The 130912-nt window shown below is 45.5% G+C and overlaps 3 protein-coding genes across 5 annotated transcripts; 2 read left to right on the top strand and 1 right to left on the bottom strand.

Annotated features, from left to right (window-relative positions):
* The first annotated feature begins 11139 nt into the window (after positions 1-11139).
* LOC132577616 (growth-regulated alpha protein-like) lies at positions 11140-16032 on the top strand. The gene is made up of 4 exons (XM_060247405.1): positions 11140-11203; positions 13273-13399; positions 14200-14274; positions 15967-16032. Exons 1-4 carry the CDS (start codon positions 11140-11142, stop codon positions 15998-16000), a joined length of 300 nt encoding a protein of 99 aa, XP_060103388.1. The 3' UTR covers positions 16001-16032.
* Positions 16033-35552: 19520 nt separating this feature from the next.
* Positions 35553-40758, top strand: LOC132577615 (C-X-C motif chemokine 13-like). The gene is made up of 4 exons (XM_060247404.1): positions 35553-35616; positions 38939-39077; positions 39177-39260; positions 40655-40758. The coding sequence occupies exons 1-4, from the start codon at positions 35553-35555 to the stop codon at positions 40662-40664; spliced, it is 297 nt and encodes a 98-aa protein (XP_060103387.1). The 3' UTR covers positions 40665-40758.
* Positions 40759-45533: 4775 nt separating this feature from the next.
* Positions 45534-113261, bottom strand: CNOT6L (CCR4-NOT transcription complex subunit 6 like). Of its 3 annotated transcripts, none has more exons than XM_060247150.1 (12): positions 113136-113261; positions 84236-84357; positions 75002-75188; positions 72373-72458; positions 68297-68386; positions 63682-63750; positions 59989-60146; positions 57785-57939; positions 55219-55370; positions 52325-52552; positions 51207-51409; positions 45534-49382 (listed from the first exon to the last, which is right to left on the bottom strand). In XM_060247150.1, exons 2-12 carry the CDS (start codon positions 84345-84347, stop codon positions 49170-49172), a joined length of 1653 nt encoding a protein of 550 aa, XP_060103133.1. In that variant the 5' UTR covers positions 84348-84357; positions 113136-113261; the 3' UTR covers positions 45534-49169. The 3 variants fall into 3 exon arrangements, with proteins under 3 accessions (XP_060103133.1, XP_060103135.1, XP_060103134.1); XM_060247152.1 differs by lacking the exon at positions 113136-113261 and adding an exon at positions 74678-74739 and having other exon boundaries at positions 75002-75184; positions 84236-84359; XM_060247151.1 differs by lacking the exon at positions 113136-113261 and adding an exon at positions 74678-74736 and having other exon boundaries at positions 75002-75184; positions 84236-84359.
* Between the last annotated feature and the right edge of the window lie 17651 nt (positions 113262-130912).

The following is a 130912-nucleotide window of genomic DNA, read 5'->3' as shown; positions in this document are numbered from 1 at the left end:
ATAAATAAATAAAACTCCCTTCACCCTGCAAAGAAAACTAAAGGCTGGAAACCTTGCTGGGATTCCAGGGGATCTCCAGCTCTTGGCTGGAGAACTGCCCTTGTCTAATGTTATTTCTCTTTTTCTGTATTTACTTGAAGGAAAAGATGCCTCTGTTACCTGCTAACCTTACAAAACAAGGTTTCTCTATTCTAGGAGACATTCAGGTTTTAAAGTTAGATTTCCCTTGGGGGGAGGGGAGGCTCACAGACAAAGCCTGCTCATGTGGGAATGCCATTCTCTGAAGTTCCCCAGAATTATGGCTTTCAAGTTCCCCAAATGGGATGAGCTAAGGACAGAACATTTCTGGGGAAAAGGACTGGGGCTTCCTCATGTGGGAGTGCTTGAGCTAGTACTTGCTAAAAGGAATGCCTTGTGCCATGAGTGTGGAACTCTGCATAGGCTCAGAGACCATTCTTCCTTCATGATTCTTGGGTAGCAGAACTGAGAAACGGATTGCCTTCTCAATTTCATTTCAAGCGCACAGACTGCCTAAACCATTGTCCCTCGGAATCCAAAACAAAGGATGGTGCCAGCGGAAAAAAATGCATCTTCACCTGAAAGCCAAGTAGCTTTTTTGTGTAGACCTGTTGCCTAGGTGTCAATTTGGCCATCCATTGACAACAGCTCTCACAGCAGGAGTTTTCCTCTCCTTTCTATTAATGGTCATCTTGGAGCCTCCCCCTCGGCCCATTGTTACCTGGTAGTCCGATCAGATAACATAGGACGTCACATAGGACCGACCAATGAGGATGCTGCGGAAAACGCCACCTGCTGGTGGTAATGAAGAAAAGCAACAGAAAGAATCAACTCCGCTGAAAATCCGCTGGATTCCTGGTCTTGGAAAATGAGCAGCAACACCGAGCCTGATGCAGCTTCACTCCTGTTCCAGGATTTCAAGTGTAGATGGTACCAAAAACGCCGGCGCAAGACAGTATTGAGGCCAGTTTTCAGTGTAGGTAGCAGCATCTGAAAGGGTAGTATTACTGGGTCTTTTGCCCAGTGTAGAATCCCCCTATGACAAGTAAGAAAATGGGCCTCATATAGCTACGATTTATTCACACTTTGAGGAGCCAGTTTGGTGTAGTGTTAAGAGCATTGGTCTCTGGGGCAGCCAGGTTTGATTCCCCATTCCTCCTCCACATGAAGCCTGCTGGATGACCTTGGGCCAAACACGGTTCTCTCAGAACCCTCTCGGCCCCACCTACCAAACAGCAGAGAGTCTGTTGTGGAGAGAGGCAGGGAAAGGATATTGTAAGTCACTCTGAGTGAAGGGTGGGATATAAATCAGACTCTCATCCAGAGATCCAGTTTGGTGTAGTGGTTAAGTGCACGTACTCCTATCTGGGAGAACCGGGTTTGATTCTCCGCTCCTCCACATGCACCTGCTGATGTGACCTTGAGTCAGTCACAAGTTCTCGCAGAGCTGTTCCTCTCAAGAGCAGTTTCTGTCAGAGCTCTCTCAGATCCACCTACCTCGTGGGGTGTCTGTTGTGGGGAGGGGAAGCGAAGGGAGAGTGTACACTGCTCTGAGACTCCTTTGGGTAGTGGAGGGTGGAATATAAATCCATTCTCTTCTCTCTCCTCCCCTCCTTCTATTCCACAAGGTGATGCACCTGTATGGGCAAAGGTTGATCTGGCCCATATGCAGAGGGACACCTGTAGAAGGCCCTGCTCCAATAAGAGACGCTGTCATGGTGGAACCTAGGAGGAGAGGCAGCCCTTCCTGGAGAAGGGGCCAGGGCTAAGACGGGCTTAGTGTGTGAGAGTCAGAAGCACCTTGAACTGAACATAGCTGCTAATGGGTAGCCAATGGAGGGACTGCAAGCTGACGTGTTGTTATGTATTGTTCATAAGTGGCCAGGCCGCATGGCAATGGTCACCTAAGGGAGACCCTCGGGTTCCCGGATGTGGCTCGCCAGTGGCCCCGCCCCTCAACATCTGTGGCGGGAAGTTTAACCAACCAGGATTGGCCTGGTCGGACCAGGGGGGCCGTCCGGGGAAATGTATATATGCGGGACCCCGGCTGCGTGTACTCACTTTTGTAATGTGCTCGCAATAAAGAATGTTGCCTTCCAACCGTCTCGGTTTCCAGTACATTACACGTGTCGAGCTGAATGGGATTGTGTGGGCTTCATGGGGACTGCTTGGAAAGCGCATGCAACAAGTCATCGCTGAATGAAACTCCCCCGCCCATGCTGCCATGAAATGACCTACCAGGAATGATCAACCAGCAAAGAGGGAACTCACGATGGGATCCTGAGCTGCATTTCATTTGCACGCCTCGATTTTGGAGGGGAGGGGAAAGCACCTTGAACTCATCCTTTGAGTCACAGAGAGAGCTGGAAATCCCTGCACAAATGGCCATTTCTGTCTTCCTGGTGGGTTGGGGCAAACGGGTATATTGCATGGTTCCATTACAGAAGATGTTTGGGGTTTGTGCTCAGCATAATGGATTTTTTTTCGCTAGGTGACTTATAGCAACTCTGTAGAATTTTAAAGGCAAGAGACAAACAGAAGTAGTTGGTCATTGCCTGCTTCTGTGTAGCTACCCTGGATTTCCTCTGTGGTCTCCAGTTCAAGTACTAACTGGGGCTGACCCTGCTTAGAAGACTGAAGAAGACTGCAGATTTATATCCCACCCGTCTCTCTGAATCAGGGACTCAGAGCGGCTTACAATCTCCTATATCTTGTCCCCCCACAACAGACACCCTGTGAGGTGGGTGGGGCTGAGAGGACTCTCCCAGCAACTGCCCTTTCAAGGACAACTCCAGCCAGAGCTATGGCTGACCCAAGGTGCAAGTGGAGAAGTGGGGAATCAAACCCAGTTCTCCCAGATAAGAGTCCGCACACTTAACCACTACAGCAAACTGGCTTAGCTTTTGAGATCTGACCAGATCAGACTAGCCATGTCAGGAATTCTTTTCCATAGAGTTGCACAAATATTGTCCACCCTTGGACAACAAATTAACATCATTGGGGACAGGCCGCCTTCATACAGAAATTTTCCTCCATCTCAAACGAACTTCAGTGGTTTTTTGGTGGTCTTTTGGACCACACTTGTACAATTGTTTCCCTTGCAGGTTTCCCCCAGTTCCACTGGAATATAGAGTCCAATTCCACTGAGAGTTTCCCCAGCCCAACTTTGGCACAATCTTTCATGAAAGATGATACTCAGAGCAGGTTTAGTGAAAGTGAGAAAGAACGTGCAGGTTTCAGTATTTCTCTTCACATCCCGTGTCATTTCCCCTTCAACCCACCATTTCCCCCCCTCTCCACCAGTGGACTTTTCACTGGCTTTCTCGTTGATTATTGATAGCAGATATATTACTAGAGTGTCCCAACATGATAGTAATGTTTTAGGGCTTTAGCTTGGAGAAATGTCTTTAGCTTGGAGAAACATCAACTAAGGGGTGACATGATAGAGGTTTACAAGATTATACATGGGACAGAGAAGGTAGAGGGAAGAAGTACTTTCCTCCCTTTCTCACAATTCAAGAACTCGTGGGCACTCAATGAAATTGCTGAGCAGTTGAGTTAGAACGGATAAAAGGAAGTACTTCTTCACCCAAAGGGTGATTAACACATGAAGTTCACTGCCACAGGAGGTGGTAGCGGCTACAGGCATAGCCAGCTTCAAGAGGGGACAGGATAAGCATATGGAGCAGAGGTCCATCAGTGGCTATTAGCCACAGCTTATCGTTGGAACTCTCTGTCTGGGGCAGTGATGCTCTGTATTCTTGGTGCTTGGGAAGGGCAACAGTATGAGGGATTCTGGTGTCCTGGCCCCACCAATGGACCTCCTGATGGCACCTGGGATTTTTTGCCCACTGTGTGACACAGAGTGTTGGACTGGATGGGCCATTAGCCTGATCCAACATGGCTTCTCTTATGGTCCTATGTTTTTATGTAGGGCTGCCAGCTTCCAGGTGGTGGCTGGAGATCTCCTGGGATCATGACTGGTCTCCAGCCAACAGAGATCTGATTACCAGCAGAAAATGACTGCTTTGGAAGGTGAACTCCATGGCACTGAAGTCCCTCCCCTCCCCTCCCCAAACCCCACCCTCCTCAGATTCCACCCCTCAGATCTCCAAGTATTTCCCAACCTGGAGCTGGCAACCCTATTCCCACAATGGATTATTTTTTTTCAAAGGCAAAAGCTCATGGAATCAGGATGATTGTCAACTCTGAAATGGGAAATCCCTGATGGTTTGGGAATGGAGCCAAGGGAGAGTGGGGTTTAGGAAGGACAGAGACCCCATTGGGCTACAATGCCTTCTAGCAGGTGTGGCCAAACTGTGGCTTAGGAGTCCCCACCATCCCATCAGCCAGTGTGGAGAAGGCATCTGTCTCTTTAAATCACTTCTCCAAGTCAAGCCAGCCAGTGGCTTAGAGAATGCAGTTAAAGTTGCTTTCTTTCCCCTTCTACCTCCCCTCCCTCCCCACATTTATTTTCCTTCCTTCCTTCCTTCCTTCCTTCCTTCCTTCCTTCCTTCCTTCCTTCCTTCCTTCCTTCCTTCCTTCCTTCCTTCCTTCGGTTCTCAAACTTCTGACATTCATATCTTGAGGCTCTCAAACATCTGATGTTTGTACTTCTTCATTCAAAGGGTGATTAACACATAGAATTCACTGCCACAGGAGGTGGCGGCAACTACAAACATAGACAGCTTCAAGAGGGGATTGGATAAACATATGGAGCAGAGGTCCATCAGTGGCCATTAGACACAGCATATTGATGGAACTCTCTGTCCGGGGCAGTGATGCTCTGTATTCTGGGTGCTTGGGGGGGGGGACAACAGTGGGAGGGCTTGTCCCAGCCCCACTGATGGACATCCTGATGGCACCTGTTTTTTTGGCCCCTGTGTGACACAGGATGGGCCTTTGGTCTGATCCAACATGGCTTCTCTTATGTTCTTATTTCCATTAACAAGTTTGGCCACCTCTGCCATACAGAGTCCGCCCTCTGAAGCAGCCATTTTTTCCAGAGGAGTTGATTTATGAAGTCTGGAGATCATCTTAAATTCTGGGAGATCTCCAGGTCCCACCTAGAGACTGGCAACCATAGGACAGAATATGCTCCTGGAAATATGCAATGTTAAAGAATTTCTGGGAGTGGATAGAGAGAGGAAAGGTCATCAACCTGTTCAAATTGCCGCAAGTTTATAGAATCCTGGAGGGAGAGAATTTTGGAGGGTTGGATGACTTTCAAATTATTATAATGAAACATCTACAGCAGGGCCAAGCACGCCAAGTCTGCAAGAGAATTGGGTGGAGAGGCACTGGCCACGAAAGACCTGCGTGGTTATTGGGGGCTAGAAATTACCCCAGAATGTTGCCAAAGAAATCACTTCCTTTTTCAAAAGCAGCATGGCAGAAGGTGCTGGCCCAGCCCTGGGTTTGCTGAGGACATTCAACGCAAAGATTTGTGCAAAAACGAAAGCTGAATTAAAAATTAATGCAAACTTAAGTGCAGCGCCTAGTTTATCTGCCATGAAAAGTGGATCTCTGTGACATGTCTAAATAATGTGTATTTGCATACCATTGCTCATTTTTTTTCTGTAATTTTTTTAGCAGTGGAAACCAGTACAGTGCACTGATTATTATCCCCAAATGCTGGGAAAAAATCATTCATTCATTCATTCATTGTTCGTTCGTTCGTTCATTCATTCATTCATTCATTCATATATTCCACCATTCTCTCAGTGCAGTCAGGAACCATGCATTTTACTGGGTTTTGTTTGGATATAGAGTTGCCAACTCTGGGTTTGAAAATTCCTGGAGATTTGGAGAGGACAGAGAGGGTGGGGTTTGATGCTCATCAAGCTATAATATCATAGAGTTTACCCTCCAAAGAAGCCATTTTCTCCAGGGCAACTGATCTCTGCAGTCTGGTGATCAGTTGTAAGTCCCGGAGATCTTCAGACTCTACCCCGAGGCTTGTCAAACAAATGAAGAACACTGTGTAACAAACCATAAAATAACTTCTAATCTTCTCAAAACCTATTGCAATCCCTTTCCTTCTTAATCTTCACAATGTTTATTGTCTCAGTCGTGAAGTCCAATCAACATATAAGTAACATCACTCAGCTTGCTGCAGTTCAGGGTGTTCTGCAGCAAAGCTGTCAGTTTCAAAATGGTAAAAGATAAGGGCAGTCCCCTGTGCCAGCAACACCAGTTCTTTCCGACTCTGGGGTAACATCACATCAGGTGGCTCAGCCGCCCTGAGCCACCTAGTGGGAAGGGCGGGATATAAATCTTAAAATAAAATAAAATAAAATAAATCATGACATTTTCATGGGGTGGTTTGCCACTGCCTCCCCCAGTCATCTACACTTTCCCCCCAGTGAGCTGGGGACTCATTTTACTGACCTTGGAAGGATAGAAGGCTGAGTCAACCTGGAGCTGACAACCTGAACCCAGCTTCTACCAGGATCAAACTCAATTCGTGAGCAAAGAGCTCAGACTGCAGTACTTGGTCCTCTTTGGAAAGGAAAGGTCTCCAGTGCAAGCCTCAGTTGTTTCTGACTCTGGAGTGATGTTGCTTTCACAACGTTTTCATGGCAGACTTTTTTACAGGGTGGTTTGCCATTGCCTTCCCCCCAGTCATCTACACTTTCCCCTCAGCAAGCTGGAGACTCATTTTACCGACCTCGGAAGGATGGAAGGCTGAGTCAACCTTGAGCCGGCGACCTGAACCCAGCTTCTTCCGGGATCAAACTCAGGTCATGAGCAGAGCTTGGACTGCAGTGCTGCAGCTTTACCACTCTGCACCACCAGGCTCTTTCAAAGTAGTGCTGGTGATGAGATTTACAAAGCGTTGTCAGTTTCTTTCGCATGCAAAATCAGTGACAACATGCACCCTGGGTTTTAACAAAACATGTTTCTATAGTATTATCTTCTTTTGGTTGCAATTGAATAATGCTCAACGGAACCAGTGCTCATAACAATTACTTATGCAGGCAAGGTTGCCCAAAATTTTACAGGCACAAAGAGGCCATCATGAACTTTAGAGGCCCAAAGAGGCTGCCATTAACTCTGACAGTTAATAGTCAAGATTCCTGCAGTGGCCTGGAAATTTCAGCAACTGTATATTTGTTTTTTGATGTGTTAACCTGACTCATCTGTCCATTCTAAAGACTGGTTTGTGAATAGATGGGTTTCAATTATTCTTCCTGTGAGGAACTTTGAGGGCTATGAGGTCTGTGTTAGAAAATACCTGGAGACTTTGGAGGTGGATCTGGGAAAGGGCGGGGCTTGGGGAAGGGAGGGGCCATAGCCCTTTAAAGCAGCCATTTTCTCCAGGGGAGATGATCTCTGGCAGCTGAAGATCAGTTGTAAAAGTGAGAGATCTCCAGGCTCTGCCTGGAGGTTGGCAATCCTACTTTGCACCTGGAGTCTACTGTGTGAATTGGCAAAATCCACTTGCAAACGGTCACTGGATTGAAACTGCCTTGTTTAGCATGTGTGAAAGCAATCGTGGGACAAGCAGAACATAGTCTTGAAACAAATAACTCTAGATATTTAAAATGTTTCAAAATTAATTAGACTGATTAAAAAAAAAACTCTTACAAGATTATTGATTTGGGGCTGGGATAAGAGATCTTCACTTGAAACCTGGAACAAATAAACTTCTGACCTCTCTTCAGCTAAAGGGCTGATTCATTGCGAAAGACTACTTGTAAGAAACAATAATCTCAGTATAGCTGTGGTTTAGTGGTTGTTGCTATGAAATAGACTGAGACCCTTGGTTCCAGGTGTCTAAAAGAAACCCTCCCCTCATAGAAAGAATAATATTCTGTTTCAGGGCTAAGGTATAGTGTAAAACGGGAACACGGTGTTCAGGTATGCATAATCAACGTCTACTATGTATATATAACTTCTAAGTCTATATACAAAAAAATAAAATCCTTGTGATGAGAATAAAAATGGTATAGCGCCTACACTGTCTTATGAGATTTTTTAACAAACTTGCACCCATTACCTAAGAAAACAACTTAGTACACAGTATCCTCAATGTTAAAAAAGCATCCATGTTTCTTCAGTAAACAGTCTGTATTCATATGCCACCTGGCATTCACAGTGATTAACAGGAAATGATTAATAAGACATTTATATCTACTACTTTAACTAACATTAGAGAAAGGCTGGAGACCCAGGGCTCAGATTAATCAGGAGCTCACAGGAGCACAGCTCCTGAACCTTTCTGATGCCCCCCCTTCTCCCCACCTACCTTGTCCATTGAATAGTAGGTGCAGCTGCATAACAATCCCTGGATTAGGAGAGCGGGCAGCCAGCCAGCCAGCCATCAGGATCTTTGCCACACCCCCAGCAGCCCTCATTAACCCCTGGAGAAGCCCACACCACCCTTTCTCCACTTATGTGATTTTGGGCAGCATGTGGCTTGCTGGTCTTTTGACTGGGCGGAGCAGGAAAGCCCAAGGTGAGTGAGACTTGCTTGGGCTGGCTGGATCTCTACCAAGCCCAAGCAGGCCTCACTTGCCCAGGGCTCTCCTTTCTTGCGGTTGTTTTTGGCTGGAGGAGCTGCATATGCTAATGAGTTATGCTAATGAACTCCACCACCTATTTTTCTACCCCTGTGGAGACCCCAGATAATTTGCTCCTAGTGGTCCAACTTGATTACATGTGAATCCACAACGGGTTCACCTGAAAGTTTCTAGAAAGAAAGATTAGTTATTAAGTGTAAGTGTTATTAAGTGCAAGTGTAGTTTTTTTTGGTTGACATTTCTTGAACCATATAATATTTTTCCTCAAAGATGGCTGTTCCTATAAATTTCAGCTTAATTGTTAGCATTTGTATATCACATGACGTTTCTCACGGTATTTTACAAGGCATTTCTTATCCATTCTGTTAAAATACCGTAGGTCATGCCCAGTTAATGACCAATAAAATGGTTTCCACTTTGCCACTGAGTGGGTGTGGGTTTTTCCAGAGAGGGCAGGAGAGTTTCAGAAAGAATTCACATTTCACAACGCCTTTGTTTTACATACAGTGAGTCAGTGATACATAAGTCCAGTTACATTAAAGGGTCAACTTTAGGTTCCCTTGGTTTTACCAACATGTGTGGTTGCTGTAGTCTTTTCTTCGAGGACACGACAGTTCAGAGAAAGGGAAGGAGCTCAGCATAGAATCATAGAGTTGGAAGGGACCTCCAGGGTCATCTAGTCCAACCCCCTGCACAGTGCAGGAAATTCACAGACACCTCCCCCTAAATTCACAGGATCCGCATTGCTGTCAGATGGCCATCTAGCCTCTGTTTAAAAACCTCCAAGGAAGGAGAGCCCACCACCTCCCGAGGAAGCCTGTTCCACTGATGAACCGCTCTAACGGTCAGGAAGGTCTTCCTAATGTTGAGCCAGAAACTCTTCTGGTTTAATTTCAACCCACTGGTTCTGGTCAATACTCCCTCTAAACTGTGGAGTCTTGTGAGCAAAAACTCTGTTTTGTGAGCTACTGGCATTAAAGCTGTGAGCTACTACATAAGTTAGTTTGCTTTGAAGCCAGTTTTCCTGCGCTAAGACAAAAATGTGTGAGCCAGAGGCTAAAAAACTGCGAGCTAGCTCACACTAACTCAGCTTAGAGGTCCTGATCCTACCTTCCAGGGCCACAGAAAACAATTCCACACCCTCTTCTATAGGACAGCCCTTCAAATACTTGAAGATGGTGATCATATCACCTCTCAGCTGCCTCCTCTCCAGGCTCAACATCCCCAGCTCCTTCAACCTGGCAAAGCAAGCTGTGATGCAGAAGGAAGCAAGAGAGAGGAGGAAGGAAGCAGATGACAGCCAGTTGTTTGGGGCCTGATAGGAGCCCTTTGGGGGCCTGATTTGTCCCCTGGGCTGCATGTTTGACACCCCTATTTTAAATCCTTTTTCTCCCACTGGTGAGAATATTCATGTTATCTTCTATGTCAGTTTACTAACTTCATTTACCCAGATGGGGACCCAAAGTGGCTTATATAGTTTTAAAAAAAATGTTATTGAATTTATTGCTACACACACAAGAACATAGCAGCATTGTTCAACCTTATGTAAGTGACAAGTTATTGAATATATGAGATGCATAGAACATCATACAAAAATACTTCTCAGTTATCTTGCCTTTAAAAAGTGGGTCATAACAATTGATTTAAAACAACAAACATCTGAACGATCTTGCCTTTGAATCATATCATACAACCTTTTAAAATGTCAAATATTACAGAAGTTCATATAGACCAATTTCTTAGGAACTACGTTGAATAAAGACAAAAAACCCTAATACAGGTTTTCTACAGATTTAGAGTATATAGCCATATTGATTTGTTGAGTTATTTGATCAGTGATTTTTAGCCATCATTAGTAAAGAGCCCCGTGGCGCAGAGTGTTAAAGCTGCAGTCCTAAGCTCTGCTCACGACCTGAGTTCGATCCCCAGCAGAAGCTGGGTTTTCAGGTAGTCAGCTTGAGGTTGACTCAGCCTTCCATCCTTCCGTGGTCGGCCAAATGAGTCCCCAGCTTGCTGGGGGGAAAGTGTAGATGACTGGGGAAGGCAATGGCAAACCACCCCGTAAAAAGTCTACTGTGAAAACATTGTGAAAGCAACGTCACCGCAGAGTCGGAAACGACTGGTGCTTGCACAGGGGACCCTTCCTTTCCTTTTCCTTTAGCCATCATATACAGATTCTCTATCTTGCTATGCCATATATTTATGGAAGTGGCTTATATCATTCTCCTCTTTCCCTTTTTGTCCTCACAACAAGGTAGGTTAGATCACCCAGCAAACGTCTATGGCAGAGCAGAGATTTGAACCTGGGACTCCAGTTCCTGGCCCTACACTCTAACCGACAGATAATTTGACTGCAGTAAGTTTTCTCAACTGACTCTCTGAGCTAAACTGCACCCTCAGCACTATAAGGGGAAACATGTGGGAAATGGACAGCCGAGATGATGCAACCGCCAATCGACCTAAAAATAGCTTCTTGCTAATGATGCAATTTGTAGCCCAGGCAAATAAATAGAAGCCGCTTGGCCTCCAAAAGCACAAGCGAGGCAAGTGTTCAAGATTGAATTCCCTTGCGGCAAGTGGGACTACTGAAGCCAGAATGAGGCCGAGCTGTCCTCTCTTCCTTCTTGCTCTCTTGATTGTTTGCCACACTGGCACTGCAGGTAAGAACTTCCTCACAGTTGGAGCGGTTCCTTGGTGGAACGGGCTTCCTCAGGAGGTAGTGGGCTCTTCTTCTTTGGAGGGTCTTAAACAGAGGCTAGATGGCCATCTGACAGCAAGGCTGATTCTGTGAACTTAGGCAGATCATGGGAAGGAGAGCAGGAAGGGTTGCATCCAATACTCCCTCTAAGCTGCAGAGGCTTGTGAGCAAAAATTCTACTTTGTGAGCGACTGGCATTGAAGTTGTGAGCTATTGCATAAATTAGTGTTCTGGGGCCATTTTTCCTGTGAGCACAAAAACGTGTGAGCCAGAGGCTAAAAAACTGTGAGCTAGCTCACATGAACTCAGCTTAGAGGGAACATCAGTGCTTAGTTCTTGTGACCCTTTCTTACACGTCCAGGAAAATGCTGATTGACACCTTTAGGTCAGGAAGCTATTTTTCTCTAGGTCAGTTTTTTACCATCTTCTGGGCATGGAGCAGAGGTCACTGGGGAGGGGGGGGTATGTGGGGGGAGGTACTTGTGAATTTCCTGCATTCAGGGGGTTGGGCTAGATGACCCTGGAGGTACCTTCCAATGCTACGATTCTATGATTCTAACTACCTCTGGGCTTCCTCCTGTTGTCCGTTCATTTCCTACTAACATTCTGAGTTCATTTTTAGTGTTTCATTTTGTACTACTCTCTTCTTCCCTGCAATGGTATCACAACAGCCTTGAAAGGTAGATTGCTCTATAGGCAGGACAGGGAGGGAGAGGTTGGTGTTGCATTGAACATCAAAGAGAGTATAAAATCAAATGCGTTAGAAAACATTAGCAGAATTAACTCGCCAACAGAGGCAATAAAGGTGGAAATACTGGGCTACTTAAAAGTGGGATGCGCTGTCGTCCACCTGATCAAACCATTGATGCTGATTTTGAGATGCAGAGGGAAATAAGGGAGTAAAGCACATAATGTTATTATATGGCTCTTCAACTACCCTAACATTGACTGGGTTAACTTGTACTCAAATCAAAGAATCATGCTGTAGAAATGAGATTGCTAGACGTCATACACTTGGTGAGAGATGTAGAGGTTGTTACATGAATTGGGAATAGTTACCTCAATGCCATGGAGTTCAGCATTCAGGTCAATGGAGAGTTACTTCTAAAGTCCAAAACTGTATCAGTTGATTTCAAAAGAGAAAACTCTACAAAAATGTGGGGAATAATTAAAAAAAAAAAAAAAGGAAACTGAAGGAGAAACACAAGAGAGTCAAATCCCAAGAGGATGCTTGGAAGCTATTTAAAACCACCCTAATTGAAGCCCAAATAGAATGCATTGCCTAGTCTAAAAGAAGGCCTGCCAAATAGAATGCATTGCCTAGTCTAAAAGAAGGCCTGCCAAATAGAATGCATTGCCTAGTCTAAAAGAAGACACTGCCTAGTCTAAAAGAAGGCCTGCCTGGTTAACAATGCAGGTCAAGGAAGCTATAAAAAGAAAAGAGGCTTCCTTTAAAAAGTGAAAGGTCTGCCCCAATGAATTGAACCACACAGGCTCTGGCAAAAGAAAGGGAAGTCAATAATTAGGCATGCAAAAAGAGATTTGGAGGAGCAGTTTACTAAAAGCATCAAGACAAACAATTTTTTAAAACTATATATCTGGAGCAGGAAAACAGCTCGAGAAGCAGTGTAGCCTTTGGATAACAAAGGAATAAAGGAATTACTAAAGGAAGATGAGGAGATGGCAGAGAAGTTCAATGATTTTTTTCCCTTCCGCTTATAATATATGTAAAATACATCAAATGTAATACATAAAATACATGCATGTGAAATTTTAAGTGCCAGGCGAAGGTGTTTAATTAAAGGGCTGATTTTTAAAAAATTATTGTTGTAGTCTTCTTCTAGTCTGAAAAGTGTTTTCATTAGACTCTTTTTAAGGTGGGAGATGTTCCTGGCTCTTTTTGTGTTTTTGTGGGGGTGTTTTTGGGCTTCTCAAACTGTTTTCACCCGGCAGCTGCTGCAGGATCACTTCTTGAAAATGCCTTTTAGCTATTTATACCTGAGACATCTCGCCCTTTTGTGGTTCCCGCAGCTATCTTTGATCCAGACAATCTCAACTGCAAATGTAGAAGAGTAACATCCGCCTTCATCCATCCCTCAAAATATGCATCCATCAAGGTCACGCTGCCTGGAATCAGTTGCCGAAGGACTGAAATCATGTAAGTCACCTTGGTTGTGCACATTACACAACGGCACCAAAATGGGCTTGAAGTTTCCTCTCCAGGGTGCTTTCTGGCAGATCTCTCCAGATCCCGAGGCACGAGCTTTTACGACCCTGTGGCCTTAATTCTATAGACACAGTTGATCACATAATTTTGGGTTATTGACCTAGCAGGGTACTCATGGCCAGGATAGGGTTGCCAGCCTCCAGCTGGGGCCTAGAGATCTCCCACTTTTGCAACTGATCTCCAGCTGGCAGAGCTCAGCTCCCCTGGAGAAAATGGCTGCTTTGAAGGGTGGACTCTGTTGCATTGGACCATGCTGAGGCCCCTCCCCTCCCCAAACCCTGCCATCTCCTGGATCCATCCCCAAAGTCTCTAGATATTTTCCAACACAGACTTGGGGTTGCAACAGGAGTGGGAGTGAGGCCCAGGCAACATTGGTGACAATGACAACATCACTTCCAGTGTGTGCAAAATGGCTGCCCCCAAATGGCTGTCACAGAACCTTCAGTCACAAAAGGTTAATGAACGATAGCAGTTGAAATCTCTCTAAACACACAAAAAAATTGTCTTGAAACCAATTTTTGGTGTCTAAGAGAATGTGCCTATCATTTTGAGTTTTAGTTGGCAACACTAGCAAGGTGTGGTTCTCCAAATTCAGTGCATAATCCTTTGCACAGAAGCAGCCATCCAGTGTTAAAAATCTGGATTGCATGACAAACCTCAACATCTCTTTCTTCCTGTGTCATTCGGAGGACGGCTTGTAGATGCTGACATCATCTTTGCTTGTTTTGCAGAATCACGATGAGGACAGGAAGGTTTGTGTGTATTGATCCTGAGGTGAAGTGGGTGAAGAATTTGCTGGCAGCCATGTAAGTACAAGTATAAATCATCCTGCAGAGTCATTAGGGTTTCCAGATCCCTCCTGGCAACCAGCAGGGGATGGGACATACCAGGAACAGGATGAAGGCCCAGGCTACCTTGCCAACAATGTGATGACATCACTTCCTGCATGTACTGGAAGTGATGTCATCATGTTGCGCTGCTGCATGAACTCTATGGGGGAAATTGCTTCCACCATAGAGTGTTTACCCAAATACCAGAGAAGAAGAAGGTGATATTGAATTTATATCCCGCCCTCCACTCCGAATCTCAGAGTCTCAGAGCGGCTCACAATCTCCTTTATCTCCCTTCCCCACAACAGACACCCCTTGAGGTGGGTGGGGCTGAGAGGACTCTCACAGCAGCTGCCCTTTCAAGGACAACTTCTGCCAGAGCTATGGCTGACCCAAGGCCATTCCAGCAAGTGCAAATGGAGGAATGGGGATCAAACCCGGTTCTTCCAGATAAGAGTCCGCACACTTAACCACTACACCAAACCAGCTCTCTATCTTGACACCACTTTTGGTACACACCAGCAATGATGTCACTACATCATTGGTGACGTAGCCTGGGACTCCCTCCTGCTCAGTCCCCCCATTGGCCAACTGATCAGTGGCGGGCAGCAGGACGTGGCAATGGGAGATCCCCCACCTCCAGTGGGGGGCTAAAAACTCTATGACTCACACATTTGGTCCCTTTCATCAAACCTATCTGTCCTGACTGGTACTAGCTTTCTTTGGGACCTCTGCATAACAGCCTTTCTAGCCCAGAATTTGATATTCTTTTATGGACTTGAGCACAGGGCCCCCCAATCTTTTTGAGCCCATGTGAGGTGGGCACAGCTACAAAAATGGCTGCCACAGCTTACCTTCAGTCATGCAGTAAAGATCCTTACGCTGGGGTGGCAGCTGCTGCCAATGCAGCATTTTTAAATATCTCCACAGTCAATCAAATCTCCAACGGCCAATCAGAAGGCACCTGGCCCAGACCTGCCCACTTTTCAAAAGCACTTGGTGGGCACCAAGAAAAAAGATGGCGGGCATCATGGCATCCATGGGCACTACATTGGGAAGCCCTGCTCTAGTACATAAAATCCAGTGGTAGAATAAAATCTTGTTTGGCTTTAAGGTGCCACAAGGCTCCTGCTTTATTTTTGCTGCAAAAAGTAGGAGGGGGGGGGGGGCGGCAGGGTGATGACACTGCACACAACGTCCCCAGCGTGATGATGTCACTTTCATATGATGTCATCATGCTGGGGACATCGTCTGGTGCTGCCCGTTGGGGGTGGGGCTTCCCTTGGCAGCAGGCAGGACCCCATGAAATCAGGGGATCCACCGTTCCCACCTGCGGGCTGGCAACCATAGCGCACAGTTAGGGAAACATCTACTTTGGCCCTAAGGAAGATGTTTCCCCCTTGGGGGAAAAAACAGACCTGTATAAATTGTGATCCGGCACACTAAGCACAGAAGCCAAGTCATCTCGTACGGTCGTTCTGTAGACCGAGGAAACCAGCAGAAAGAGGAGGATTATTGAACTGCCGGCTTTGTTTGGTACGATGGATCTGCAGGGATAATTAAAAAACAGGCGCTCCTTGTACATCACAAGACAGTTGTTCCTGAGTGCAAAATAGGGGGCCTTCCTCTGTATTACCCATGCTTATGCTCTGTTGATCTTTCCTACAGAAAACGCAACCGTCCTTCTCAAACAACAAATTGAAGTTTTCAGTAAAAGAAACGGATGACAGAAAAGCCCAAAATGTGAAATGCATCTTATTTATTTCTGCTTTTGATTCTGTCTGCCTGGGTGGGAGCAACACCCCTCATCTTCTTTAAATCCCCAGCTCTTGAAATCTAACCAAGCTACATCTAGGGTTGCTGATATAGACATCTCCTGGAATTACAGCTGATCTCCATAGAGATTATTATTCCTAGAGAGTCGCTTGATGGACTCAGTGGCATTATATCTCACTGAAGTCCTTCCTTTCCCATTCCCAACTTACCTCTGCTCAAATTTGGGTTGCAGTATGGAACCTCCATATTCAGAGGAACTCAGCCTTTGAATCCGAGCCAGAAGGCGACATCAGGGAAAGGTCTTGGCCTCTCTGCCCTGTTGTTGACCCTCCAGAGGAACTGGTTGTCCACTATGAGACAGGAGGCTGGACTAGATGGACCACTGGTCTGATCCAGCAGAGCTCTTCTGATGTTCTCATGAAGGCCTTGGCCTCTATGCCCTTATGTTGGCCCTCCAGAAGAACTGGCTGGCCACTGTGTGAGACAGGATGCTGGACTAGATAGACCACTGATCTGGTCCAGCAGGTCTCTTCTTGCGTTCTTATGTTTTTACCTAGCTAGATCGAGAGTTCCATTCGAGAACTACAGTTCCCAAAAGCCACCTACCATGGATATCACTTTCATAGATCATTCAGTTGATTTTTAGGACAAGCATTTAAGCTGTGCTAAAAATGATGCAGGAGCATATTCCTCAAAGTTTTATAAGCATTGAAGAATATTGTGACTCACCTTCTGCTTCCTTTTGGATGCACATTGAAAGCATCCGAAGTACGACTCTGCCGTCTGCATTTTCATATAACCTGTTTTAAGCAACTTTTTATGATGCTCTACTGTGAAACAATGAAAATTGATTGGGGGTTGTTGTTGTTATGAATAAAAGTCACGGAAATATTTTAAAATATTTCTCACTTTTTACTGTTTTCTCACATTTTATGACATTTTGCAAAATCTTTGGTTTTGACCTCTTCGAGTGCATCTTCAACTACTTGAAGAGCTTTCATATAGACTAGAGGATGGGGTGGAATTGTTTTCTGTGGCCCTAGAAGGTAGGACCAGAACCAGTGGGTTGAAATTAAATCAAAAGAGTTTCCAGCTCAACATTAGGAAGAACTTCCTGACCGTTAGAGGGGTTCCTCGGTGGAACAGGCTCCCTCTGGAGGTGGTGGGTTCTCCTTCCTTGGAGGTTTTTAAACAGAGGCTAGATGGCCATTTGACAGCAATGAAGATCCTGTGAATTTAGGGGGAGATATTTGTGAGTTACCTGTGTTGTGCAGGGGGTTGGACTAGATGACCTTGGAGTCCCTTCCAACTCTATGATTCTATGACCTATTGCTTGAGCTAGGAGTTAGAACTATTAGGTGGTAGGGGAAGAACTCCACATATGTCAGGTCTATGGTTATCTTCAATAATAACAACTCTCCATTTCTAGCTCACAATTTTGAAGCCTGTGGATCACACATTTTTGTCTTAGTTCAGGAAAAATGGCCCCAGAGCAAACTAATTTATGCAGTGACTCACAGCTTTCATGCCATTAGCTCACAAGACTTCACAGCTTAGAGGGAACTTTGGTTGCAGGCGAGTGAATATATATAGAATCGGTTAGCCGTTACAATGCGCGCCTAATTTTTGGCGCGAGATAAGTTTAAAACAGTATGTTGTTACAAAGCAGACGTCCTCGCACTATTAAATTGATTAGCAAAGCAGTCTAACAGATAGTAGTGACCTTGAGAGGCAGACGCTGTTAAAAGGCCCAGTTACTTTTGTTTCTCCCAGCAGCATAGCAGGTGTTTCAGTACAGAGACGGTAATAGCACAATACATTGACATGGCAAGGGATCTTGACAATATCCTTGACAACCAAATATTGCATTTTTTGGTTCCTGATAAACTATTGTTATGCACTTTTCACTTCTTTGAATCGGGAGCAACGTTCGCCTAGATGGTTTCTTTTGCAAGAGACAGAACGGGAAATTTGTAATATTTGCTTTGCTTTGTTTGCAAATATGCAGGCAGAGCCCCTCTAAGCTGTGGAGTCTTGTGAGCAAACGTTCTACTTTGTGTTGTGGAAATTTTCCTTTAAATATATTTAATAAACACTTTCTGTACCCACAGTCCCCCCAAACAACCTGAAATTCTCAGGAACCTAATATATAGGGTTGCCAATCCCCAGGTGGGGGCAGGGGATCCCCCGGTTTGGAGGTCCTCCCCCCGCTTCAGGGTAATCAGAAAGCGAGGGGGGGCGGGGAAGGAAATGTCTGCTGGGTACTCATGATTCCCTATAGAGACTTATTCCCATAGAAAATAATGGAGAATTTATCCACGAGTATCTCGGGCTCTGGGGGCCCTGTTTTTTGAGCTAGAGGCACCAAATTTTCAGTATAGTATCCAGTGGCTCTCTCCAAAATACTTCCTAAGTTTCAAAAAGATTGGACCAGGAGGCCCCCAAAGAAGGTGCCCCTATCCTTCATTATTTTCTATGGAAGGAAGGCATTTAAAAGATGTGCAGTCCCTTTAAATGTGATGGCCAGAACTCCCTTGGAGTTCAATTATGCTTGTCACACCCTTGCTCCTGGCTCCGCCCCAATGTCTCCTGGCTCCGCCCCCGAAGTCCCCAGATATTTCTTGAATTGGACTTGGCAACCCTAATGGGAGACCTTCTTGGAATACCAGGACAGGGAGGCAGAGGCAGGCTGTATTTAGCCACTTCTCTGAACGTCCTCCATGCCCCAGTAGAGGTTGCTTTATCTCATGAACATGTGCAGACTGTATTTGCTTCTTCTGTTGATGTTGACATCCTATAACTCATAGCTCATCCAGAGGAATTAAGGGAAAGGAAGTTCCAGCCCAGTTTAAGGAACTCGAGTTAAAATTCTTTACAAAATGGTATAGAACTCCAGCGATACTAGCAAATATGTTCCCAGGTTTGAGTCCAAAATGCTGGTACTGTAAAATTATAAAAGGATGGTACTCCCATATGTGGTGGGAATGCGTAGAGGTTAAAAACTTTTGGAGAATGGTAGTGGGTAAAATAAATGGATTATTTACAACAAACTTAAATATAGATTTTGAGCTGATGTTGAGAGGTACAATAAGATTGGAGAGAATAGAGAAAGGAGAGCGACAGTCAAGGAGAAGTGGTCGTTATACCAGGAATGGGCGGAAGAAGAACAAAGAAGGGACGTTCAGTGGAAGCTCCAAACCTTATGCCCCTGGCTGAGAGAAAAGGACTAAGAAATTGGGACTTGAGGGAAGGGGGGGTGGTTAGGGGAAGGGTGGTAAAAAGCTGTAAAAATTCAATAGCGGAAGCATTATTGTATTACTTAATGGAATCAAATAAAGATAACCTAATAAAAAAAAAGGAAGTTCCAGCCCCATCACTGATTTTTCAAAAGATCGTGACCATTTTGTAACATGACTGAGTGTGGAGCATCTTTGACAAGGGCTGGAGGAATCATAGGGGCAGTGATGGGGGAAAGCAAACAGGTCACTGGTGATGCTGCCTGTATTTCTACTGTGTTCTGTACTTGGAGACGGATTTGGGTACCCGACTATTCATCACAAACAGGCAAGTACTGCCTTCTAGTGGGCACTGATATTATAGCCTCAATAGGTCAGCAAAGTAAGATGGTTGTGAAAAACAAACAACCAAGTTCTCGGCTGTTTTGTCCTAGCTGTTTATATTGACTTCAGGAACGTGCCATGGACCCCTGCAGTTCAGAGAACACAAACAGTCCACTTCATGAATGATAGTTTATTGATCCCGGACAGTTCTAGAGGCAAAACGGACTTTGCAAAGACTGAGAAGGCTATTACCAGGCCCCCTTATATATGGTTAATCTCAGCTGTTACAAATTCAAGCAAAAGGGGGGAAGCAAACAAGGGAATTAGTGATCCCTCCTCCTAAAAGACAAGTCCAGGCCCCTTCCTTTCAGGTGCATCTAATCTAGCAGGCTGACCTTGTGGTTCCCATAGCAACCCACTAGACTGGTAGGAGGAGTTTGGATAACTTATTACAGTAGAGATAGACACAGCAGAAGCAGCAAAGCTGAGAGTATTTGAACAGCAATAAAACATGGCAAGGCACTTGGCATGGGTTGACTGATTGACACCTAGTGCAGTGTTGTGGCCAAAATGAAGACCCAGGTTCAAACAGTCACTTTGACACGGAGGCTCGCTGGGCGACCTTGAACCAGTCACATACACTCTCTATCTGATCTACCTCACAGGGTTGTTCTGAAGATAAAATGGAGGAGAGGAGAATGATGCAAGCTGCTTTGGGGGCCCACTTTAGAGAGAAGGGGAGAGTATAAAGCAGGGGTGGCCAAACTAGACATAAGAGCCACATAGAATAAACATCAGAGGTCTGAGAGCCTCAAGACATGAACGTCAGATGTTTGAGAACCGGAAGGAAGGCAAATAGATGGGGGGAGGTGGAAAGAAAGCAACTTTAAATGCATTCTCCAAGCTGCCAGCTGGCTTGGAGTAATGATTTAAAGAGACAAGTGCCTTCTCCGAGCTGGCTGACGGGGCAGTGGGGACTTCGAGAGCCACACAATATGTGTGAAAGAGCAACATGCGGCTCCTGAGCCACAATTTGGCCATCCCTGGTATAAAGGAAGTAAATAAACAAATCCTAGCTCACTTGGATCTCCTGATGGACCACAGCTCCAGCTTTAGAGTTCTCAAGGAGATTGAATTTTCTAGTAATTGCAAATTTTCAGGCTTTGGTTTCAGCCTGGTCCTTACTGTGTTTCTCCTGTATTTGATGGTCGTGTGCAATAAAGTCACTTTTTTGTGACCTTGCAAACAACTCTCTCTAGTGGCTTTCCCTACCTCAAGGGAAAGCCACAAAGTATTTACCTCAGGTCATCCTTCTTTCAGTCAAATCTGTGGGATGAAAATATCTTACTCTGATGAATCTGATGAAATATCTGACAAAGTGTACACACACACGAAAGCTTATACCCAGAATTAAATTTGTTGGTCTTAAAGGTACCACCAGACCCAACCTTTGTTCACTCTTTTTTGTGAGGCAGTGAACTTCCTGATACTAGGGTCCATCTTGGATGTATTCTCGTCAATGACTAACTTCTATAGGGTGTTTTGTTCCTCTGGAACAAAGTAGTATAAAATCCTTTTCATTGTATTAAAATACCTAGAAAAGTGGGCTAGATTTTCTGCAGTGCCTTACTGGCACCTCAAAGGTGCCAATAAATAGCATCTCAAACTGCAATAGGTTTCATTCACAGGAATTTGTAGATTCCCACAGCAGAACGTAAAAGCATCTGGCTCAAATACTTTGGCCACCAAATGAGAAGGGAGAAGATCCTGATGCTGGGAAAGACAGAAGGCAAAAAGAAGAAGGGGACGGCAAAAGATGAGATGGTTGGACAGCATTACTGATGTAACAAACACAAATTTGAGCAGACTTCGAAGGATGGTGGAAGACAGGAGGGCCTGGCATGACTTTGTCCATGGGGTCGCAAAGAGTCGGACTCGACTGTGCAACTGAACAACAAAAATAGAGAATTACAGATACTGGATTCTACCACCCTAAATCCTCATGCTTTTCATGGATTCCATTTCATTTACCCCACTCCCAAGAACAGCTTGTTTCACAGCCAATCATATCTGGAGGAAAGGCTTCACAACCTGCGTCCTAATTTAGGGTAGATACTGTCAGGACATAATGAGAGCTCACCTCTAGTATATTTTGAAACCTTGGCCTCTGCCTGCTACTAGAACTATTTTCTTCTGTGAGGAAAATTTGCCCAGTAGCTTACTGATCCCAAACAGCTGGAGACGTTTCTGTCAGGCTCTCTGGAGAAAAGGAAATAGGTTCTCCTCAGAAACCTGGCTGAAAGGATGCTCCAACTGCTGTTGGCAATGTTCCCTCTAAACTGCAGAGTCTTGTGAGCAAAAATTCTACTTTGAGAGCTACTGGCATTAAAGTTGTGAGTTCCTGGCAGGCATCATTTTGGGCAGGAGCTCAGAGGAGCGGGGCTCCAGAACCTCTAAATTTTATTGTGCTCTTTCTTTCTTAACTCCCCCCCCCCCAATATTTGCTTCTGGGCTCCATGGTTCAAACCCCCCCCCCCACCCCTGTGAGAATTTGGCTGAACTTTACAATTTGAGAAACTTTTTAATATTTTTCCCCACAAAAAAGAAAACGGGACAATAACTAAAACATATCAAGCAGACTGATGGAAAACTTCATTATGCCCTGTGGCCACATAGGAGAAAGTAATTTCAAAAGTATGATGGGAGAGAGAAAGGCTTTATTATGACCATTATAATTCAATAATTATTTTAAGGTAGATGCTGAACTGATATAATTTAGTCCACCTTCCGGTGATGTCAGGGGAGTGGGGCATATGCAAATAAGTTATGCAAATGAGTTGTGCTAATGAGCTCCGGCACCTCTTTTTCTACAAAATGACCCCTGGCTACTGGCATTAAAGGTGTGAGCTACTGCATAAATTATTGTGCTCTGGGGCCATTTTTCCTGAGCTAAGACAAAAATGTGTGAGCTGGAGGCAGTGGTGTAGGGAGGGGGGGGAGGGGGGACGGGTCGCCCCAGGTCTGGGGGGCCTGGGGGCCCCCCGCATTGCCAAGGGGGGTCCCGAACAATGGGCTGGAAGCGAATGCAAGCCCTTGGCAAGTTGTAGGGGGAGCGGCGGCTGTCTGGAGCCAGGGAAGGTGCATGGCTGGCTCCCTGCAGCCCGAGGGGGACCCCGGCAGGTGCCACCAGTGACTTCCTCCCGCTGCAGCGCTTGGTGATCCGGTAGGTCCCCGGGACGGATGGGCTCTCTCGGGCGCGCCTCTGGGGGAATGAAGCTGGGAAGGCGGCAGCCAAGGGAGGCTGGGATCCTGCGCACGCTGCCCTGGTATGGCGGAGGGCTTGCTTGCGAAGAAGGCGGGCTTCAGGTCGGGCTGCCTTTTCGGGCGTCCCCTTTGCAGAGCAGCGCTTCGGAGCGGTTTTCTTTGCAAAGTGTTTTTTTTTCTTGTTCTTTGCGAGTTCGTTTTTTAAAACTGTTATGTAAGGCTTTGTAGATCGCACATGTAAGGAACGGACGGGTTGTCATGCTTGGAACGTGTGAAGCGCTTGTGCTCTCCCCCCCCACCCCCACATAGGGGGGCCCACATAAATCTTGGGCCCCAGGCCCCCAAAGCCCTAGCTACGCCCCTGGCTGGAGGCTAAAAATCTGTGAGTTAGCTCATGCTAACTCAGCTTAGAGGGAACACTGGTTGCAGGCCACCTGACAGATACTAGAGTTGTAACATCGAGGCTGAGAAACTCCTGAAAATTTGGGGATGGAGCCTGGGGAGGTCAGGGGACTCTCCAAAGCAGCCCTGTGTTCCAGGGGGACTGATCTCTGTAGTCTGGAGATGAGCTGTAATTCCAGGTCCTGCCTGGAGGCTGGCATCCCTAACAGGTACTGAACACATAGGAGCCATGCTACATTTCAGAAGAAGCTGACAATAGGTAATGTTATGTATGTTGATTCAAGGGAAGACTTTGGATGTTCCTGCCTGGCTCATTGGAGCCATACGCACTGAGCTTGGGGACTTGGGAACTATGGGCTGCAGGATACAAATCCCTGCAGCCCTGGACCAATCACAAGCCCTGCCAGTTTGAGTGACCCAATAACGTGCTTGCGCAGGAACCCAGGGATGTATATAAGTTTGGCCCCGTTGGTCTAGTTCTCAGTCTTGATTATGGAGCCTATACTATGCTGTAACAAAGAACTTGTTATCACTCATACCACGACTCATCGATGCATAGAACCCACTATACAATAGGTAACAACTCAAAGAATCTGAAACTCTCTGGGTTTCTCCCAAGCAATTCTGGGAGCTGTATTTTACTTACTTGCTTTATCTATAGTCCTCCTTTCTCACTGGGCTGAATCGCTTTGTCAGGACGGAATGAGGAACGGCTTTGGCAAGGCCTAGAAGGAAAGAGAACCAACGGCGGGAAGATTTAGGGAAGTTGTAGCTAGTGACGCAACCCCTATTTCCACAATGTTTTGTATTTGGAAATAGGAGACTAAACTTTCCCTCATAATCAAGCAGGCAGTGTCCTCTAGTGGGCATTGACACTAAAATCCAGGGCCCAAACGGTTCTACTAGCAACTGGTCTTGTGGCCATCGCTTGGCTTGCCAGCTCTGGGTTTGGAAATTCATGGAGATTTGGAGGTGGAACCAGGAGAGGGCAGCTGAGTTGGTCTGCAGTAGAACAGTCAGAGTCAAGTCGTCTACATTGCATGTCGCTGACACTTCTGTCTTGCTTTGCATTTTCTTTACATTTGTTTTTTTTTTTTGAAAGGGCACTGGAAATGCTTTCATCCTGGAGTTGCATCGGCGCAGTTTCTCCAAGCTGGACTTCCCTTGCAGGGGAGGCCCAACTCGGGGGACAACGTACCCTGCCCAGCTGCTCTCACCTTCAAGGTTAAAGCAGCCAGGTGGGGCATCAGCATGGATTCTCTGAGCTGACTTTGTTCACTAGGGAGGCACGACTTGGAGGAGAATGTATCCCATCCAGCTGCTCCGACGTTCAAGACAAAAGCAGCTGGGCAGGGCGTCAGTGTGGCTTCTCAGAGCACGACTCGGAGGAGAACGCCTCTGCATTTGGAAGAACATGTGGTGGTCCATATTGCTTTTTGGGGTGTAGGGGGCAATCAATCAAAATAGTTCCTTATTCAACTCTCCTTTGAAATACACAGTCCCGTTGGTGGCACTCCAAATGGAAGCTTGTGGTGCCAGAAGAAGTGTTTGGACCGGGTAGCACTGCATCTCTTCTTGCAGGGGACAGTGTCCCAAGCGTGGGCATATGTCACTTGGGGTGGTCCAAACGTTGTTTTGGGGTACAGCCTGGCCCCAGTGACTACCTCTTTGAGTTTCCTGGGGGCACCTTTCTCTGCAGCAGCTGGCACAAAAACCGCTCATTGGACCATGAGGCAGCACATATCTTCTTGAAGGGTAGAGTCCCCTGAACAAGGGGGTGTGTGATATATGGGGGTCCAGACCTTATTATGGGGTTCAGAGCTTTCAAACTCGCTTCAGTGTTTTGGTTGAATTCACGAATACGTAACAAATAACGAATGAATAAGGAACTGCGAATAAGGAACCAACTTTGGCCTCCTGAAGTCTGTAGGAAGTGGGGATTGAACACGCAACCCTATGATTACCACGTGAGCTATATAGGCTCCTTGTGATTACTCTGAGAGTAATAGTACCACCTTGTGGATGAAACACATCAAAACAACCGCCATAGACAAGAAAATGAGAGAAACAATGTAAATGCTTTAAAAATAATCTGGATTTCTATAAGACGGTTTCAGTTCCTGGAAAATCAGGCTCAAACATGAATGCAGAATCGCCCCTCTGTGACTTTGCTCTGACTTTGTGTGACCCCAGTGATCTAGTAAATCATGAATATGGTTTAACGGGGGCTACCCAGCCTGCTGCCTAGAGTAATGTTGAATATCCACACCAGTGCAGATGCAAAGCCGGCATGCATTCTCAACATATTGCTTTGAATTATGCGCATGACAGCAATGTGATCATTTGGGTGCTTGAAAGGGTAATTTATCAAGCATCACCGGCAGGGAAAGCTCAATTTTTCAAACATTCCGACTTGGACGGCCCAGGCTAGCTTGATCTCATTGGATCTTGGAAGCTAAGCACTGCCACAGGAGGTGGTGGCAGCTACAGCATAGACAGCTTCAAGAGGGGATTGGATAAAAATATGGAGCAGAGGTCCATCAGTGGCTGTTAGCCACAGGGTATAGATGGAACACTCTATCTGGGGCAGTGATGCTCTGTATTCTTGGTGCTTAGGGGGAGCAACAGTGGGAGGGCTTCTAGTGTCCTGGCCCCACTGGTGGACCTCCTGATGGCACTTGGGTTTTTTTGGCCACTGTGTGACACAGAATGTTGGACTGGATGGGCCATTGGCCTGATCCAACATGGCCTCTCTTATGTTCTTATGTGACACAGAGTGTTGGAAGGGATGGGCCATTGGCCTGATCCAACATGGCTTCTCTTATGTTCTTATGTGACACAGAGTGTTGGACTGGATGGGCCATTAGCCTGATCCAACATGGCTTCTCTTATGTTCTTATGTGACACAGAGTGGTGGACTGGATGGGCCATTGGCCTGATCCAACATGGCTTCTCTTATGTTCTTATGTAACACAGAGTGTTGGACTGGATGGGCCATTGGCCTGATCCAACATGGCTTCTCTTATGTTCTTATGTGACACAGAGTGTTGGACTGGATGGGCCACTGGCCTGATCCAACGTGGCTTCTCTTATGTTCTTAGAGTTAGCCCTTGTTGGTATTTGGATGGGAGGCTCCCAAAGAATTCCAAGATTGCCACACAGAGGCAAACCATGGCAAATCCCCTCTGAAAGTCTCTTGCCTTGAAAACTCTATAGGGTGAGCATAAGTGGGCTGCAACTCAATGGCATTTTTGCCACCATTGTTTGTGCAAGACAGAGCGTGGCTAGAAATGATGCAGAAAGGGATGCTTTCCCTATCAGTTTCGTTTCATGCCAGGCAGTGTTTTGTACTCTTGTTGTTCTTCTTCTTCAGTTCTTCAGGACCTGGAACTTTGGCTACCCAGCTATAAAAGGTGAAGACAGAACAATGACTTCCTTCACGTCCCTTGTCCAGCCCCTGGCAGGGCACCAAACAGTGTCCTTCCCTCTTTCGACTTTATTGCAGAACTCAAAAGGGAGAAGTTTTATGGCCCTCCAAGGACTTGACTAACAAGTGGAGTTGCATTTCTTGGTTGCCTTCCTGCAAACCAGAGAATAGAAAATCAAAGTATGACCTGTCCTTCTTTCTCCCACTCCAAGAGGCATCCATCCAGTTTCTGGAAATAATGTTATAGAGTCCACCCTCCAAAGCTCTCGTTTCCTAGGGTTCCTAATCTGGAGATTTGGCGGGTAGAGCCTGAAGGGGGTGAGGCTGAGTGAGAGGAGCAGGGGTAGAATTTTAGCAGGAGCTCCTCTGCATATTAGGCCACACATCCCTGATGTAGCCAATCCTCCAAGACCCAAGGCTTTTCTTACAAGGCCTACTGTAAGCTCTTGGAGGATTGGCTACATCAGGGGGTGTGACCTCATATGCAAAGGAGTTCCTGCTACAAAAAAAAAGCCCTGGGAAGACCCAACAGGAGATGGATGAACTTCAAGGAAGCCAAGACCTTCAGTTTGCAAAAGCCAAGCAAATCTGTCAATGATAGGACCTTTTCAGATAATGTTAATCCAGAGTGTCATCATAAATCAAACATACACACACAACAATTGAAAATGACATTTGGGAAACAGAGGGGTATGGTCTGTGGAGGGTAGCCATTTTGATCTGCAGAAGTAGACCTTGATTAGAGTCTCGTAGCAGCACCTTAAGAGACCAAGGTGCGTGTGTGTGTGTGTATCAGCTTTTGAGAGTCGAAACTCCAAAAGCTTACGTCCAAAAAACCTAAGACGCTGCTGGACTCAAATCTAGAGGGGATAGGGTTTCCAACTCCAGACTGCGACATTTTTGGAGGTTTGCAGAGGGAAGGATCCTCAGTGGGGTATAATGCCATAGAGTGCCTCTTCCCCCAGGAGAACAAATCTCTAGCCTAGAGATCAGTTGTGATCCCAGGAGATATCCAGCCCCTACTTGGAGGCTATAAAAAAAGAGATAGCTATACAGAAAAGTGATATTATAACAAAAGGGGGGGGGGACCTGTATAAAAGTAACAACTGTTAATGCAAGTCTTGGCTTGCTACTCTATATTTTGAAACAACATTTTTAAATCAATATTATTGACCTAAAAACACTACACACTTAGATGCCAGATTTTAACATACACACACAACAATTGAAAATGACATTTGGGAAACAGAGGGGTATGGTCTGTGGAGGGTAGCCATTTTGATCTGCAGAAGTAGACCTTGATTAGAGTCTTGTAGCAGCACCTTAAGAGACCAAAAGGATTTTGTATGTGTGTGTGTTTTGGCAATAGAGGGTTGACGTTACAGTAACAGCAGCAGAAATGGATTGCCCAGGTAACTATCCATTTCATTCACCGTCCTCAGGCTGCAGTATGCTAGGTGAAGCCTTGAATTCAATAATGGAATGCCCAGTATTTCCTTCACATTTATATTTAGACACTCTCCAGCATTTACAATTGTTCAAGATATCTCTGTACTACGCTTATACATATGTATGTATATATGTGTGTTAGGGCTGCCAACACCCAGGTAGCTTAGCACAGAGACATTTTGAATCTGACAAAGGGTAACCCCTAATGCAGGGGTGGCAAAACTTGCTTAACGTAAGAGCCACATAGAATAATCGTCAGATGTTTGAGAGCCACGAGACATGAATGTCAGATGTTTGAGAGCTGCAAGGGAGGGAGGCTAATAGATAAGAGAAGGGAGGTAGAGGTAGAAAGAAAGCAACTTTAAATGCATTCTCAAACCCATCAGTTGGCTTGTCTTGGAGAAATGATTTAAAGAGAGAAATATCTTTTCCAAGACAGCCACAGGACAGTGAGGGCTTCAAGAGCCACACAATATGTATGAAAGAGCCACATGTGGCTCCTGAGCCACAGTTTGGCCACCGGTGCGCTAATGGAAGATTGTTGATCTCTGAGGCTCCAACTGCAACTGTCTATACAACAATTGTGAAAGCTGCAGAGTGTCCTAAGCACAAATTTGAAGGAAATACTGGGCATTCCATTATTGAATTCAAGGCTTTACCTAGTCCATTCCCACCTGGAGGCTGGCCACTGCACTGTGGTAGGGAGTTCAGGGAGAGGGTCATCCACTAGACCCCCCTCCCCCAACGCCACTTCTGTCCTCTAGCTATGATCTGCACGGCTCTTGTTTAAACTCAGATCTCAACCAGGAAGTCAGAAGGTGGCTTCAATATTCTCCCCAACATATACACCAGCAATATAGGGATTAACAACATTGGCCTACCTTACAGAGCTGGGTGGTTTTGTGTGTGTGTGTGTGTATGCAGGGGTCATTTTATAGAAAAATAGGTGGTGGAGCTCATCCAGGGATTGTTATGCAGCTGCACCTACTATTCAAAGGACAAGGAGGTGGAACTAGAAGGAGGAGGTGGAACTCTTAGAAAGGTTAAGGAGCTGTGCTCCTATGAGCTCCCACTGAATCCGAGGCCTGTTTATATGATAGGACCTTTCCTATGATATATATTTATTTTGTGGGTGGATGTGCATGCATGCATGCATGAAGTCCTATAGGCTTCTAGCAATCCCTCTTGGGGCATGGCTTGATACAGCCCGCCTTTGCCTCCCGGTCTTGGTATTCCAAGAAGGTCTCCCTTCTAAGTACTTGTCAGGGTTGGCCATGCTTAGCTCTGAGGTCTGATGAGATTGGGCTTGCCTGGGCTATCCCGGTCAGGGCAGAGCTGTTGTCAATGCTACTGAGATCTTGTATGCGAAACTCTGAACAATCAGTCTGCCCTGCGTAAATGGTATTTACTAAAAAGACAATAGCTTGAAATCTCCCTTCTGCCTCTTGGCACGAACGTCTCTCCCTTCTCTCAAGCCGTATCGATTCTTGCCATCTGGCAGCATCAGGAAACCGTAGAGGCTTTTATGAATTGTTTTGCAAAGAGCGAACAAGGTTGTTTGTTTGTTTTGTTAGCATACTAATATCTCTATCATTTACTGCTCAGAGTGAAAAATCATAATGGCCATTCAATGCTTCCTTCAGGCATGTAGGGGCAGCTCCTATTATTCCCCTCCAAGTTGGGAAACAAACGCTGCGTGCGCATTTCTAAACAAATTGAGTATTTCCTATAATAGGTGCAGAGGGAAGTCTGATTTCTGAGAAGCCTTTCAGCCTTTTGGAATGGGCACAATGAGCTGAAGACAGATTGTGCTGTGGAAAGCCGAGCTCTAATAAGACGGAGGCCGTTGCAGAAGCCAGCCTCTATGCACACATCTCAAAAAGCATGCTCACGAAGCTGGATCTCTGAAAGTTAACGAAGTCTGAGCAGGGCTGGCCTTGCCCCCGGCCTTCTGGGGGCGCCAAATTGGGCACCCCCCCCATGTGACTCGATGACATCATCAGTGCAGGGTGCCAGACAGTCTAGGCCCAGCCCTGAGTCTTGAGTCCTGTGGCACCTTTAAGACCAACCAAGTTTTATTCAAGGTATGAGCGCTTGTTTGCAAGCACACTTTTCAGATAAAACAAAACAGGAGGAAACCATTGAAACTTACAGACGGGGCTGAAAAGCAAATTAGCATGCGACATGATGTAGACATTTTGAGACAAACCAGCGACAAGTCATTTGTACAGGGGTCAACAACTGTATGGCTCCAATTAAGGGGGAACGACTGGCCACAGCAATAAATATGTCAATATAGGAGATAAGTGTATAAGAGAATTTTTCCTAATGGTAGGAAGTGTCAGACAACGGAACTTCAAATCAACCAGACTCCATTGGATACAAAGTTTAAGGCTTTATTTGAGAGTTCATAGTTTCTGAGCGTGGAAAGATTGGAACTGATAACATTTTTGCCAGTGAGGAGTTACTTTAAGGAATTGCACATCAAAGGTTTCTAAACAAAACTACATTCCCAAGCATTCTCAGTATAAAGCGATACTTTTCACACAGTAACTTTCTCTTATCTCTTTGCGGTCCTTGATCTCACAGGGATGGCCAAATTGCCATCCCCGGAGGCATTTTATCTTCAAAGGGGAATTGCCTTTGTTAGTTCCAGGCACAGGAATTCACACCAGTGTTAGTAATAACTATGCTCCTACTTTGATATGCAAGGTCTCTTCCCATGGTCAGTAATATAGTTTAGAAAATGGAGTCAGTTAAGCTAAGCATTTCATCACATTCATTTAAGCTAAGCATTTCATTACAGTATTTTTCCAGTGCCTGACAGGAAGTGAACTGACGTTTGAATGGTTTTCTTCCATCTCATTTTATCTGAAGAAGTGTGCTTGCACCCAAAAGCTCATACTTTGAATAAAACTTCGTTGGTCTTAAAGGTGCCACTGGACTTTATTCTATTGCTTCAGACCAACACAGCTACTCATCTGCATGTATCTTCACGGAAGGATTAGGAGTTGTGTCTGTTGGCCTGAACAGATGGGTTTTGTGGGGTCATTCTTGATACTATGGGCGTTTTCGCACTGACCTTAATCGGCAGCGACGTTCCTCTTCACCGCGCAGGATCTGCGCGGATTTCGCACCAATTGCTGCGGAGCACCTGGGAGAGCCGCAAAGTCCCGCGGCTTTTGCGGCGCAAATGGAAACTGGTTTTTGGTGGTTTCCATTTGCGCCGCAAAAGCCGCGGGACTTTGCGGCTCTTCCGGGTGCTCCGCAGCAATTGGTGCGAAATCCACGCAGATCCTGCGCGGTGAAGAGGGGCGTCGCTGCCGATTAAGGTCAGTGCGAAAACGCCCTATCTGTTTGAGGGTGGTGGTGAGAACTCCAGGTCCCCCTGCCCCCCATTTAGTTTGTTTCATTAGATCACAGGATCTCCAGCGTGGTGCCTATAGGTGTCATGGTGCCTGCCAACTTCTTTCTTTCTGTGTGCCCATGAAGTGCTTTTAGAAAAGAGGTGGACCTTTTGCCCAGGAGGGCTTCTGGCTGGCTATATGCATAGAATTGCTTCAATGGCAGCTCTCACCACAGTGGTTTGTTTTGTTCTCTCTCATCCCCCTGCCCTTGGGCTTCCTCTAGGTAGACCATTTCCACAGTAGGGAAATTCCCTGCATTTAAAATTGCACATTATGTGAAATTTTCCACAGCAGCTTTTTCCTCAGCGGGCACAAACCCAACATTTTATCCTTTTTTACCTCATGTTTTCGAAACCCCAAGTTTTAGCAAGTTTGTGACTGGTGATGAAAAATCTGCTATGGAAAATTTCACATAATGCGCATAAAACATCAATGCGGGGAATTTCCCTACTGCAGAAATGATCTGTGTCTGGCACCCCCTCCTGTGGCAGCCATTTTGTGTCAACATTCTAAAGGTGTCCAAAAAGGCTGGTGACTTCTGCATTACACCCCTTATCTCAGCTTTCTGAAAGGGTCTTCAGGGCACCATTAATGGAAACCCTCTCTTCTTTTTATTATCCTTGTCCCATAATGCTGAGAGAGAGCGTGCCTGACTCATAGGGGCACAATAGGGATTTAAATCAGGGTCTCGCCACTCAGCCTGACACCCTAGCCACTACACACACTGCCTCTCAGACCCACTGACTCTCTGTTTCAAAGAAGGGAGGGAGAAAAACCCACATGGCAACAGCAACATCAGCCCATGTTAAGAGCCCTGTTAGCTTTCTGAGCTTGAAAACAGGTGCTGGAATGAACAGACGCAAAAATGGAGGTAAGCAAATCTACAAAAAAAAAGGGGGGGGGAGTTTTTTAAAAAGCAGGTTATTGTACCAGCACACAACAAATTCCTGTAAACTGTTAATCAAATAGTCATGTGATCAAAAGCAGGAATTACCCTCCTGGCAAAGTAAACAGGTTAGTTGGGGGTGGAGGGGAATTACCTGTAATCTTTGAGCCAAACAGTGACCTAGGGGAACATGGGAAATGGATGCTGATGCACACAAAGTAACAGGCAATGAAAACACACGTAAGTTTCATCCAGGTTCTCCAGCTACTTGCCCTAAAAATGCAGTTACTTCAGTTCAGAAATTTCTGAAAGGGAGAATGGTGTAGTAGATAGTGTGTCTTGGAGACCTGGGTTTGAACCCCTACTCTGTTATGGAAGCTCGCTGGGTGGCTTTGGGACAAGTCTCGCTCTCTCAGCCAAACCTACCTCAGAGGATTGTCATGAGAAGAAAATGAAGGAGGAAACATTCTCAGCCACTTTGGCCTTCCACTGGGGAGGAAACTGGGGAATAAATAAATATTGTTTGCTGAATACGTGTTTTACTTACTGGCAGATGTTGGTGTCACATTAAGGTAGGTGAAGAAGAAGAAGAAGTTGGATTTCTATCCTGCCCATCACTCTGAATCTCAGAGTGGCTTACAGTCTCCTTTACCTTCCTCCCCCCACAACAGACACCCTGCAAGGTAGGTGGGGCTGAGAGAGCTCTCACAGAAGGTGCCCTTTCAAGGACAGCTCTGCAAGAGCTATGAGATAAAAATATTTGTTCCAGATGACTAGTCACTGTACCTAAGAAAAGCCTGACTGGCTCAAACAAAAAAATCTATCTAGTTTAGGGTTGCCAATCCCCAGCTGGGGGCAGGGGATCCCTCGGTTTGGAGACCCTCCCCCCACTTCAGGGTAGTCAGAAAGCGGGGGGAGGGGAGGGAAATGTCTTCTGGGAACTCTATTATTCCCTATGGAGATTTATTCCCATAGAAAATCATGGATCTGCGGGTATCTGGGGCTCTGGGGGGGGTGTTGTTTTTTGGGGTAGAGGCACCAGATTTTCAGTATAGCATCTAGTGCCTCTCCCCAAAATACCCCCAAGTTTCAAAAAGATTGGACCAAGGGGTCCAATTCTATAAGCCCCAAAAGAAGGTGCCCCTATCCTTCATTATTTCCTATGATGGAAGGAAGGAATTGAAAAGGTGTGCCATCCCTTTAAATGTGATGGCCAGAATTCCCTTTGGAGTTCAATTATGCTTGTCACAGCCTTGATCTTGGCTCCACCCCTAATGTCTCCTGGCTCCACCCCCAAAGTCCCCAGATATTTCTTGAATTGGATTTGGCAACCCTAATCTAGTTCAGATTTAAGTTCATCGTGAAGGCCATGTCCCTTGAACATTGTTGCCAGTGGCAACTGATATTCAGTGGCATACCACCTCTGAACATAGCACCCCCCCGATTTACCTCTCCTAGCTGATAAGTACTGTCAGATTTCATTTTATGTGAATTTTTCTAGCCCCATATTTAAAGCTGGCTATAGAACACAGACAATTGCCACATCATGTGGCGCTGAGTTCCACAGATTAACTACCTTGTGAGGAGAAGTAAGAGCTTTCATGTGCCCTGAACCTACTGCCAGTCCTTCTTTAATGGAGCAAATGGGCACAGTTGAATTCATCCAGATGCTTCCACCAATCGCAGCTGGCGAGCAGAACACAAACTGAACCAGCTAGTTATTGAGCAGCTCTGCTGGTTTCCAAAAGTCAGTACAAAAGTGTGGGGGGGACATATCCCTGATGGACAGCTTGCCAAAATTTGGGGGAAGGCACTAGAAAACATCCTGTGCCTCACAGATGACATCTGTAAAGAACAGGGCCTCACTGGAAACAGGGCCTCACTGGTGGTGACTCCACATAATGAAGAAAACTACCTCAGGGACCGTCTCTCCCTATATGAACCCCAGAGAGCACTGAGGTCAGCTGGAAAAAACTTGCTGACTATCCCCGGACCAAGAGAGGTGAAGTTGCAATGCACCCGCAATCGGGCCTTCTCCTCTGTGGCCCCGAGCTTATGGAACCAACTTCCAGAGGAAATGCGGGCCCTGCGGGATCTTGAACAATTCCGCAGGGCCTGCAAGACTTTCCTCTTCCGACTGGCTTTCGATGATGTAGAAAATTAAGTACTAATGATACCGCCATCATAATAAAGAACAAATAGCAATAGCATTAGCACTTTTATAACTGTAATTAATTTTAAATCTATTAGAATTTTAATGTTGAATGTAACCTTGCTTTTATACAATGGAATGTTACTGTTACTGTTAGCCGCCCTGAGCCTGCCCCGGCGGGGAGGGCGGGATATAAATAAAATTATCTAATCTAATCTAATCTATCTTGACAAAGGGAGACCATTGCCAGCAGCTGCCCTGGGTTGCTCACAAAGTTAGTTTAGTCCTGAGGAATAAAGTGTTATGGGTCCCATCCTGTCCCCTGCCCCACTGACAAGGATAGAAATCCCTGCAGATTACAATAGGGAAGATCTAGTTTTCCTATGCGAGCTCTGTAAAGATGAATGGGTCTCTTGTGTAGTGCTTGTCCATTTATCATACAGGAGGAGCCTTGGCTCACTGGCAGAGCATCTACTTGACATGCAGAAGGTCTCAGGTTCAATCCCCGGCATCAGCCAAAAGTACCAGGCCAAGATGATGTTAAAGACCTTGGAGAGTCATTGCCAGTCTGAGTAGACAATACCGACTGGTGGCCCACTGGTCAGATTCAGTATAAAGCGGCTTCATGTGTGTTCATTTCATTGAGGCCTGGGTAAGAAAATTTCCCATTGACTCAACATCCAGTGGACACAGCAGCCAACTGACTTCTCCTTCACATTTGCATAACTTCTGATTTGCCCCTCTAACCTGATATAGTCTTTATTTAGTCTGAGGAGGAAGAAATGTGCAGGGAAGTTTTAGATTTTTAACCAACGCAAGCAGAGATTTCTCCTGTTTGTCGTGGGGTTTTCTGCCAGCCATATCCATAAGTTCCCTTTTTTTGAGTGGTATAAGAAGGATTTCTTTTCAGCCAGACACATCCGGGAGCACCATGAAAGCTCTAATTGTAGCACTGACCTTAGGGCTGTTTGCGAACCACATCCTTCTAGTCCAGGGTAAGTAACTTTGGTCTTACTTCAGCGTTACTCACTTGGGCCTTAATTTGAACCATGGCTTTGCTTCAAAAATTGTTTTTGATGTTAGAGCTCAACCCCAGAACCTGCGGTGTTAACAATAAGATCATACATACTAAATAATGCAGTTTCAATCCACTGCAGCAACCATTTGCAAGTGGATTTGGCCATTTCACACAGTAAAATCCAGTTGCAAAGTGCATTGAAAATGGATTGAGAGTGTGTTATTTTGTCTGTGTGATAGCACCAATACTATTTCTGAGCACGTGCAGAGAGCTTTTTCTATTACCTGCATGTTGGAGGATTATACAGAAGTGCTTGCACAGTTTGCTGTAGCTACTCCACCACCTCAGTTTTTTGCTGTTATCAGATTAGGAGCAAGGAGAGATCCAGGTTTAAATCCCTACTCAGTCATGAAGACCACTGGGTAATCTTGGGCTAATCATTCCTTCTAAACCTCAGTTACCATAGAGAACAGCTAGATTTGAGTCCAATTGAACCTTAGAGACCAACAAGATATTTTGAGAGTCCAAGCTTCCTTCAATTGGATACTAGCATCTGCAGACCAACACGGCTTCCCTCTGAAATCACCTCAGAAAGTTGTGAGAATAAGTAGAAGACAGGAGAATCATTTAAGCTTTTCTCATACTTCTTGAGGGAACAGGTAGGATAAATGTGTGATTTTATCTACACGTGAGGCTGTGCTTGGTTGAGGAATGCCTTCCAAAGGGGTTTATTCCTTATTAGCATGATACTAACCTTTATTGTGTACACAAACTTGGGTTGAATTTTCATCCATCAAGGTATTCTTGCTTTTGAGGTTGGAAGTTTTTTCTAGATCAAGACACTTTTGGAATAAGATGGCAGAAGGTGGTTACAGGATCCAATGTTCTTGGAATTTTAAGCCTCCAAGTATGGTGGAATTATTTTTGTTCTTAAATTGAAGTGCCTATATGTGGCACTATATATTTTTAGACCTATATGTGGTTTACCATTTTGCCTCATTGGGCCGGATTCAGCAGTCTCTCAGGGGACTGTATTAGTGGACGGGTTTTGTTTTGCTTTGGTCAGGTAGGGTTACGAGATGCCCTCTTTTTAGAGGACATGTCCTCTATTTTTGGTGTCTGTCCTCTTTTGGGCTCTTAAAAAAAAAAGAAAATGTTTTCTTTTCGGGTTGGAAGGTTAGGAATATTCCTAGCCAGCTGCAATTATCACAGCTCAAATATTGGGAGTCTTTAAAATGAGATTTGTTTGAAGTGATCACTTGTTTGAAGTAGTCAGTCAGGAAATATGACAACTTTTTCCCTTTTCAAAATATAGTAGCCCAGGGCTTTTTTTTGTAGCAGGAACTCCTTTGCATATCAGGCCACACCCCTTGATGTAGCCAATCCTTCAAGAGTTTACAGGGCTCTTAGCACAGGGCCTACTGCAAGCTCCAGCAGGATTGGCTACATTGAGGGTGCGTGACCTAATTTTTCAAAGGAGTTCCTGCTACAAAAAAAGTCCTACTTCCAAATAGTTATGGGACCCATGTGGACAAACAACCATGCAAGTCTAGGGGATACAGTGAGAAGAGGACAAAATTGCAAGCAGCGAAAGGATCTTTTCACTCCAGCTCCCCAGCCTGCATGATTATCTATAAGGATCTTTCCAGAAGTCAAAAGGGACTGCATGGGAGGAAAATGAACACAGCGAAAATTTACATGTCTTTCCCTGACGGCTCACTAAAAAGGTAAAGGTAGTCCCCTGTGCAAGCACCAGTCGTTTCCGACTCTGGGGTGACGTTGCTTTCACGATGTTTTCACGGCAGACTTTTTACGGGGTGGTTTGCCATTGCCTTCCCCAGTCATCTACACTTTCCCCCCAGCAAGCTGGGTACTCATTTTACCGACCTCAGAAGGATGGAAGGCTGAGTCAACCTGAAACCAGCTTCTGCTGGGATCAAACTCAGGTCGTGAGCAGAGAGTTCAGACTGTAATACTGCAGCTTTACCACTCTGTGTCACGGGGCTCACTAGATCTAGGCTATTGCTATGATTTTTTTTCTTTTCTCATTAAATCAGGGAGCAGTTTCAGTGTAGAGGCAGACAATCACAGTGGTTAGAGACCTGAGCTACAAAGAACCTGATTTCAGTCTCACCTCCGCCATGAATTCAACCGGCTAGGCAGTCTTCGATGAGCCGTTCTTTGCCTCAGCAGCCAAAGGGCAAATCACATTCTGCAGCCATTGTCACCAACTCTTATGTGGGATTGCTTGTGGTCATATTATTATGAAATTGATGAATTCATTCTATGGAATATTATAGATAAATGTATGTGCAATATTGGAAACCGTCCCTTTGTGGATGGTTCATGGTTCTGTGTAGTTTTGCTGTCTCTCCCATGAACCTCCCATTCTTGTATTTTGTTCCTAACTGGGAACTGGCAACGCTACTTTTTGATGGTTTATTTTAATATTAATAATTGTTCCCCTTGTTTCTGCTACACCTCAGGAGCCACATGAACATAAGATCATAAGAGAACCCATCTTGGATCAGGCCAATGGCCCATCCAGTCCAACACTCTGTGTCACACAGTGGCCAAAAAAACCCAGGTGCCATCAGGAGGTCCATCAGTGTGGTCTGGACACTAGAAGTCCTCCCACTGTCTCCCCCCACAAGCACCAAGAATGAAGAGCATCACTTGCCCCAGACAGAGAGTTCCAACAATATGCTGTATCTCTTTCACACATATTGTGTGGTTCTCGAAGCCCCCATTGCCCCATCAGCCAGCTTGGAAAGGGCATTTCTCTCTTTAAATCACTTCTCCAAGCCAAGCCAGCTGATGACTTGGAGAATGCATTTAAAATTGCTCTTTCAACCTCTCCTTGCCATTTTGCCTTCCTTCCTTCCTTTCTACCTACCTACCTACATCTGACATTCATGTTTTGTGGCTCTCCAGCATCTGACGTTTATTCCATGTAGGTCTTACATTAAACAAATTTGGCCACCCCTGGTCTAAGAACAGGGGATGAAAGTAAATTTTGCTCACTCAAACCACAAAATGGCTGCCGCAGGATGCTGTTTGGCTTCAAGCCAATCATCATGCTGCAGTTGAGACAGCTTATTCTGATTGTGTCCACAGGGAGCATCCAAACATGATACTTGTTGGGTTTTACTGAAGCATCTCCTGCCCCAGTGAGGTCAAAGAAAACCAGTACTGGTGGCTGGGCTTTGTCAAATAAGCAAACGGTTGCCAGGAAACCCATCTACCACTCTGGAGACGACTGTGAGAGAAAATTAGCTTTTCCTTCTGTTTGTTTGCAGGCCTCCCTATAGAAAGCCTTGTCGTTCACATGAGAAGATGCAAATGTGCCAGACAGACTTCCGCAGTCTTTAACCTCGCGAACTTTAAGTCTGTCCAAGTGTTTCCTCAGAGTGTATACTGCCGAAGGAAGGAAGTCATGTAAGTCAAGGCCAGAATCCTGTCTTCCTAAGTGTTTGGTTTTATGAACTCATTGAAAGACAGGAAGAGAAATTGAGTGATTCTCTCATGATGTTTCAGATTAATCACAAAAAAGAACCGGAAGATCTGTGTCAATCCTAACACCGCTTGGGTTCAGGACTTACTGAAGAGCTTGAGAAATAGGTAATTTTATTATTCGCTTTGTAACATGGTTACTTAGGAGAAGTAACCTGATTCCAGTCCAGTTCCAGATAAGCCCGAACAACTAGTTGGCCCTAGATCACGATATGATTCCTACTTGCATCAAAAAACACATGTAGCCGCTTCATTGGGGCTTCATGATCACCACAGTGTGGATCTATATAAAATTATACACACAAAATATATATCACAGGCACTTCTACTGAGGCAGTGTGAAATTTAGCCGGCTGAGCAGGGGCTAGGGTTGACAAGTCTGACTCAGGAAATATCTAGAGACTTTCGGGGTGGAGCAAGGTTGTGACAAGTATGATTGAACTCCAAAGGGAGTTCTGGTCATCACATTTAAAGGGACCGCACTCCTTATAAATGCCTCCTCTTCATTGGAAATAATGGAGGATGGAAACATCATTTTGGGGGGCTCATAGAATTGGACCCCCCTGGTTCAATCTTTTTTTTTTAAATTGGAGGCTTTTTTGGAGGAGAGGCACCAGATGCTATGCTGAAAATTTGGTGCCTCTACCTCAAATGAAGCACCCCCCAGAGCACCAGATACCCACGGATTGACTTTCCATGATATCCTATGGGGACAAGTCTGGGAGTGCCCAGTAGACATCACACACACACACACCCGGCCTTCTAACAACCCTGTAGGGGGAAGGCCTCCAAATCAGGGGATCTCCTGCTCCCAACTGGGAATTGGCAACCCTAGCAGAGCCAAGTTGCTAGACCTTAAGACACAAGAAATGAAGAGATCCCACTCTAGCCTTATACGGCTACATGAAAGAGAGTTTGAAATTGCAAGAAATGCCCTTGCGTAAAGGCATAAGAAACTTTTAGCACTACCATTAGAAGCTGGTAAAGATATTCCAGGAAACAGGACCATTTATTTCTGTCTCTTGAAAGACTCTTACTTCAGTTAACGACTCCAGGCTTTTCCCGGTCCCATTCCTCATCCAATTTTCCAGCAAGATCCATCAGGAGTGTGTGACCTAATATGCAAAGGAGTTCCTGCTACAAAAAATGCCCTGGTAACAGCTGACCAATAACAACGATCCACCTTAAAAATTGATGTTGTAAAGACTAATTTAGAACAGGAATATTCTGTCACAGATACCTGTGCAAAGATTATTAAGATAATACAAACAGCATTTTGTAAACTCGACAGTATAATTTTGCCCTTCAGGAACAAAACAATATACAATTGTTTCACTGTAAGTTGGCTGTTAGGGTGTATCCTTAATTTCCCGTCACTTCTGCTGTAGGCCATTTATAGATATGCAGTCCCCCCCACCCCCAAGTCCTTCATAGGGATTCATTCTTGGCTTACAACATATTGCTTAACAAGTTTCCTTTTCCTCCCCTCCCCCAATTTACAGACAATCGTAGTAAAGCGGCCAGGACAGGAAGCCACAAATGAACTCAGAAGGAACCAATCTGAATCACTCCAGCATCCCCTTTCCCTGTATTTGTGTTTTTATTATATTGACTCAGGACCACAGTCTGAAATGTCTTTCCTTTTCTTAAGAGCGATGACGAGCAACATCAGCTGATCTGAATGTTTCAGCTGAAGCACAAGGGATGTAAATTTGACTTAAGATAGATTAAAAATTTTAGCCACTACTGGCTGCTGTACACAGGCTTACCTCTTGCTGTGCATTTTTAAAAAATATCTCCATGGAAGTCATTCCCAGTATCTTATTTGATGTTTATACATGACAGAGATAAGCAGATCTGTACTGTCAGTTTAAAAAGAGCAAACTTCCGGTGCTCATGATTGTAGATTAGCAAATGAACCTGGATCTGGACCCGTCCTGTTCCAGAAACAGTATCATAAGAACATAAGAGAAGCCATAAGAGAAGCCAACACTCTGTGTCACACAGAGGCAAAAAAATTTATATATACACACACACTGTGGCTAATAGCCTATGAAGAAAGGTTGAAACGCTTGGGACTCTTTAGCTTGGAGAAACGTCGACTGCGGGGTGACATGATAGAGGTTTACAAGATAATGCATGGGATGGAGAAAGTAGAGAAAGAAGTACTTTTCTCCCTTTCTCACAATACAAGAACTCGTGGGCATTTGATGAAATTGCTGAGCAGCCAGGTTAAAACGGATAAAAGGAAGTACTTCTTCACCCAAACATGTGGAATTCACTGCCACAGGAGGTGGTGGCGGCCACAAGTATAGCCACCTTCAAGAGGGGTTTAGATAAAAATATGGAGCACAGGTCCATCAGTGGCTATTAGCCACAGTGTATGTGTGTATATAAAATTTTTTGCCACTGTGTGACACAGAGTGTTGACTTGATGGGCCGTTGGCCTGATCCAACATGGTTTCTCTTATGTTCTTATAGCCACTGATGGACCTCTGCTCCATATTTTTATCTAAACCCCTCTTGAAGGTGGCTATGCTTGTGGCCGCCACCACCTCCTGTGGCAGTGAATTCCACATGCCAATCACCCTTTGGGTGAAGAAGTACTTCCTTTTATCCGTTTTAATCTGGCTGCTCAGCAATTTCATCGAATGCCCACGAGTTCTTGTATCCTTCAGAAAACAACCATAATTCAGTGGCAGAACATCTGTTTGGCATGCAGAAGGTCCCAGGTTCAGTCCCCAGCATACTGAGTTAAAGCGACCAAGCAGTGAGTGATTTGAAACACCTCTAGCTGGAACACCGGTCAGTCTGAGCTGAAGAAGAGGAGGAGATTGGACTCATTCCCTGCCCTTCACTTGGGAGTCTCAGAGTGGCTTACAATCACCTTTCCCACAACAGACACTCTGTGAGGTAGGTGGGGCTGAGAGCTCTGACAGAAACTGTTATTGAGATAACAGCTCTGACAGAGTTATGACTGATCCAAGGTCATTCCAGTGGGTGCATATGGTAGAATGGGGGATCAAACCCGGTTCTCCCAGCAGAACTTAACCACTTCACCATACTGGAGTACACTACACCAAACTGACAATACTGCCGTTGGATAGGCCAAAAATCTGAAAAGGTAACTTCATGTGTACCTGAGTTTATATTATGAATTTTTGTAGGCCTGTCATGATCCTAGGCCTAGTGTGGTCTACAGGCTCCAGTGAAGCCTGTGTTAGAGTAGCTATGGGGCCTACATTTCCTAGGATCCCTTCTGTCCCACTTGACTGAGTAGGCAGACGTTTTGGAGGGAAAACTTGCCCAGTGAAGACTAGAGGGATGAGGCCTCAGAGGAAAGACTTCAGACAGGGAAGTGTTCTCTTTGAAAAGGCTGCAGTCAGTAGTCTCTCTGGAAAGGCTGCAGCAGGAGGGTGCCCTCACCCAAACAGGTGATGATTCTCTAGGCGTTAGAGGTATGGAATGTTTTGTTAGTCATCTCAAGGCTGTTTGTGTCCTTTAAGACCAGTCAAGTTTAATTTGGGGTATAAGCTTTTGTGTGCATGCAGACTTCTTCAGATCGTGCAAGTTTATACCCAGAATTAAATTTGGTCTGAAGCAACAGAACAAAGTTTGAGCCAAGTGGCACTGCTAAGACCAACCATAACACAGATACCCTCCTGAATCTATTTTTAAAAATGTAGTTAGATTTGTGACTTTGGCTATTGAAACTATTCCTATGATTGCATCTCCAAGTTCAGCATTCTGGGGTTTTTTTGCCTCACACTTAATTTCTTAGCTTTCTTCTGAAGACCCAGAGTACATGTGTGCCAATGTGCATTCTATTTCCAGCAACAACAGGGCTTTTTTTGTAGCAAAAGCTCCTTTGCATATTAGGCCACACACCCCTGATGTAGCCAATCCTCCTGGAGCTTACAGTAGGCCCTGTACTTAGAGCCCTGTAAGCTTTTGGAGGATTGGCTACATCAGGTGGGTGTGGCCTAATAGGCAAAGGAGCTCCTGCTGTTTAAAAAAAAGCCGTGAGCAATGGCATCTCACTAGCGGACACTGATGGCAGTGCCCAGAAACTTGACCCCCCCCTCCGTCACAAAGGAGGCACCATTTATGGGAAATGGAGGTCCCACATGGAGTTAAACCCACAAAAACACTAGCAGTCCTCATTTAGGTCACTGTGCTCACACAAAAACTCAACAGTGATGTATGGATCTTCTATGTGTGTCCTGGGGGAGCTGTATCTGTGGATGTTTTAATCCTAGCATCTGAAAAAATAGCATTTATGTTTACTTAAAAGAAAGCCAGTATACATAACGGAAGCATTTTTGCCCTGACAAGATCTCGGAAATTAGGCAGGCTCAGCCCTGGCCAGTATTTGGATGAGAGGCCACCAAGGAATCCCAGAGCTGCGCTGCTGAGCCAGACAATAGTAAACCCCCTCTGAATGTCTCCTGCCTTGAAAACTCTACGGGGTCACCATTAAGTTGGCTGACGGCAGAAGGAAAGAAAGAAGAAAAAGAAACAAAAAAATAACTGCTGTTTAACGGGATCAAGGGGGCGGGGCACTCACCAAGGAGAAAGGGTAGGCGGAGATGCCTGTTAAGTATACTAGTCACAGCCAATGTTCCCTATAAGCTGAAGAGTCTTGTGAGCAAAAATTCTACTTTGTGAGCTACTGGGATTAAAGTGGTGAGCTGCTGCGTAAACTAGCGCGCTCTGGGGTCATCCTTTGTGAGTTAAGGCAAAAATGTGTGAGCTGGAGACTAAAAATCTGTGAGCTAGCTGACGCTAACTCAGCTTAGAGGGAACTAAGGTCACAGCTTACAAAACCCAGACTTAATAAAGTCCTTTAGTTTTTTGGGGGGTGGGGGGACAGTGGGAGGACTTCTAGTGCCCTGGCCTCACTGATGAACCTTCTGATGGCACCTGTTTTTTTCGGCCACTGTGTGACAGTGTTGGACTGGATGGGCCATTGGCCTGATTCAACATGGCTTCTCTTACGTTCCAATGTTCTTAATCACATGCAAGCAAAGGACTGTGCTTGGGCAGTGGAGCTCCTGTTCTTATTTGTGTTTAATAAGCAGCCTTTTAGATCATATCAGAAAACGCTTTTTAAATACAGCAGTGTGCAATCAGGCAGTAGCTCCATTTGGGAAACTCGAAGCCTCAACCCTGCCCCCACACTGTGCCTCTCTTCTCCTGTTTCTCTGCACTGGGGCCGCCATAACAGGGTTTCCCAAACTTCCCCGCCCTGTGGCCTGGTTATTTTTACATTTCTCCCTCGTGGTCCACTACAATTTGGGGGTGGAGCCGGGAGACAGGAAATGATGTACAAACAAGCCTAAAACTCTTGCAATATTTTGTTTAGGAAAGGTAGGAGAATAGTGGGATTTTGCAATGCAATTGTAAAAATAAAACATTAAGAAAAAGCACAAGGACCACACAGCAGAAAACTAAAAATATAAAATGCTCTCAGCCTGGGAAAACATAAAATAGCAAGGCCCCCCACCCCACCCCGGTCTACTCAGATTAGCAATGGCAAGGAAGGAAGGAGGGAAGGAAGGAAGACTGGGGAAAAGACTGACTGACAGAAAGAAAGAAAGAAGAAGGAAGACAGACAGAAAAAGACTTAAAGAAAAAAAAAAGGGAGAGTTGGAAACAAATATAGAAAAAAGAAAAAAGAGAAAGGAAATAGGAAGGAAGGGAAAAAGTGAAAGAAAGGAGGGACAAAAGGAAAAAAGAGAAGAGAAAGGAAAGGAAAGGAAAAGAAATGGGAGCAACTTACCTTTCTCACTCTTGGTGAGAAATCTGGCCACGGAGCCCTCAACGCTGGGCCACGGGGCCTCCAGTCTCCTGGCCGCTCCTCCAGGAAGTGCCAGGGAGGAGCCAGGCACCCTTTTCGGCCACGGTCTGTTTGAGCTGTCGCCGGCTTGGCCCGGTGTGGAATGAGCTCTGTGCCAATTTCCGGGCAATCAGGGGGGGGGTGTGTGTGGAAGGGCTTTGCGCAGCATGAAACTGACCTGTGGCCTGAGGTGGGGAAGGGTAGGAGAAGGAGGCGCAGGGGCGTGCGACCTGGGGGAGGGAGGCGCAATGCGGGGGAAGGTGGGGGAGGGGCGGCCAAGGGACTGGAGGCCCCGAGGACCAGTGCTGAGGGCTCCGCGGACCAGTGCAGGGTCGTGACCCTGCCTTTGGGAAACGGCGACTTAGAAGACTTGTGCCGTTTAGAAAGCCTTTTTGGTTTTCCAAAGAAAAGAGCAACAACAAAAAGCAAGTGACAATGGTTAAGATGAGTCATCTTGGAAGCACGAAAAACCCACCTCAACGACATCCCCCCCACCAGAACGTCTATGTTAACCACAACTGAAACAAAACCAAAACAACTTAAGCTGTTCACAATGTTTCCCAGTCTTTTTATTTCATTTCCCCCCCCTCTCCCAACAACGTTACAAAAGATTGTAGAGGTTTCTTTTTTAAATTTATTTAATAAACCGGCTCCTCTGCAATTCATATACAATCACAGGCGAAAATTGTTTTGTTTTGTTTTTTAAACTCCATTTTATACAAACATTTCAAAAATATTTGGGAGTGAAGTATGGTAGGAAATATTGCTCACATTGCTAATTAACATGCACGTTATGAAGAGGAGGAGGAGTTGTTAGTGCATACCTCCAAGAGCAGGAAAGAAAAATCAATGCCTCTGAGTGAAGATACAGTAGATGGACTGAGCTGAATCCATAGGACTTTCTTTGGTACAAGTCCCCATTAAAAGGACAAGGGCTGCTAACGCCTGCTCGTTTTAACAGAGCTTGCACAGGAGAACGTTCCCGTGGATCAGGCCCTTACAAACCAACCAACAATAACAACTAAAAAAAAAGGTTAATGTCCGCAAAATTTAAGTTTTTCATGCTATTCTACTTTCCAGTACTATATTGCAATTACTTCGTCAATTGGTATTTATATACAGACACACATGGCCACGTATGCAACACTTTCGAGGTATATAAAAAGAGATACCTGCACCAAGATGGGGAGAAAACGTCATCTTTAAAAAGGTGAACGCCTGACTCGTGCTTTACAAGCTATTTCCATCAAAGGTGGAGCTACGCGTTTATTAGAAAGACGAGACCGCTGCTAAAAATGGCAGCCCTCGGGTTACGTTCTCCTTCTGCTTTTACATCTAGAGTAAAATCTGTCTCAAGTCTTGATGGCATCATGTGAAGTGCTTCCTACGCCTGCCAGTGGCGTTCCCATGGTGAGGGGGCGGGGAGAAAGCACGTCAAAAAAGGCATCACGATGTAAGAAATTCTACTCAATGATGCAGAAATGGATGGGGAAACTTGACACAGGGCTGCCGAAATTAAGCAGCGGTCCTGTTGTCTTTGTATACCGTAGTTCCATCATGAATTTCCACACAAATGCAGAGTTTCAGCAGGGGGAGACACACCCTTCAATGGCTGCAGGCACTTTTGAAAGGTAATTGCAACCTCCACTGAAGAAACTGCGGCAGAGCTTTTTTTGTAGCAGGAACTCCTTTGCATGTTAGGCCACACCCCCCGATGTAGCCAATCCTTCTGGAGCTGACAGTAGGCTCTGTACTAAGAGCCCGGTAAGCTCTTGGAGGATTGGCTACATCAGGGGTGTGGCCTAATATGCAAAGGCATTCCTGCTACAAAAAAAGCCCTATAGGTGCGGTGTATCCCTCTACCCTACTGCACCAAATAAAGAGGGAGTATTTCTTACTATCACCTGATTAAATTTCCTTGGTCATTTTTATACATAGCTAGCAAACGGGGGAAGAAAAAAGAATGGCTTTATGAAATACATTTCACACAACAGACGATTGGTGCAGAAGTTATTTTAAAAGTAATGTAAACCGTTTCGCTTTTCCTTTTTTTTTTTTTTAAGGGTTATGAAATGAGACAAATATAGGCTTCTTTTAAAAAATTTTCATTCACATAATGGAAAAAAACTCTCGTTTATTAAAAATATCACATTTTTTCTTTTTTGAGACTAGAAACAGTAAAGTGCATGAAAAGTTTAAAATATAAGCTCAAGGTCTCTGAATATAGCAGCAAAGAAGCAGAATACAGGAAAAACTTAACAGACACAACCTCGGGTACTGTGCCTTTTCTTTTGCTGTTCGAAGTGCAAAGCAAAAGGGTTTACTCCACCGAAGGGGTCTAAGCTGGGCTCAGCAGCCTCCGTCTGCATGAGTGGGCTCTCAGTGAAACCACACCCAAGTCCCACTGAAACAGAGGCTGCTGACTGGCAGCCTTCAGTGGTTTGCAGTCACAGCCTTCCCCCCTACACACCAAAAAACTGATGGCATTATGACTTTCTGCTCTCTCTCCTCTTGAGGCACGGTGCTTTTGAAATGGCCACCTGCAGCACGGGGGGAGGGGGGGTGGAATTAAAGATCTCCAACTTATCTTTAAGAGAAATTAATAGTTGGGAATGAACCAGCAGCTTTTTTTTTTTTTAAATCAACTCTGCTAGAGAACAGAAACAAAAAATTAAAAAAAAATTGTTAAAAGCATGAGATGGTTTATTTGGCGACTAGGGTCAAGGAAAAGAAATCCGAGGAACGGTTATGGCTACCGCTTGCTCGCTTGCACGTGGCGGTGGGGAAACGCACCTGGAAAAACCACTTCTCAGGCATGGGGGAGCCAGAAGCCAAACGGAACTCCCAGCACCCGTCTCCTCCCCTCCAGGCTGAACCACTGCAAAAGGCGGGGGAAGGAAAGGGGAGGCACTGTGATTTGAAAGTGAGAAAGCGAACCTGCAGATTGTGAACTCTCAGCACACGAGGATTCTGGCCACTGATTCTAAGGACAGTATTCTAGCACCCCCCTCCCAACTGTTTACAATTTAAACTTTTCTCTCCTATCTTGCTATGCACCTTCTTTCCCTTGGGTTAGCCATCAGACTCGATTTCTTCTTCTTCTGCTAAGGCCTCTCAAAAAGCAGTCCAATTCCTTAAAATAAAAATAACGCAAACATCTTCCAGAGTTTTTACAGGCGGTATTGCTACCGAGGTGTTCTTGGGGCGGGGGGGGGGGGGGGAAGAGAAGATAAGGTTGCAAGGCCATTGGGCCTGACGAAGTTTCCCCCTTTCATTGTTGGCTGCTGCAACCTCTACTGTGAACAAAGTGAGTCACCAATGAACATGGTTCACGACATCAGATTTATGGGTGCTGAAGCTCTCCCGCTTTGTAAAAGTGCCATTTTATTTATTTTGACGGGGGCCGTACAGGACGGCACTTCCACAGAGGAGCAGACGCTGGTCGATCAGCCCTATATGAAACCCGCAGGCAAATTCTCTACAGGGGCAGCACGTTTCCCCATCCCCTACGGCAAAGCCCCGTTTAGATCTAATTTCAACCGTTGGCTTCCTAAATTGATCTGGAATTTTGGTGGTGTGGAGACAGCACACTCTACGGTTCTCGTACATTATTAAGTGCTCCGACGACAGTATTTCCTATTATCAACCTTTCCTGGAAAGACCCATACATCAATTGTATCTAAACTATCTGTGGATGCTTTTTTAAAAAAAAAAGCAAAACCAAAAAGGGCAGTTTGGGAGAGGAAGGGATAACTAGTCCAGGGGGGAAGAGGAAGAAGAAGAAAAAAAGCTTTAGCTGTGGGTGTATATGTATCTGCAAATCTTCCCGGCTGATTTGTCCATTTATAAAGGCAGCTTCCCAATGAAACAAATAAAGCTTGCCAGTTTAAAATATATATAGATATAGATATATATAGACAGAGAGATCTCTTAAAAACAAAAACCCGGAAAGGGAACAAACAACAACTTTGGTTCCAGCCCTAGTGCCAAATGGTACCAATATGCACCCTCAAAAATGTGCAAAAGTCGTATCATCAAAACACATAATGAAAAGGAGCTCGAAGCAGCAGCTTTTAAAATGTTTGCCATACTTCACTCCTACATACTTTGATTTACAACTGTACAGGTCCATAAAACGAACAAACAGGTCCCGGCCCTCCAGAGGGGGCAGGGCTCCACTACCTCCTGGTAGGCAAGTGGACGCCGTTGACCGGAGGCAGGAAGGGAGGGTGGAGCTCAAGCTGCGTCAACAGTGAGAAGTGGTCGGAAGGGATGTGAGGGTGAGGGCACCCGCTGATGTTGTTCTCCACCAGCCACTGCGGATCCAGAGGGCCCAGGACACCGAGCACGTTCATGTGATTATTGGAATAAAAAATGTAGTCAATCACACCCTAGGGAAAGGGAAAAACAGGGATTGGATTAAGATGAATGCAAGATCACAAATTAGCCGTCTAAGAACCACGATGATGATGATATTGGATTTATATCCCGCCCTCCACTCCGAAGAGTCTCAGAGCGGCTCACAATCTCCTTTACCTTCCTCCCCCACAACAGACACCCTGTGAGGTAGACGAAGATATTGGATTTATATCCCGTCCTCCACTCCGAAGAGTCTCAGAGCGGCTCACAATCTCCTTTACCTTCCTCCCCCCACAACAGACACCTTGTGAGGTAGGTGGGGCTAAGAGAATTCTCACAGAAGCTGCCCTTTCAAGGACAGCTCTGCAAGAGCTACGGCTGATCCAAGGCCATTCCAGCAGCTGCAAGTGGAGGAGTGGGGAATCAAACCTGGTTCTCTCAGATAAGAGTTAGACAGTCCTGGAATTCGAAGGGGACTTAAAGGCCATCTAGTCTAACCCTCTATGGGATATATGAAGTGAGAGCATTCCCAACACATGGTGCAGCATCTAAACTGACATTGGCTGTGTTTTGATTTTGCTCTGGGCCCAAAAAAAGGATTTGTGCATTTATTAATTTACATTATTTATAGTCCACCTTTCTCACAGGGACTCAAGGTGGATTACAACACAGGGAGTCTATCCATTCAACAAAATGGGATATACAATAGGATTAGAATTAGAACTATAGACATCTGGAACTAATCAGGAATCTAAAAGACAGAACTGAAGCAAAACATAAGAATTCACACGACACATTAAACACTGCAAAAATTACACAGTGCACTCCCTCTAAGTTGTGGAGTCTGGTGAGCAAAAATTCCACTTTGTGAGCTACTGGCACTAACGTGAGCTACTGCATAAATCTGTTTGTTCTGGGGCCATTTTTCCTGAGCTAAGACAAAAAAATGTGTAAGCTAAAGGCTAAAAAACTGTGAGCTAGCTGACACTAACTCAGCTTAGAGGGAACACTGGGGATCTCTCTTTCAGTATGCTGTACAAAGCTGCATATGCATTCCATCTGCTAGAAGGACATTCACTTTTTCTATGTTCAACTGGAGGGTGGCATTTCCCCCACCCCTTCTGAGCACTAAAGGTGTAACTGACACCAGCTCCACCCGATAACCACCCCATCTATTTTAGCCTTCAAGGGAATCTTTCATAGACAATAGGCCTTAAGAACAGGACCTGAAGACCCCCATAGAAGGAAAGCTGATTTCAGTCATGTAAATATCCATTACAAAGATATCTTCTGTCTATATATCAAATATTATATTCTGTAAAGATACCATTTGTTGAGAATATTTGGAACTTCACCTTGAGAGATTAAATATCAAGTATTGGAAACCAGACAGTTTCAAAATTTGTAGTCTGAGTTATATTTGATAAACATTTTAAATTTGCAGTAATTTCAACTCATAACGTATAAATTCCAGAGCTTTTTATGCCAGAGGTCAATGGTAGGTTTTTTTATATTTCCACAATTAAGCTATTATAGCTTCTGCAGCATATTGCTATAGTCTTGTTTACATGTCTACTTTTGAGGAAAAAAACTGTATTTGTATTTCTTGTAGAAATACAGGGGGAAAAAGAGGGTCCCAAGGTCCCATCCACCCCTACTGCAACTTACAAAAGGGGATGTTTTTATTGTCTTTTATATGCCTTAGACAGGGCCGGGTGGGTGTGTGTGGTTTGTGCTTCCCCCCCGCCCCCAATTCTGTCACCCTACTGCATTGTTTATTAGGGGTCTGTTGAGTCCAGAACTTCATTTCAGCTAAACCAGCAGGCTGGGACTGCCTCCACCAGACTGACACTTACTTTGAAATCAAAGGTATAATTTGTATAAGGCATCAAGTTGTTTTCATAGGCGCTCTTGAGCTGGAAGCCGTGCGTGATCCTCCCTTCCGAAGCCCCGTTCTTCCCGTTGCCGCTGAAGTTCATGAGACACTCATTGTATCGCAACTCCTTGAAGTCTTTGTGGTTGTCAGCTACTATTCCATTGCTTAGATATTCCACAACACCTGATAACATACGAACATAAGAGAAGCCATGTTGGATCAGGCCAATGGCCCATCCAGTCCAACACTCTGTGTCACATAAGAGAAGCCCTGTTGGATCAGGCCAATGGCCCACCCAGTCCAACACTCTGTGTCACACAGTGGCCAAAATACACACATGCACAGACACTGTGGCTAATAGCCACTGATGGACATCTACTCCATATTTTTATCTAACCCCCTCTTGAAGCTGGCTATGCTTGTAGCTGCCACCACCTCCTGTGGCAGCGAATTCCACATGTTAATCACTCTTTGGGTGAAGAAGTACTTCCTTTTATCTGTTTTAACCCGACTGCTCAGCAATTTCATTGAATGCCCATGAGTTCTTGTATTGTGAGAAAGGGAGAAAAGTACTTCTTTCTCTACTTTTTCCACCCCATGCATAATTTTGTAAACTTCTATCATGTCACCCCGCAGCTGACGTTTCTCCAAGCTAAAGAACAAAAAACTGATCAATGTACAGTACAAGCCGAAGATGGGCCTTGGCAGCTGAGAATAGGACCCAAAGCAATGGGCTCAAATTACAAGCAGAAAGGTACTGGCTAAATATTAGAAAAAAAAATTTAGTCGGAGTAGTTCAGAGGTAGAACCAGCTGCCTAGGAAGGTGATGAGCTCTGTACTAATAGCCCTGTAAGCTCTTGGAGGATTGGCTACATCAGGGGTGTGTGGCCTAATGTGTAAAGGAGTTTCTGCTACAAAAATACCCCTGTCATCATGCACTATTTATTTATTCGATTTATATCACAGTGGTACAGACTATATTAAAAAAAAACACAGAACATTTCCCACTATCTAAAACCTTGGTGGAAAGAACATCCAAACATTTATTTCTAGCTAATAAAATCAAATTTAAAGTCAAAGCAACCATTTCTAAGTACCAGAATCAGGCAGTGAGTTCAAATCCGCACACAGCACCAGAGGGATGGAGTTCAAATCTGCCGTTGGGCTTCCAGGCCTGCCGGAGGCTTTCTCAAGGATGCTTTTCAATTCAGAGACAAACATCATGGTCTGGACGAGTTTCACATCGGAATATTCAGGGTCCCAATGCATATGGGCATTTGCTATAATAAGCAGCTGGTTGTCCACTGTATGAAGTGGCTTCATGCCTGAAAGGAAAGGGTGCAGCTGCTGAAATTCTCAAGCTAACTCAGCTCCCTGCCAGACCCAGAAGCATCAGAGAGACAAACACAAATTAACCCTTCCTGTCCCTTGTAGTTTAGTTGGGATTGCATGGCAGGACAATCTGAATGAACCAGAAGAAGAAGACTGTAGATTTATACCCCCTCCCTTCTCTCTGAATCAGAGACTCAGAACGGCTTACAATCTCCTATATCTTCTCCCCCGACAACAGACACTCTGTGAGGTGGGTGGGGCTGTGAGGGCTCTCACATCAGCTGCTCTTTCAAGGACAACTCCTGCGAGAGCTATGGCTGACGCAAGGCCATTCCAGCAGCTGTAAGTGGAGGAGTGGGGAATCAAACCCGGTTCTCTCAGGTAAGAGTCCACACACTTAACCACTACACCAAACTGGCTCTTCCAGCACTTTCGTGAGTATTGGAATCATACTCCTATATTTGGAACAACTCCAGTACCCACAAGGATGGTGGTCTGAAGCACAGAAGCTGATATTACAGGAAGTCGGGCAACCCACAAGATTGCTCACTTATAGAAATGCCATTTCTATACGACCCTAGGCAGTTTCCAATTCTCGTGATGGCATACCTGCTTCCAGAGGAGATAACACGATTACTGTGGTGCATGCTCTGACGATACCCAGACTAGATTACTGAAAGTGCTCTATGTAGGGCTGCCCTTGAAGACTGCTCAGAAGCTACAGTTAGCGCAGAATGCCAAGACTTGAATGTTGGCTGGCATGGGTCGCAGGGACCGTATCACTCCCAGCCTGAATTCAAGGTGCTGGTCTTTAAAGTCCCATATGATTAGGGGCCAGCAGGGCTTTTGTAGCAGGAACTCATCTGCACATTAGGCCACACCTCCCCGATGTAGCCAATCCTCCTGGAGCTTACGGGGTTCTTCGTAAAGGGCCTACTACCATAAGCTCCATCAGGATTGGCTGCATCAGGGGGTGTGGCCTAATATGCAAAGGAGCTCGTGCTACAAAGAAAGCCCAGCTGGTCCTTCCCGCCACCAGCACCCCAGAGCTGAACGTGCTGAGAGCGCCACAAACCCGGCATAGGAGCTGCCGGCCACAGTGTGCTTTTCCCGCTGATCAGCTGATTGGCAGGGGGGGGCTCCTTGAAAGAGCCCCAGGAGCCGGTGCTTCACCGGGTGGGTGGGAGGAAGGGGGAGGTGCCGCAGAGGAGGACAGGGTGGACAGAGTGGTGGGAAGATCAGGGGCTGCCAAAGCAGTGGCAGCAGAGAGAGTGGGGGCCGCCAGAGTGGAGAGGGGGGCCTTCCACCTAAAATTTTATTCCCCTAAAATTTTCTGGCTATGGCCCTGATTGCCTACATCAGGGTGTGTGGCCTAATATGCAAAGGAGCTCCTGCTAGATTTCCACCCCCGGTCACAAGGAATGGAGGACATTAAGAAGGGTAGTGTTACGATTTTATTGGGAAGCACTAAGATAAAGGTACCATCTTTCTCTCTCCTTGGAAATGTCACCTAAGCTATTTTCAGTGGATTCCCCCTTTCCCTCAACCAGGTTGCAGAACCAGAGTGAGGGCAAGCATTAGAGGAGCACAATTGCTCAGCAGGCACAGAGTGCATTCAGCACCCCTTCCACATAAACGCTTCTTGGAAGACCACACACTCCCTCCTGTTATCTTGGCAGCAGGGGTGGAATTCTAGCAGGAGTTCATTGGCATATTAGGCCACACCTCCCTGATGTAGCCAATCCTACAAGAGCTTACAAAAAAAGAGCCTTGCAAGCTCTTGGAGGATTGGCTACATCAGGGGTGTGTGGCCTAATGTGCAAAGGAGCTCCTGCTAGAATTCCACCCCTGCTTAACAGCATGGCTTTAGCGGACATGTGTTTCAAGTTTGGAACAGCTGTTTTTGAACACAGATGTGCACATTTTCCTGATTTGGAAGCAGGACACCAAGCAAGTGAAGCAAAATAACTGCAGTAGGTCAGTTTACTCTGTGCTGCTAAAGGAGTGCTTCTACTGCTTAGGAAGATTTTTTTTTGGGGGGGAGAGGCTTCCTGACAGAGCAGTTCCTTAGAGGAACAGGCTTCCTCAGGAGGTGCTGAGATTTCCTTCTTTGGAGACAACAATGCTGATTCTGTGAACTCAGGCAGATTGTGAGAGAGGACAGGAAGGGTTGCATCAGTGCTTTCTTCTTGCACCTAAGGAAATGCTGCTTGCCACTTTCAGGCCAGGCAGCAATTTTTCTCCAGGTCAGTTTTTAAAATTATTATTGCCATCTTTTGGGTTTTTGTTTTTAAAATATTTTTGCCATGTTCTGGGCATGAAGCAGGGGGGTCACTGGGTGTGTGGTTGGGAGGTACTTGTGAATTCCCTGCACTGCGCAGGAGGATGGACTAAGATGACCCTGGAGGTCCCTTGCAATTCTATGGTTCTATCTGCTTGGCGTGCAGAAAGTTTCAGGTCCGATCCCTGCCATCTCCAGTTTAAAAAAGACCAGGCAGTAGGTGATGTGCAAGACAGAGACCCTGAGGAGCCAACGACCAGACTGAGTGAATAATATTGCCCTTGACCAAAGCTCTGTCTCCGTAAAAGACCGTGCGTTCGTGGGCGCTTCCTATCCACTTCTATATTTAAAATGGCCGAGGTTTTCAACCACACCTACCTACTCCAAACAGTTCTTTGTGCACCTCTAACACGACAGCGACTCCAATGTTGTCCTTCGTCATCACTCGGTTCAGCATAGCTTCTGATCCTTCCGAGTTTGCCATCGCCACTTGGTTGAATTCAACCGTGTGCTTTTGCACCAATGTGAACCTGGAACACAAGACGCCAGAGTCAACAGCTGCTCAAGGCATCCGCCCATTAATGTGCGGTTTTTTCCCTTTTAGCAAACTGCCCCGAGACTACTGACACACTTTCTTGCAGAGAAAGTTACAATGTAAGTTGGGTGGAGAAAAGGAAGAGCATGACCAAGCCCCAGGGCAACTGAGCCACTATAGAGGCATTCCTACAAAGAAAGTAGTGCTAATGTTACGTCTTAAAACAAGGGCTCCCTCGCTCTGAGCACTGGGCCTTTCCTCACAGGTTTTTTGCTATTTATTTGTGTTTGGAAATCTCTAACCCACTTTTCCAAAGCTCAGAGCAGCTCCCATGGTACATGTTAAATTGCTCCAATATAATACATGAATAATTCTTCCCAAATTCTCTCTCCGAACATGACTGCCAAATACGCCACTTTCCCTTTTTTTGAGTTCTCCGAACATCGGTTTAAAAAGCAATGTCCTGCAAACTTTCCTGAAAATTTGATGGGCTGGAAACTGCGGATTCCCTCTAGGGTGGCATTCTACAACTGGGGAAATATTACGCTCATGGATACTGGCCATAGTTCTCACCGAGAGAGACCAGTGTTATCGATTATAGTTTTGACCACTTGCTAACATTATGCTGCCACTGGCTGTCTTGGTGGATCTTTTTTTTAAAGCATCACTAAAAGTTTATTACCATTTCTTTTTGTTTGTTTTACCTGTTTTTGGCCATTAAGCAAATAAATTTGTCATCAAATAAATAAATCGTTCAGATAAGCAGTTAAGTGCCTGGTTACCTACAGTAAACAGGAACTGCATCCAAGCACGGCAAGTGTGAGAAACGGAAAAGAGTCAAGTGGGGTTTTGGCCCTGTAGATCACAAATGTACCAAGAAAGACTAGCACGAAGGTGGCCAAACTTGCTTAACGTAAGAGCCAAATAGAATAAATGTCAGATGTTTGAGAGCTGCAAGACATGAACTTCAGAGGAAGGAAGGAAGGAAGGAAGGAAGGAAGGAAGGAAGGAAGGAAGGAAGGAAGGAAGGAAGGAAGGAAGGAAGGAAGGAAGGAAGGAAGGAAGGAAGGAAGGAATAATTTAAAGAGAGAAATGCCTTCTCTAAGCTGGTCGATGGGGTGGTGGGGCCTCAAGAGCCACGCATCATGTGTCAAAGAGCCACATGTGGTTCCCGAGCCACAGTTCGGCCAGCCCTGGACTACCAGCATGCTCTGTAAATTAAGTTGCATGGTGGATACAAGTAACCAAACGAGCACAGAGGAAAAACAGAAGTGCAGGAATACTGAACCCAGCAACGTAAGCCTTCCATGTAACAAGGTAAAGATATTTCAGGACAATCAAGCGATTCAACTACATGTATAATTTGCAGTTCATTCCAGGCTATGTCCCATCTTGGGTGAGGAGTTCTCCCATTCCCAACTGTAATTGTCAGTGCAGGGAGAAAAAGTTTCAAATCACTGATATTTACCGAAAGGAGAAGTAAAAGAGACCAGCAACGTAATGCCCATAATATAAAAATACAGCTTTTCTATGAGTACTGGGTTTTTTTTTCATACTTTATAATATGAATGTATATATGTGAAGAGCCCCATGCTGCAGAGTGGTAAAGCTGCAGTACTGCAGTCCAAGCTCTCTGCTCATGACCTGAGTTCCGGTGGAAGCTGGGCTCAGGTAGCCGGTTCCAGGTTGACTCAGCCTTCCATCCTTCTGAGGTCAGTCAAATGAGTCCCCAGCTTGCTGGGGGGAAAGTGTAGATGACTGGGGAAGGCAATGGCAAACCACCCCGTAAAAAATCTGCCGTGAAAACATTGTGATGTGACGTCACTCCAGAGTCGGAAACGTCTCCGTGCTTGCACCTTTACCTTTTTATGTATATATGTGTATTAGGACTGCTAACACCCAGGTAGCAGCTAGAGACCTCCTGGGACTACAACGGATACTCCAGCTGACAGAGTTCAGTTCCCTTGGAGAAAGTGACCGCTTCGGGAGCAGGGCCAGCCTTGCCACTAGGCAAACTAGGCAACTGCCTAGGGCGCTGGCCTTCTGGGAGTGCCATGTGACTTGGTGATATCATCGGTGCAGGGGAGGCACCAGAAGGTAGCCTGGCCTAGGGTGCCAGACGATCTAGGGTTGGCCCTGTTCAGAAGCTGGACTCCGGCCTTACACCCCACCAAAGTCCCTCCCCTCCCCAAACCCCACCCTCCTCAGGCTCCACCCCCAAAATCTCCAGGTATTTCCCAACTTGGAGCGGCCAGCCCTAATGCGTGTGTGTCCATCTGTCTAATCGCTTTCATGCCCTCTCCACTTCTATGCAAAAACAGATGCCGAATGATGAGGTATCTTCTAAAAAAAAATCCCCCTCTTTGTTCATGCTTCGATTCTGGGCAATTCAGCAGCAGCTCCCCTTACTTTTCTGTTTTGAAGAATATTGCACAACCGTCCACATGCTTCCGCTCCTGCTCGGACATGATTTTGGCACGTGACTTTGGAGAAAAAAATCCATCGTATCCACGCTCTTTTAATGCTGGCAGAAAGAGGGTGAAGTATTGCTCGGTTTCTACTTCCTAGGAATAAACACAACACGGCGTTGGGAGGGAAACGTACGGAGAAAGCAAGACCGTCTTTCATCTTCCCCCATTTCTGGAAGGTGGAACGACACAGGCTCCTCCCGCATGGCCTGGGACGTCTCGTGTTTCTCACGGGAAGGAGTCATAGTGTCCTGCCTCCTGTGTCACAGAACAATTTAATAAAGGGGCCAATATAAACCCTAACCAAAAAGTGTTAAAACTGCTTGCAAAAAATGTTAAAACCAGGGCTTTCTTTGTAGCAGGAACTCCTTTGCATATTAGGCCACACACCCCTGCTATAGTCAATCCCCCAAGAGCTTACAGGGCTATTCTTACGGGGCCTGTAAGGAGGATTGGCTACATGGGGGGCGAGGGGGGGGGGGGTTGGCCTAATATGCAAAGAAGTTCCTGCTACAAAAAAAGCCCTGGTTAAAACTGCTTGCAAAGGCAGCCTTCATATCATAGCAGCTACCGTATAACCTCCTCTCAGCTCCTGCAAGTTCTTCCCCATTAAACAACTTGAGTGGGTTCAAGAGATCAGTTTATTGAGAGCAACATGACAGGCTAGATGGATGTTGCCAAAACTGCTTTTGGTGGGTCACGGGCCCCCTACATACACCTTGTAAGTGACCGTTGCACATTCAAGCACTAAGCGCCCAAAGCATTCCCTCCTGCCAAAGTTCTTTCCACAAACGCCCCTTTTCAGCATGTGCAAGCGGTTCACTATGAACCAGACATTGTGGCCTTGAGCACAGGGCGAGAGAGGCTACATGATGCTTCCAAAGGAATGCCAGAGATAGCAGCTAAACAGGGTTTACTGTGAGAAAGCAGGGTTACTATGAGAAAAAATAATTCATGTAACATTGTAAAGGCTATAGGTCAGCATACATATCATGGAAAGAGGACTCTTGACACCTTCCCTTGCTTAGTAGGTATTGCAATCAGATTTGGTATATGCTCAAATGCTACATATAGACAAAAAACCCACTGGTTCCAGGACATACTGCAAAGTTTTGTGTGGCAGCTTGTGAAATTTGACAGACACCGATGGCTTCAGGTTTTACATATACGCTATAGAATTTTAATAATTTTATTGACCTGATTTCATCTATAATTCTATTTAATTTGTACTTGCCTTAAATTATGCTAATTTATGTGTGCGAGTGGGTTTTAATTATTCCTCTTACCCGCTGTGGTGGTCAGGAATTTTGCTGAGATTTGTGTTGGTCTATGACTGTATTAATGAAGACTTTGAATAAAGTCTCTGAAAGAACTGCTCTTTCTTGCAAATGTAGCATTCATACCATAGCTGAAGGGGTGCCAGTTTGGTGTAGTGGTTAAGCGTGCAAACTCTTATCTGGGAGAACCAAGATTGATTCCCCACTCCTCCACCTGCACCTTGGGTCAGCCACAAGTTCTCTTAAAACTGTTCTGCTCAAGAGCAGTTCTGGGAGAGCTCTCTCAGCCCCACCTAACTCACAGGCAGTGTTTCCTCTAAGCTGAATTGGTGTGAGCTAGCTCAGTTTTTTAGCTCAGGAATTTCCAGCTTACAAATTTTTGTCTTAGCTCAGGAAGGATGGCCCCAGAGCAAACTAATTTATGCAGTAGCTCACAGCTTTGTTGCCACTAGCTCATGAAGTAGAATTTTCACTGACAAGACTCTACAGCTTAGAGGAAGCATTCCTCGCAGGGTGTCTGTTGTGGGGAGGGGAAGGGAAAGGAGATCTGTAAGTCGCTCTGAGACTCTTTTGGGTAGCAACGGGTGTGTTTTAACTGTGGCTCACTGGTTAGCGTATCATGCTAGGATCTGAAGTCACTATATAACTAGGAGCCTCACTAGATGATTTCAGGCAAGCCTCTCTCTTTTTCAGCCTACCCTACCTCACAGGGCTGTTGTGAGCGCAAAATGGCAGAAGAAAAGACCATATATGCTACTCTAAGCTCCTTGGAGGAAGGGGTGGAGATAGCGCTGCAACAGCTAGACAGGAAGGATTATTCCTGTTGTTCCTCAGCGGAAATGAGAGTGCAACGTTTTGATGCCGTTACCTGAAGGCTAATGATATCTGCATCCCAGTTAACGATTTCTTCCATGATTCCCTTTTTCCTGTACTCCCAGTTTAATGCCCACGACGGGCAGTAGCCGTAGAGCTGTCGGGTGGCATATTTATCACACAACACGTTGTAACACATGACAGTAAACGAAGCTGGAAAGGAAAAGACAGCAAACGTCTGGTGAGTGACGAAGGCAAGAGACTGTACACTTCTCAACATAGCATCCCTCTTCCAAAATGCGGTGCTAAGGAGCTCCCCCTCAGTGTAAACGATAGAAAACAAAATATTAACAAATTGCACTGTGATTTATAAAAACCCTCCAGAAAAGCCAGTAACTCAAATTCAGTTAACATGTTTCTTTTACCTGTCCAAGAGAGCCATTTGTTTGTTAAAGGAGCTGATAATTAACCTCTGTTTCATTATCTGGTTAACTGCTTTGTAAAAGCAATAGGGATTTAGCTTCATTTGTCTGAGGAAAAACTGCAGAGAGCACCCTCCATTGTTTTTTGGATGTATCATAATGTCTTAAACTTCGCTGTTCCACAAACGTATAAATCCAATTTTATGGCTTTGCTTCATTGTACGTATCATAATGATCTTTATTACATTGTTTTATAATCCGCCTTGACTCTCAAGAAGGTGGATGAAAAAGCAAAAGATAAAAAAAAAAAAGACCTTAACGCTACAGTTGTGAGTAACCCGCCCCCTCCCTCCGCCCCCCAATTACCACTGAGTCTCTTTGGGATCTCAGGAATAGAATAACCACAGAAATGAGATATTTTTGAACAGATTTTTGCCTTGAAAAACAACCACCAATACAGATGCTGATTTAGACAGCTTCAGCAGCCTTCTGGTTAAGATATCTGAAAGTATGGCTTCTTGTTGCTCATTTTAGCTCTTCCTGCTATAGCTCATAGGGCAAAAAACCTTGGACCGATTCCCCACTAGCCTTATGCAGCTCTCACACTCCTCTTCTCTGCAGCGCTTCCGTTGGATTTCACACTATCTGCCCTGAGGCTGCAACTAGGTTCGCCTTAGGGTTTGTAGAATCTTTCGGGCTCAAGTGCCGTGTTCCACTGGAGAAAGTTTTTCTTCCAGACGTTTCGTTCCCAGCTGCGGAGAACATCCTCAGTGGCGTTGCAGCCGGAGCAGGCGCTCTGACCTTCTTGGCTGCTGCTCAATGCACAGCAGCCAAGAAGGTCAGAGTGCCTGCTCCGGCTGCAACGCCACTGAGGATGTTCTCCGCAGCTGAGAACGAAACGTCTGGAAGAAAAACTTTCTCCAGTAGAACACGGCACTTGAGCCCGAAAGATTCTACAAACCCTAATGATGATGCCAGCCGTGAAAACCTGAAATCTTTGATAGGTTCGCCTTTTTTCACGTGGCAAACAGAAACTGGTTTTTAGAGGATCTTGTTTGCAGTGCAAAAGAGGGGGAGCGAGTTGCAGTCCCGGGGCAGATAGTGTGAAATCCAACCAGAGAAGAGGAGAGTGAGAGCGGCATAAGGCTAGTGGGAAATCGGTCTGACTCTTTCAGGGGCCCAATCTTCCCTGCCTGTTGCTTTCACTCACCAGATCTGATGGGAGCTTCCTACCCTCTTCCTTCACGCCACCAGAAGAACAACAGTGTTGGGGAAAACGTTCATAACAGAGAACCCACCCAAGGTTGCTAAGGCATGGAAGGAAGGGGCAGCCACCCAAGGTTGCTAAGGCATGGAAGGAAGGGGCAGCCACCCAAGGTTGCTAAGGCATGGAAGGAAGGGGCAGAGGATACAACTACTGTGGTCAGAGATAGGAGACCTTCCTGCGGGTGGTAAATTATGGTTTCATGATTGAAGGCAAGATGGAATATATAAGTAAATAAATTTATTTAAATGGAACCAACACTTCCTGTCCATGCAGTCTTCAGATGAGGATATGAATCAGCAAATCCTGATTGCTTTCCTGGCATGCAATTTATTTCTAAGTAATGCCAGGGGTGGAATTTTAGCAGGAGCTCCTTTGAATATTAGGCCACACACCTCTGATGTAGCCAGTCCTCCAAGAATAATAGAATCAAAGAGTTGGAAGGCACCTCCAGGGTCATCTAGTCCAACCCCCTGCACAATGCAGGAAACTCACAAATACCGCCCCCTAATTTCACAGGATCTTCATTGCTGTCAGATGACCATCTAGTTTCTCTTTAAAAACCAAGGAAGGAGAGCCCACCACCTCCTGAGGAAGACTGTTCCACTTTTTTGTAAGTTCTTGGAGGATTGGCTACATCAGGGGTGTATGGCCTAATATGCAAGGGAGCTCCTGCTAGAATTCCACCCCTGAGTAATGCTACCTTTTGTTAACAAAAAGAACGGCAACCTCACATCAGACTACTAAGAGCCACATTCACTTTTGAGATATAAGCTTTCAGGAGTCAAAGTTCCCCTTTGTCAGATATGTATCCGATGAAGGCAGCTTTTGCTCTTGAAAGTTTATACCAGGGGTGGCCAAACTTGCTTAATGCCAAGAGCCACACAGAATTAATGTCAGATGTTGGAGAGCTGCAAGATATGAACGTCAGATGGAGGGAGGGAGGGCGGGAAGCAAGATGGGGGAGAGAGAGGTGGAGAGAAAACAACCTTAACTTTAAATGCATTCTCCAAGTTGCTGGCTGGCTTGGAGAAGTGAGTTAAAGAGAAAAATGCCTTTTCCATGTCAGCTGATGGGCACTGGGGGCTTCAAGAGCCACACAATATGTGCGGTAAGAGGCACATGTGGCTCCCAAGCTGCAATTTGGCCACTCCTGGTTTGTACCTTGAAAACCTTGTTGGTCTCTAAGGTGCTACTGGACTTGTATCCAAGTTGTTCTATGGCAGACGAACACGGCTATCCTCCTGAAATTATCTTCAGGCTTAGAAGGTTCTCAAGATACCTCTGAATGGTGTAGATTCTATTACACCCACTGAGCAAGGTTTGCAGACCTCCACTGGCCTGAAGAGCCTTCCTCCAGCGAACAGACATTTCAATTGGAGGATGGTCCTCCAGACTACAATTGGATCCATGCCAAAAAGTAAGAAGAATTACATAAAATTACATCCAGTGAGAGACAAATATATGTAGAAGGAAAGAGAAATTCTTATTTCTGAACCTGGCAGCAGCTCAGCCACACTAATAAAGTAAATCAGGAGTTTGTAAATCAAGAGTGCTATTTTTTTGTGAGCTGATGAAAGCTGCTGTGCATTAGACAGGGCTTTTTTTTGTAACAGGGACTCCTTTGCATATTAGGCCACATACCCCTGATGTAGCCAATCCACCAAGCGCTTACACTAGGCCCTGTAAGTTCTCAGAGGATTGGTTACATCAGGGGTGTGTGGCCTAATGTGCAAAGGAATTCCTGCTACAAAAAAAAAAGCCCTGGCGTTAGAAACTGTGGAGACTTAAAAAACAAGGAGTTCCGACTTCCAAAAAGTCTCCCATTTCCAGTCTCATTTCTCTTTGCACATCTGAATTTTTTAAACCCATCTTCACAAAACATAATGTGGTTCGTCTTTCCTTATTTTATCCTCACAACCACTCTGCGAGTTCGGTCAGGCTCAGGAAGCAACTTCCAATTAAGAGTCAAAGCCAAGAAGAGCCTTCTGGAGGCGCAGAAGTGGCATGACGTATCCAAGTCCATTCACAGCATTAACGGACAGAAGGCTGCATGTTTTACCTGAGGGCAGAATTTGGTCTCGTTCTTTTAATGTAATCCATGGCCTTGGAGGCAGCTGCTCTGGATGAACTGAAACATTAGACGACAGCAAACATGAGTGACAGGGAAAAACCACATAAACATCTCTGAACATCATGCTATAGAATGGGGGAAAGAATAACAGAACGGCTGCCTGTTGCATGCCGAATCCGTTTCAAGGTCCTGGTATTAACCTTCAAAGCCCTATATGACCTAGGACCTACCTATCTGCGGGACCGCCTTGCCCCACGTGTTCCCCAGAGAGCACTTTGAAGTTCTCAAAAACTTTTGGCTGTCCCTGGGCTAAAAGAGGCTAGGCTTAATTCCACCAGAGCAAGAGCCTTCTCGGTTGCAGCCCCAATATTTTGGAATACCCTCCCAGAAGCCATCAGGGCCCTGCGGGACTTATCACAGTTCTGCAGGGCCCGCAAGACTGAACTGTTTCGGATGGCATATAGATGAAGATGAAGATATTGGGTTTATATCCCACCCTCCACTCCGAAGAGTCTCAGAGCGGCTCACAGTCTCCTTTCCCTTCCTCCCCCACAACAGACACCCTGTGAGGTGGGTGGGGCTGGAGAGGGCTCTCACAGCAGCTGCCCTTTCAAGGACAACCTCTGCCAGAGCTATGGCTGACCCAAGGCCATTCCAGCAGGTGCAAGTGGAGGAGTAGGGGCATCAAACCCGGTTCTCCCAGATAAGAGTCGACACGCTTAACCACTACACCAAACTGGCTCTCCACACCAAACTGGCTCTCTATAACATCTAACAGGAGAGGGCTGCCACCGCATCTGGATCTATCGCGTTTCAGTACTAACTGCCTAGGATCTGTGCATTGAGAAAGAAAAATATTACATGATCCGCCTGAATAGATGAAGTAGCACCATCGTAATTTTATTTGTTTTAATATTGCTTATTGTGTATTTTATGTTGCTAGCCGCCCTGAGTCTGCATAGAATGGGCGGGATATAAATATAATGTAAATAAATAAAGCGTGGGGTGGCAGGGACTTCAGAGAATGCTGAACCAGACTACTGTTTTGACTTTAAACATTTAGCTGCCACAGAAGCGACAGAAAAGTCTGGAAGCTCAGACAAACATTACTTTTTATGGGCTACACTGCCCACCCCATGGCAGAACACGCATCTTCTAAATTACTTCTCCTTTTAGATCATTTATCTGACGTTCTAGTGAGAATTCAGTGGTTTTTACTACGGTTTGGGAACAATTATGCTCAGCCGGGCTGTCTTCTCTTTCTGAGATTCACACAGTAAACCTCTGAATCCTAGAGCTAGGAGGAAACATCGGGGAAGGCCTTGGCTTTTATGTTGCTGACCTCCAGAGGAACTGGTTGTTGGCTGCTGTGGGAGAGAGGATGCTAGACTAGATGGATCACTGGTCTGATGCAACAGGGCTCTTCTGATGTTCTTATGCGGTCTCAGAAAACAGCCATATTTTGGTGGTGGAAAGTGTAGCCAAGCTGTAGTTTATTTATTAATTTGCTTTTTAGGCCACCCTTCTCCATACTTGGGGCTCAGTCCACTTACAGCAGCCCCTTCGAGAGATTATCTGCCATTGCCTGGCTCTCCGTTGCAACCCAGGACTTCACTGGTGGTCCCCCATCCAAATGCTAACCAGAGCTAACCCTACTTACTTTTTGAGATCTGATGTGATCAAGCTAGCCCAGGCTATCCAGGTCAGGGCAGCCATGTTTTAGTCTTATGATTATACTGGATCAGTTTAAGCCTGCTTAGTATACTCTGCCACCAAAAACGACTTCAGAATGACAAGCTCATTCCACAGGAGAGCCATTTTGGTGTAGTGGTTAAGTGCGCGGACTCTTATCTGGGAGAACCGGGTTTGATTCCCCGCTCCTCCACTCGCACCTGCTAGCATGGCCTTGGGTCAGCCATAGCTCTGGCAGAGGTTGTCCTTGAAAGGGCAGCTGCTGTGAGAGCCCTCTCCAGCCCCACCCACCTCACAGGGTGTCTGTTGTGGGGGAGGAAGGGAAAGGAGATTGTGAGCCGCTCTGAGACTCTTTGGAGTGGAGGGCGGGATATAAATCCAATATCATCATCATCTTCTTCTTCTATTCCATCTTCCCCCATCGGCCTCAACAGCTGCAAAGAGATGAGACGCTGGCCTATAACATTCCATGTGACTGGGATGTGCTTCATGGAGGGAAAAAGGCTGTAGTTTCGTGGCAGCAGCCTGGAGCCACTGCACAGGACTAAATGAAAGGAAGGTGTTTGCTCAATGCCATAACAGCAGCAATGTCCAGAGCTAGTACTGCTTGAGATGAGCTGTAGTTCATACAGCAAGCTATGGGAAACCTATACGGAATAGCTATTGGGAAACCAATATGGAACAGCTCTCAATTTGCATGAAATTAACATTGTGTACCCATCTCTTGGCTCCCTCTAACTAGATTCTTGGTCCCTACAACAGGCATTAAAGTGTATATGTCAGGGGTGGCCAACGGTAGCTCTCCAGATGTTTTTTTTTGCCTACAACTCCCATCAGCCCCAGCCATTGGCTATGCTGGCTGGGGCTGATGGAAGTTGTAGGCCAAAAAAAAACATCTGGAGAGCTACCGTTGGCCATCCCTGGTATATGTAACCATGGGAGAAAGAGAGAACACACATGGACGCTGACTGTGAGGATAAATTCCTTTTGTGCTGGCATGCAATTTCAACTATAAAAAACATTTTATATAATATATAGCAAGTTATGGCATTCGGTCACACTACGCTATGACCAAGAATCGAATTCCAGGATGACACTATACAGACAGATTCTGAATGGCTGAGATTCATCAAAGGAATATTCATCAAAGGGATTTAAATCCTTCTCCCAATGGTACCCAATGGCACCCCTTTACTTACAGACAAACTGCAATCCCTTCCTAGGGTTCTTGCAATACAAACATCACTTGTCATGTTTTGCTATGTAAATATTTATGCTCTGACCCAGACGGTTCAGGTTACTGGATCTCATCAGATTATTGGAAGCATTTGAATTTAACAAAATGCAGTCCTGAATAAAATTGCCTTCAACTGCCTCCTGAAGACAGAAATATTATGTGTGTGTTTTATTTCTGTGTTTTGATGAGGGGTTTTAGATGTACTTTGCTGTAGTTTAAATTGCAGGCCTCTAGAGTAAGAAAGAGGGGGGCTGGATAGGTTACTGAAGTGCATTAATGACTGGATGGGTAGCTGCAGGGCTTTTTTTTTGTAGCAGGAACTCCTTTGCATGTTAGGCCACTCATCCTGATGCAGCCAATCCTCCAGGAGCTTACAGGGCCTACTGTAAGCTCCAGGAGGATTGGCTACATCAGGGGTGTGTGGCCTAATATGCAAAGGAGTCCCTGCTACAAAAAAAGCCCTGGGTAGCTGTATCCTAGGGGGCAAAGTTGACTGTTCTGAGAAGAGGGTTTGTTCTGAATATAAAAGACGAGAAGAGAGCTGAGTGGGTGAAGAGATCTGAGTGAAGTGCTGCGGAACATGTGAGAAATTTGTGCTCTCTGGGGAAGTGTTTTGTCTGAGTGCCAAGTGAGGAAATAAGCCTTCGTGGCTAGGTCTATTTAAGGAACTTTAAAGAAAGGAGACAAGCTGTACCTATCCGAAACCGTTATGCTTATGTACCTACTTGAAACTGTTACACTAATGAACTGTACAGAAACCGTTATGCCGATACACTTATAAATAAATTCTATTGGATGTTTAAGAGAACGGCTGTTGTCTTTAGAATAAAGAATCCCTTTTACCTCAGAGTCACCCCCTTGCATTGAGCATTCTGTCATTCCACTCCATAGAACAAGGCCATCCTGTTCTGGGGTGCACTTAAGAATGCTAAGGCAAGTGCCTCTAGTGGCAACAAAAGTAAGTAGGAACTGCTAAGAAAGGCAAGAAGGCAGCATAACACATCATCTCAGAATGAAGAAGAAGAAGACTGCAGATTCATACCCTGCCCTTCTCTCTGAATCAGAAACTCAAGAGTGGCTTACAATCTCCTATATCCTCTCCCCCCACAACAGGCACCCTATGAGGTGGGCAGGGCTGAGAGGGCTCTCACAGCAGCTGCCCTTTCAAGGACAACTCCTGCAATAGCTATGGCTAACCCATGGCCATTCCAGTAGCTGCAAGTGGAGGAGTGAGGAATCAAACCCAGAGAGTTGCTACAGAGAGTTTCCCTTAGAGGCGTATACGGGGCCTCAGAAAGAAGAAAAAGGTTTGCTATTTAAAGATATAGTGTGTGTAAGCCTAACTACTGAAACTGGATTTTATGTAGGAACATATAAGGGTTCTAACTATAAGAGTGTAATGTGTGAGTTTGTTATCTAACGGTTTTGCTTTTTATATATAGACTGTTGTCTTGAGAAAACACTGGAGAAAAGTAAAGCTTATCTGTTTATGAAAAAGTCTCCTGTGCACTAGATCCTGAGAAGCAGGATGTTTTGGGGAGTATGCAAAGAGTATGGTTTATGAATTATATAAAAAGTATAATCCCCAACAGTTACATCACCTTTATTTTTTCATCCCACTTGTCAGAATAATGGGCCCTTCCCCAGAACCAACCAAAGCCCCAAAGCCATTACCTGCTAGATTGTCAAGCATGTGGTTCAATAGTTTCCGTGTCCCGTCAGGGTCTTGGTACAAACTGAGAATATCTTGTGATAAAGGATTGCCTGAAATCCAATGAAGCAACATTTTTTTAATGGGCAGTGCCAGCTTTAGATATTATGGTGCTAACCTGCAGAAATCATAGCAGGATCGTCTCACTTTTAAATTGGGGGGGGGGGGCTGCACTTTCCCCCTCTTAATAGTTATGTAAAAACATTCAGAGTTCTAGAACAAGATAAAAAGGCCAATGATATTCCCATTTCTAGGAAACAAAACAAATGGCATTGGTCCCATATACTTTACAAAGACCAACAAGGGAATCTTATGTATAGAATCATAAAGTTGGAAGGGACCTCCAGGGTCATCTAGTCCAACCCCCTGCACAATGCAGGAAACCCACAAATACCTACCCCAAATTCACAGGATCTTCATAGCTGTCAGATGGCCATCCAGCCTCTGTTTAAAAACCTCCAAGGAAGGAGAGCCCACCACCTCCCAAGGAAGCCTGTTCCACTGAGGAATTGCTCCAACGGTCAGGAAGTTCTTCCTAATGTTGAGCCAGAAACTCTTTTTGATTTAATTTCAACCCAATTTGTTCTGCTCCTACCTTCTGGGGCCACAGAAAACAATTCAACACCATCCTCTATAGGACAGCCCTTCAAGTACTTGAAGATGGTGCGTTTGTCCCAAGTTTTTATTAGAACAAAATAGGAGTCGAGTTGCAGCTTTAAGACCAACAAAGTTTTATTCAGAATGTAAGTTTTCATGTGCTCTAAAGCACACTTCATCAGACGAGGAATCTGGTCTGATGAAGTGTGCTTAGAGCACACAGAAGCTTACATTCCGAATAAAACTTTGTTGGTCTTAAAGGTGCAACTCGACTCCTACTGCTTCAGACCAACACGGCTGCCCACTTGGAAGTTCAATATTATGATGCGTACTGTTGTCAGATGACCCCAGGAAGCAGCTCAACCCCGTTACCACTTAGATGCAATACAATAATTAAGACTCGATGCCTTCCCCTGAGTGCCTTTCTGCTCTTCTTGGTTTGAGACACTATTCCCCTCTTGCCCCACCATTCCACCCCCAACCTGAACCTCTTACTCCTCATGGTATGTCCTTAATAGGGCCCACTGAAGACACAGGGCCAAGTAAGAAGATCCGGAGTATGGCTTGCTATACAGCTATGTATCTTGTATTCTTTAGCTTGGCTTCCTCCAAAGTGGGTGGTTCTCCTTGGCCTACTAGGCATGGGAGGAGTTAGTGCACATGCTTCAAGTGCTGCCAGTCTAAGGTTCAACCCCTGCTGCTTTTAGTTAAGGTGGGCTGGAAGAGTTCTTTGCCTAGCTAGGACCTTGGGCAGCAGCTGCTGGTCGGAGCAAATAGTTTTGGACTAGAGAGACCAGTGGTCCCCAACCTTTTTTGAGCCTGTGGAAATTTTGAAACAGGATAGTGAGTGTGACCACAAAATGGCTGCCGCAGGAGGCGGAGCCTGTCACAAAATGTCAGGTGGTGAAGATATGCGCAACTAGTCCCAAATGCTGGAAAAACTGTGGGCAGTTTGGTGATTTTATGCATTGTTGGTGGCACTGTCCTTCTATCAAACATTACTGGCAACAAGTTTTCAATTTTAGTCCATTTGGAGAAGGCACGATAGAAATGTGATTAAATAAATAAATAAATTATAACAAGGTTCAAAGTTCCAGCCTCATCAGAAATCACCCTTCTATTTTATTGGCCCTCTTTCACTTCTAATAAAACAACTAATACATTAATTTCTAATCTGCTAGCCATAGAAAGAATGGTTATCACTTCTAAATGGAGAGAAAAATCACCACCATTGTTAAAAATGTGGCAAAGCAAATGATGGGAATATTTTATACATGGAAAAATGACAAATAATTCTTTACTGCCTAATGTAGAGAAATACCAATAAAAATTTCCAAGTGGTTTGGTTTCCTGTTGTAGCATATCTAACCAGACAAGTCATCTTTCCAAAGGATTAATTCTATCAAGACCTTTTATTCTTTTGATATGTTACTTTAAAGGTGAATACAGAACTTTGTTGTTGTTAATGTCCATTAGCCATGTAATTCTATTGAATGGTTTTTCTTATTTTGTAAACTTTCAAAATTTTAATAAAATGTGGTTTTTAAAAAGACATGCATAACTCTTAACTCTTCCAACATTCTATGAAGAAGCTCTGTTTGACAGAATGCCTTTTAAAATTAACATACTGTTTTAAAATATTTTCTTGCATGCACACAGTTTACTTCAGTCATGAAATAAAGATGATATGGACACATATATGAATATATGAAGCTGCTTTATACTGAATCAAACCCTCAGTCCATCAAAGTCAGTATTGTCTACTCAGACTGGCAGTGGCTTTCCAGGGTCCCAAGCTGAGGTTTTTCACACCTACTTGCCTGGACTCTTTTTATTTGGAGATGCTGGGGATTGAACCTGGGACCTTCTGCTTACCAAGCAGATGCTCTACCACTGAGCCACCATCCCTCCACAGATCCTTGTGCTGTGCAGGCAGCTGCCACCAAAGCAACTTTTAAAAAATCTGCACAGCTAGCCTCCGAACAGAAGCCCCACTGGGCAAAAGTCTAAAAACACTTGGTGGCAGTGGTGGGATTCTAGCAGGAGCTCCTTTGCATATTAGGCCACGCACTCCTGATGTAGCCAATCCTCCTGGAGCTTATAAGGCTCTTTTTTGTAAGTTCTCGGAGGACTGGCTACATCAGGGGGTGTGGCCTAATATGCAAAAGAGCTCCTGCCAGAATTCCATTGCTACTTGGTGGGCACTGGGCAAGCTATCAGTGGGCAACACAGCTTTCCATGGGCACCACAATGGAAACCCTTGAGTTAGACCTGCGGTCCAACTTGGGTAACAAAGCAGCTTTGCATGTTCACTGTGGAGCTGATGCCTGCTTTTTCCACTGCTTCAGGTACTTGCTCTGTGCACCCTAGCAAGGTAGACAATCCCCCTGAGTATTAAGGTTACGTCACATAACAATCCACCAAAACTCACAGCAGCCCAGAGAATATAAGCCTCGCTGGCAAGGAGGTGTCTCACCACAAGACGATGAAGGAAAAATAATTATTTTTTTAAAATTAAGGAACGGTCTCAGCCAAGAACAGTACAGGGTGGTGAGATGGGGGGAAAAAAAAAAAGAGGACGTGCTTTGGCAAGTATCATGCTGTGCTCTCTCCACTTTCAAGTCCTTAACAATACAAAGAGCAAAACTCAGGCACACCATCTGGCAACTGAGAAACGGAACTTCTGGTTCTGTTCTTTTCGAGAGGAGCTCCTCGTAGGAACTGTAGCACCATCAAGACCAGCAAGGTATGTGGCTTCTGACAGTCAAAGCTCCCTACGTCAGGTACAAGGGAAAGGAGGTTTGACTCTCAAACGCTTACACCCCCAACCTCAGCTTGGGACCCTGGAAATCTTGTTGGTCTTGATGGTGCTACTGGCCCTTTGTTCTTCTACTGCAGACCAGGGCTTTTTTTGTAGCAGGAACTCCTTTGCATATCAGGCCACACACCCCTGATGTAGCCAATCCTCCTGGAGCTTACAGTAGGACCTGTACTGAGAGCCCTGTAGGCGGATTGGCTCCATCAGGGGAGTGTGCTCTGATATGCAAAGGAGTTCCTGCTACAAAAAAAGCCCTGCCTGAAACTACCTTGTTGGATCTGTCTGCCTTCTTCAATGATTTGGGGAGGTGGGGGGAGAATGAGAGGAGTTAATAGCAACAACTGGAAAGGTTTGGGCAGAATACAGCAGTGTCTTTATTCAAGTGCACAATGAAAACAAAAAAAGGAGTAAAAGAACAAAAAGGGAAAGATGTAGGTCATTCAGAATTTCTATAAGGCTTATTACTGATCATCAAATAAAAGCAGAGGCCAAGAAATCTACTGGCGGTATTTCCCAACAGAAAATAACCCAATTTATTTTATTTAAAAGTGCAGGAAGAAAAGTTTGGCAGGGGTTGCTGAAACTGTGATGTTGTTTTAAAATGTATAAATATTGACGTCTTACCTTTCAAACCTAGTGTTTGCAGCTGAAAGAGCCGACCAAGTTCATAAGGCAAAACTCGTAACAAATTGTTGTTTAAAAGCAATTCCCTAAAAAACAGAACATATCACGGACGTCAGCTTTAATGGAAAACTTATTATGCGAATCCCAATACATTGAATGTTAACAGCTTTATTTTTTTAATATTTCTGAGCAGGAAGAGGGGCAGCAGCTTTATTTTTATTTATTTAAACCTTTTTAAACCACCTTTCCACTCTATTAGGGTCCCTGAGGCCTTTCCCAATGGTGCTGAAGGGACAGAATGGTATGCTTCTTGACTTTTTTTGTAGCAGGGACTTCTTTGCATTTTAGGCCACACACCCCTGATGTAGCCAATCCTCCTGGAGGAGGAGGAGGAGGAGAAGACTGCAGATTTATACCCCACCCTTCTCTCTGAATAAGATACTCAGAGCGGCTTACAATCTCCTATACCTTCTCTCTCCACAACAGACACCCTGTGAGGTGGGTGAAGCTGAGAGGGCTCTCACAGAAGCTGCCCTTTCAAGGACAACTCTTGCAATAGCTATGGCTAACCCAAGGCCATTCCAGCAGCTGTAAGTGGAGGAGTGGGGAATCAAACCTGGTTCTCCCAGATAAGAGTCCGCACAGTTAACCACTACACCAAACTGTAAGCTCTTGGAGGACTGGCTACATCAGGGGTGTATGGCCTAATATGCATAGGAGATCCTGCTACAAAAAAAGCCCTGGTATGCATAAAAAAACAACAACGTGTCTTCAATGCCTCACACCCTAACCATAAACAAACACCACACCCAGTCTCAAAAGAACAAGCGCAGGATCAACAACAATTATTTGGAGAGGATAATTCAAAGTTCTCTGATTGATTTATTTGCATGTTAAAGGTAAGCAGAAACCTGAACACCTTCCAACACCCTCATGACGACAATTCCACAGGCCTAGCTGTGTTAGTCAGTTACAGCAAAAACAAGGCAAGGGATCTTCTGGTGGCATGTTATGGATGGACAATGTCTTACCCCAATGTAGCCCATGAACATTTATGCTTGATTAAAAACTAGGGGTGGAATTCTAACAGGAGCTTCTTTGCATATTAGGCCACACACCCCTGATGTAGCCAATCCTCCTGGAGCTTATAAGGCTCTTTTCTGTAAGCTCTTGAAAAATTGGCTACATCAGAGACACCTCACAGGGTGTCTGCTGTGTGTGGAGCAGAAGGTAAAGGAGATTGTGACCCCTCTGAGATTCAGAGTATAGGGTGCGATATAAATCCAGTATCATCTTCTTCCCCCACAACAGACACCCTGTAAGATAGGTGGGGCTTAGAGAGCTCTCCCAGAAGCTGCCCTTTCAAGGACAGCTCTGCGAGAGCCATGGCTAACCCAAGGCCATTCCAGCAGCTGCAAGTGGAGGAGTGGGGAATGAAACCCAGTTCTCCCAGATAAGAGTCCGCGCACTTAACCACTACACCAAACGGGATGTCCAAGCACCCTGAGTCGAGTGCCTGGAGTCACAGCGGTGGCTGGGGAACGGAGCCGCTAAGCACGCCCTGACATTTTTATATCCCCCCCCCCCCCAATTTTTAAAATCCTAGCTACAGGCCTGCTGCTCGATCAGACCAATGGTCCATCTAACCAGTTTCTCTGGAGTGCCACAGCAGGGCACAGAGGCCAAGGCCTTCCCCTATTGTTGTCTCCTTTCGCTGATATTAAGACATTTACTGCCTCTGAACATCGAGATTTTGCTGTACAGGTTTTTTTAGAAGACAAGAAGATGATGATATTGGATTTATATCCCGCCCTCCACTCCAAATCTCAGAGTGGCTCACAATCTCTTTTATCTTCCTCCCCCACAACAGACATCCTATGAAGTGGGTGGGGTTGAGAGGGCTCTCACAGCAGCTGCCCTTTCAAGGACAATTTCTGCCAGAGCTATGGCTGACCCAAGGCCATGCCAGCAGGTGCAAGTGGAGGAGTGGGGAATCAAACCCGGTGCTCCCAGGTAAAAGTCTGTGCACTTAACCACTACACCAAACTGGCTCTCAACATCTGCTTGAAGAAAAAAAAGTACAGCTTCTTCTCCAAGGCCATTTTATCATCTACAAAAAGAAGAGCTTCTACAAGCAGCGGACCTTCTGTATGAAGTTTGTGAACAGGCCTCGTCGTGGAAATCAGACTGACCACAAAAGCCCACGCAGAGTGGAGCCACACATTAGGATGTGACAGAACCTCTACCAAAAAAGTGGCAGCTTCCAGCTGAGCACTCCCCCTCTGTAGCATGTAGACAAACTTACCCATGTCCTGACATCATCACGCTGTCCATTTCCCTGCCTCCGCTCCGCGTCATTGGCTGCTGCTGACGAGGGCAAGGCAACACACAACATGACAACGTCAGAACACGGGGATGGTACCGCGCAATCCCGCCCAAAGTTGCACAAAAAGAAGTCACAACGAACTCGTCGGAATAAGGTTCCGACGCTTCAAGTAAAGACACTGCCCTACATCTAAAGCCAAATTAAGCTTTAAAAAGTAATATCGAGTTTAATTCTGGCTTTGACTGTAAATTTCAGCCTAAAAAATATATGATTTGGGGGGGGAAAGACAGCAGTATTCCTCACCTGAGAGATACCATGTTTCCTAGTTCTGCTGGTAAACTTCTGAGTTTGTTGGACGATAGATCCAGGTAAACCAGATTATGAAGCTTGGCAATATCAGGCGGAATGCGAGTCAGATAGTTGTCATTGAGGTGTAGAGCGGTCAAGTGCGTTAGCGACCACAGTGACGTACTTAAGCTCCGCACTCTACCTAAAATGAAGAGTGAGAAGACAGTGTTTAAGCACTGCTGTCGCATAATGCTTTAAAAGATGGCTTCATTTTGAGCATGTGAATCTACTGAATAAGACCTTTGGTCCATTAAGGTCACCGCTGTCTACTCAGACTGGCAGCAGCTCTCCAGGTTCTCAAGCAGAGATCTTTTGCATCACCTACTGACAGATTCTTTAACTGAAGATGCCGGGGTTTGAAGATGGGACTTTCTGTGTATGAAGCAGATGCTCTACCAATGAGCAATAGCCCCTGAAGCAGATTTTTCATGTTTTTTTCCCTGAAGTTCCTCATTTCCTGTTACAGGCCAGGGCAAAATAAGGTAGCTGGGGTGAGCTAGAAAGGGAAATCACCTTCCCCTTTCAATTTTTCCAGCCCTCTACCCTTTTTCACTCTCTCTACCCGCTTCTTCTTCACACCTCTAGCTCTTTACAAACCTTCTGCCCTTACCTTCACAAGGTGATCCTTTGGGATGTCTGTGTGTCTCCTAATAATTCAAATGGCAAACACATGTACATCAAGCATTCTGACTCTAAGACTTGCCATACAGCGATGGGCTTTCTATCAAGAATGTGTAAAACCAGGGGTGTCAAACTCATTTGTTATGAGGGCCAGATCTTGTTGGGCCAGGCCATGTGTGTCATAAAATGTAATGCCAGGTAGCGGGTATATAAACTTTATAAAGGACACAGACATACACAATTAAAGATTAAAGATTTTTTTTAAAAAAAAAAACACCTTAAAACATGCTTAAAACAGTAGCACTCATTGGTCTTAAAGTTGCTTTCTTTGTATCTCTCCTGTGCAATCCAGGGAACTGGGCAAAGGAAAAAACAGGTTACTCACCTGTAATTGATGATCTTCGAGTGGTCATCTGTGCAGTCACACACATGGGTTTTCCCGTCAGGACGAACCCTACCTCGGAGATTTTAAAAGCTAGCCTAGGCGTTATTTTTGGCGCGCACTCCCTTCCGTCCTGGGGAGCAGGCATCCACTGCGCATGCCTGGAACGGGAGGGAGGCGCCCCACCCAGCCAGTTTCTTTCCCCGCCGCCGACATAGTAGATGAGCGGTTGCAGAGTACCAGTGGCCAGCAGCGGGGATGGTTGGGCGGGCGTGTGTGACTGCACAGATGACCACTCGAAGATCATCAATTACAGGTGAGTAACCTGTTTATCTTCTTCGTGGTCTCTGTGCAGTCCCACACATGGGTGACTGATAAGCTGAACTGCACGGTGGTGGGTGCTGGCACTAGAGTAGGAGAGAAAAATTAATGCAATGTTAATGCAAATCAGTCAAGCAAGTATTGGACTCCAAGGTAAGTTGGTACTTACCGGATCCAGATCGTATCTTAGTCGAAGATAGAGCGGAGTACTGCCTGTCCAAAGGAGGCATCTTGCCTAGCACGAACGTCCAGAGCGTAGTGCATAGCAAAGGTCGAGGTGGAAGACCAGGCGGCGGCAGCGCAGACGTCTTCCATGGAGACCCCTCTGGCTAAGGCAGATGATGTTGACAAAGCTCTTGTAGAGTGAGCTCGTAGTGTAGTTGGAACCGGCTGCTTTGCTAGTCTGTAACACAGCTTTATAGCAGCAACCAACCATTTCGAAAGTCTCTGCGTAGATATCTTTTGTCCCTTATTGTGCCGTCCATAGGCCACAAAGAGTCTGGAGTCCTTCCTGAATGATGCTGTTCTATCTATGTAATAGGCGAGTGCCCGTCTAACATCTAGGCAGTGTAGGGCTTCTTGGCCCTTATCCGTAGGACGTTGAAAGAAAGCGGGTAGAGTTGTGATCCTGTGGAGGTGAAACGTGGATACTACCTTAGGCAAGAAGGTAGGATCTGGTCGTAACACTACCCTATCGTGATGAAAAATGGTGTAAGGCGTGTCTGCTCTAAACGCACAAATATCGCTGGCTCTTTTAGCGGAGGTAAGTGCGACTAGCAGCGCCGTTTTCCACGAGAGGAAATGCAAAGGGATTGAAGCCATGGGTTCAAAAGGTGGTTTCATTAGCTGGCTTAATACTAGAGATAAACTCCAACTGGGGTACAGTTGTCGTGATGGTGGATGCAGGTGTAAAATTCCTTTCAAGAAGGATTTCGCAGCGGGGTGTGAGAATACAGACCGTCCTTGTATGTGAGGGTGAAAAGCTGAGATTGCTGCCAGGTGCACCTTTAAAGACGAATGAGTTAGCCCCTTTTCAGATAATGACAATGTATAGGCCAAGATTTGAGGCATAGAGGCAGACAAAGGTTCAAAGTTATGCTTGGTTGCGTAGATGGAAAATCTTTTCCATTTCATGGAATATGACTTTCTCGTTGATGGTTTTCGTGCATTTAATAGGACGTTTCTCACTCCCTCAGGGAATTCAGAGAAAGTATCCTCCAAGCTGTCAAGCGGAGTCTGTCCGGGTCGTGATGAAGAACCCTGCCGTTCTGTTGTGAGAGGAGATTCTTGGCCCGGGGGAAGTGATGGTAAGTATTGTCCGATAGGAAAAGGAGCGTTGTGAACCATGGTTGGCGAGGCCACCACGGTGTGATTAGAATACAATTTGTATTGTCCAGTTGAATTTTCTGTATTGATCGTGTTATCAGTGGAAACGGTGGGAAGAGGAAATGTAATGGACCTGTCCATCTCTGAATGAAGGCATCCCCTGCAGATTGTGGTGAGGGCGGACCTCTCATAAAGAAGAGAGCACATTGTGCATTGTCTGGTGCAGCAAACACATCTATTGATGGTGTTCCGAATTTCTGGAACACTGGTAGGAGGTATTGCCTGTGGAGTGACCACTCGTGGTCGTTGATGAGGTACCTGCTCAATGTGTCCGCTTGTGTGTTCTGGGCACCGGGGAGATGTACTGCAGTGAGATGGATCTGATGCGCGATACTCCAGTGCCAGGGGTGCATTGCTCGCTTGCAAAGACGGGTAGATGCAGTCCCTCCTTGCCTGTTTATATAGAACACAGTCGCCACGTTGTCGGACGCTATTTGAACGTGACGGCCGTGAAGAGTTGGCAGGAATGATTTCAGAGCTCTGTGGACGGCTAAGAGCTCCAGGCAGTTGATATGGAGCGACTGTTCGTATGGCGTCCATTGCCCCTGGACTGAGAGGGTGTTTAGATGGGCTCCCCAGCCCCACCTTGATGCATCTGTTGTGACTACCGCTGACGGGCTTGGTCTTAAGAATGGCATGCCTGTCAGCAAATGATTTCGAACTGTCCACCATCCTAGAGAGGGAAGGATGTTGTTTGGGACAGTTAGGAGGGTTTGTTGAGATTGGTGTTGGGGACGATATGCACGAACAAACCAGATTTGTAGGGGCCTCATACGGAGTCTTGCATGTGGTAGAACCGCCGTTGTCGCTGCCATGAGTCCTAACATGCGTTGAATGGTGAAAGCTGTCTGTTTTGGCTGTTGCATTATTTCTGTGGCTAGTGTGTGAATAGAGGCTATTCTGTCTGTTGGGAGGTACGCCCTGTGGTCCGTGGTGCAGAGGCGAGCCCCTATGAATTGAATGTCCTGTGAGGGGATTAAATTCGATTTTTGCTGGTTGACTTGGAGACCCAGGTCTGCTAAGAGTGCAAGGGTTATAGCAATGTCTTTTTCCAGTTGTGGCCTTGAAGGCCCCACAAGGAGCCAATCGTCTATGTATGGGTAAGTTGCAATTCCGCGCTGTCTGAGGTATGCAGCGACCACCGCCATACACTTTGTAAAAGTCCTGGGTGCTGTGGAGAGTCCGAACGGAAGCGCTCGAAACTGATAATGTCTGTTTCCCACGGCAAATCTCAGGAACTTTCTGTGGCCTTGATGGATTGTTAGGTGAAAATAGGCATCCTGTAAGTCTACCAGCGCCATCCAAGCATTTTGAGGGATTAGGGGCAAAATGGATTGGAGGGTGACCATCCTGAATTTTCTGTGGTGGATGAACTTGTTGAGAGCCCTGAGGTCCAAGATCGGGCGCTGACTTCCATCCCTCTTGGGGACTAGAAAGTACCGGGAGTAGAAGCCTGTCCGATGGTACTGATCTGGGACAGGTTCTATGGCCGCCTTGGCCATAAGAGTGATAATCTCTTCTTGGAGGGGAGGGGATGGAGGGGTTGCAACAAAGTGGTGTCTTGCAGGGGGAGAATGAAACTCTATTGAATAACCTCTTAAAATGATATTCAGGACCCATTTGTCTGTGGTAATTAACTTCCAGTTCTCGTAGAACGGTAGGAGTCTGGAAGTGTTGTGAGGTGGCAGAGGTGGAGAGTCAAAGAGACTGCTTGGATGCAGTTGCAGTCTTTTTAGGTTGTTGTGGTCTTTGCTGCCGCTGGTTAAAAGGTTGCTTAGATGGTGGAGCCTTACGCTTCCAGTATTCCGATTGTCGAGGGGACCTGGAGCGTTTGAATGGCATTGGCTTCCATGGTCTGGCTTTGTAGCCCTGCTGTTGCTGTTGGGTCACACCAAGTCTTTTTGCCCGTTTGCGGCTGTCGTCGACTGTGGTGAGTATGTCGTCTGTCGTGGCATTAAAAAGGCCTTGGCCGTCGAAAGGGAGATCTTCGATTTTGAATTTAATGTCGGGTTGTAGGGAAGAGGAGCGAAGCCAGGCGTGCCTTCTCAAGGCAATGGAGGCAGCCATCGCCTTGGAGGTGCATCCCACGGAGTGACGAATGGTATTTATCTGTTGTTTGGAGACTCTATTGAGCTCCTGTAATAATGTGCATGCCTGTTTTTGAGCAGGTTCTGGTAGAGCCGAGACAAGCGTGCCCAGTTGGGAGGACAGATTGTGGGAGTAAGCAGCAAAATATGCCAAATAATTGTTGATTTTGGCGTTTGCTGTGGAGATGGAATACATCTTCCTTCCCAGTGTGTCCAATTTCCTGCCCTCCTTCTCCGGGGGTACAGGATGACGAGTCTGCTTCGATTTGGAGGAAGAGTGGACTATCATCGAGTTCGGAGCCGGGTGACTGAAAAGAAACTTCGACTCCGTAGCTTGGATCTTGTATAGGGATTCGATGCGCTTTGACGTGGGAGGAATAGATGCCGGCTTGTCCCAGGCTTCTTTAATGGCATCTAGATGCACCGGAAGCATTGGCAGAAAGGAACCAGCAGGTAGGTCCGAATGGACCAAATCGTGAACTACATCCGTGACCTTGGGCGCGTCCGATGTCAGCTTTACATTAAGAGCAGAAGCCATGTTTGCGACCAAGTCCAGATATGTTTTGGCTCCGTCGGATGGTGACAAATCTGCAGGCTTTGCAATATCTGAAGCTGGGGATCCAGGAGAGGACATCGATTGCATCGAGTCCGATGACGCGTCGGATTCGACATCGGAGTTGTCAGGTTCGGGTGCTTGCGGGTCCGGTCTGGTTGGACTCGTGTTCTTAGGTTTAGAGGTCGAAGTGGAAGGAGTCGGAGATGGCTGTTTCGTTGGCTGCTTACTCCGTTGGACGGGAGTTGCTTCCTTGGATTGGTTCCTGTGGTGATCTGCACGGTACCGAGAGTGGTGGTAACCGCAGCATTGATGGGAATCCATTGATGGAGACCTCGAGGTGTAGTAGCGTCTTCTCGGGGACATGGATGGAGACCGAGATCTCGGGTTGTAGCGATAGCGGTCCCTCCCCCTGCTAGGGGATCTCTCCGGGAAACGTGTATGATGGTACCGATGTCTCTCGATGCTCGGAGATCTGGCTGGGAATCGATGAGTATCAAAGTAGCGATGAGCATCGTGTCTATATTGGATGGGATTCGACATATCGCGGAACGATCTGGGGTTGATGTGTTGTTGAGTCCACTGCAGCGGGTCTCGGATCTTCTCCAGCGAAGGGTCTGGTATGGATCCTTGCAAAGAAGGGGATCGGGACGGAACCGGGATAACTTCCTCCGTCTGCTGATGCGGTGAGTCCGTAAGCGGAGTGGCCGCTTCCTGGGTATCGGATCCGGGTGTGGACGGATCACAATGTCTGTCAGACTCGTGTTGTTCCGAAGGTTTGTTCGGAGCGGTAGGTTTTTTCGAGTCCTTCGGGTCGGTAGATTTTTTCGGTTCCTTCGGGTCGGTAGGTTTTCTCGAATCCTTCGGGCCCTTCGGATTGGAGTGCTTGTGTTTCTTGGTGTGCTTCCCAGTTTTCAATTTAATAGGCGCGACCGATTGTTGTGACGTCTTCGCGCCGTCGCCGGTTTTCGCGGCATCGCCGGGCTTATGCTTGCTGGGAACAGTGGCCACTGAAGCTGCCGACCTTGCGCCGTCCCCTTGGGGAGACAGAAGGGGAGGCGACTTACTTGTAGTAGAGGATTGCGACATTTCAGGGTGAAGCACAGACTCCATAAGATGACTTCGCAGTCTAGCGGCCCTGTTTTTCCGCGCCTGTTTGCCGAATTGAAGGCAATGCGCACAGGCGTCTACTTTATGGGCTTCTCCCAGGCAAAATAAACAAAGTGAATGTCCGTCCGATGTAGGGATTTTTGCCCTACAACGCGAACACCTTTTAAAGGTTATTCTACTATCCCTTCCTTCCATACGCCCGGGGGGGTAGGGGGGGTAGGGGAAGGGAGGTCTGAGGTAAAAGCAGGAAAGATATTTTTTTCTTTTTTTTCTTTTTTTTTTTTTTAAGAGTAATGAAGAGTATAAGAATATAAGGAGGAAAATGGAATAAAAGAGAGGAAACGACGAAGAAGCGAAGGCTAGGATCTGAGGTAAAAGAGGAGCGCAACGAGGTAAGACTATCCCGGGCGACGGTTGGAAAGAAACTGGCTGGGTGGGGCGCCTCCCTCCCGTTCCAGGCATGCGCAGTGGATGCCTGCTCCCCAGGACGGAAGGGAGTGCGCGCCAAAAATAACGCCTAGGCTAGCTTTTAAAATCTCCGAGGTAGGGTTCGTCCTGACAGGAAAACCCATGTGTGGGACTGCACAGAGACCACGAAGAAGATCTCTGGCTTTCTTTCCTTCACCAAGAGACCGTGCAGGGGAGGAGCCTCAGCCAATAGAAGGAAGAGAGGCTTGGCTTAGTAGCTCTGCTGTGTGACTGAGAAAGTGTGGCAAAGCAGGCTATCCCTTCTTTTTTTTTTTAGAAATAAATTAATATTTATTGACAAACAAAGACATAACAATAACAACAACAAAAAACCAGTAATATACACATAAAACATATTAACATCAATATCAACATAAACATTTAACATCTAATGGAGCGCCTGAGCTAAAAAAAAAACAAACCCCAAAAACTATCAATACTTTCTTAGCATTTCAAAAACCTAATTTTTTGGCCCATAAATACATTGGGTTCCAGGTCTCTTCACACTCCTCCACCTTTCCTCCTTTCAATCTACACGTTAACATATCCATTTCAGCTGTTTCCAATAATTTAGACAAAAATTCATTTCTGTTCGGTATTTGCGGCTTCTTCCAGTATTTAGCATACAATATCCTTGCTATTGTAATAACATGGAGTAACAACCTTTTCATTTTTTTTGGTAATGAGATTTTACAAATATTTAAAAGATATAATTCTGGTACATGAGGAATTTTCACTTTCAGCATCTTTTGGCACCAGAGAGATATTTGTACCCAGTACTTTTTTGCAAAATCGCATTTCCACCACATGTGGTATAGCGATCCTTTTACTTTTGTGCATTTCCAACACTTATCTGAGCTATTTGGGAAGGCTTTTGAGAGCTTTTCTGGGGTATAATACCAACGGTAGGCCATTTTATATAGATTCTCTTTTAGTAAGGTAGATTTAGACAATTTAAGATTTTCTCTCCAAATTTCCCCCCAGTTATCTAAGTCAATTGTGTAGCCAAATTCTTGTAACCATTTAATCCAACTTTCCTTTACATTTTCATCTTGCATCCTCAATTCCAATAGCCAATTATAACATCTGGAAATCAGTTTTCGGTCCGACTCTAATACAATGCTATCGAATTCATTCATTTTTTGGGGGAAACCTAACCCTCTATCCGACTTATATCTTGACTTAACTTGTGTTCTGAGCCACCAGTCCATTCTAGAGATTTGATCGGTATTCAATTCCTGTTTGGCATCTAATAAGCTTTCGTAAGTATAGTCTTCTTCCCACTTAAAAAGGTTTGGTTGAACTGACGCTTCAACCGGAGAGAGCCATTTAGGAGTATATCTGTATATTTGATTTTTAATCTCCGACCAAATCTTGTATAAGGACTTCCTTATTTCATGTCTAAGAAATTTACTTCTTTTTGTTGGGCAGTCATACCAAATGTATGAATGCCACCCTCTAGTCAAGTCGGCCCCTTCCAATGTTAAGAGTCTTTTATTTCTTAATAGCAGCCAGTCTTTAACCCAAGTCAGTACACATGCTTTATGGTAGGATTGCCAGTCTGGTAAGGCAAACCCCCCCCCCCCTTTCTTTACTGTCTTGAAGGACTTTTAATTTAATTCTCGGCTTTTTATTTTGCCAAATGAATCTTGCCACTATCTTATTCAATTGTTTAAAAAAAGGTTTTGGTAACATGATCGGCAACATTTGAAACAAAAATAAGACTCTTGGAAGAACGTTCATTTTAACTGATGCTACTTTCCCCAGAAGGGAAATCTGTAGATCACACCACCGTTCTAAATCAATTTTAATCTCTTTTAAGGTTTTATCATAATTATCCCTTACAAGAGTTTTCAAGTCCGATGTTAGGTTTATACCTAAATATCCCTTCTTCACCTTCCTCTCTAAGGGAGGAGCCTCAGCCAATGGAGAAAATAGATGCTTTGCTCTGTAGTTCCTATGTGATTGAGCAAGCCTGGCAAAGCAAGCTGTGATGCAGAAGAAAGCAAGAGAGAGGGCGAAGGAAGCAGATGACAGCCAGTTACTTGTGGGCCTGACAGGAGCCTTCTGGGGGCTTGATTTGGCCCTCGGGCTTCACATTTGACACCCCTGTGTTAAACCTTTTGCCACCTCTTGAGACAAGTAATTTTTAAAATCTACTTGTAGAAAACCGAGCTGGAAGGGAAGCCAAGGGTCATCTAGTCCACCCCTCTACACAATGCAGGAAATTCACAGCTACTCCCCCAGTGACCCCTGCTCACCCGAGATTTCCAATTCTGCCCAATGGGACTTCTTCCCATTGGCTACCTCCTCAGCTGACATGATGGTATAAATTCTGCGAGGATCTGGAGGATCATATTTTTCCTTTGGCATCCCTGTTAGTCTGAAAGATAAACCACATGATTAGTACAACACAAATTTCTCATCACAAAATGGGCCGCTGCAAGTTAGGACTCTCAGGTAGTCCCACTAGATTCAGCAAGCTACAGACCTACATTTAACCTTGCCAGCTACAAGACGGATCTCAAGATGAGTCAAAAGAGGTGATACACAAAAGAGCGATGCTTGATTCTGAAGTGGCAAAAAGAGTTGAGGGTGGAAGTGTCAAATATACTCCCCCAACACCCATGCCTTACATCAGGGCATTTTTTTTGTAGAAAAAGTCCAGCAAGAACTTATTTACATATTAGGCCACACCTGCTGACATCATCGGAAGTGACGCCACCTGCTCAGTAGGTTGCTTTCCGCATACTGACACAGAACAGGCCAACGCCATCAGCTGCATTTCATGGATGTGTGTTTTCACACAGCCAAATGAGAGACCTTGTTCCAGCCTCCACCCCGCAGCCAGAGAGAGAGAGCCACATGTGTGGAGTGGCAGCGGCAGGTCCACCTTCTCCTGGGAGGGGGCACTCATGAGCACTCTACGTCTCTCCCTCTTTGCAAGCCCATTGGAGGCTGCAGGCGGCAAAGAGGACAGAGTGCGTGATCTGGGAGTGTGTGGCTGCTTAGTGCCTTCCCTCTGGGGGTTCCCAAGACCCCCGCTGGCTCCGGTACCTATTGTACCATAGAGTTTTCCCTCCCAAATCGTTAGAGCATCTGGGAAACCCATAGTTTTCCTGGACACGCCTAGAGCGGCCAGTGAGCAACGTTGCTGGCGTGATGATGTCACTACTGGGTGATGTCATAGTGCTGGCAACATCGGGGGTGGTTCCCCCTCGGGCCGGTGGGTTGGGAACCTCCAGGGCGGGAGAACCCATGCCCGGCCCAGGGTCTTGGCAGCCTTACTTCCCTCTGCCACAGACTTTTTTTTGAACCAGAGCCCTGGACAAGCCAGCTGGAACTGCGTTTCTGCTCAAAAAAAGCCCTGCTTATACCTCCAGGTAGTTTTCCTCCCCAAGTGTTGATCCCTTCAGCTAAGCTTCAAAAAGAGAAGCCAAATCTTGGCTTGGTGAAAAACATTTAAGAGAAGGATTTGCCAGGAAACAGGCACCAGACAGGGGAAGGGTTTAGTGGCAACAACTCGCACACCTCTCTTTTGCCATCAAAAAATGACATGCTCGACTTCCTCTTTCTGTAGGATTCCCACGCTATCATCTAGCGTGGACTTGAATCGAGCAAGCGGAGCAAGGATCAGACCAAACAAACCAAAATAGCAGCTGCCCAACAAGTAAAACTATCTTTTGTTCATCTATCTTGGTTTTTAAAAGATTAAGAGTCTCATATAGAGACATTCAGGCAAATGCAAACGATTCAGGGATGTTTACGAGTTAAAGACAAGGGAGAACAAAGAGCCTAGTTCAGGGGTGGCCAAACTTGCTTAACGTAAGAGCCACACGGAACAAACGTCAAGATGTTTGAGAGCCGCAAGACGGGAAGGAAGGAAAGCAAATAAATGGGGAGGAAAGGAGAGGTAGAAGGAAAGCAACTTTAAATGCATTCTCCAAGCCGCTGGCTGGCTTGGCTTGAAGAAACTATTAAAGAGAGACATGCCTTTTCCAAGCCAGCCAACGGGATGGTGGGAGCTTTGAGAGGCACACAATATCTATGAAATATCACATGTGGCTCCCAAGTCTCACTTTGGCCTAGTTAATCAAGACAGATTTCAGAAAGTAGTCTGATTTCTCCTGCTACAATTTAAGTAATAGGATTATAACGTGTAATATCTATGGCTGTGATCCTATGAACGAGTTTTGCACACACCAGAGAGTGTGCTTCGTCTTGCACTGGCATTTCTATTTGCACAAGGGCTCGCTTACCAAAGAAAAGCGCTAGTGCACAAGGGATTGTGCACAGCAGCAGAGAACCTCTAGTGTGCACAGAACACGTTCACAGAATCCAAGCCAAATCTCCAAAATGGGTCATATGAAATTTACTGTATGGGCAAAAGTGATTTATTCAAGCAGCCCACTACAATACCTGAGTATGGTTACAATTCTATGGCCATTTATTTGACATTGCCTTTTCCCCCTACTGAGAAATATATTCTTCCAGGGGAGTTTCTGAAACGTTGTTCTAGAGATTGTAAAGGGTTCCGAACAAACCATGATGAAAGATACAGCTAATTTTTTAAGCACACACAGCCATAAATTAAAAAAGAGGCACTAAAACCTTTAAATACAATCATGAGATTGTTTGCCAGCCTTATAATTATACTAGCAGATGGGGGTTGCTTTTCTTTAGAACACTGATAAAATCTTAAAAACAGGAAAGTTCTAGTTTTCAAGCTCCCTCACACAACCCCACCCCCTTCCCAGAGGCACTGTGAAGCCCTACACACAAAAGCATAAATAAATCATTCTTCCTAGGGGATTTTGAGATCAAACGTATAATGTGCACTTCCCATATTGGCCAGCATGCTAACTTTCTAAAGCAAGAGCTTTTGAAACAAGAATGTTTAACAGGAATTCCTTCAAAGACCTCATTACTCAGTAGTCCAGTATTATCTCGATGTTTTGCACTTTTTCGAACTCTAACCCAGTGGAAGGGAATGGTGTGGTGTGCAGGTATACAAAGGCAGCTCTACTAATTGGGCAAAACATGGTCGAATTCCAATACTCTGTTAAAAAGTACAACCTTGCAGCCTGACTCTCTATGACGGAACTTCACAGCTCCTAGCACATCTCCCATACTGCATCTTGTTTAATGCACACCTGTTCACTCAGAAGTAAGGCCCTCTGATCTCAACACAACTTATTTCAAACCTGCCCTCCCTCCATGCTGTATGGTAGCATAAGCAAACGGACAACAACTGCTGCAGTACAGCAGCGACCTAAACTCAGACCTTCTTAGTTGGGCCTCAACTCCTGAGGCTACAAGACTGGGAGGGAGGTGGCATTTATTTCATATGCACATTGACCAATGTTCCCTCTAAGCTGCAGGGTCTTGTGGGGAAAAATTCTACATTGTGAACTACTGGGGTTAAAGTTGTGAGCTGCTGCATAAATTAGTGTGTTCTGGGGTCGTCCTTCCTGAGCTAGGACAAAAATGTGTGAGCTGGAAGCTAAAAATCTAACTCAGCTTAGAGGGAACGCTGACTTGGATGGCCCAGGCTGTAGCCTGATCTTGGTAGCTAAGCAGGGTTGGCCCTGGTTAGTCCTTAGATGGGAGACTACCAGGGTCAGGGTTACAACAACTCAAGAGACAGGCAACGACAAACCACCTCTGAACATCTCTTGCCTGCTATAAGTGGGCCGCAACTTGATTACACTTTCCACCACACACATGCACAATTTGAATAGAAAACGGCCAGTTCGAACTGTGATGTCTTCTGTGAAAAGAAGTCAACAGAGATAGTTGTACATGCTTCAGAGCAAGAGAGCTGTACAGGCAGGGTTGTAGCCAGGATTTTAAAAGTTTTTTGGGGGGCTTTTTAAAAAGTTTGGGGGGCACCCTTTCCCATCCACTGCAGAGCTTGCTGCTTCTGCGAAGCCTTTTGGGGTAGGGGTAAAAGCTGGAGGCTCTGAACGTGGCCAAGTGCAAACAGCCAACCCTAAAACTTAAGGAGTCAAGAAGGGTTGCACCTTTCTTGCAAGCAGGGGAGAGAGAGGGTTTCCTTCCACCTCCCTTTCCCCCACCCTGACACTTTGCAGCCAGCAGCTCCCCCCTCCCCGGTCCATTCTGCATGGCTTCCTCCACCTCCCTCCTCTCCGCCTGCTGCTTTTGCTGCTGCAGTGCCCTGTGCTCTGCTCTCCCAGCTCTTTCTGCTGATGATGATACTTCACTGGCTCAGCCGTGGCAAAAAGAAAAAAGCAGCCCCTCCCTGTGGCTACAGCCATAAGAACATAACAGAAGCCATACTGGATCAGGCCAATGGCCCATCCAATCCAACACTCTGTGTCACACGGTGGCAAAAAAACAAAACACCTAGTGCCATCAGGAGGCCCACCAGTGGGGCTATAAGCCCTCCCACTGTGCCCCCCCCAAGCACCAAGAATACAGAGCATCACTGCCGCAGAGAGTTCCAACAATACACTGCGGCTAATAGCCACTGATGGATCTCTGCTCCATACGCTTATCCAATCTCCTCTTGAAGCTGGCTATGCTTGTAGCCGCCACCACCTCCTGTGGCAGTGAATTCCACGTGTTAATCACCCTTTGGGTGAAGAAGGACTTCCTTTTATCAGTTCTAACCTGACTGTGTACAGGCCATTTATTGTATTACCATCCGCTATGGATGCTATTTTAGTGGACTGGCGATTCTTCTATATTAAAAAGTGAACTTTTTAAAGTAAATTTAACATTCCTCCTTTCCACTGACCAAAGCTGTTAGTCCTATTTCAAAATATGTGCATGTTACAATATTCCTAATCAAAAGCTTCCGGGAGCTAAATAATTTGTAATACGATTTGGTTAAAACAAGTTCATGACATACACTGGCACCCAATCCATCAACAGTTTGACCTTTGTATTTCGCAAAGACAAAACTATCCTCAAGGCCAGAGACTTCCAAGAACAACCTTGAAACCAGAGTTACCCAAACAATTACATTCCAGTATTTATTTATCCAAAGCATTATTGTGTCCAGGATCGGACGCAACAGTTCTCCCCAAATAGCTACTATCTTTCTGAACACATTTCAAAGGGAAACTGGATTCTTGTGCCTTTAATTGGAGAACAGGAAATTTCCACAAGGACAGCTTAGAGAATGTTGCAATCCAAAGCAGGAAGAGGTTATGCTTGCAGAAATCGCCCATCCTTGCTCGCAAAACTACTTTTTAGATACGGCCTGAACCAAATCTCACATCTGTGTTTCACCCGTACCTCTCATCTGACTTTCTATGAGCAGCATGCAAAGAACAAAGGCAGGAACAGTGGATGGTATCCTAGATTTTCGTATAGGGTAAGTGGTATATGAATTCAGAAATAAAAATAGACAAGTGATTTCACAGAGTTCCTACATGAACTTGCATAAAAGCTGTCCTATATAGACACAGATCAGTGCCTCATCTAGTTCAGTACTGTTGTCTTTGGCCAGCTCTCCAGAATCTCAGGGCCAGGGGTTGTTTTGAAGAAAAATAGGTGATGGAGCTCATTAGCATATGCTGCCCCCCCCAGCCAAAAGCAACCCAATGCAAGAAAGGAGAGCCCTGGGTGAGCGAGGTCTACTTGGGCTGGCTAGAGATCCAACCAGCCCAAGCAGGCCTCGCTTACCTGGGGCTCTCCTTGGCTGCCCCCCTCCAGTCAAAAGGCCAAGAAGCCACCCACTGCCCAAAATCACATAAGAAGTGGAGAAAGGGTGGTATGGGCTTCTCCAGGGGTTAATGAGGGCTGCTTGGGGTGTGGCAAGACTGGTGGCTGGGTAGCTGTTCTCCTAATCCAGGGACTGCTATGCAGCTCCACCTACTATTCAATGGACAAGGTAAGTAGGTGGGGAGGAAGAGGGGGGCATCAGAAGGGTTCAGGAGCTGTGCTCCTGTGAACTCCAGCTGAATTCAAGGCCTGCTCGGGGCAAAGGTCTTTCTGAAACAGCGGAACAGTGGGAACCGTGGCAGCAGCATTGCTGAATGCTCCCCTGCCCCCGACTCAGGCTACAGGCCTGGTTTTTCAGATAATCTGTTACCTGGTCCTTTAGCTAGGATGTTATTTATTTATTTATTTTTCGTATTTATATCCTGCTCTCTCTGCTAAAGCAGGCTCAGGGCGGTTAGTGACTGAATCCAGCACCTGCATTCAAAGCAGGTATTCTACTAACTGAGCTGAATATAGGCAGGTTGTCTCCAGGCCAAAAGCACTAGGTTTCATCTTGTTACTCTACTTGGCTAATGTTGAGGCTGTCCTATGAAGCAAAAGCTCTCAGAAGAATCTCTTGTGCTGAACGTAGGGTTCTTGCCCTGAAGAAAGGCATAGCTGTTCAATGAACACAGTGACAGGATCCAACAACCCTTTGGGTTTCTAAAAAATTATTTTCTTACTTCGTTTATAGCCTGTCTTTCTCCCCGAGACTCAGGGAGGACTACAAAATTTAGAAACAATGCAATGAAGACAGCAAAAGCATACAACAAACATTAATAATGCTTCTTTTCTTTGGTATTTTTGTATTTTTTGTGTGTGCGTGTATACACCTGGAAGTCACGACAACCTTTGGTAGCTAGTGGATATTCGGGGAGGTAGCTGAATAAAGGCTGCCCCTGCTTCCTGGTATTCCAAGCTGATCTCTCATCCAAGTACTTGCCAGAGTCGATCCTGCTTAACTTCCCAGATCTGACAAGATCAGGCTTGCCTGGGCTATCCAGGTGAGGGCATTAACAGTGCTTCTTGTTACTTTCAATTCAAGTTCAGGTGCTTTTGACTTTTAAATATATTTTATACTAGCCATCTTGAAGTGGAGTCAAATGGCATGGGATATTTAAAACAAAAAAACCTGACTGTTGCAAACAAACCAGACCTCTATCAGCCACTCAAATTAAATTTCTGTTAAGGTAGATCTGCACAAAGCAATCAATTTAATTATTATATTAATGGTTTCAGCCTTTTCAGCTGTGTGTGTGGGGAGGGGGGGGAATATACAAACCCAGAAGAGGTAGAATATGAAAGTGACTGCGCATCAGCCTGCAAATCAATGGCAATCTAGTTGGCTGCCCAGTAAAACACTAAGCAGGGGTCTCCAACCCCTGGGCCGTGGACCAGTATTGGTCCATGGCCTGTTAGCAACCGGGCCACTGAGTGAGGCAGAGACACCACCCCACCCCTTTTGCCCGCCCGTATCCCAGGCAGATGAAAGAGGCACAAAAGAGGCAGCGCAGCCTCACTCCAAAGTACCATCTCTTTCATTTGTCCAGGTCCCAGGTGGGCGGAAAGGATAGCGCGGCAGTGACTTCTGCCTACCCCTCATTTGAAGACCCCCATGGGAGGCAAGGATGGGCATCAAAAAACCCCAGCACACACACCCCGGTCCATGGAAAAATTGTCTTCCACAAAACCGGTCCCTGGTGTCAAAAAGGCTGGGGGCCATTGAGAGAGCCAGTTTGGTGTAGTGGTTAAGTGTGCAGACTATCTGGGAGAACCGGGTTTGATTCCCCACTCCTCCACTGGCACCTGTTGGCATGACCTTGGGTCAGCCATAGCTCTGGCAGAGGTTGTCCTTGAAAGGGCAGCTGCTGTGAGAGCCCTCTCTGTTGTATCTGTTGTGGGGGAGGAAGGGAAAGGAGATTGTGAGCTGTGTCCTTGAAAGGGCAGCTGCTGTGAGAGTCCTCTCAGCCCCACCCACCTCACAGGGTGTCTGTTGTGGGGGAGGAAGATAAAGGAGATTGTGAGCCGCTCTGAGACGCTTGAGTGGAGGGCGGAATATAAATCCAATGTCTTCTTCTAAAGCAGGGGTGGCCAACGGTAGCTCTCCAGATGTTTTTTGCCTACAACTCCCATCAGGCTGATGGGAGTTGTAGGCAAAAAAATCTGGAGAGCTACCGTCGGCCACCCCTGCACTAGAGAATCCAAAGATTGTGCCTAGAGAAGAACATGTAGATAGAAACCAGCTCCAGGGCCATCATTCCCAATTTAGATACATCCATATGGCTGCTTCCCCAAGAAAAAGGTACCATTTTTCGTGAATCAACTGCCACTTCCTCAGGTGCTGAAGTATTGGGCAGTGACTCACAAAAGTTCATACCCCGCTCCACATTTTGATAGTCTTTAAGGCACTACTAGACTCTTGCTTCCCCCCCCCCCCCCACTACTGCAGACAGACTAACATGGCTACCCATCTTGATCTATTTACATAAAGGTTTGTATACAATGCCATGTTTGCCTAACAGGCCCAGCTGAGATTTACGCTGGCAGAAACTCCATTCCAGAAGTCAACAGTGAAAGTTATTTTGAGGTGGCTAACCAGCGTCAACACCTGCTGAATATAACTGCTATAGCACAAACAACAAGGCACATGAAAGAAATTAGAGGTGTGGTTTGCGATGGCATGGAAAGGAAAACAGGCAGTTATCTTAGGCTTAGTGTTTTGGCCTGTTCAGACAGTCAGACCGGGGTAGTGGCAAACTGCCTTGCCTGCTATCCAGTCATTTGACTTACCTCTGCCTGTACAAGCAGAGCCCTGTGCATTTAAGCCCTTTCTGAACCACAAAGGGGAGGCAAATACAATGGGCTCCAGATATGCAGGTCCCATGCAAGCACTAAGTCAGGTGCAAGCAGGGACAGGTACAATCTTCACCACCACCACCCACACACTGGGCACATAGTTTGAACAACTGCCACAGGGAGACACTTGCTGAAGGCATTTTTCTTTCCCTCCCACTATGCTAATACTCTTCCCTTTGGATGTCTTGTCAAGTTACAAAGCTTAAACTTTCCACCTGCAATCTGCAGCAAAAGCTAAAAGGTAACTTCTTGGGAAAGAATGCTAACCATTTAGATCATTCGTTCAGGATAGAAATGCCGTTTTCCAGTGAGTGAGAGTCAGAAGTTACTGTGAACATGATATATGCTAGTTCATTAGCCTCCTAACCACCAAACCTGACTCAGCACCCAGCTTGACAAAAGGGGTTTTTGGTACAGGGACATTAGATTTTATTATAGGATGTTGTGCAGGTATACAAAGTAAAGGACTGTGTGTTTGTTGCTGTTCAGTCACACAGTAGAGTCTGACTCTTTGTGACCCCATGGACAAAGTCACGCCAGGCCCTCCTGTCTTCCACCATCCTCCGAAGTTTGCTCAAATTCGTGTTTGTTACATCAGTAACGCTGTCCAGTCATCTCATCTTTTGCCGTCCCCTTCTTCTTTTGCCTTCTGTCTTTCCCAGCATCAGGATCTCCTCCAGGGAGTGCTCCCTTCTCATTTGGTGGCCAAAGTGTTTGAGCTTCAGCATCTAACCTTCTGGGGAACAGTCATGGTTGATTTCCCTTAGGACTGACTGATTTGATCTTCTTGCAGTCCAAAGGACTCTCAAGATTCTTCTCCAGCGCCACAGCTCAAAAGCATCTATTCTTCTGTGCTCAGCCTTCCTTATGGACTGTGTGTACAGGCCAGCTATTCCAGCTTTCTACCAGGATCCTCTAAGTCTAGACTATAGGTGGGCAACATACAGAACAGAGTGCAAATCATAGCATGTTTTATGGCCTGCCAACCCACTGCCCACCTACACAGGAAGGTGACAAGTTTTTGGATCGTCACCCACAAAATCACACAGGTGTCTTTGACAGATGTTCAACAGTGATTTGCTAGAGCTATATTGATTACTAGCTGCTGCAAACAGAATGCTGTTCCATGAGGAAAAGGAAACTTCACTGTTGGCCAACCTGTGGCACACAGGTATCACAAATATCAAGGTTTATGGATTGCTTAGACAAGAGCAGAAGGCCTGGATATTTATTTGGTTGGTTATCTACAATCCGCCTCTCACTGAGGCTGAAAGCAGATTACACAGTGTAAGTCAAATACAATCAAACAGGATGGGAAATCCAATGAACCTGGAGTTTCTGGGTCAGCCTTAAGGGCAGCCCTACGTAGAGCATTTCACGTTAGTCTAGTCTGGAGGTGACCGTTGTGTGGAGCACTGTGGCTAGTCTTGGCAGGACAAGAGCCAATTGTCTAGTCTGGTGTAGATGGAAAGAAGAAGATTGCTGATGTATACCTCGCTCTTCTCTCTGAATCAGAGTCTCAGAGCGGCTTACAACAGATACCATGTGAGGTGGGTGGGGCTGAGAGGGCTCTCACAGCAGCTGCCCTTTCAAGGACAACCTCTGCCAGAGCTATGGCTAACCCAAGGCCATTCCAGCAGGTGCAAGTGGAGGAGGGGGGAAACAAACCCGGTTCTCCCAGATAAGAGTGTACACTTAACCACTACACCAAACTGGCTCTTGAAGTGGAACATAATGCCTTGAACATTAGACTGAAATTGCAAATTCAAACACTAAACTTCAGAGAATTCTACAAATAAGAGAGTGTACTTTTAATAAAGAACGCTTAACATCTACATGCCTTAAGTATTTTTATTTGATTTCTCTCAGAAGACAAAATGTTACTCAGTATGATTCATCTTGAGTCCCAGTGAGAAAGGTAGACCATAAGTTACATAAACACCCTTACAATTATGCACACAGAAAATTAAAAGCACTGGCCACGCTGTGCGAATGGTCTTTTTCAAATGATCCTTGACCTCTGAATCTGCACAGGTACAGTTGTGTGTGGGGCTCCTATATGATTGGGCCACCCAGTGGCCGTGACCTAGATAGCCCAGGGTAACCTGACCTCATCAGATATCAGAAGCTAAGCAAGGTTAGTATTCAGGTGAGAGACCAGAAAGGAAGTTCAGGGCCTTTATGCAGCAATGCAACAATGGCAAACCACTTCTGTTTGGCTCTTGCCTTGAAAACTCTATGGGGTGCCCATAAGGAGGTTGTAACAGTGTAGATGTCTGGGGAAGGCAATGGCAAACCACCCCGTTAAAAGTCTGCCATGAAAACGTCATGATGCAACATCACCCCAGAGTCGTGCTTGGTGCTACACAGGGGACTACCTTTACCGTTTTAACAGCCAAAAATTAAAATAAATCCAATGGTGGCTGTCAGGTGGGCCTGGGTGAACAAAGTCACGAAGCACAGCTAACACAGTCCCCAGCTTCCACCTGGAAAGTGTTCAAGCATCATCTTTAGCAATGGCCATTTTGCTTGACCCTAAGGCTTTTTTGGTAGAAAAGGCCTAACATTTGCATATTAGGCCACCTCCCTGATGCCACCATTGTTTCGCACAGGGCTTTTTTTGTAGAAAAAGCCCAGCAGGAACTTATTTGTACATTAGGCCACATCCCTGATGCCACCACTGTTTCGCACAGGGCTTTTTTGTAGAAAAAGCAGGAACTCATTTACATATTAGACTACATCCTCTGAACCAAGCCAGCTGGAACTGAGTTCATGTGCATTCCTCCTCAAAAAAAGCCCTGTTCAACTCATTTTTTTATTAGATTGCAGACGTGGCATTTCCTGTGTGCTTGCTTAAGAACATGCATGGGCATCATACCTATCTAGTTAGACCTTGACTAGTTAGGCACCAAGAGAGTGACATGTTGCCTCTGCTGCTATCTTTATTTAATTTATTTATGATATTTCTATGCTGCCTCTACGATTAAAACAATTACAGTTAAAAAAATGAGCCACTGGACATAAAAGGGTATCCATAAAACGTAAGCAGACCATTAAAAAGTCATTGTGAATCCAAGTAAGTTACCAGCCTGCAAGCGTTTTTTTTACAATTCATATACCCTGACATACTTATATTAGTCATCTGCACTTTAAAAGAAAAGAACAAGTTTATAAAAGTTGTTTGGCAGGATTGCCAGATGGCAATTTTTGCTGAACACACACGATAATCAAGGACAAGAAAATATTAACATGTACTTCTTAACTCTAGGTATGTTGCTATCCTCAAGCTGGTAAAACATGGAGACAGGATCAGGTGGGTAGCCATGTTGGTCTTAAGTGGCAGAACAATGTTTGAGTCCAGTGGCACCTTTTGCTGGTCTTAGATGCCTTTGTTCTGGTAGAACATGATAAATCTTACCCAGACTTTGGATGGTCAAAACCTGACAACTGCGCTAGCCAAAAGGGCAGATGTAGCAAACATCAGAAATGTAAGTTTAAACCAATTGAATCCTGGTCTTCATTCTAGCAACTTATTTTTTTAGCCTTTCTGTGCCTCCAATAAACTTTAACAGTTTCCAAAACTGAAGGAGGATTCAAGGAAAGGCATGCATAAGTGGAAAATTCTAACCCTGTGGAGAGACTCTTGAATTAGCTGCAACCTCAAAAATATGACACAAATGACATCAAATTTTCACTGATCCAAATGCGCACATGTCTCACCAAGAACTTGTCTGGTTATACAGACAGAGATCACAATTGAAGCCAGTCATTTATTGTATTTTTTAGAGTTATAATGTAAGAGAAGAACTGGCAAAAACCCCTTCCTGGTCACCTGCCTATATTTCAATCTGTTCCAAGCAGTCATCAATACTTACCTACGCACACAGCATTCTGGATCTCAGCCATACGGCTGAAATATGTTCTCTGGGAAGAGGACAAACATAGTTTCTGTCTTTGGAAATATCCCCCCCACTTTGGACCTTCCACTCCTCGATACTCTGAAAGGGCTACTGCATTCAAGGAAGGGTTTGAACAGACTGGCCCTCAAAGATAACAAGAGCCATCACAAAGTCACTGGTAAATTTGCAGGTTTAATCAAGACCTATAAGGCAAGAGGCCATATATACACACAAGGCAGCCAGTTGGTCTATAAATCAAGACAGCAAGGGCAGTCAACAACAGGTTGCATCACCTGGCATGCTCAGTTTCAAAGACATCAAACACTGGTGGTAAATTCAGCTCCCACACAGAAAGCTGTGCAAGGCTCTCTCCCCAATTGCCAGAAACAAGCTTCGTGTTTCAACCGCGCAGATTATTGCATTTGTAGAAACACAGCTTGGACAACCATTTGAACATTCTACGAATAAAACAGCTTCAGAACAGTCTGGCTGCCAGGTTTCTCAAAAACAAGCAGATGAAGTCTAGGGTTACAACAATTGGAGATCTGCCTTCTCCAGCCGCTGGCCTTCTAGACTGCGGTTGAAGCCCCACATTAAACAGGTCAGCTATTTACTTGTTTATTCTAAACAGAAACGGTAAAGAAGAAGATATCCATTCACTCACACTTCTGGCCAGAATGAGATAGTGAACTCAGGGTAATGAATCCAGGGCTGGATTCACAATTAGGCAAAGCAGGCAATGGCCTATGGGCCCCCATACCTTTAGGGGCCCTGGGCCAGCTTCCTCCCCCCATTTCCCCCCTGCTTGCAGCCCTCCCAGCCTGCAACCGCAGCCAGCAACTGAGCCGCTCTTTGCCTGATTTGCCTCATGTGGCTGCTGGCGTTGTTTCCAAGTTTGCCTCTCTCCACTTCTCCCCCACAGCTTTGTTAAAGGGGCTTTTGAGAAGGTGCCTGCAGGCCGCAGTGGGGGCCACGAGTGGCAGGGCGGGCGCTCCAACTCTGAGATAATTTGTGAAGGGGCCCCCAAGATTTTGTCTGCCTAAGGGCCTGCACATGGTTTAACCCGGCACTGAATTAATCGGTCTGGTACAATCTTTGAGAGTACTGGCCAGCAGTGTAGTAGTTGGGCCAGGTTCAGCAAGACTTGGGTTCAAATTCCTACTTGCCCATGTAGGTCATGAGTTGATCTTAGGTCAGTAATTATCAGTCTAAACCACACAGGCCTGTTGAGAGAGGATAAAAGGGACCCTATAGGTGACCTTGTGCTCTGGAGGAAGGGGCGATATATTTTTTAAAAAAAACAAAAACAAAACAAACATAAACATACAGCAGAAGAAGGAACTGAGTACTTCTTCCATTTGTTTACTGAGATTTTAAAGGAATGATGAGAGCTTTGAAACCCAACTGGCTTGCTGAAGGAAAGTGGTATTTTAGGCAAGCAATTCATCATATCCCAAGTCAAAACCAACACAACTGCCTCATATTTGCATCATTGAAAATCTGCAACACAACAGGGATTTAATTTATTTATTTTTTTACAAAACCTATAGGCCAAAAAAACCCAAGATCTTTATGAAATTATACAGCAGATTGCAAAAGCGGGACCTAAACAAGTATCATGTGACAGCAGCTAGGCAGCACAAGTGAGTAATAATTCACACTACACAGTCATAAATCCACTAGAGAACTTGGATCCGATCCAGGAAGTCTGCATATAAACAGGTTCTAACTTGCTTCAGACTCTTTACGTGGCACCTCACTCTCCCAGCCCGCCAAGCATCTCAGCCCTGCTGAGCAAAACACAGCAGAAGTGCCATAGTTTGCGTGTTTCAAGTGTGCTCGAGCACGCTTTAAAAGCCTTTGGTGCACAACAGACACCTCAAACATTATGCATGTGCATTCGTAAAACAAAACAAGAGCCTCGTAATATCCAGCTACTCCAATATGTTGATCTAATTAGTAGCCCAAATTTATGATAGTCATAAGATCTGCTGTCAGAATAAAGCTCTGTAGACTGCATCCTCATTAAAGTGGAACTCAACACAATGTTTTGTGCAAGTTTAAAGTGCAGCTCCAAAACATAGATTAAAGCAATTTTTTCACATGCAATTCCAAAACTTTCACCGAGCACTCCATTCCACCTTTTAAAATCCAGTTCGAAGAAGTTCCTGCTGAACCACACATGATTACATATCAAGAGAGGCCTGGGGGATTACATTTCTTCCTGGGTATATTTTCCATTTCAGAGGAGACAAACACAATACCTGATTTTTAAAAAAATCATTTCAGTGACGGCTTTGACTTTGCACCTGCTTATTAACACAAGAAAATGATAAGTACCGATTATTCATATGTTTAGAAATAGCTTTTAAAAATTAATTTCACATCTTCCAGGGAGTCTGTGAAAAATAGTGGTTAGAGTGCTGGATCAGGATCCAGGAGACTCGGGTTTGAATCCTCTCTCTGACATGGAAGCTTGCTGGGTGACCTTGGGTCAGTCACACAGCTTAACCTACCTCACAGCTCTGTTGTGAAAATAAACTAGAAGAGAAGAGATGGATGTAAGCCACCTGTGTGCTCTTTGAGGAGAAAGGTGGCATATAATGATGTGGATAAATGACATCAAACCGGTTTTTCTGCTGATGAAAAAGGAAACAGGGATCCCCTCAACTAGCCATGTGGGACAATAGTTATTGTAAGGTAGGGAACTGGCCAGGGCTTTTTTGTAGCAAGAACTCCTTTGCATATTAGGCCATGCCCCCCTGATGTAGCCAATCCTCCAAGAGCTTAGAGGGCTCTTAGTACAGGGCCTGCTGTAAGCTCCAGGAGGATTGGCTACATCGGGGTGTGTGGCCTAAGATGCAAAGGAGTTCTTGCTACAAAAAAGCCCTAGGTAAGACTAACAAAATAGACTAGATCCAACCCATAATTCTCCTGACATATACTTTGGAATCTGTACTTAAATTACTCAGCTATAGCATTGCTCCTTTCTTTTATATGAAAGCTTAGCAAGATTTTAGCTAGTGTGAGGAGTAACAGGGAAGAACTACAGATATAGTTAAATGTTTCAGACAAGTGCTCAAGAAGTGAGAAGTATCAAAATGAAAAGAAGACTCCATTAATGAAATGTTAATTTGAGCTAAGATGCTACTCATGTAGCATTTCTTCTTCGCGACCTCTAGTCTCGTGCTTTTACATTACAAAACTACTGAGGTACCATATTAAAAGAATCTCAGAAAACTATTCAAGTTAGCAAATATAAACAGTCTTGTGGCGCCTTAAAAACAAGGTTAAATACACAAACCTTAAATATGTCCATCAAATAAAACTAAAAGGGAGTTTTAATCATCCATAAATTACAATAAAACAACCAGCAGACCACACACACCATAAAAATTGCTTTACTATACACAACTCCATTGATCAATATGGTAGATAAATTGATTCATACAGCTACAGAGCAATCACTGACCGATATGATAAAACAACAAACCACCAAACACGTTTTGGCTACCGCCATCCTCAGTGGAGCAGTAAGCACTGTCAAGCTAAAGACCTGTGATGAGTACAATAGAAGTCAAATAATCACTATATACAAATGTATGTATGTATGTATGTATGTATGTATGTATGTATGTATGTATCTATCATATATCAGAAAGTTTCCTCACATTTAGGAGATACTGAAGACTTATAATTGTGTTGAAAGTGAAGAGAATTCTTACAGTCTATATTTACAACGAGCCTTCATTGAAGACCTGTCACTATACATGAGATGTAAGGCATATAACTAGATCAAAACAGACAGGAGGATATTTGTATAAGCACCAAAGAGTATTCAAAACCAACTAGACAAATTCTGCTCTGGAGATGCTTATACAAATATTATCGTTTCCCTTCTGGACCATCAGAAGCGTTCAGCTTGATAACACTTAACTGCACCGTTGAGGAAGGCAGGAGCCAAAATGCATTTTGACATTGTTCTTTTATCATATTCTTTGACCAAATGCATGTATGTCACTTGGTAATTGCTCTATGTGAATTAGTTATCTGCTTTATCTGGTTTTATAACAAGGTAATTTTTTGATGGTGTGTGTGGTCTACTGGTTATTATTTTATTGGCATCTATGAATGATCAAAACTTATTATTAGTTTTGTTTGTTATTTGGAGATAGTCTCAGAGTTCATTTACTTAACCCTTTTGACTACTTGATCTGTTTTCTGGGTTGAGTCCCCGCCCCCTCTTGTTTTTGGCCTTAAAATTAATACATTTAATCCTAGCCTAGCCTAAGTTTGTGGACTAGAGGTCACTGTGGACTTATGAAAAATTAGAATTTAAAGTGTCACTAATTGTTCATACCAATCCCACACAAGTCATTATCCAAGCACCGTCCTACTGCCCTGGTCTGTTTTCAACTTCTCTTTCAAGGCTTCTGGCTCAGCAAAGTAATTCCATCTCCAGCAGAAGACTAAGTTAAATCTTTCAGAAAAGGCCCCATATTTATGCCACAGTTTATTTTAATTTAAATTCTCACTTCAAATAAAGGAAATCTAGAAAAGAGCTGTATGACGACTAGAATGTTTAAACGGCAGCCAATGCCAGCATTTAGACCTAGATGCTAAGAAACACCTTTCCAAAGAAAGAAAGGAAAAAACAAGATTGTACTCCTGTAAAGGGTAGATCCTGAGCATTTTCCAAATTCTTTGAACTTTTTAGGAACTAGACCCTGGAGGGAATTTCAAGACCCAATAAACTAAAAAGGCAAAGATTTCCAAAATATTCAGGTTTTTGTTTTATTTTTTTAGATAAAAATTTTGGGCATGAACCGGTTAAGTAAATTCTTTCGGTCTCAGTGTTTTCAGAGCATTATCTCTTTCCCATTGAAAGTTATGAGATTTCAAAGTACTTCACAACAGCAATGCAATCCTAAACAATAGACTTAGAAGGGTGTAACTTTTTTCTAGGATTGTACTGAAAATTTGTGCATGATAGGACAAAATGAGTTCTAGTTTACAACGTATCTTCAGTTATAACCCGGGGCTTTTTTTGAGCAGGAATGCACAGGGGCACAGTTCCGTCTGGCTTGGCATCAGGGGTGTGGCCTAATATACAAATGAGTTCCTGCTGGGCTTTTTCTACAAAAAAGCCCCGTGTGAAACAACGGTGATGTCAAGGGGTGTGGTCTAATATGCAAATGAATTCCTGCTGGGCTTTTTCTATCAAAAAAGCCCTGGTAATAAGTACCTTAACCAGCTCATTTTGTACAAGACAGCAACTTTCAAAACTTTTAAAGATTCCTTTTCAAACTGCAATTACCTTAAAAGAGTCACACTGAAAGCCTCCAAGTCAAAAGGCCAATTCTACAGGTGATGCTAAACAACCGTATCTTAACCCCTATTCACATCTTTGCTAAGTAGTTATGGCTGATCATGAATGTTCACAATATACCCCAGTATTTAATAGTGATGCTAAAACTGCACATTAGATTCTCTGGCTAACAGACAACTGTAACCTTGAAAAATTAAGCAGGAAGAGAGACAGATCATTGGCCCCCAAGTGTAAATGGCTGCATAGCATTCTACACCTGTCAAACTAGCTCAGAGGACTACATCTGTAGATTTAGGGTTCTGATTCTAACATTTCCATTTTCCTGGCAAGAACTGGTATTTATCACTTCTCTCTCAAAATAACATTTTTTTCCAGGAAAATTGTGAAACCACTAAAAGCAGCAGCTACGTGAGGCCATTTTCCCTAGACGTTCACCCCAAACTGCACATATGTTTATTTCTTTTCTTCTTTTATTTATTTTCTTCATATGTTTATTTCTTCTCCCCCAAGCTCTCTTTTAGAAGCATCTGCAAACAGCAGTTCTAATTAAGGATGATATAAGGGATAAAAATAACTGCATGAAATAAAGAACTGTAAAACCAATAGATCCCCTTACAGATGGGCGTGAACCGCAGCTCGCTTGCTCCCACGTCTAACAAAATAACATTCTCCGTTTCTGTGGGAAATAGTGCACAGAAAATTCCACCCATGACAGCCTTCAACCATTTCTCACACCTCGTAAGCAGTTATTTGTAATCTGCCTCCAAACTTGTGCTTTTAGCACAGCAACCAGCACTCTTGCTCATTAGCTTAATATTGCACTGTGGCCGTGCTATTCCTAGTGGAAGAGACAAGATTTCCATTTGTGTAGTAAAAACTCTCCCTCTCAGTGTGAACAAATTCAGAAGAAAACAAATAGGTCCCAAATTATCTAAGGCAGGGGTGTCAGACTCATTTATTATGAGGGCCAGACTTGACATAAATTAGACCTTGTTGGGCAGTGCCATGTGTCATAAAATGTAATGCAGAGAGATAAACTTTATAAAGGACACAGGCAAACACAATTAAAGATTTTTCTAAAAAAGACTTAAAGCATGATTAATACATCAGCAGCTGTTGGTTTTGAAGGTGCTTTCTTTGTATGTCTCTCGTGGGATCCAGGGAACTGGGCAAAGGAAGCTCTGGCTCTTTCCTTCCTTCTGCAGGGGACCAAGAGGGGGAGGAGCCTCAGCCAACAGAAAGAAGAAAGGCTTGGCTCAGTAGCTCTGCTGTGCGACTGAGAGAGCCTGGCAAAGCAAGCTCTTCCTCCCCTTCCTCCTCAAGGGAGGAGCCTCAGTCAATAGAGGTTTTCTCTGTAGCTCCTGTGCAATTGAGCAAGCCTTGCAAAGCAAGCTGTGATGCAGAAGGAAGCAGAGAGGGAGAAGGAAGCAGATGACAGCCTGTTGCTTGGGGGCCTGATAGAAGCCCTTTGGGGGCCTGATTTGGCCCCTGGGCTGCATGTTTGACACTCCTGATCTAAGGGACTAGTGGCCTGAAGGGAAAAAAGGGGAGCTTTGACTCCTTTTTTGGACTTGTGGATGCAGCTCCTCGTTTCCATCAAGCAGTCTATCACGCAGTGGGCTCAGCTGCACAAGCATTATCAACAACTCACAGGCTGCAAGTGTGAAACTGCCTTATACTATATCAGATCATTGGTCCACCAAGGTCAATAGTGCCTTCTCAGGCTGGCAGCAGCTCTCCAGGGTCTCAGGCAGAGGTCTTTCACATCACCTACTGCCTGGTCCTTTTATCTGGAGATGCCAGGGATTGAACCTGGGACCTTCTAAATGCCAAGCTGATGCTCTGCCACTGAGCCACAGCCCCTCTTGGGACTTTCAAATGCTGCTCTGTGGACCAACCACTTCCCTCGGTTGAAGCAGCAAACAAGGTATTTGCATATAACTACACAAGTTTCAAAAAGAAACAAAGGATTTTCTTACAAAAGTTATAAATACAATTGCTAGACTTAACTTCCCCTATTTACATTAGGCCGCAACACATTTTATTTGGCTCTAGGAGCTACCTCAAAAGTTGAGCCAGACTCCTTTTTCAGCCTTTGGGTCTTGTATTTTTATGACCGTATTCTCTAATTACCACTACCACCAAACCCAATCCTAAAAACGCTTTACTATTTCTCATAATTTTATTAAAGCCATGACCAAAGTAATGTGGCATATAAATTAGTACGCTGTAAGCCTAGTTGCCAACGCTGCAATAAAAACCAACCTGTAACCCTGGGACTGGCAACCTTTTCTTTCATGAGAGCGACTTCTGAGTAAGCCCTGATCCGGACAGGTCTTGAAAGCTAGCTCAATCTCGTCAGATCTTGGAAGCTAAGCAGGGTCTGCTGCGGTTAGTATTTGAAAAGGAGACCAGACCACCAAGGAAAGTCCAGGGCTGCTATGCAGAGGCAGGCAATGGCAAACCAGCTATGTTTATCTTGAAACCTCTATAGCAGGGATGGCCAAACTATGGCTCAGGAGCCACAAGCGGCTCTTTCACACACATTGTGTGGCTCTCAAAGCCCCTACCACTCACCTCATCGACTGGCTTGGAGAAAGCATTTGTCTCTTTAAATGTCTTCTCCAAGCCAAGCCAGCTGATGGCTTGGATAATGCATTTAAAGTTAAAGTTGCTTTCTTTCTACCTCCCCTCCCCCATCTATTTGCCTTCCTTCCTTTGTCTTGTGGCTCTCAAACATCTGACATTTATTCTATGTGGCTTTTACATTAAGCAAGTTTTGCCATCCCTGCTCCATGGGGTTGCCAGAAGTCGGATGTGATTTGACGGCACTTTCACACACACTAGTAATGCAAAGAAATTATCCTGAGCTAGCTACCCCCCCTCACCCAGCGTATTACAAACTTTGCTTCTGTTCTATAAACTGAACATAAGACTTGGGAGAGCACCAGAAATAAATCTGTTGGCTAAGCAGGATACAGAAAAAAGTTTCTCTAAAAAGCAGATCTTTTTGTCATCTGTTCTGGAGTCTTCAACCATTAGCTAAGGAACAACCTGCTGGGGCCCTGACCCAACTTCTCTTCAGTTTTTCATAATTTCATTATTGCTTTAAAAAGTGTGACTTAATTGAGCACTGGAGTCTGTGCCGATAGCAATTGATTACAAAATGAATTCATCTACCACCACCGAATTGTGTAATGTTAAAATACAACAACCAATAACAAGAATTACATGAAGATGCATTTTTATGTCATGCAACAAAACATTCACATGTGAAATAAATAGACACAGACCTGAGGACCACCAAGAGACAATATAATAAAATTGCTGCTGAAAATACTAGGTGTCACAATTAAATTTCTAGGCATCTTTTGAACTAGCATCTAGAATTTGCCAAGCACAGATTTACTTCATTTATACCCTGCCTTTTCCCCCAGTGGCAACCCAAAGTGATTACATCATTCTCCTCTCCTCCATTTTATGCTGACCGTTAGGTAATTAGGCTGAGCCTGTGTGACTGGCCCAAGGTCACCCATCCGGCATCCATGGCAAACAGTCACCCAGATTCTAGTCTGAAACCAGGGCTTTTTTGGTGGAAAAAGCCCAGCAGGAACTCATTTGCCTATTAGGCCACATCCCCCGACACCACCATTGTTTCACACAGGGCTTTTTTTGTAGAAAAAGCTCCACAGTAACTTATTTGCAATTAGGCCTCACCTCCTGACACCAAGCCAGCCAGAACTGCGTTCCTGCTCAAAAAAAGCCCTGTCTGACACTATAACCACTACACTTCACTGGCTTTCCTACAGCTTTACAAAGAACAAATACTTGCAGTTAAGAGCTCTGGCCACCTGCATTACAGACAGGACAAACAGAGAAACTGAGAATACAGTTCCAAAATAAGTATCAGAGAAGGGTATCAACCCTCCAATAGAAAGATTAAATGCTCTCAAGACATTCCTGTAGCCTATCCTTACTTTTATCCTTCTGCACGACAGACAGGACAAACAGAGAAACCAAGGATACCATTTCAAAATATGTGTCGAAAAAGGGAGTCAATCCTCCAATAGAAAGATCAAAAGCTCTAAAGACAATAGATTAATCATTCCAAATCTTGCCTGTCCTTGATTTTATCCTTCCCTTTAATTATCACTGTCCAATGGGCTAAAGATTAGTGAAGCAGCTTCAATACCCCATCCAACCACTTTGTCTTGAAATCCAGCAAGCTCACTGTCAAAACCATTAAACAGATCGTCTTTATGGAAGTTAATGAGCAAACTGGTTTGTGAACACTGCCTGAAAAATTTACTATGATCAGGTTATGCACATTCTAAAAGCTCATTTATGAGCACATGTACATGCCCATAATCCATGAGTAAATGTGCCAATACTAGACCTAAGAGTGCTCCTGCTGTACCAATAAATTATGAAATTGGACAACATTCAGCAGGTATCTACCTGCTAAAAAGGTAAAGGTGGTCCCCTGTGCAAGCACCAGTCATTTCCAACTCTGGGTGACGTCGCATCACAACATTTTCACGGCAGACTTTTTTACGGGGTGGTATGCCATTGCCTTCCCCAGTCATCTACACTTTCCCCCCAGCAAGCTGGGGACTCATTTTACTGACCTCAGAAGGATGGACGGCTGAGTCAACCTTGAGCTGACTACCTAAACTCAGCTTCTGCCGGGATCGAATTCAGGTCATGAACAGAGCTTAGGACTGCAGTCCTGCAGCTTTTCCACTGTGCGCCATCGGGCACACACACATACAGTTGCAAAACGCACAGGATCTCCCTCTGGCTTTAGGCCACCATAGGATTCGGAACAATACGCTCAGAGACCTACGTCACTCGTAAGCAAAGTCCTTTGAAATTGTGTGTTTCCAGGAGTTATTTTTAGTGTACACATTCTTTACTCGGGGTGTGTGAGAGACACAGCACTAGAGACAAAGGAGAGGTAAGCCATCCACGCCCCCAAATGCAGCAAGCTGGGGAAACTGCTCTAGAATAGGAGTCAGCAAGTCTAGTCCCAGATGCCATTCGAGAACCCCAGCAGGCTCAAAGAAAGCCAAAAATTAGCTAGCATTTTTAAAATCTACTCTCTGTGCATTTCAAATGAAGTTAACTGAATATGGAGGATGCGAGCTGCAGCTGGTGCACAGTCTGAATGCCTGTAATCCCTGTTCTGTGGAAAAGGATAGATTGCTCCAGAGCACCTGTTGCATATGAATATTCGCACTATGTCAGAGACCAACTCGCCTGAGATCAGACAACGCTGAAGACACAAAGGACACCATTAACGTTGTCCAAGATCAGTTTGTCTACAGCAAATGTTTCCCATCAATCTAAAAGGATCTCTCACAAAGTTTAAAAGACAACACAAGAAAAAAAAAACTTACATATGGTTAAAGTTGCTCGAAGTAAATTATGACAATAAAAATGCTCAACGCTCTTGTTGAATTTTCCAGTGAACTTTTTTTTTTTGTCACCAGTTGGTTATTCAAAAAATGCAACAACCATTTAAGTTTCCTGTTCTTGAAGCCAAACTCTAGTGCAAAAACAGAAGGGGAAATTCCTGTTTTCTAACCATAAACCACTTTAAAAAATACATACCATCCTCATACTCATCACCAGTAACAACTGCCAAGAGAATACATATGTACCAACTACAGTTATTTTTTTGTCCATTTGCATCAAGCAGACTGGCTGGAAAAGCAACTAATAGCAAAAAGAAAAAGTCAGTATCATCCATTCTTTAATCTATTCTACTTCCTATTTCTCAACAGCAAAGCAAAAGGCCTACTGAAATTACTGGGTTTTGGAACATGTTTAAGAAAGGCAGATCTTCAGATCCATACATTTAACAGCACTCTGGACTATATAAATCCTCTTTTTGTGTGCAAAACATTTCAGCTTCATTACAGGAAAAAAACCCTAAACCCACAAAACTTTCAGTGGAACAAGAGTCAGGCTTAGAGTGTTAAATTCTAAGCTCAAGGCTAGTTTAGCATTTTTCTGTTTGCATCTTATCTCACTTTAAAGGCAAGGCCAGCCCAATTCTTCTAATAATTGGCTCTAGGGGGAAATAAGATTAACTGGGCCACAGAACTTTAAAAAGAATGTTTAGCAATCACAAGACCTGTTGAAAGCAAAGGATCAATTTAAATGCCCGAAGATATCTAGAGAGGCTCAAGCTCAAACATTTCCATGTTGAAAGAAATTCCTCTACTGAACTTTACAACATTATTACTTACAGCAGCATCAGTTAAACACTGAGCTTCGCAGAATACCATAAACAACCAGATCTCCTCCCCAAGGGGTGAATCTACATTCCCTTTCAACTACTTCTGACCTCTCCCTTTGTTTTCTCTGACATAGTTCTGTACATTATGGACAACAAGGTTATAGCAATGTTTCTCTTCAAAACATGACAATACAAAAGGAAAAAAACAACAACCAAGAATCTGACAGTTCGATAGCTCTACCTACTACACATTCTGATTAGTTTTACAGAACAATGTATTAACAGAAGACGTGGAATAAAACTTAGGATAGGTTTATAAGGCCCGTTCTTTAAGTCCAGATAGAGGAGTAGGGACACTGATTCAACCTGGCTGATGCACTCTGGCTCATGCAGGAACTTGAACTATCCCCTTGGCTGATCTTTTTAGTCCAAATTGTAAACAAGTGAATAGCAGGATCTCACAGGTTTTTCCTTCCATGTTTTCCATGCCCCCCATAGCTTGTTTACAGCTACAATGATGCAGACTGCAGAGTTATACTCCGCCTTCTCTCTGAATCAGAGGCTTACAATCTCCTATATCTTCTCCCCCCACAACAGACACCGTCTGAGGTGGGTGGGGCTGAGAGGGCTCTCACAGCAGCTGCCCTTTCAAGGACAACTCCTGCAATAGCTATGGCTAACCCAAGGCTATTGCAGCAGCTGCAAGTGGAGAAGTGGTGAATCAAACCCGGTTCTCCCAGATAAACGTCCGTGCACATAACCACTACACCAAACTGGCTTTCATTGATAAATTTGACATGGGGAAATTTGAGGTGCTGTCCACACAAGCTCTCAGGAACACAACAGCCCCTTATAGAGTTGCTGTCTCTGGCCTTGAAACACAAAAATCAACACAGTCTCCAACCTTCCATAGAACAAGGAGAGAAACACTTACTTTAAGATTCTTAATGCTGAAGATTCTGAGGCAGGAAGAACATCAACTAGCCAGCATCTGAAGGAAATTCGCAAGCTGAGTATGGCAAAAGTTAATGGAAGCCATCTCTTATTGGGATGCAAACAATTGAACGTTAAAACAGAAGACTCAGCAAGATCCCACCCTTCTGAGATCTGCAAGTACTGTTCACACACCAAAAGGGCCACCCACCTGAACAGACATACTTATCAACCGGATTAGCATTTGATTAGTTATCTAATTTGCCGCACCTTCCGCATGCTTCAGGTGGGCTACCTGCCTTTTAGCAAACAAAGGTCTACAAGTTTAACCAACTGAATCTTCATCCAGTACTATCTTTAGTGCTGGAGGGGGAATGGAAAATGGCTTGGTGGGGGGCGTGATATCAGAAACCACACCTAACCAATTTCTTTAGAGCTCCATTCTGGAAAAAAGGTAAAGGTAGTCCCCTGTGCAAGCACCAGTCGTTTTCGACTCTGGGGTGATGTTGCTTTCACAGCAAACTTTTTGCAGGGTGGTTTGCCATTGCCTTCTCCAGTCATCTATGCTTTTCCCCCAGCAAGCTGGGTACTCATTTTACCGACCTTGGAAGGATGGAAGGCTGAGTCAACCTGGAGCTGGCTACCTGAACCGAGCTTTCGCTGGGATCAAACTCAGGACATGAGCAGAGTTTAGGACTGCAGTACTGCAGCTTTACCACTCTGTGCCACGGGGCTCTTCCATTCTGGAAAGAGCACAGCAAGCACAGTTCTATAGCGGCTCCACTATTTGATGTAAGTTATGTCGAACACACCCTCAGATAGCAGTCAGATGAAACCTTTCCTCTCTTTCATCCACACTTCCTGCACACTACAATTGCGGGATGTCCATTACAGTTGTGCTCCTTACTCCAGAATACCTCATAATTCAATGGAGTGTCCAACTTTTACATGCATCTAAAGGATGAAATGAAAAGCCTGTCGAGCAGAGTGGTAAAGCTGCAGTTCTGCAGTCCTAAGCTCTGCTCACAACCTGAGTTTGATCCCGGTGGAAGCTGAGTTCAGGTAGCTGGCTCGAGGTTGACTCAGCCTTCCACCCTTCCGAGGTCGGTAAAATGAGTCCCCAGCTTACTGGAGGGAAAGTGTAGATGACTGGGAAAGGCAATGGAAAACCACCCCGTAAAAAGTCGGTCATGAAAATGTTGTGAAAGCAACATCACACAGAGTCGGAAATGACTGGTGCTTGCACAGGAGACTACCTTTACCTTTAATGGATGAAATAATGGATGCTTCTATTAATCTTTCACATATATATCCCAGTCTTCCTCAAAGGACCTTAAAGTGATATGCCAGGGCGCGGTGGGGGGGGGAGGGATGTTCCATTGCAACAGCTCTTAAATGTAGTTCAGGGTGAAAGAGTTAAACAGGCTTAAAGTTAGTCAGTGAACCTCACTGATAAGCAGAGATTCAGAATCAGATAGATCTCTGTGATCCAAGTCCAACTTCCTAGCAACTAGCTCAAAAAATCAACCTTAACAGCACCCTACTTTTTGGAAGCCTGAACTGACAATCCCCACACAGTGAATCTTTGTACGTACTTAAAACTCTTGACCATAAATTCATATCACTCTTCCAGTGTCTAAATAACCACATAATTCCACATCACACTTTTCACATACAGCTCTCTCATCCATGTTCACTGAGAATCCAGTCGTATCAAAGCACATTCCTCTTTCAAATTTTCTTGTCTTGCAAACCTTACCCCTTTGGATCTGTGCCTTTCACAAAAGCCCTCTCTGCACACTCATAACCCCTTTCACAAACACACTCTAGACATTAGGTCAGCCTTCTCACCATTATAGTTTAAGCATACATCTAGGTGTTTTTTTTTTAAAGGTGCAGTCCAAAGTGTGAAATCCTGTTGTGAAAATAGTGCAGCAATCAGCTGTGGCTATCTGGGGAGAACATATACCATGTGACAAAACCAGTTTTTTGGCTGTACAATGTGTGAAAAAGCATTCAAATTCCCACAGCTTCCCTCTCCATGCACATTTTGCCACCTTTCAATAACATACTTGCAACACAACAACTGCCTTTGAGCACATGCTCTTTCGCCAGCAAATTTATTTATGTAAAAGCACTCATATCCGGCCTCTTCCATCAGTTCAAGAACAACATAAAAACCTATAAAAGCTCCCTGTGGATTATATATACTTGTGGCAAAGCTATTCCATTTTTAGCTATTTTAACTAATTCACTTTTAGCCTTCTTCCTCTAAGGAGGCGTACAAGGGGTCTCCCTTCCTGATTCTGTCCTCACAACCACCTTGTGAAGTAGGTTACACTGAAAGCAATCAGTCCCAGATCACCCAGCTAGCTTCATGGCAGGCAGAGCGCAGATAGAATGCAGGTTTCTCAGACTCTGGGCCTCCCAAATCTCACTCTAATCACTACACCACACTGGCTCCCATATCCGTTGCTGCCTTAACAATGTCAGAAGCTGCCCTCAAAATCCAACAGCTGCGCATTCCCACGTGAAGCTGCCTTATACAGAACTGGTCTATCAAGGTCAGTATCGCCTACACAGGCTGGAAGCAGCTCTCCAGGGTCTCTGACAGAGGGAAGGGCTGGGGCTCAGCAGTACACCATCTACTATGCATGCAGAAGGTCCCAGGTTCAATCCTCAGCATCTCCACTTAAGAGGACCAGGTTGTAGGTGATGCGAAAGGCCTCAGCCGGAGACCTCCGGGAGCTGCTGCCAAGTCTAAGTAGGCACAACTGATTTTGGTGGGTCAAGGGTCAGATTCAGCTTAAGGGAGCTTCATGTGTCTTTCTCATCACCCTCCTGACTCCCTTTCCTTATGATACATTACTATGCCGGAGCTATTCGAAGGTCTCAGGGGATCAAAGATGCTGGCAGAGGGGGACTTAACTCTCAATAGCATAATTGTTTATATTCCAGTTGGAGTAGCGTATATTTTACTTATATCCCTCTGAGGTTAGAAGATTCTGTATTAGTATTAACATGATAAAACCCTGATCAGTTTTAGAGGCTTTTTCCTTGGATGGTATTTGCTGATCCATATTAATTTACAGACTTTTATATATCCTTTGTTTTTTTTAGTATCTGTGTTTTTTTATCTGTTATATCTTGTATTCTGTAACAAACTATTTGATTAGATCCTAGGCTGGAGAAAACCATCCCTCTTCAAAAGGTGCATTTGGGCTGCTGTCTGGCTTCGTTGCAAAAGGCTAACAGGGCTGCCCCGCGGGAGAAAAAGCTGGCTACGAACCAAGTCAACAAAACACTGACTTTTTCATCCACTGGCCTGTCCGACAGCTCAAGCCCAGTGTTCCCTCTAAGCTGAGTTAGCGTGAGCCAGCTCACAGATTTTGAACTCCCAACTCACACATTTTTGTCTCGGCTCAGGAACGATGACCCCAAAGCCCACTAACTGATGCAGTCGCTCACCACTTTAATCCCAGTAGCTAACAATGTAGAATTTTTGCTCAAAGACCCTGCAGCTTAGAGGGAACATTGGTTCTAAGCAGCCTTCCCTCTAAGTTGAGTTAGCGTGAGCCAGCTCACAGATTTTTAACCTCCAGCTCACACGTTTTCTTTGTCTCGGCTCAGGAACGATGACCCCAAAGCCCACTAACTGACGCAGTCGCTCACCACTTTCGTGCCAGGAGCTCACAACGTAGAATTTTTTTTTCGCTCACGAGCCTCTCCAGCTTAGAGGGAACATTGCTAGACAAGACAACATAATTTGTTAAAAAAAAAAGCACAACCAAACCCGCGCCCAGGAAGCGAGCCACTTAAGATCCCCCCCACACACACACACAGCCCGAACCCCACAACACACCCAGACGCTTACACAACTCCCCCGCGCAACACACAACACCCACACAACTCCCCTCCCCCACCGAGACGCGGCTCCGAAAACCCTCCATCGACGACGACCCAGGCCTTGGCGGCCACGCACGCCCCTCCTCGGCCTCCCCTTCCCCGCAGGCCTCGCGCTCGCCCCCGACGGAAACCACCACCCCGGCGAGGGGAAGCGAGCGCGGGGCGGCGCAGGGCTCCGTCCTCTCCAGGCCCGAGCGGGGCCTAGCCGGCGGGAAGGGAAGGGAAGGGAAGCCCCACGAAAACACAAGGCCTCTCCTCCTCACCTGCATCCAGCCCGCGGGGCGTCCGTCGACGGGGCTGAGGCGGCGGCGGGGCTGAGGGCCGGAAAGACATGCAGGAGGCAGCGGCCGCGCCGGGCCGGGCCGGGCTCGGAGGGAGACGCAGGCCTGCCGCCGCCGCTGAGGGGAGAAGAGGAGGAAGACGCGAGGCTGGCGGCTGCGAGGGAGACCGACCAGGGCGGCCCGCCTCAGGCAGGGGTGGCGGCAGCGGCGGCGAGACGGTTCCCTTTCCTTTCCTTTCCTTTCCTCCTCAGGAGCTCTCCGGCCTGGCAGCAAACAGGGGGATTAATGATGGAGGAGGGGCCTGGCCTGCTCGCCGAAGTGACACGCCGCGGAGGGAGGGGGGAGGCCGGCCGCGTTGCCTTTGCCTCCGCCTCCTCTCTTGAGTCTTCCCGCCTCGGAGCTTCAGCTTCCCTCCGGAGGAAGCGCGGCGGGCTTCTTGGCGTTGTCGTCCTGGGCTGCTGCTGTGGCACGCACTGAATGCGCTTTCCAGCTGGGTTTTGCGGGATGAACCGGCGAAATCTCATTGGAAAGCGGACTGACTGAAAGCGCATTGTTTAATGCAGGGGGGCCGGACTCGTGTGTTATGAGGGCCGGATCTGACAGCAATGAGACCTTGTTGGGCCATGTGCTTACCTATTCAAGATTAGGTAGCAGAGATATAAACTTTATAAAGAACACAAACACCAATATATATATATATATATATATATATATATATATATATATATATATATATACCCTCAAAACATGCTTAAAATTAGGGTTTGTAGAATCTTTCGGGCTCAAGTGCCATGTTCTACTGGAGAAGATTAGGTAGCAGAGATATAAACTTTATAAAGAACACAAACACCATTATATATATATATATATATATAAACCCTCAAAACATGCTTAAAATTAGGGTTTGTAGAATCTTTCGGGCTCAAGTGCCATGTTCTACTGGAGAAGATTAGGTAGCAGAGATATAAACTTTATAAAGAACACAAACACCATTATATATATATATATATATATAAACCCTCAAAACATGCTTAAAATTAGGGTTTGTAGAATCTTTCGGGCTCAAGTGCCATGTTCTACTGGAGAAGATTAGGTAGCAGAGATATAAACTTTATAAAGAACACAAACACCATTATATATATATATATATATATAAACCCTCAAAACATGCTTAAAATTAGGGTTTGTAGAATCTTTCGGGCTCAAGTGCCATGTTCTACTGGAGAAGATTAGGTAGCAGAGATATAAACTTTATAAAGAACACAAACACCATTATATATATATATATATATATATATAAACCCTCAAAACATGCTTAAAATTAGGGTTTGTAGAATCTTTCGGGCTCAAGTGCCATGTTCTACTGGAGAAGATTAGGTAGCAGAGATATAAACTTTATAAAGAACACAAACACCATTATATATATATATATATATATATATATATATATATATATATATAAACCCTCAAAACATGCTTAAAATTAGGGTTTGTAGAATCTTTCGGGCTCAAGTGCCATGTTCTACTGGAGAAGATTAGGTAGCAGAGATATAAACTTTATAAAGAACACAAACACCATTATATATATATATATATATATATATATATATATATATAAACCCTCAAAACATGCTTAAAATTAGGGTTTGTAGAATCTTTCGGGCTCAAGTGCCATGTTCTACTGGAGAAGATTAGGTAGCAGAGATATAAACTTTATAAAGAACACAAACACCATTATATATATATATATATATATATATATATATATATATATATATATATATATATATATACCCTCAAAACATGCTTAAAATTAGGGTTTGTAGAATCTTTCGGGCTCAAGTGCCATGTTCTACTGGAGAAGATTAGGTAGCAGAGATATAAACTTTATAAAGAACACAAACACCATTATATATATATATATATATATATATACCCTCAAAACATGCTTAAAATTAGGGTTTGTAGAATCTTTCGGGCTCAAGTGCCATGTTCTACTGGAGAAAGTTTTTCTTCCAGACGTTTCGTTCTCAGCTTTGAGTCAATGCACAGCAGCCAAGAAGGTCAGAGCGCCTGCTCCGGCTGCAACGCCACTGAGGATGTTCTCCGCAGCCGAGAACGAAACGTCTGGAAGGAAAACTTTCTCCAGTAGAACACGGCACTTGAGCCCGAAAGATTCTACAAACCCTAATGATGATGCCAGCCGTGAAAACCTGAAATCTTTGATAACATGCTTAAAATGTTAGCACTCATTGGTCCTAAAGGTGCTTTCTTATTATTTCTCCCATGAGATACAGGGAACTGGACAAAGGAAGCTCTGGCTCTTTCCTTCCTTCCCCAGGAGCCTCAGCCAATAGAAGGGAAGAGAGGTTTGGCTCAGCTCTGCTGTGCGATTGAGAGAGTCTGGAAAAACAAGCTCTGCCTTCCCCCACCCCCCTTTCTCCCCAAGGGAGGAGCCTCAGTCAATGGAGAAAATAGAGGTTTTGCTCTGTAGTTCCTGCGCAATTGAGCAAGCCTTGCAAAGCAAGCTGTTACACACAAGGCTTTTTTGGTAGAAAAAGCCCAGCAGGAACTCATTTGCATATTAGGCCACACAGCCCTGACATCACAATCGTTTCACATAGGGCTTTTTGTAGAAAAAAAAACCAGCAGGAATTTATTTGCATATTAGGTCACACTCCCTGATGCCAAGACAGCCGGGACTGCATTCCTGCTTAAAAAAAAAACCCTGGTTACACAGAAGGAAGCAAGAGAGGGAGAAGGGAGCAGATGACAGCCAGTTGCTCAGGGGCCTGATAGGAGTCCTCTGGGGGCCTGATTCGGCCTCTGGGCCACATGTTTGACACCCCTGCCTTACAGCCTCAGCTTTCCTCCAGAGGAAGTGAAGGCTTGTTGTTGTCCTTGGCTGTTGTCCGCACACACTAAACAATGCACTTTCCAACTGGATTTTACTGTATGAACTGGCACAATCCAATTGGAAAGTGCATTGTTTAGTGTGTGTGTGATCACAGCCCTCCCTTTTTTTTTGCCGGGGGGGGGGGAATAATTGGGCCACAACTGCATGCACTAAAGCACTTTTAATCCCCTTTGAATGCATTTCCCGACTGGATTGGGCCGGTTCATGCAGGAAAATCCAATGGGAGTGCACTGAAAGTGGACTGAAAGTGTGTTCTTTCGTTAGAGCCAGGTGGGCAGCCCAGTGGGTCGAAAGCAATAGACCAGGGGTGTCAAACATAGGGCCCGGGGGCCAAATCAGGCTCCAGGAGGGCTTCTATCAGACCCCCGAGCAACTGGCTGTCATCTGCTTCCTTCTCCCTATCTCTTGCTTCCCTCCACATAACAGCTTCTTTGCAAGGCCTGCTCAGTCGCATAGGAGCAACAGAGCAAAACCTCTATTTTCTCCATTGGTTGAGGCTCCTCCTTTGGGGGGGGGAAGGTAGAGCTTGTTTTTCCAGGCTCTTTCAATCGTACAGCAGAGCTACTGAGCCAAGCCTCTCTCCCTTCTATTGGCTGAGGCTCCTCCCTCACCTGTCCCCCTGGGGAAGGAAGGAAAGAGCCAGAGCTTCCTTTGCCCAGTTCCCTGGATCCCATGGGAGAAATACAAAGAAGGCACCTTTAAGACCAACGAGTGCTAACATTTTAAGCATAATTTTTTTAAAAAAATATATTGAATTGTGTTTGTATCCTTCATAAAGTTTATATCTCTGCTATGTAATCTTAAATAGGTACACAGATCATGGCAAGGCCTGACATGGCCCAGCCCAATCCAACATGGGCCGGCCCCACAAGGTCTCATTTATGTCAGATCCGTCCCTCATAACAAATGAGTTCGACACCCTTGCAATAGATGAAGCATGCATGCCCACAAAAGCTGACATTCTGAATAAAACTTTGTTGGTCTTAAAGGTGCCGCTGGGCTCCCGTATTGCTATCACAGCTCCCTTTCACACGTGCCACAAAAGCAAAGTGTGGGTTTGCCTCTGCGTGCATGTGCTTGAGAAGGGACCACACGCCGCTCTCCCCTCCAGGCTGAGATGTGGGAGTCCCAAAAAGGGGGCAGCGGCGGGATGCCATCAGGACGACCAAGATTTTGGGGGCAGGGTTTGCCAAAGAGCTGGATCCAAGTTCAGGAGTGCATTGAAAGGCCAGCAAAATTTTCAAGGGGATGAGTTTTGGAGAGTCAAATGCTCCCTTCATTAGATAGCCAACTTTAAAAGCCAAGGAAGGGGGCTTTGACTCTCAAAGGGTACTTTCTCGCACGCTAAATATCAGGGCTTTTGTTGTAGAAAAAGGCCAGCAGGGACTCATTTGCATATTAGGCCACACCCCCTGACATCACCATTGCTTCACCCAGGACTTTTTGTAGAAAAAGCCCAGCATTATTTGCATATTAGGCCACACCCTCGGACACCAAGCCAGCCGGAACAACGTGTCTGCTCAAAAAAAGCCCTGCTAAATAATATGGTTCGATCCACCTCAGCAACCATTTGCAAGCGGATTTTGCCATTTCACACTGCAAAATCCAGTTGCAAAGTGGATTGAAAGTGTTATTATATGTGTAAAAGCAGAAATAGAGGAGAAAAATGCCAAACAGCAAGCACCGTAAGAGGAATACCTCATCAGCAAATAAGAAAGTGTACCAAAAATAAAACCTGCAGTGAAAATGAAAGGAATGTTAATACAAGGAAAGCAGTCTTTCTAGGTGCTGCTAGTCAAATCTTGTTCTTCTGTTGCAAACTGCACTGCTACCCACCCAAAACTATCCATCAGGACTGCGTGATACCAAGAGATCCCCCCCTCCTCCTTATATTGTCCAATGGCAAGTTTTAATTAGGGCTGATGGCTCTGGTTTTATTTACTTTATTTCTAGCCCACCTTTCTCCCCATTCGGGATGCAAAGCAGCGTACGCTGACCTGCTCTGCTCTGCTCCATTTTATCCTCACAACAGCCCTGTGAAGTAGTTCGGCTAAGAGTTTGTGACTGGCCCAAGGTCACCCAGCAAGCTTCTGTGGCAAGCAGGGGTTCAAACTTGGATGCTAGCAAAAAGACTTGCTTCCGTAACTGCACAACCACAACGTCTTGTTTGAACTGGGCCGCTTGCTTAGCGTGCTAACAGGGCCTTCATAACCGGCTTAAGGGCACTGCCAGGGAGGTCGGCCCGAAACAGCCATCCTGCTTTAAAATACCCCCAAACTTGCACGCTGTTTTGGGTTTGCTCGATTTCATGTCACTTGTGGAACTACAGCTTAAACGTGTGGACTGACTTCCTTTGGAAAATGTAATGGGAGAAGAAGAAGAAGACAGCAGATTTATACCCCGCGCTTCTCTCTGAATCAGAGACTCAGAGCGGCTTACAATCTCTTCTACCTTTTCCCCCCACAACAGACACCCTGTGAGGTGGCTGGGGCTGAGAGGGCTTTCACAGCAGCTGGCCTTTCAAGGACAGCTCCTGCGATAGCTATGGCTAACTCAAGGACATTCCAGCAGGTGCAAGTGGAGGAGTGGGGAATCATACCCGGTTCTCCCAGATAAGAGTCTGCACACTTAACCACTACACCAAACTAGGAGGAGATTTAAAGCGATGTTATGTCTGTGCTGCCCAGTTTAAATTAAAAGCTGAGTATGCACAAGAAGTTTACTTGCCCAGTGTTCTGCGGGCCCTTAGTGCTATGCGTGCAAATGTCAACACGACATGTGGACTTTGTTCTTAGATTTCACTGCCAACCAGTGTAGCTACCTGCAACTCCTGCCAAGTCCAAAACATTTGCCACTGTATGCACCTGGCGTCTTGTTTAAACTGGGCGGATACTTTGCATAGCAACTATTGCATGCTTCCTTAGCACGCCAGAACTCTGTAACTCAAGCAGATGTTCTGCTAGAGTGCTAAATGTGTACCAGCCCAGGTTAGGCAAGACACTGTGCACAGACAAAGCTGCACAAGCGCCTGAACCCCAGGCTTGCCAACTTCCTGGTAGGCCTGGAGATCTCCCAGAATTGCAACTGTTTCTCAGGCTACAGAGATCAGTTCCCCTGGAGAAAATGGCTGCTTTGGAGGGTGGATTCTAGGGCATTATACTTCACTGAGGCCCCTCCTGTTCCCCAAGCCTTGCCCTCCGCAGCGTCCACCCCCAAATTTCCAGGAATTTTCTATTGCATGCTGTTTTATGTCCAACTAAAACAGGGGTGGAATTTGCTTAATGTAAGAGCCGCATAGAATAAATGTCAGATGTTTGAGAACAGGAAGGAAGGAAGGAAGGAAGGAAGGAAGGAAGGAAGGAAGGAAGGAAGGAAGGAAGGAAGGAAGGAAGGAAGGAAGGAAGGAAGGAAGGAGAAGAAGACTACAGGTTTATACCCCACCCTTCTCTCTGAATCAGACTCAGAGCGGCTTACAATCTCCTATATCTTCTCCCCTCACAACAGACACCCTGTGAGGTGGGTGAGGCTGAAAGGACTCTCACAGAGCAGCTGCCCTTTCAGGGACAACCTCTGCCAGAGCTGTGGCTGACCCAAGGCCATTCCAACAGGTGCAAGTGGAGGAGTGAGGAATCAAACCCAGTTCTTCCAGATAAGAGTCCGCACACTTAACCACTACACCAAACTGGCTCTCTCACAGAAGGAAGGAAGGGGGAAAGCGGTGGAAAGAAAGCAACTTTAAATGCATTCTCCACGCTGCCAGCTGGCTTGACTTGGAGAAGTAATTTAAAGAGACAAATGCATCCTCCAAGCCAGCTGACAGGGTTGTGGGGGCTTTGAGAGCCTCACAATATGCGTGAAAGAGCCACATGTGGCTCCCAAGCTGCAGTTTGGCTCTCCCTGAACTAAAGCAGTACATCAGACGAAATATAAACATTTTCCTACATCCATCCCAGTATTATTTTTTACAGCTGCACCACACTCCACATGCAATGTCAGCATCTCAGGGCAGTACCCACCTATGCCACAGATTCCCGGTCAGCTGTGTGTGCCAATAGGCTTGCCGTTTGCCTGCTTACAGCATTCCCATCCCAAATCCCCATGCTCAGTGCTAATCCCCCATCCTTGAGAGACTGAGGAGCAAGAGAAAACATGACTGGGAAAGGGCCTCCAAAGTGGCATGCTGCGAATGTCCTCGTATCTCTATGGACTTTACTATAGATATTGGAAAATTCCTAGAGCATCATTCAGGAGTGATGTCACATCCTCCCCAAACTTGATCTTCTCTAGCCACCGCTCTCAAAATCTCCTGGCATTTGCCGAACCCATGCCCCTATATCCAAGATACCAGGTACATGCAACACCATACGGGTAGCAGCTATTCAGCTCTTCTGTGCCTGGCGTCACAGTGTGATCAGGCCCGAAACATGATTGCTCGGCAGTTCCACATGACCAGTGGCTGGTCTAAATTAAACTGGTCTAAACACTGTCTGGTTTAAATGATGTCAGGCATGCAAGGGCTATATGCCTAACAGAATACTGGACAAGTAAGTGTCTTATGCACACCCAGCCGCTCTGAACCTGCTTCAGCGGGGAGGGCGGGATGTAAATCAACTAAACTGAACTAAAACTAAATTTCACAAATTGGGCCCCCCAGGCACATTATAAGACTTCAACGTATTGAAGAAGAAGACGGCAGATTTATACTCCATCCTTCTCTCTGAATCAGAGACTCAGAGCAGCTTACAATCTCCTGTATCTTCTTCCCCGACGTGAGGTGCGTGGCGCTGAGAGGGCTCTCACAGCAGCTGCCCTTTCAAGGACAACCTCTGCCAGAGCTATGGCTGACCCAAGGCCATTCCAGCAGGTGCAAGTGGAGGAGTGGGGAATCCAACCCAGTTCTCCCAGATAAGAGTCCACGCACTTAACCACTACCCCAAACCGGCTCTCTTGAGAAGAGATATTAAACATGCCTTCTAATGGATCCAGTTCACACTTCTAGCTGCAGTTCAGTAAGCCATGAGAAATCAAGCAGCATGGACAAAGGTAGGTCTTGGGGATGCCAGCCTCCAGGTGGGACCTGGTGATCCCCTGGAATTACAGCTCATCTCCAGACTACAGAGATCAGTTCCCCTGGAGAAAAGGGATGCTTTGGAGGGAGGACTAGTGCTTTTTTTTGTAGAAAAAGTCCAGCAGGCACTCATTTGCATATTAGGCCACACCCCCTGGCCTGGGAGCACACGGCTGCTGCATGGTGGGTCAGGCCAGCCAGAGCCTGCCCAAGCGGAGCTCTGCTCCTCTGGGCTCCGGCAAAAAAAGGGCCCTGGGGAGGACTCTGTGGCATTGTACCCCACTGGAGGCCATGTTCTCCCCAGGCTCCATTCCCCAAACTCCAGAAGTTTACGAACCTGGATCTGGCTCCACCCCCAAAGTTCCAAGATATTTCTTGAGTCAGATGTGGCAACCCTAGGTTACGTGGAAGGGAATTATTGGGTTTAAAGGCAACTGCCCAGCCAGAGATGGCGTTAATTCCTTCAACCCAAGATCTCCTGCTTCCACAAACAATTATCTCCGTTCTCCTCTCCTGCCCCTTATGTCTGAACCTCCTTCCCAGATAGAGTTGCCAAGTCCAATTCCAGAACTATCTGGAGACTTTGAGGGTAGAGCCAGGAGCAAGGTTGTGACAAGCACAATTGAACTTCAAAGGGAGTTCTGGCCATCACATTTAAAGGGACCACACACCTTTTAAATGCCTTCCCTCCTTTAGAAATAATTAAGGATAGGGGCACCTTCTTTTGGGGCTCATAGAATTAGACCTCCTGGTCCAATCCCTTTGAAATTGGAGAGTATTTTGGAGAGAGGCACTGGATGCTATGCTGAAACTTTGACGCCTCTACCTCAAAAAACAGCTCTCCTAGAGCCTCAGATACCCACAGATCAATTCTCCATTATACCCTATGGGAATCGGTTTCCATAGGGAATAATAGAGTGCCCAGCAGATATTTCCCTCCCCTCCCCCCGCTTTCTGATGACCCTGAAGCAGGGGGAGGGCCTCCAAAGCAGGGGGATCCCCAGCCCCGACCTGGGGATTGGCAACCCTATTCCCAGAACATGTCGAAGGCACCAGCCTCCCTGCACGGAATACTGATGCGTTGTTCTTATCCTAAATTCTCTGCTGCCTTTTTTCTCCATCTAGTATTTCTGCCCTAATTTCAGAGCATACGCTCCCCCAAGGAATTCACTCCTTCTGCAACTCGGCTCGCAGTCACAACACAGCCAGCAAACGGGTAGGACGTGGAATTTGTTGCCAAAGGTGGCCGCAGTCATAGACTGCTTCAAAAGGAGGTTAGATAGAGGATAAAGTTCATAGAGGACAGAACAAAGTTTGACTCCAGTGATGCCTTTTAAGACCAACAAAGTTGAATTCTGCGCACGAAAGCCGGACTCAAACTTCGTTCCGTCGCTTCAGACCAACACAGCTATCCTCCGCACCTCTGCAACACGTGGATAGGTTTATTAGAGGCTACAAGCCGTGGTGGCCAAAAGGAACCTCCATGTTCAGCGGCAATGAGCCTCCGAATCTCAGCGCTAAGAGGCAACATCAGGGGAAGGTCTTGGCCTCCATGCCATGTTGCTGTACTGGTTGGCTACTCTGTGATACAGGATGCTGGCCTAGATGGACCACTGAGCTGACGATCTTATGTTCTGATACAAGTCTACACCGAAGTAAGCCTTACCACATTCAGTGGGGCTTGCACCCAATAAGCATGCATAGGATTACACCGTCTCAGTTGCTTCAGAGCAGGGGTGTCAAACATGTGGCCCAGGGGCAGAATCAGGCCCCCAGAGGGCTCCTATCAGGCCCCTGAGCAACTGGCTGTTGTCTGCTTCTTTCTCCCTCTCTCTTGCTTCCTCCTGCATCACAGTTTGCCTTGCCAGGCTTGCTCAATCGCACAGGAACTATAGAGCAAAGTATCTGTTTCTCTATTTTCTCCCTTGGCTGAGGCTCCTCCCTTGGCGAGGAAGGGGAGGAGGGAGATCTTGCTTTGCGAGGCTCTCTCAATTGCACAGCAGAGCCACTAAGAAGAAGAAGAAGCTATTGGATTTATATCCCGCCCTCCACTCCAAAGAGTCTCAGAGTGGCTCACAATCTCCTTTACCTTCCTCCCCCACAACAGACACCCTGTGAGGTGGGTGGGGCTGGAGCGGGCTCTCACAGCAGCTGTCCTTTCAAGGACAACCTCTGCCAGAGCTATGGCTGACCCAAGGCCATTCCAGCAGGTGCAAGTGGAGGAGTGGGGAATCAAACTTGGTTCTCCCAGAAAAGAGTCCGCACAGTTAACACTACACCAAACTGGCTCTCCCAAGTCAAGCATCTCTTCCTATTGGCTGAGGCTCCTCCCTCGCTGATCCCCTGGGAAAAGAAGGAAAATTTTACTCAGTTCCCCGGGATCACACGAGAGAGATACGAAAAAAGCACCTTTAAGACAAATGAGTGCTAATGTTTTAAGCGTGTTTTATTTTCAAGTTTTTAAAAATCTTTACTTGTGTTTATCTATGTCCTTTATAAAGTTTATCTCTCTGCTACCTGGTATTACATTTACACCTTATGACACACCTGAACCAGCCCGACAAGGTCACCTTTTTGTCAGATCCGACCCTCGTAACAAATGAGTTTGACACCGCTGCTCGGAGTCTCCGGCTCTCAATGACCTCACTCGCTGCCCCATAGGCATTTAGGGCGAAACTACCCAGACAGGTATGGTACAGCCTCCGTCTTCCCTTCTCTAGATCTCAGCTGTTCTGGGAAACCTTTTGCTCCACACCCCTCACTCTGCATCCCCAACGGAAACAAAGCACCATATCTGGAGCTGCCCTTTGCATATGTTCCCATGCCTTCCTTTCCGCCCTTCTCCCACTCCTTCTGTTGAAATTTAGATTGTAAACTCCTTGGGGGCGAGGATGCATCATTTTCAGCTTCTGTTGTTGCATCAAGAACCACGGCTATCGATGACAGCGCCGTACAAATAATAATCACCGGCTCACAAATGCCGTCCTGTCAAAACACAGACCGGAAAAGCTAGAAATACGAATGCCTTCCAAAGCCTTCCGCGGAGCAACGGGCAGGTTAAGTTATTTAGACTGCAGCTCGAGAGTCACCCGTGGGTATCAGTGGGACGCTTCCAATAATTATAACTTGCAAAGTGTGTGACCTATTATTGAGGGGATGTTCAGAGAGTTGTTCAAGGAGGATGTGACTCATACGGGACTGTGGGTTTATTCCCACCTCCCTCTGTGTTACGTATGCAGATTATTAAGAGTGGGACTGCAATGAAGCGTAAATGGAATCACAACATCGTTTCCCCAGCTAGCACAAGAGATACGAGACTAGAAGCGGGCCTCATTTTGGGCAGGAGCTCACAGGAGCGGAGCTCCAGAACCCAGTGCCGGATTAAACCCTGTGGAGGCCCCTAGGCAGTCAAAATGTTGGTGGGGGGCCCTGGCACATTATCTCAGTTGCAGAGCCTGTCCTGCTACCCACAGCCCCTGCTGCAGCCTGCAGGCACCTCCTCAAAAGCCCCTTTGACAAAGCTGCGGGGGAGAGGCAGAGAGAGGCAAACTTGGAGACAACACCAGCAGCAGCCACACCAGGCAAGTCGGACAAAGAGCGGCTCAGTTGCTGGCTGCGCGTGCAGGCTGGGAGGGCTGCAAGCAGGGGGGAAATGGGATGGGGGGGATCCAGCCCGGGGCCCCTAAAGGCATGGGGGCCCATAGGCCAGTGCCTACTTGGCCTAATTGTTAATCCAGCCCTGTTGGAACCTCTACATTTTATTAGATCCAAGCGGCTAGCCGTGTTGGTCTGAAGTAGTAGAACAGAGTAGGAGTCAAGTGGCACCTTTAAGACAGACTTAGTTTTATTCAGAACGCAAGCTTTCGTGTGCTCTCTAAGCACACTTCATCAGACGCGGAATCTAGTACAGTGGGTAGAGCTATGCGTGACTCTACTCACTGTACTGGATTCCTCGTCTGATGAAGTGTGCTTGGAGCACACGAAAGCTTATGTTCTGAATAAAACTAAGTTGGTCTTAAAGGTGGAACTTGACTCCTATTTTGTGAAACAATGGTGCCATCAGGGGTGTAGCCTAATATGCAAATGAGCTCCTGTTGAGCTTTTTCTACCAAAAAAAGGCCCAGTGCACATTCAAAGTTCGCAGGGGGAATTGGTCAGGCAAGTCTGTCAGGCCTGAATGATCCTGTGAGAACTGAAAAGGTGATATTGTGATTATAATGCTCAACTTTCAGCAGGGAGAACTGAATTAAAATACCTGCTCAAACCCCAAGTTCAACTGGTGACTTTAGGCCAGTCCCTAGTTCTCTGATCCAGTTTCTCATCACGATAGGCTACTCTCTTTGATCATGCCTTCTCGCTCTACTATATGTAGCCATTAAGGTTGCCAGCTCTTAGGGTTGCCAATCCCCAGGTGGGGGCAGGGGATCCCCCAGTTTGGAGGTCCTCCCCCCCGCTTCAGGTTCATTAGAAAGTGGGGGGGGGGGGAATGTCTGCTGGGAACTCTATTATTCCCTATGGAGACGTTTTCCCATAGAAAATAATGAAGAATTGTTCTGCTGGTATCTGGGGCTCGGCAGGGGGCGGGGCTGTTTTTTTAGATAGAAACACCAAATCTTTGGCATAGTATCCAGTGCCTCTCCTCAAACTACCCCCCAAGTTTCAAAATGATTGGGCCAGCGGGTCATGGTCTATGAACCCCAAAAGAAGGTGCCCCTATCCTTCATTATTTCCTATGGAAAGAAGGCATTTAAAAGGTGTGCAGTTCCTTTAAATGGGATGGCCAGAACTCCCTTTGGAGTTCAATTATGCTTGTCTCACCCTTGCTCCTGGCTCCACCCCCATGTCTCCTGGCTCCACCCCCAAAGTCTCCTGGCTCCACCCCCAAAGTCCCCAGATATTTCTTGAATTGGACTTGGCAACCCTACCAACTCTAGATTGGAGAAATTCCAGGAGGTTTGAGAGTGGGTTCCAGGGGGGACCTCAGCATGACAGAATGCCGTAAAGCAGGGGTGACCAAACTTGCTTAACATAAGAGCCACATGGAATAAACATCAGATGTTTGAGAGCCTCTAGACATGAATGTCAGAAGTTTGAGAGCTGCAACAGAGGGAGGGAGGGAGATGACAGATAGGTAGATGATAGATGGGAGAGGGAATAGAGAAGGAGAGGTAGAAAGAAAGCAACTTTAACTTTAAATGCATTCTCCAAGCTACCAGCTGGCTTGGCTTGGAGAAGTGATTTAAAGAAATAAATGCCTTCTCCAAGTCGGCCAATGAGGCAGTAGGGGCTTTGAGAGCCACACAATATGTGTGAAAGAGCCGCAGTTTGGTCACCCCTGCCATAGAGTCTGGTCTACTCTCCAAAGTAGCCATTTTCCTCAGGGGAACTAATCTCTGGAGATCCATTGTAAGTATGGGAGATCTCCAGGCCTCACTTGCAGGTTAGAAACCCTTCTTGCCACCTCTATTATAACTTTGGACAGTTTCATCATATTCCCCCCTCCCCCCCCAAAAAACGTAAAGTGCATAGACAAAGAGTCAAGAGAAAGTCAATGGAGATGCTCCTGCAGAACCACCCAATGGAGAATCATCTATCACCCCACAGCCTCTGTTCATTTATCTAAGGAAAAAAAATGGTTAAGTCTGGAATATACAACCTCATGGGAATTCACTAGTCCAGAGACCAAAGAATAACCAAACCTATATGCAAGTCCTTAATAGGAAATAAACATAAGCTTTTATTTAACTCAGGTATAAGGCTCCATTTCTGCAAAAAAAGAAAAGAAAAGACACAAACCACAGGTTTGATGTAAAATTCTCCCATTTCATATCAATAAGGAGCAAAGCGGGGGTCAAACTGAGGTTGCAATCCTAAGAACACATTCCTTGAAGGCTTTCCTTGGAATAAGCCCCATTGAATAAAGCGAGACTTACTTCTGAGTAGACCCGCTTATGATCACTCCATCAAGAGTCCCTTGCCAGGATTTGCTTTCATTTTATAATGAGCAACCATGAAAAGGTAAAGTAAAAATGCTGTTGTACCTTAAAGGATAAATAAGTCTCCAGAATGCAAATCAGCTCTTACTTTTGTCAGCAGCTAGCTGCATGCCCCCACGGAATTTTGAACTTTTAGAAAGGTGAACTAAACCGAACGAGAACAACGAAAGCATTATACATGGCTTTGAACGCACACAAAAAAAGAAATGCAATAACTGAATTTTCCAGTACTCACTTTTGATCTGTTCTGCTTGCTTCAGCACCTGCTTTAAAACACTATCAAGGAGGGAAAAATTAGCTTTAAATTATTTGACTTTTCCTGTTATTCTTTCACTATTCACATGAACAAATTGCACGAATAAAAGGTTAAAAGAAGGAATTTAATATATACTCCTTAGAAACATGACACTTCTCATTCGTGTCAATAAAAAGAACAGGACCACAGTGTGCAAAAAAGGTAGAATCATTACAGGTGAAAATCGGGGTGGGGGTGTCCTTGAGCTGAGAAGCTACAATTAACGCCAATTGGGGAAGGGGGTGGAGAAAGGAAAAAGTGGCCCATTTGCCACCATAGCTAAATGGGTCCCGCTACCTCAAGCCGCTTATTTGGAGGACTTCCTATATGAACAGAAAAATTTGTAAATTATAGGATTGCCAGGTCCAACTCAAGAACTATCTGGGGACTTTGGGGGTGGAGCCAGGAGCCTTTGGAGGGGGAGCCAGGAGCAAGGGTGTGAGAAGCAAGACTGAACTCCAAGGGAAATTCTGGCCATCACATTTAAAGGGACCGCATGCCTTTTAAATGCCTGCCTTCCATTTGGAAATAATGAAGGATAGGGGCATCTTCTTTTGAGGTTCATAGAATTAGACCCCCTGATCCAATCTGTTTGAAACTTGGGGAGTGTTTTTAGGAGAGGCACGGGATGCTGTGCTGAAAAACTGGTGCCTCTGCCTCAATAAACAGCCCCCGCTAGAACCCCTGATGCCCACAGATCATTTCTTCATTATTCCCTACGGGAACCGGTCTCCCTAGGGAAAACCGGTCTCCCTCAGCAGACGTTTTCCTCCCACTCCCACTTTCTGATGACCTGAAGTGGGGGGAGGGCCTCCAAACCGGGGGGGGGGGATCCCCTGCCCCCACCTGGGGATTGGCAACCCTGGTAAATTAACCAGAAACCCAGGTTAATGGGACTCACCTGAATGTGCAATTGAGAACCAGTTAAAGGCCAACAAGGATGGGCAGGGTAAAGATCCTGCGACGGAGGCGAGAATTTCCAAATGGTTCCGTCCTCCCACGATTCCTTGTCAGCTCCAGTTCAAACCTCTGCATTCCAGACAGCAGGAGTGTACAACAAATGAAGATCGCCGCCTTCTAATCCTGACTGCAGCCTTCATAGGAATACTTGACTGGCTACTGTTGGAACTGGGATGCTGGACTAATTAGAGGCCTAGAACTTCTTAGGCCGATCCCTTAAGATGGTTGTCAACCTCCAGCGCCTCCCCAGACTACTGAGATCAGTTCCCCTAGAGAAAATGGCAGCTTCGGAGATGGGCTCTATGGCATAGGGTCGCGAAGCCCGATTCAAGAGATATCTGGGGACTTTGGGGGTGGAGCCAGGAGACATTGTGGGCGGAGCTAGGAGGCATTGTGGGGTGGAGCCAGGAGCAAGGTTGTGACAAGCACAACTGAACTGCAAAGGGAGTTCTGGCCATCACATTTAAATGGACCACACATCTTTTAAATGCCTCCCCTTGGAAATAATGAAGGATAGGGGCACCTTCTTTTGGGTCTCATAGAATTGGACCCCCCTGGTCCAATCCTTTTGAAACTTGGAGGGTGTTTTGAGGAGAGGCACTGGATGCTATGGTAAAAAATGTGATGCTTCTACCTCAAAACACAGCACCCGCAGAGCTCCAAATAACCTCAGATCAATTCTCCATTATCCCCTATGGGAATTGGTCTCCATAGGAGAACAAAGTTTGGGTCCAGGATAGGGTTGCCGAGTTCCCACCGGCTGTTGGCAGGGGACATCACCCAGAAGTAACATATCACACCAGGCAAGCCATGCGGAGACGCTCTAGGAAACCGCAGGAAACTCTATGGTTGTGTGGGGACGCTCTAGTCATTTTTTGGGAAAATACATCACTTCTGGGTGATGTCATCATGCCACGCATGACATGCAGCGGTGGGACTCTTCGGGGGCAGGGATCCCCTCGGTGGCCTCCTCCCTGCTGGCAGGTTGCGGCCCACCAAACTGGGGAATTCCCCACCCCTGGTGGGAACTTGGCCGCCCTAGACCAGCATCATCTTTAAGACCAACAAATTTTTATTCTAGGTGTGAGCTTTCGTCTGCGCTCACTCATTGTGCACACAAAAGCTCACACCCTGAATAAAACCTGATGGTGCCAAACTTTGTTCTACTGCTTCAGACCAACACGGCTACTCACCTGGATCTATTGGCATGGAAGGCGATACATGCAGTAATTTGACAGGTGATATAAACCACCCACACGAGTTTCAACACATTTTTTTTTTTGCCATCAAGTGACAACTGACTTACGGTGACCCCTTGGGGTTTCCAAGGCAAGAGACATTCAGAGGTGGCTTGCCAGTTTGGTTAAGGTTAAGTGTGCGGACTCTTGTCTGGAAGAACCGTGTTGGATTCCCCACTCCTCTGCTTGCAGCTGCTGGAATGGCCTTGGGTCAGCCGTAGCTCTGGCTAGAGGTTGTCCTTGAAAGAGCAGCTGCTGTGAGAGCCCTCTCAGCCCCACTCACCTTACAGGGTGTCTGTTGTGGGGGAGGAAGGGAAAGGAAATTGTGAGCAGAGATTTGGAGTGGAGGGCGGGATATAAATCCAATATCATCATCGTCGTCTTCTTCTTGCCATTGCCTGCCCCTGTGTGGCAACCTTGGACTTCCTTGGTGGTCTCCCATCCAGTGAATAACCCGGGTCGACTCTACTTAACTTCCAATAGCCTGATCTGAGGCTATTCAGATCAGTGCCTTCCTGTCTCAGGGTGTCTTAGAGAGCTGTGGTTTTGATTCAATGTCAGCCTAGCTTTGCATTCAGCAGCAACAAAGCAAACGCTCAGGTATTTGATTATCCTGCACACTTTATAAACAAAAATCAGCTGTTACAAGAATGTAAAGAATATATTCTAAGCAGGGCTTTTTTTGTAGGAAAAGCCCTGCAGGAACTTTTTTGCATATTAGGCCACACCCCCTGACATCACCATTAATTCACACAGGGCTTTTTTGATAGAAAAAGCCCAGCAAGAACTCACCTGCATATTAAACCACACTCCCTGATGCCAAGCCAGCTGGAACTGCGTTCCTGTGCGTTCCTGATTCTAAGTCATGAGTGGCCAAATTTGCTCAGTGTAAGAGCCACACAGAATAACTGTCAGATGTTTGACAGCCACAAGACATGAATGAACATCACATGCATGGCTTTTGGGGTAGAAAAAGCTCAGCTGGAACTCATTTGCATATTAGGCCACACCCCCTGATGCCACCATTGTTTAACATAGGGCTTTTTGTAGGAAAAGCCTAGCAGGAATTAATTTACATATTAGGCCACATCCCCTGACACCAAGCCAGCCAGAACTGTGCGTTCCTGCTTTAAAAAAAGCCCTGATTGTATATCTGAAAGCTACAAGACAAGGAAGGAATATAGATGAAGGAGAGAGAGGTGGAAGGAAAGCAACTTTAAATGCATTTTCCAAGCTGCCAGTTGGCTTGCTTGGAAAAGTGATTTAAAAAGACAAATGCCTTTTT

The sequence above is a fragment of the Heteronotia binoei genome, chromosome 9 (genome assembly GCF_032191835.1).
Source record: "Heteronotia binoei isolate CCM8104 ecotype False Entrance Well chromosome 9, APGP_CSIRO_Hbin_v1, whole genome shotgun sequence".
In the NCBI taxonomy this organism is placed as follows: Eukaryota; Metazoa; Chordata; class Lepidosauria; order Squamata; family Gekkonidae; genus Heteronotia; species Heteronotia binoei.
Note: the sequence above shows the minus strand (reverse complement) of the source record. Positions and strands in the feature narration are given on the sequence as shown.

Bases quoted from the DNA above. Each gene is read 5' to 3' on its own strand.
- LOC132577615 (XM_060247404.1), top strand. From the start codon at position 35,553: ATGAAAGCTCTAATTGTAGCACTGACCTTAGGGCTGTTTGCGAACCAC. The intron at 35,617-38,938 runs GTAAGTAACTTT...GTTTGTTTGCAG, and splicing joins CCACATCCTTCTAGTCCAGG to GCCTCCCTATAGAAAGCCTT. The intron at 39,078-39,176 runs GTAAGTCAAGGC...ATGATGTTTCAG, and splicing joins TGCCGAAGGAAGGAAGTCAT to ATTAATCACAAAAAAGAACC.
- CNOT6L (XM_060247150.1), bottom strand. From the start codon at position 84,347: ATGCCAAAGGAAAAATATGATCCTCCAGATCCTCGCAGAATTTATACC. The intron at 63,751-68,296 runs GTAATGGCTTTG...CTAATGTTTCAG, and splicing joins CATGCTTGACAATCTAGCAG to TTCATCCAGAGCAGCTGCCT. The intron at 60,147-63,681 runs GTAAAACATGCA...TTTCCTTTCCAG, and splicing joins AGACCAAATTCTGCCCTCAG to CTTCGTTTACTGTCATGTGT.
- LOC132577616 (XM_060247405.1), top strand. From the start codon at position 11,140: ATGAGGCCGAGCTGTCCTCTCTTCCTTCTTGCTCTCTTGATTGTTTGC. The intron at 11,204-13,272 runs GTAAGAACTTCC...TGGTTCCCGCAG, and splicing joins TTGCCACACTGGCACTGCAG to CTATCTTTGATCCAGACAAT. The intron at 14,275-15,966 runs GTAAGTACAAGT...TCTTTCCTACAG, and splicing joins AAGAATTTGCTGGCAGCCAT to AAAACGCAACCGTCCTTCTC.